We start from the raw sequence: 144179 nt of genomic DNA, 5'->3' as shown, positions 1-144179 counted from the left end.
CAAATCACCATCCAAAGACATTCCTGCGCTCCCTCCCCCTTTGTGGTGGGGCTATCATGTAGACACAATCCTAAGAAAGAAGAACTACTCTTATTAGATAAATGACAATTTGCCAGCAATTTATTAAACAAGAATTCTGCACTCTTGCCTTAAGGCAAGAACATAAATTCTAGCCATTGTTATCTTTTTGCTTCACCGTAAATTTCTTTATGTTTTCCTCTCTAATATTCCTGAGTTTGATTTATCCAATGCATTCAAAAACTCATATTAAAGACAAATGAGTTGATGCTGGGCATATCTCATAAAACACGGTTGGAGAATAATTTTTGATGGATCAGAAACCTTTCTGGTCAACCTTGCAGTTGGTTTCAAAGGTCATTTTTTTTCAACCCAAATTCAATGAGTCATAAAATGTGAGTTAAAGTCTATCCAGTTCCCAACATATCCTGATCCAGTAGCATGTGGAGCTGGGGACAGGGGTGTCAAAAAGAGCAAAGAAGCCTTCAGTTTCCTGTTGCCCAATTAACCAAAGAAGAATTTGGTCTTCTACAGAAAATTTCAGTGGCCGCTGAAATAAAAGATTATTCCCTCTGAAAAGTCTGGTTGGGAGAATAATCAATGTTTATTTGTACCTTAAGATAGATTTTGTAATATCCTTTTCATTAGTTTTTTTTAATCATAAGTGGATGAAAATATATTGTAGAAACTGTAACCAAAAAAAATCCCCAAACTCAGAATAAATCATTATTTTTTTAAGATACTTTTAAAATGACTTTTAATGATTTTTCTTATATAATAACTTTCAGGTCTGATACTCAGATGTTCTCTGGAATACTGCAAAATCTCTTAAGTATAACTTATTGTTTTCTAACATTTTGACATCAAAAACATTCAAATGAGAAAAAAGATATAAGTAGGCTCATAAAAATTTTCTTTAAAAAAGGTTCTTCTTGGTAAAACTTGACTGATGTTAGTATTTGACAATAAAAACAGTATTTCATCTACTCACTGAATAGTGTTTCCCTCCATAAAAATCTAAATGAAGCTATAACTATAAAAAAAATAGCAAGAAGGTCTTTATAATAGGAAAATGCAGAGACCTTTCTCTTCTGATAGGTCAAGCTAGTTAAGAGTAAAAACAAAGGAAGTTCCTTGTTCATGGTTCCACTAACAGTTTCACGTAGGCTGAAAAATGGACTCGAATCCTGTGACCGCGCCGCGCGCTTTTGTGTTTCCTGACCTCGCCGCCCCGGTCCCGCTGAAAACAAACACGGCTTGAGAAGATGCCTGGAAACAGTGATCTTATTGTGCCCTTCTTAGCGCAGTGACATGATTGAGAAGCACAACATGCTCCGCAGATGTGGAAACCATGTAATTCTGAGCTTCCTCCGGGAAAGAATGAGCTTCGATAGGCTGGAACTAAAGCTTCTCTAAAGGTGTAAAATAACCGTGAATTTCCTATTACTGTGGACAACTATTTCAGATATTCACAGCCAATTTAAGCATGGTGGCTAACAGCTTTTGGTAATATTCCTGCCTGGGAGTACATATACCTTCTAATAGGGGCGAGGGGTACATTCCTCACTCTTTCTCTTTTTTTTTAAGTTGTAACGATGTTATTTTTGTTTAACATCTTGTTCACCCAGTTTACTTGATTTGATGAGATTTGAAAATTTATATAGACCTTTCATAAAGGACATGTAGAAGTACTACATTCTTGTTTTATAAAATTTTGAATTTTGCCTCAAAAATTCATTTTATATTTTAGAAATTTAGCACAGATTTATATTATTTGCAAAGTTTGAGAAGCCTTCCAATTTTGCTTAATTCTAAGGACAATAATTTTAACTATATAGATAATTATGCACAGAGATGCAACCCACATAGAGTACTTGACCAATTTCATTTTAGTTATTATCATTAATAGAATTTTAGTTCAAAGAGAAAATTGAATAAAAGGAAACGAAAAATATTTTTATACACTACCCTATCGGAAAGTCTATTTTTTGATTGAATACATAACATTTTGAATATCTGCGTGAAAGCTCTCTGTCTTTTGACCTAGAGGGAAATTTAATAATAAGCTTAGTAAATTCTAGTATGAATGTAGATCTAAGAAACTGGCTTCAATCTGAGAAATGTCAATGCCATAGGTGACAGAAACCCAGCATGCAATGTTCTATGCATGTAGCTTAACAAATACCAAAAGAAGATGATGATGATGAACGAGTGGGTGAAATCTGGGTGCTAATAACTTTAGTGTGAATTTCTGGAAGTAGAAATCATGTGGTACTAATAATTGTTTTCCCCTCAAACACATTAATTTTTGAAAGCAGAAATGAATTGCCTTGGTTTCAGGGGACAATTTGTACCCACGGCTACTGTACATTGGAAAAGGACTTAGATGACTGAATCTACTGTGTACCCTGCAAATCATTTTATACTCAGCACTTCAATTAATCTCCCTTTACATCCAATTGAGGGAAATGTATGAGAATGGAGGCACTGTATGTGCCTTAGATCATCTTTTATTAGGAGCGGTTTTATTGGCTTGCTTTGGGAACTCAGATTCATGAAATTCAAAATGTTATTGCATTTCCTTGGATGATCACATTTCAACATCACAATCGATGACTATTATTATTTTATAAAATACACCTGATTATAAACTACATGATGTAACAAAAGGTAAAATGCAAACCTGTATTCACTATATATACATATCCAATCCATTTTCAAAAGTTGATTTGTTTTTGTTTTGTTTCTCAAGGGGAAAGATCTAGTGAATGAAAGGAAGACTGCCTTTAAAACATTTTAACAACAATGGTGGAAAGGATACAATATTGAGAAATGTTTTGATATTTTAATTTCAAAAGTCCTTAATATTGTTATTAATATTGAAAGGTATAGTCTACAGGAAAATATTAATGCACGTCAGTGTTATTAAAACTCATTGGTACTTCTCCAAAAATAACTTAGTATTTCTCTTATGGAAAATTTAGCTTTGAAGTATCTGAATTTTAACCCACCTCAAATTTAGCGTTGAAACTCACAAATGTAATTCAACTATACCTTTTATAGTTTCATATATTTCTAAATTGCATTAATGGTTAATATATTTTCCATTTTGCTACCTAAATGTTTTTGTGATTAAAACTATATAGAAAATTATAAAACTATTTAAAACTTAGTAAAATAGTGTTTATTTCTTAAAATACTATTTAATTTATTCCTCTTTAAAAAAGTATTAAATTCATAAATAATAAGCTATCCTGAACCTTTTAAAAATTTATTACTGAGTCTAAATATACAAAGCTTTTATGTTTATTTTTTTCTCTGATAAATGAATAAAATAAAGCTTTCATGAGGCACCAAATTCAAGCATTACAAAAGAGATCACAACGGAAAATATTACCTTCTCACCCCAATAATAATAGCTAATCCTTGACTTGACTGACGGCTATGACTTGACGCCAGTCTAGGTCTTCTGTACACATGTATACAGTACATTACTCCAGTCTCACCACAGTCCTGTGTGAGGATGACATAATGTTACAGACATAATGTTGTTTCTTCCTGGAATACAGTCTAGTTCAGATATGCAAAATCTTCATGATTTCCTAAACTCCCCAAACCACTGTTATAGGAAGTCATAAATGATAAAATTTCATGCAAAATAGTATTTTGCTGAGATATTTATCCTGAGTGGCTGGTTGGGCTCTCTCTCACTGTTTTAAGTAATTTGTACCTAGTTGCATAATATCAAGTCATGGATTATCAAAATTGCCAACTGCCACAGGTTTTGGAAACTTGGAGCAACTTGCTGGTAAAAAGAAAAAGAGACTATTCTATTTTCATTATAAAAAGGGTCTCTGAAGAGGGAATATTAATAAAAAAGAGAACAAAACAGTGGAAAAGGTGTTTTGTTCCTTCTCTTTAAAAATGCTCTTATTGTGATAAATTATAATTTGTGTTTCACTGTGTTTGGTAGATATTATCACAGGAGAGGAAAAAAGCTTAATAGCATAAAAAGAAAATTTCAAAATTTATATTTTTAGGAGATCATCCATTTAGATCAGAACACAGATTGGCGTGTAAACCAGTTCCCACCAAATGAGTCAATTGAGATGACAACATTTATTTGTTGAAATCAATGTTGTTTTGAAAATCAGTGCTGCCTTTACAATCCACTAAGAAAAAAAAAAGAATGGGCTAATTTATTAGTCCTGTTTTCATCCTCAAAACAAACCCTTCTAAAATAAAAAAAAAGCCACAGTATTGATTCTTTTTATAAATTAGTCTACTTTAGGAGTGTGGACAAATAGGAGAAGACAGCAATAATAAAGATCGGGCAGTGGAACCCAAAACTCTGTGCTGCGATCAGCCTTATCGTCAATAAACTTGTGTGAGTTATTCTCATTTTCCAGGAATTCCTGACAATCTTAATCTCATTTCTCCATCATCCAAAATGGCCACCTAGGCAAAAATAGCCAGTGAGTCTAGTGAAGAAATGGCAAATGTTGTAAGAAAGCTTGATTGATTCTTATTTTGATTATCATTGATAAATTCAAAATTTGAAAAGTCAATCACTCCAATAAAATGAAAATTAAATTCCACAAAGTTACATCTATACACAAACTGCTAAAACAGCTTGGCCAATGGAGATAATTAAAAAGCAAACAAAAATTAAAAGCAACATCCAGAAAAAACACGTTTGTTTGAAAGACTTATCTGGCAAGTGAACTGACCAATAATAGAGAATTGATCAATTTAGGATAAACCACAATGTGGTGGGAAAAACCTGGCTTTTGAGTTAGACAGAAGACGTGGTTCAAAACCTGAATTTTAAACTTGTCATCTTTTTTGTCCCTCTAAGTAAGATAACCTTTATCTCAGCTTTGGAATCCTCATACATAGGTAAATGATACACACTTCATAGGACTATTGTAATAATTAAATAATATAGGGATTATAAAGAGCTTGACATAATGGGGGACACTATCTAGAGAATTTTTTCAAATTTATACATATGTGTTATGGGTGGAAGTGTGTCCCTCCAATATTGGTATGTTGAAGTTCTAACTCCCAGCACCTTAGAATGTGACTGAATTTGGAGATAGGGCCTTTAAAGAGTGATTAAGTTAAAATGAGGCATTTAGGGTGGGCCCTAATCCAATCTGAGTTGTGTCATTATAGGAAGAGGAAATTTGGACACTCAGAAGAGACACCAGGGATGCCCGCACACAAAGTAAAAACCACATGAGGACACAGCAAGATGGCGGCCATCTGCAAGACAAGGAGAAAGGTCTCTGGAGAACGCAAACCTGCTGACACCGCAGTATGGGACTTCCAGCCTGCAGAATTGTGAAAAAATAAATTTCTGTTGTCTGGTATTTTCTTGAGGCAGCCTGACAAACTAATACAGCATGCACATGCAGAAATAGCAAATTATCCCAATGTAGGCATATGTCCATTGCTATATGTCATAGCTGTTATAACACGCTTCAGGAAATGTTCCAAAAACTTCACATATATTATTTCATTTAATCCTCAAAATAGTGTTAATGAATTAAGTGCTGTTTTAATGTTCACTTTACAAAGAGGAAATTGAGTCACAGAAGATTTCAATAACCTAACTAAGGTCACAAAGCTAGCCCAAAACCAGAGCCCATAACCACTATGCTCTAAAAGAAACTGCAAAATTAAAAATAAATAAATAAATAAACATTCAGTTTTATGGGCATATATACAAATTGTACATCATTATTCATTCAAGAGCATGAAGCCCCACAGTCTTTGTTAAGAAAGAAGGAAAAGTCGTATAGACTTCAAACCTAATTTGAGTACACATGAGCGCATGTTAGACCTATTTTTACAAGAACTTCTCACTGCTCATTTTCATGAGGAATGTAGATGACACATGCAGTTTTTAAAGCACTGAGTGGTTTTTAGTGTAGCCTGGACTATAATTTTAGAGTTCTTTCACCTCGTCAGTTCCAAGTATCCACTGGGTAATTCCATGAGCACAAACACAAAGTAGATACAATTCAGAAGGAAATAAAAGCTGACTACCTGGTCTGACCCGTGGTTACAATGCTCAGATTTTCAACTTGAAAAACTGTATTTCATTTTGCTAAAGTAATTTGGTGGAAGGATTTGAATAGGTCTAATATCTGAATTATATGTTATCTTAAAAGAAACTTGGTTTGATAATTTGAATTATTGTTAATCAAGTATTGATATGGAAGGGCCCTAGATATAAGATAGAAAATTGGTACAAATTTTGAGCATCAATTACTTATAAATTTATCTAATAAGATAAAAATAGCGTATTTAGTTACGAAAATACCTATTACCAGGTGCCAGTCACTTTCCTAGATTTCGAATATAGCAATGAACAAGACAAAAATCCTTTTCTGTATTTTTCATAAATATGAGAAAAATTCTTACTAAAATTTATTTAATATCATTACTTTTTATTGAAATGCCTTTTTGTTTTTGATGGAGCAAAGGAAAATTTACTTGATGACCCTATAAACATAATCATAAATTCTAATTATTTAATTCTGTTAAAGCAGTATTTTCCTTAACTTACATATCCAATCTTATTCTCTGTGTGTCTTAAAATCTTGAAAGATTGTACTTAAATATTTTCTCTAGCTATAAGAGTAGTACATAACAATTGTGGAAAATTTAAATAAAACAAATAGTAGCACTTGCCATCCCTCCACCACTACAGGTCACTGCTATTCAGATATTGATGTGTTGCATTGTAGTTTGGTATTGGTGTATATATATGCATGTATTTGTGCCCTGAAAATTTGGTTCATTATTCATTTACTCTTTAATTTAACATATATGTATTGAACAACTACTCTGTGCTGGAGCAACAGAATACAGGAGCCACAACTCTGTATTCTGAGGTGAAGTCTGTTGATAAAGAGAAGACCAGGAATCAGATCTGGGCGTGTTAAGTTGGAGACGTGTATTAAACACTCAAATGGAAAAGTTGACCAGGGAATTGGATATAGAGCTGTGCAGTTCAGGAGAGAAGTCTGGTCCAGATATATAACACTTGGGACCGGAAGGTGTTTAAAACTATGAGGCCAGAAAAAGCAGCAAAGATGTTAGTATGGGTAGAGAAGAGAAGAGAAGAGAAGAGCCAGGGACTAAGCACTTCAATATTAAGAGGGCGAGGAGAAAGGGAAGAACCAGGAAATGTGACAGAGAAGGAGCAACCAGTCAGTGAAAGAGGAGGAAAAGCAGAGGAATGAGGTGTCCAGAGGCCAATAAAGGCAGTGTAATCTAGCAGGAGGAGAGTTCAGCTCTGTAAATAGGGCTTAGAGATAGATCAAGTGTGAGGCGAGTAGGAACTGATGGTTGGATTTAAAATGAGGAGGACATTGGTGATCTTGATGAGAGCAGTGTGCATCAGTATTAGGGTAGAAAACTTGGCTGCAGTGGCATGAAGGGAGAACGAGAGAAGAATCAGAGTGAGTGTGTAGAGGCCACTCCTTCTGGAATTTTGCTGAGAGGAGAAGAAACGAAATTCAGTGGTACTTCAGGAGGAAGTGGGAAATGGGGCCAAAATTCGGTTTTGCTTTTTCTTTTAAAATGAAAAAAATAACATCTGGTTTGAATGCTCATTGAAATTATCCAAAGGGGAGTGAAAATTTGATGATGTAAGAAAGAGGGGAGAACTGTGATGCCCATGAGAAAGAAAGGGAATGGGACATCTTTAGTGAGGTATAGGAGAAGTTGAACTCTAGCAATAGGCAGAGGGGCAGAAGGTGTGAGGGCATGTGAGGACAGTCAGTCAGGATGCCTGACAGTCTGAAATGATCCCTTTTGACGACTGAGTGAATGGACTACAGTTAGGATGGGATAGGCCTGGAAGGATCAAGACTAATGTTCATGAATTTAAGTTGAGAACAATGAGGGTGGTTGTTTTTTCCACCCGTGTTCAGCTGATTGGGTGCAGGAAAGGAGTAGGAGAAATTCTAGATTTAAGTGGTATTGGTTAGGTCATGGAGTGGCCAAGAAAGCAAAATAAAGATTTTTATCAGATTTTCTCATTTAACAGTAAGTCATAAGCCTCTTTCCTGTGATATCAAATATTCTTTAAACATTGTTTTAATGCTTGTAAATACAGTCATGCGTCACTTAACAACGAGAAATGGGTCGTTAGGTGATTTTCTCATTGTGTGAACATCACAGAGTGTACTTACACGAACCTAGATAGTATAGCCCACTACAAACCTAGGCTGTGTGGTACTCGTCTTATGGGACCACCATGACAAGTGGGATCCATCTAAATGTCGTTATGCAGCACATGCCTGTAAATACATGCAATAATATGTTGAAGTATTTCCCATTGTTAGAATTTTTTATGTTCTTATTATGTATAATACTTCAATAATCATTGAATTTGGGAATCAAATTGAGAACCAATTGAAGGAAAGGTATCCAAAAGAACAAAAGAAGTTGCACAGGGATTCCAAAGGAATGAATTGCTTTAGTGAAGATCTGTTGCTGTAAAACACTTCAGTCCCCAAAATTCAGTGGCTTAAACAGCAGCTGTTTATTTGCCCCCACCTCTGCCGTTTAGGTAGGACTGGGTGGGAATAGCTTGTTTCTACCCCAACATGCATCAGCTAAAGCAACTTGACTAGAAAAATTACTTCCAAAGTAGTGTCACTCACGTGCCTTTTGGCTTGGAACAAAGCTGGAGATACTTGAAAGATTATATCTTAGAAATTGGTATTTCATGATGGATATGAATTTAGATTAGATTGGAAGAATTTTTAATATATTTCATTATTTTCCCCCAAATCTCTTAAAAACTTATTAATTCTTTTTTTGGATAATTAGTTTTTGCCTCAATTTTGCTGGAATCACTTTCCTATCTCTTTTAGGTATACTTTGTGGTTCTTTGTATGACCTATTACTGTGAATATTTATTTTCATTCTCTATTTATAATTATTAAAATATTCAAACTATGCTTGTGCTTCTGAATAGAATTTTGGACACATCGTATATGTTTTACAGTGACGTTGGCTGCTAAGTAATTAGTCGTCGTGATTTACTTCTATTTTATACAGTGCTTTATAACAGAGATTTGTTTTGCTTTGTTTATTTTCAACTTGTTGAGGTGTTTTTTTTTAATTTCTAATTTTGCTGATTTAATTAAAGAATGGGGACTCTACAATTTCTTCTTTGAGAAATACTTTGAGGTTTTCTTTGTGACATGTTCTAATTCACTTTTTTAGAAGAGTTTTTCATGAATTCGATATAAAGTTGTATTCTCACATTTTGGTTGCTAGGTTCAGTTTTCCCTTTAATTTAACCTAGTGATTAGTTACTCAACTATTTTATTTTATTCTAAATATATTACACTGATTATTTGATTGGCTGAAATTTTTCTGGTACAGAATTATTGCACCAGATTCATGGTTGAGAACTGATGGACAGCATCAACTCTTTTGTAGAAATGCCATATTTTCATTCAAATTAATGATCTGTTACTATACAACTAGTATTTGTCAAAATATAATCTGAATAATCCATTCATTGTAAAGCCATACAAACAACTTAAAAGATCATTCTATGATTTCATTATTAATGTGTAGAATAGAAAAAGATATTAGCCTCTTACATCTAGAATCACTCTGTGAGCTAATCCTAAATTAAATATTGTTTCTGAATGTTAAAAATCCTATATGAATTTGATTTATCTCTCCCTAATACTTAAAAACACTTAGGAAATATGTTTAGAATGTGTTAAGACCTAAAAAGGCAGCTACCATTTGATTCACAGATGCCTCTTCCTACACGTGCAGCGTCTAATGTGTATGGGTATAAGTCTCTTGTGATAAAATACATCTTAAATCTTCATGTTTTTATGACTTCATCAACTGTGTTAATCATTTTATCCACCTGGATATAAAGCATAGACAGAACTGTACTAATCTTCTCAATAGTAGCATTGCAATCCAAGGGGATTTACTGAAATCACATATTCTTTTTTTTCTTTTTAACTCTTGTTTTGCAGAATATGCCTTAGGATTTATTTTTACATTGTTATTGTAATTATTTTCATAGAAAAATATTATTTAGCTCAGTTAGTATTTTAGCATAGTAACTATTAATTAAGTAATAATGCTTCCTAAGTTTCTTATTGATAAGTTAAAAAATTTAAATGACATATCTGTCTACAATATTACAAAAGTCACAACTATTTGACTTTCATCATTTGCATACTAAGAAAATGTCTTACAATATTTCCATGGAACAGAAGAATATTTTCTTTGTGAACTTCATTAACATGGATAGCTTTCTGTCTTCTTGGTTTGGAATTACACTTGTCACAACATGAGCAGATTCAATGTGAATTAAACGCTTCCTAGGTAATATAAATAAATGTATTCTTGCAGGCAGGGCTGACTAATAGCTAATTATTCTTATAAATGAGCCTCTGTGGTAGAATTTGTGAGGTTTGTAGGTGTATTTTAATGCGATTTCAACAAATGTACCTTTGTAAACAGAGAATAAGCCTAGATGGTGGAAATGCTTTGCTGGGGTTCCAGAACTATTTGAAAAGTGAAAGATACTCTTGGTTTTTTAAATAAAACATGTTTATATTTTAAATTTACTACTACACAATTATTTATAACTTTATTTTTTTCTTTTATTCTAGCTCTAAATATCATTTTTTATCTTGAACATTGAGCAGGGCAGTTTTCCCCTCAAATGTAACTAAGCACTATGTCAGAGAGTGAATTATATTTATTGCATCTATAGGAAAATAAAGCACTACATGTAATTTCCCCAGGTAACGTCATATGGCAAACACAAATTTTATTACAGCCTCTATTCTAGAATTTAGAAATGTACTTTGTTAATAGTGTTGCTGTTGTTTTTGTCTGTTTTTAAGGAGCTAACATCTATATGGAAATTTTTAATGTTACCCTTATACTCCTTTCAAAAAAAATCTATGCATCTTGAAGAAGATTATGTGCTCTCGCGCGCGCGAACACACACACATAATGTCTCAGTCATTGAAATCTCAGTCATTGAAAACCTAATCTAAATGCATGTCAGCGTGTAGTGTTATGAGCCAGATCTGGGATAGCAGATCTCTCGAGCAGAATCCTGTGTTCTCCATTTACTCCCTGTTTGTCCTTTTGCAAGCTACTCAATCTTTCCAAGTTTTGAAATTCTTATCCGTAAAACGGAATTTTTACCCAGGACCATTGTGACGATTTAGGGAGATGACATATCTAAAGGGTGATGTATTACTAGCACATCGTAGGCACTTGCTATATGTTGTTACTTTTATTGTGTTACTTTTTTATATCAATATAATTTCAAATGAAAGAAAAGTATATGCATATAAGTATGTGTCTTTGTAAAAAAAATACCATAGTTAAAGACAGTATATGATGGACACCATAAGGAGATCTAAGCAGGCTCTAGGTATTCCAAAAAGAGGAGATCCTTTTTAATTGACATTTTCAGAAAAGACTCCATGAATGAATAACATCTTCCTAGTCTCTGACATAGATTTACAAGTTTATTTTTTCATTAAAATAAACTATATGGATAATTGATCGGATGACACAGATGCACTTTCAAAAATACTAGAATTAGTACATATTTTTGAAATAAAAATGGATTTAATTCAATATATGTAAGGCTTATAATTTCATTCTCTATTATACTTGAGTCCTTCAGGTGTGTTTGAGAAGCAAAGTACAATTGTTTTTAAAAGTCACAGGTTAAAAAGTACAAGAAATACTTTTTAGAAAATATTTCAATTGGTTACTGCACAGATAATAACCTTCAGCATGTGGTTGTGAATTAAATGCAAAATAACATCAGGGGCCCTGCTTCAAGATAACATCAGGGGCCCTGCTTCAAGAAGTAATTAGGCCTCTGCAGAGTCATTCAGTAAAACTACATTATTGTGTTCAACTGAGAGAAGCCGCGTAGAATTGTGTTTGTAAAATATAATTGCAGGGAGAGCTGGCCTGAAAAAGGAAGAGTCTTAATCATATATGTTGCTGAGGTGGTTGGTTGTTTACTCCCCATTATGAGAGTAGTTGATAAGAAGAACAGTCATTGTTGCATGGGAAAGAGAAATTAATCCAGGAAAATAATGATGTAGCTTCTCATGCAGTTTAACTGAATTTTGTAGTGCAATGTATTGTTAGCCTTGTAAGCACACGCTGGAGGATTTGTGCTCCTTGTCCCTGCTCCTGAAGCTTCAAATTTTCTAAGGGGCCTTTCTCAGTTGGCTTCTTCTTTTATTTTCTTAACTTCCCTCTTGTAATGTAAACATGGGAAAGAGAAAGTGGTAGAAGAACAAAGGATCAGCATACAAAATAGCTCCACTCCCTCTGCATAAAGCTTTAATAGGGAAATGGTACCACACTGAGATTCTATGAATAGATTGATAATAGCGTATTCATTTAAACCAAATGGGGAGCCACTGTATGTTTTGCCATTTTAAAGTCAATTTCACTTTTACTTAAAGGCCTTCTAGATTTTTTTCCACCCTTTGTCAAGTAGAACAATTAATTTTATCAACATAACCTTTCAATGCCATTGTAAACTCACATGTGCTAAAAAAGATATCTTGACATCCTCATGATCATGAATTATACAGATAATCACGTGAAATATAGGGGCTAGTATGTCATATACAATTTACTGTCTGTCATGTAAATTATACACAAATCAAGGGAAGAGGAAGAAAATTTTTAGTTGATTGTTAACTATGAGAGAACTATAAGTTTTAATGTGATATTTAAAAGGAGGTTAATTTTTAAATGGTTTTTGGTTATACAAATGAATATCAAGTAAATATTTGTAGTAATCATCCCTAAAAAGAAAAGAATAAATTCATATTTTAATCATGTCTTGAAAACTAAAAATTTCTATCTTTATACAATGTCAGAACACCTTTCTCTTTATAATATGTCATCATTTGGATGACATTTTTATCTGTAAAAACAAAGTTTGTAATTCTTAGGTAAAATATCTGAAGACAAAGTTTTACTTCTTCAGCAAATATTTATTGAGGCTATTATGTGCCAGTCACTGTTCTATGCAGGAAATAAAGTACGCTCAGGGAGTGATATGTGAAAGTGAAGGTGGACATTCCGTATTTAATGTCACGTCAGCAGTGATAATGATACCAGCTCAAGACAAGGTTGACACAAAGGAAGCCATATCGTAGAAAAGAAGTACTATTGTAACTTTGAATGACCTCTGACAAACTGACCCAGCTGGATATGCACCCTCCAGGAGATCTAACTGCTCTGTAGATTTTATGACCCCTGCTTGTGCATGTACCTCCCAGCTGTGATAAGATGATAACTTTGTTCTGTTGAGTTCCTTAGGAATGTGATGACCCCCGAACAGAGAGTCTATGCTGATAGCCATCATCAATGACAACTGAAAGATCTGGTGTGGCAACTCCCAGTCTGTAACAGCTGAGGGTCAACATTCCTAACCCCCTCTCCCATAACCCAACGGCCTATATAACTGCTGTAAGATTTTGTGCCCCCTTAAGGTGGTTCTTTGAGATGTTAGTCAGCCATCTTCCCCCTTGCTAGCAAGCTGTAATAAACTGCCCTTTCTTTTCCACCATCTTGCCTCTTGACGGTTGGCTTTTGTCTCACAGCGAGCAGATCATGCCCTTTGTGTGATAACAGAAATCTGACAACTCTGGTGGGACATTAAGTCTTGCTTGTGGCCAGCCGACCTCGGACAGGGACCCGTCGGGTTAGTCCCTAGTGGCTGTCAAGTCTCTCTTTGTCTTGGGGAACTGCCCTACCTGCTCTCCTGTGCTGATACTGGCTGCCTCCTAATGCTCCCTATGGTGGAAAGAGAAACGGCTACCTCTGATGGGTCTACAGGCTCACATCTGGAGTAGGGTAAGTCGCCTCAGTGGTGTGCCACTGAGAACTTGCCTTCACCTCTATCTGTGGTCCCTTCTTTGAGAAGGTAAATAGGGTGCCCTGCCAGAGTGGGAAGAGGAATAGGACTTCACCTGGAATCTAGGAACCAGTGTCTAGTCTGTCTGTGTCTGTGTCTGTGTCTGTAAAGAGCTCCAGATTCAGACTTCTTTTGGATTTGGGTGAGTGACCTCGTTAAAACGCACCTGTGCCTAAAATTGTCTAATATCTTGTCAGCATTGTGGGTTGGAGGCCCCACTGGTGAGATTTGGTTACTGGGTTAAAGTCCCAAGGCTAAGATTGTGGGAGAGAATATAAAGGTTACAGACACTAGGGCACTCAAAAGGATCAGGTTAGCGTCCTGAACTCTGGGGTAGGGTCCTAGAGTACCCTGGGTTTGAGTGCCAGAGATTGGATTTCTGTATCTGTTCATGTTTGTCTGTGTTTGACTGTGTTATTTGTTAAGATTGGCTGCTTGGGGACTGAGTTTCTCAGTGACTATAACAAACTGCCTTTTAGACTAATCTTATGAGAGTCTTCTGACTCTGAAGAAAAGAGGCACTGTTCCCTCTGGTCCTTCAGGATGTTCCCGGGCGACTGGGGACTTTACAGAGGTGTCGGGGCGTCTGCCCATGATGTGCAACAGCCTCATAAGGACCCCTCCTGAAGAATATATTTTACTGGGCCCTCATTGTTCATGGTGAGGCAGTCAGCAGCGGCAGCTCGTCTGGGGCTTAAATCACCTGAACTTTGTGGGCGCTGGGACACATAAGGGAAAGAGCTGACCCCTTGATTATTCTTGGGGGAGCTGCTCCCACTAGCTGGCTGTCAGACCTTGTTTGTTGCGGCCACCTTGATAAAAGCCCCCCCTAAAATGGAAATAACTCTAAACAGCTGGCAAGATAACCCAGGATAATTTAAAATTACAGTGGCCATTTTGGGCTCTTTTTGAGCCTCCAAACCAAGGAACAAGGAAAAATCTTTAATCTTTAAAAGAGTCAAGGGCTCCACCTTTTGACCAAAAGTTTCCGGAAGGTGTAAATGTTTACAGAAAACAGCAGAGTCTTACCAAGCCTGTTTTGTGTCCTGAGGACTTGGCTTGATAATTGTCAGGTTGTGGGGGGATCCCAAAATACGGTCGGAGGAAAATAGGGTTCACCTCATTTTGCGGTCAGAGATAGTCAGACAAAAATGCGGGTTGTGCTCCTGTTTGTGGCTAAGAGTCCTACCAAACTGCCGTCAGCCTCAGGGGAATTACATCGGCTATTTGAAGAAAGCCTTGGCTGGGCCTTCATTGTAAGGGTCTTGATTTAAGGGATGCATTAAATTTTCATGATCTGATTCTAGCTGCAGCATAAATATACTTTTGACCAGTCGTGTCTAAATTCTGAAACAATGGGAAATGCTAATTTGATCCCTACCTGAAACCCCTTAGGCTGCGTTCTCCTGAATTGGGCGACTTTCAGCTACAAGTAAGCAGTAGGAGCTACTAAGTACTTATTGGTTTATTGATCCTTCTCCTCCCAGAGACAGTCGCTCTTTGTCCTTGTTTCTGTTTTTTGTGTCATTTGTCATAAAGGAAACCCCGTAGAGTAAGACACAGACACCTCCACAAGCCTGTTGTCTGGGCAGGCCCGCAGTAGACTTTGCCGTAGGGCCTGCCTATGGACTATGCGCATAACGTGGAGGCTATTGCTAACAAGGCATCTTGGAAACCAAAAGAGCTGCAATATTGGTGAGCACGGGTCGAGCAGTTCCTCAAGCCCGTGGCACTTCCCAGCTAGGTATTAGTCTGGCTCCAAGAGACCCAAAGCATAGCTAAAGCTGTTAATGTGCATATAAGATGAGGTGTTTTTTTTTCTTTTTTTGTCTTGAGAGCTGGGCTTTGTGACCTCTTTGGTAATGAGGGGTCCCAGTCCATCGGGGACCTTTGTCTTCTCAATCTTTCTTGTTTGTTAATGCACTACCACCTATGCAGCAGAACCCTTTGCTTTCTTGGGCTATTTCTTTAGGAATGAACTTTCTGGATCTTGTATGGGTTACTCCTTTTGCACTCTCTTTTGGGGAAGCCTCTAGCATCCACAGTTAAGCCATAAATGCTTGTAAATATTGGGACATTAAAAACTGACAAGGCAAATATCCCCCAGAAACTCCATCTTGGAGAAAACTTGAGTGGTTTCTCTGCACCTTTGTGATATAGTTAGACAGGTAGATCAATCTATAATGTCATTTCAGTTACAACCCAATTTCTGAAAAATTAAGAGCAATTGTCCTTTAAAAAAATCCTTGTAAGACTGGAAAAGCAGCTCTAGAGGCAGTTCAAATTTCACCTAGTTCCTTTATCTCAGAAAGGATTATCGCCCTGTCTCTCTGGGAAGTGTTATTTAGCTCATCATCAATTCCTACGACTGAAGGAAAAAAAGAGTGAAAAGGCCAAAAAACATCCATAGGAGCGTGCCTGGCCAAAAATCTAGCATCTCGAGTGTCTTCTTCACAAATATTAGTGAAAAGGCTTAAAACAAAAATTTGGATTCATAACTAGGGAGACTTGTACCTGATTCATGGCAGTAATAGCTGTGCAGTCTCTATGTATGTGTGTCTATATGTATGTTACATATGTGTGATATTTTACCTCCGGATGGTATGGTCAAAATTAAGAGCTCTAGTCAATTAACTTAAAGTAAGCACTTACAAAAATTATTTCTAAATGCAGTTAATCCAGATGTCTTTCAAGTTAACATGATATAAATTAATCTTTGGTAAATGAAAGCTGGTGTAAGTTTGTTGGTTTGATTGACAATTGTTGGAAACAAATGGTTTAGATAGATGAAAGTGAGTAAGAGTTTTTAGGTACAATAATTTTCAAATAACATGAAGTACTGAAACATTATTGCTAAACATATCTAAGTTTATCTACTTTACGCTTATTACAGAAAAACTGAAAGGTGTTTTGGGTCTATTAGTAAACATGTCTTGTGTACTATAAAGTAACTTGTTTCCAGAAATTATGAAAAGTGTTTACCAATAATTTGCCAAGAAATAAATTTGCCAAGCCACAGAATGCTAATATAAAAGAAAGTTTATAACTCTTTACTTAATTTTTACTTAGAAGTCAAAGTCTATAAGGGTTAAAAATTCTAATTAATATATGTGATTAAAGCTACTAAAAATTAATCAGGAAAACAGCTCTGTACACAAGGAAAGTAAGATGTATATAGTAAAGAAGGTACAAAGAATGGAAATATTTTGTTTGGTTGGTTACGAAAGATAAATTTGTCCCAAAATACTAGAAGAGAAGAAAGGAAGGCATGGGACAAATTCTGAATGTAAAAAGAAAGTTATAAAAGTTTTGTGGAAGAGGAACTCTGGAAAAAGAGTTTTATACATGGTCAAGTTGGCTAAGATTAAAGTAAATTTAATTAAGTAAATAAGGTTTAATATTTAAAGTAAGCTGGTATAAAATTAAAATTCGGTCTTCTTTCTCTTAAATGGATAAGTTTCTTGGACTTGATAAAGCAATTTTATAATTTTTTCTTTACCTTTGAGTAAGTCTACCTAAAAGACAAAAAAACTGTGTTGAAATAATTTACTATGTTCAAAAGGACTGAGGTCTCTCTATTAAGGTTTTTTGACTGTTTTAACTCTCTGTTTGCCCTTGACTGTTTAAATGGATAACAGAGCATTGTTTTACAGTGAGCATTATTTCCTATTTGATCAAGTGTTGTAAAATCTTTTGATATTTTTGACAAGCTCCCCAAAATTCATATCTTAAATAAAGTCTTTCTTTTAACTTTTTTCTTTGAGAATTTCCAAAGAGCCCCTGGAACTTCTCAAAGAAATTTACTCTCTTCCTGTAAGGAGGAAGATACTAAACTTATTAGGCTTATTCGTATGTTAAATTACATGGGAAGCATTGTCAAATAAGTAAGGATAAACCTTAGGTGATATTGTGTGGGTGAATGATATTGATATAGGTGCTTTAAAATTGTATAACATTACGGAAATTCTGATCTGTCCTGGTTATCAGTCTAGTTCTGGTTATTATTTTAAAGTATTGTATGTCACAAAATTAACCAAATTTCTTTGTCAATTGCCATTTTGGGGTCTTGTTGTTTACAGACAGTTATTGTTCGATGCTTTTGCAAAATATGTTTCATCTTCAGAGACATCCATGGAAAGGACTCTGGCGCTTGCTCTAGAATACAGGTTTCTGATAAACTTTTGGATTATAAAACTGAACTGGGTAAGAAATAACAGAACTCTAACAGAGAAACTGCTGACTTCATGAAATTGCCAGCAGAAGATTAAGATCAAGAATCAACTACACTGGACTGAATGAACTGATGGGGATGATTATAATTTTTATGACTTTTGTTTGAAATATTGCTGATTTTTTTAATGTTTTGTTTTTTTCAGATTTAAGGAAAACTTTTTCTCTTTTGTCCTGAGCTAGCTATGACTTGTGGCAATTTGGCAAATTATACCTTTGTAAGCAGAATTGAAACATTTATCTTTTTCAACCTACCTGATTCCTCCAGGATTTGGAAACTCTTAGTGAGAATTATTTTCACGGCAATATAGTTATTTGCATAAGTTCAATAAGAATCTGTTCTCCTTATAACAGGACACAATTGGAAACATTGGTTATATTACGAAAGCTTTGACTGGAATTTATTATATTTAAGAAAAATATACAGACTCAGATATGACAAGACAGCTTTTGAGAGACAAAGATTGGACTTTATGGAATAAAGCCATGTGGAAATATTGGGCTGGTACCTTATATACAGCATTCCAAGCAACACTTACCAGGATGAGTAAGGAATGTCACTTACCTGGCTGATGCAAGGAACCTCGAAATATTTTGGGGCACCTCGAGAAGAGAGGAATTCACTCAAATCTGTAGGTATTGCAGGCAAAGGCTGATGACAAAGTCTTTGGCTTGGCTTTCCTGGCCTTGAGAGGCCTTTAAAGTTCAATCCGAAATTCCTTATAAAGAGTTCCAGCAAAGCAGATTTAAAAGAGCCTATATGATCAATTGCTATTCTTGCCGTACTTACGTAAATAATTGGGCCAAGTTTATTGTAACTAAACTTATTTTGCAAACTAATTAGTTTTAATTTGGCTATCTTTTATAAAATGAGGGTGATTTTAGAGGGAAACATATGTTTCAATAGAAACTATAGTACACATTCATGGATACTAGGTGTTAGCTCTGATAATTTTCTTTGAAGTTTCTGTTTTATATATGTTAACTGGACTGGATCCTGAATTATTCTAGTCTCCTGAAATATCTGACTACAAATCTCCAAACTAATGTTTTCAATTTTTTTCCATCATTTTCATTTGGAATCAGTGAGAACTGAACCTGCCTTTTTTTTCCTGAAGCCTTGCAAACTGAAACTGGTGGACCTGATATAAACTTAAGAGAGATTCATGTCTGTTGCTGTGTGAGCCACTCAGAAAGGTACCTGAATACCTGATGACATCATCAGAGACGTTTAAAACTGCAAAAGATGCTTTGACTCTGACATCTAGAAATCTTTTTGACTGGCTGCCCCCTGGACTCAGAAACTGGTTTATAATTGGCTTCCACCATTAACTTTGTTTTTCTTTTTGTCTTGTTAATTACCTAGTTCTAGCTTCCACAATGTAGGCCTAACTTTGGGAGCCCACCTGCATCACCGTCTTACTAAGAAACTGGTTCAATAAGATGAGACAGCAAGGCATCCCTCAAGATTGAAGGATCCAACAGCAAAAGGGGAGAATTGATACCAGCTCAAGACAAGGTTGACATGAGGGAAGGCGTTGCAGAAAAGAAGCACTATCGTAACTTTGAATGACCTCTGACAAACTAACCCAGCTGGTTATGCACCCTTCAGGAGATCTAACTGCTCTGTAGATTTTACGACCCCTGCTTGTGCACGCACTTCCCAGCTGCGATAAGATGATGACTTTGTTCTTTTGAGTTCCTTAGGAATGTGATGACTCCCCAACAGAGAGTCTATGCTGATAGCCATCATCAGTGAAAACTGAAAGATCTGGCGTGGCGCTCCCAGTCTGTAACAGCTGAGAGTCAACATTCCTAACCCCTCCCCTATAACCCACCGGCCTGTGGAACTGCTGTAAGATTTTGTGCCCCTTACGATGGTTCTTTGAGACATGAGTTGGCCATCTTCCCCCTCACTAGCAAGCTGTAATAAACTGCCCTTTCTTTTCCACCATCTTGCCTCTTGACAGTTGGCTTTTGTCTTGCAGCGAGCAGATGGTGCCCTCTGTGCAGTGCCAATAAGTGTAATGAAGAGAAATTAAGCAACGTGAGGAGACGAGTGAAGGACGTGTAAGCAGGGTGGCCAGGGAAGGCCTCTCTGAGGAGGTGGCGTTTAAGCAGGGTCCCATCTTTTATTCTGTATGTTTCGTGCTTTTTTTTTTTTTTGAGAGTTCTTTAACATTTTTATTATTCTAAAATTGAGGGGGAATCAGAGCTGCTGGAAAATTTTAGGAAATAAATGGAGGAATTCTCTTCTATTTATCACGGGAAACCATATCAGATCCCTTAGCTATATATAGCTGAGAATGACAGAAACACTTCTATTGGCTTCATTTGTATAGAAAATATGACTTAAATAAAGCAGTGGGAGATATTTAGAACCCATCTTTAATTCATTACATCTCATGATCTTCTGGGTCCAGGATTCAGGCAGAGCTCAGCTGGGCTATTCTGTTCCATGTGGTTTTGACTATGGCCGCCTTGAAATTCAGCGGCAGGATGGGCTGGTCTGGAAGGCCCAGGGCGGCTTCACCCACACATCTGGAGCCTTAGCGAGGATGACTGAAAGGCTGAGCTGGGTCAGGCGCTGCCAGGGAGGGTGCCCATAGGTGCCAGGCAGCACGGTGGTCTCAGGGGAGTCAGAATTCGTATGCGGCGGTTCAGAGCTGCCCAAGAGAGGGTATGGAGAAAGAGAAGTAGATGTTCCTAGCCTCTTAGGGTCCAGACCCAGCACCTGCCCACAGCATCATTGTGGTTGTGTGTATTGATCAGAGCAGTGACAGTGCTTACCCAGATTCAAGGGGGTGACATGGGCTCCACTTCTTCATGGGAGTGAAGCCACAGAGTTTGCAGCTATCTTTAATGTGCCACACTATCCGTTAAAAAAATGACAAAATATACTCAAATTCAATGCCTATCATCAAATTCACCTAAAATATTTGGATAGCTCTAGAGGATTTGTTGCATTAGTGCGTGTGTGTGTGTGTGTGTGTGTGTGTGTGTAGTTTTTGAATCAAACCTAAAATGATATAGGTGTCATGAAAATATGTCATTTTCCTGATTGTGTACTCTAGAACTCATAAATTAAAACCCAGTCTGAGAAACATTATTTAATTATATATTGAGGGTGGTGACATGAATCTGTGAAATGCAGCAAAAGTTAATGCACTATTGGTATTTCTTTTAGAAATGGTTTAGATGGTTTATTTTCATCTCAATATTGACTTTTAATTCTTACATAAAAGATACAATAACCATTCATTGTGACATAATGATCCACTTTACTTTTAAATTCCCATTGAAAAAAACTGTAAAATGGAGATATCTATACAATATCGAAATTATGATGTCCCTATGTGACTTAAAGGCTGCATTGTATCTGCTTGAGAATAAATTTGCAAACCATTCTTTTGGCAGCTCTGAGCTGTTAGTTCGATCAGTATGGTCTCTGCTTCTGAGGTCTCCTTTGACAGAAACTCCAAGTTCCAAGCAAACTACTCATGCAACCAGTTTCACCTACAGTAGCAGTGAAACCATCCTAGTGTTCTCCCTAATTGTGGTACATTTTTATTCACTTTCATTCACTAGGTCTACTTTAATAGGATAGACAAGGTCATTTAGAATATCTGCTATAGCCATGGAAATCCTTAATTTGGGGAACTATTAAGGACTTATAATAATTGGGATCTAGTGGTAGCTATGAGTTTAATTTATTAAATTAATTTTATTTTCTATGTAAAAGTGCTTTGCTTATATGTAAATTGCCAAACTTTTACTATGATATTGTTATGACATTATTAATTAACATTTGTTAAGTGGAGCACAGGACTGGATGGTAAGCCACGGTTCAACAAGAGATCACAAGAAAAAATGAAATAGAGAAGTTTATGACTCGCAGGTCTTGGAGGAAGCACACGGCACACCTCAAGGGGTCATACAGAGAGGTGAAGGCAGGCAGAGAGAGAGGCAAGACCTGGGGCACACGCCTTTATTACAGTTTCTGGGTGAAGTGATTTGGGGTTTTCAGGCTAAGGCTGGATTGCTCAATTCAGACCAAAAGAGCAGGGTTTTGGTAAGCCACAAGGGGGTCTTATCTAAGGGGAGCATAAAGAAAAGGCACAGAGAGGCAGGGGAGACTTGATCACAATGGCTGTTGGGGAAGTCACTTAGATTTGCTTGTGACTCTACGGGCTATCTGCCAGGGCATGCACTTGTGTGAGGGGCCAGTGCCAGTTTAAGGTCCCCGCAGTCTGTTTAGCTAAACAAAACAGATGTGGAGGCAGCAATACCATGGAGTGGCTTAGCTAAACTCTTGACAGATATCTTCAACAAGAACATGTAAAATTCTAGAACAGTATTGGCTCCACTACAGCAGTTCTGTGATTTATCCAAATTCTGGTTTGTGTGGACAGCAAGATTTATACTTTTCCTGAATTCACTTGAGATTTAACAGGGATTTTTATTTCTGTATCTTCAGGCAACTCTGAAGATAGCTATGTGTACTACTAACATGGATATAATACACTTACTTCAGATTCCTTTTATTTTATCCATTGGAAGACCCTCTGACACTAGGCATGACTAGAGCTTATATTAATTAAATAGGATCTTTCAGACCTAACTTCTAATAAGACTTGGAAGATATATGTCTACATGAGTTGGAAAACAAAAATTCCCCTTGAATTTTTGCTCATTTAAAGTATAAAAGTTACTCCGCAACTGGCCCAAGACACTGCCAGTTGAAATAAATTTAAAAGGAAACTACTTTCCACTCTCCTTGTGCTGGTCTCACGGAATAGTCTCATTCACTCTTTAAAATATGTCTCTCAAGCCTGACCTTGGCCAGGAAGTTAAGAGAACATAACAACAACCTGTTCTCTTTGAATTGGGTGTGTCTGCTGGCCATCTTCCCTTTTGGCATCCACAGTCTCAAATTAGTCATACAATTAATTAAGAACCACTTATAAGTCATCCTCAATTATAGATGGGGATTCTAACCCAGAGAAGGTCACAAAGCCAGTAAATGGCAGAGTCGAGATTTTCAATCAGGCTCTTTAGCTTGTCTGGTCCTTATCTGCTGTATTGTTCTTTCTCTCTATATTAGATTTAGAAACTATTTGTAAAAATTCAGTAGCCTTAAGATGTGTCAAAACACAGCCAAACATTCAAAATTGCTTGGTGTGAGTCATTATGTAGTTTTCAAGTCTATGAACTTCATTTATGCTGAACTCAACACATTAGACCACTAGGAATATCTAATCATAACCTCTTTTGGTGATGGACACTCCTCTTCATCATTTCCCATGTGCAATATATGAGTATCATTTAGATAGAAATATGTAAATATATATGCATGTGTATACATATATATATATATGTACAGTCATGTCTTGCTTAACTATGGGGATATGCGTTCTGAAAAACGCATCATTAGGTGATTTCATCATTGTGTGAACATCGTAGAGTGTACTTACACAAAGCTAGATGGTATAGCCTACTACACATCTAGGCTATATGGCACTAATCTTATGGGACCACCTTGGTATGTGTGGTCTGTTGTTGACTGAAACTTCACTATGCAGCATATGACTGTATATATACAGAAATGTATATATACACACATATATATACACATTTCTGTATAAAATATATGTACATATATACATTTCTGCATGTGTATGTATATACTAGGATGTATATATGTAAATATGTATTATATATTATTATAGATATTAGGAGAAATATTGTTATTATTCGATTTTAAAATATAATTTTCCTTTTAAGTTTATATTGTTTTGAGGAGCTTCTAGAAGGAAAAAAGTGAGTCAAATTACATTTTGGAATTTCTTTTTTCTAAATTAATGTTCTACCTTCAGTGACCTCATGAAGATATTCCAGAAAGGGGGGAAAAACATCTTTTAAAGGTAGAAGCATTTTACGTATTTTGATGTTCAACAACATGGACTATTAAGTGACTGAAACACTGCTAAGAAAAGTAAAAATCTGATGTCAAAACAATACTGCAGGGGCCGTCCCAGTGGTGTAGTGGTTAAGTTCATGTGCTCCACTTTGGTGGCCTGGAGTTCGTGGGTTCGGATCCTGAGTGTGGACCTACACATCGCTCATCAAGCCATGCTGTAGTGGTGTCCCACATACAAAGTAGAGGAAGATTGGCACAGATGTTAGCTCAGCAACAATCTTCTTCAAGCAAAAGGAGGAAGATTGGCAATAGATGTTAGCTCAGGGCCAATCTGCCTCACCAAAAAAAAAAAAAAAAAAGAAAAAAGAACAATAACTGCTTTTCTTATATCTACAACTGGTTATAGTACTTAAGTGAATTTTGACCTCATGGATATATGAAACACATACTATTATATATACAGCAAATTTCACTTTAGGAAATTTCCAAGATGATTTAAAAAATTACTTAAAGGTGTGATAAAACTTTTACATTAATACTTATGGACCATGGAAATATTTCTTAAATGCAATAAGACGTAAATATTAAGATAAAATTTTTCAAAATGGCTTTTATCTTGGGGGCCGGCCTGGTGGCGCAAGAGGTTATGTGCGTGCACTCCGCTGCAGCGACCTGGGGTTCGCCGGTTCAGATCCCAGGCGCGCACCCCCACACCACTTGGCAAGCCATGCTGTGGCGGTGTCCCACATAAAGTAGAGGAAGATGGGCATGGATGTTAGCCCAGGGCCAGTCTTCCTCAGCAAAAAAAGAGGAGGATTGGTAGATATTAGCTCAGGGCCGATCTTCCTCACAAAAAAGAAAATAATAATAATAAAAGAGGTAAATGGTGATTTAAAAAAAAATGGCTTTTTCTTATAATTTGTTTAACGGAGCTTTCTTGTGGAATTAAAAACGTAACATATCAGCAAAACATGCTTGCTAACTTCTCGTGTGTGTGAAATGACTAGCACATTTTACTTAAATGCTATTACATGGTATGATTTTTCTGCTCTGACTGTGCAAGGTTTGGACTCTTTAAAGTACAAATTCAAGAAATTCCCATTTGAAAAGCATTATAGCTAGATCCTCAAATGGGTCCTCCTTATGGTCTCTTCAGAAGTGAACAGTTTTTTTCAGACATTGTTTAGTTCTAGCATTTGGTCAGTGAATCAATAAATATAAAAGTTATAACCTCTATGGAGATCTGAAAAGACTTGATGTTAGGTGTGGATGTAAAAGAGCAAGAACTTTTGAGATACTATCTCGGCAGTGCTTTGTGAGAACATTGTACATTCCCTGAGGCTGGACCATCTGTTTTTCATCCTGAGTCTAGCACAATTTCTGACACATAGTAGGCAGTTAAAAAATATTTGTTGAATGGAAAAATGACTGAATGTACTTAACTGTTCCTGCTTAGCATTTAGAGGTTATTTTTAAAACTGTTAGAGTGACGAATATACTCATTGAAAACAGCAGAAAATATTTTCCTTTCACAAATCTCCAAGGATTTTTTGATAGGTATGCTAGCTCCCCAGTGTGCCAAAAGCTGTAGTTACTGTTTTCTTTTAATGAAAGCACCGTGGAAGTCTTTGGTTAAATCTTAAAGAACTTAAGTTTGTACTTGCTGTTGTTCTCTTCGTGGAAATGTTAATTTACATGTTGAATTTTCCATTTTTTAAAATATCATTAATGATTTCTATGTATGATGCCTTATAGTTATAAGCAGTTTTTCTTAAAACAATTCTGCCTATTAATACCATTTAAGAATTATTTTATTACACATAACCCTCACGATAACCCTAAGAAGTAGGTCTTTTAACTATCATTTCTGTTACACTAGGCCTAGAGATGTTAAAGAATCTGCCCAGTTTACTTGACTAGTAACAGGGCCAGATGACAGACTAAATTGTCGCCACCGTACAATAGTCTTTAGTAAAGTTATTTTTTGTTGGCACTGTAGTATGTGTGTCACATTTATTCCTTTAATATACATATATTTTAATAATTGATTCCTAAGTTTATATATAATCGATTTAGAATCCATGCTTTAGCAAATTACTTCCTTTAAGTCTAAAATCAAAAGTACATGGCTGGAAATGTCAATTTTCAAAGTGTTTTATACAAACAATATAATTTATTTTTAATGTTTTTAAATATATTGTATTTTCTTTTACTTTTCAACATTTTTAAAAGGGCATCTGCCCAGAGAGATAAATGCGTAAAGAATAAAGACAAAATTTGTTTATTTTTAAGTACCAGATTTGTTTTCCAAATGGTAAACACTTTGATTTGTTTTGTTTTCTTGCTTCCCAAAATGCTTACATAGTCATGCCTGCATACAGGTCTAGTGGTTTATGATATTCCAGTGTTTTTTGGGCAAAGGCAAATTTCTTTTATTTTTTTTTTCATACTGTTCTTTTATTAATATAAGTCAATATACCACTAAAAATTCTATAAGAATGACTGAATTAAGGAACAAATCTGAAACCATTATTGTCCAGAAATGAGTAGAAAACACATGTATTTAAATTACCAAAAAAAGTGCTCATATTACTTCTTCAATTGGTACAATTCAGATCTGACTATTGATGGAACAGGCTCTCTGAGAGCCATAATTGTATTCCTATTATGCCATTTGGATGCTCTTAGCTGCTTGTGTATCAGGGAGCCACATCATGGCCATAGAACAGACTGTTTCTTGCTGAAAGCAGCAGCACTATAACACAGTTCTCTTTAAAAAGAGAGGCAAAGTACTGCTGTGTTCATATTTTTGCATTTTCATTATTTTTGTAAGTTGCTTCTGTTTTCAAAGTGGAACATTCATCAGAGCGATTATTATATCCAAAACAACAGAGATAACTATATAACTCAAAAGTTATTTTTCTTATTGTGGGAGTGTAACAACTGATTTAGGGGGTCAATATAAAACCTCAATTCTATTACAATCCTCCTAGTATCCATATTTTCCTTTAGATTGCCTAGATGGACAAATAAATTGACAACTTCAATTAATATGTAACTTATTCATAAGTCAATAAAAATCCATAAATTTAGATGAAAGACCTCCTCTTATTGTGTATGGAGATAATCAATCCCTAGCTCAGTCCATTTACGTATTTGTTGAGTAAATTAGAGGATAAATGAATGAACCAAGCCATCTTAGCTGTTTGTGAAAAAAGTCAAACCAATGAGACACTGAGGCCATAGCGGGAGACCATGGACGCCCAGTGGAAGATTACAGGTACTAAGAGAGAGAGACAGAATCCTTCCCTTATTCTAATCATCGGTGTTTGTTAATGGTACAATTTGAAGATTATTGATTAAGGAGTCAGAGACCTGGATGCTTGTTGGTTGTGCCGTTAATGCTGTATGACCTGTTGCTGTTTATTTAACCACATTGGGTCCCAATTTCTTCATGGAAACTATCACAGCTCTCCTTGACTCACAACTTTGTGATGGCTATCAAAAGTTAAAAGATACTGTACAAAAAAAAAAAACCTCAAAACAGAAAACATTGTAAATTGTAAAGAGCCTTATTAATAGGTTTTTCTTATCAACATAAAATTGAAAATTGTCTGGAGTTTGCCCTATTTAGACAGAATCCCAGCCCCTAGTAGCTTGTTTCTTTTTAAATCTTTGGAATTTTCCATGTCAACCCAAGAACAGCAAATGGAAAACTTCCTTGATGAGTTTATAGATCACCGAGGTGAACAGAGCAAGTGTGCACCTGTCATTAGATTAGACGGCTAAACTGAAGCCATTATTCCAGATCACCCTGTAGGCCCAGGTACCCAAACAGACATCAATAGTCTTGTGTCCATGTGTGCATGTGCATGCTCTCATGTGTGTCTCTGTGTGTATCTCTCTGCGTTGTTGCGTTTATAATAAACGTTTATTATCTCTTCCACAAAATATGCCCATCTTCACCTCCTGAATAATCCCCTGCACATGGAAACTATTCTAAGCCAATAGCCTGTATCTTAGAGGAGACCCCTCACCAAGAAAACAGATTTGTGTTTCCCACAGGACAGCAGAGCAGAAAGACATTTTACAGGAGAAATAACTAGCTTGTCCAAAAAGACTAGTCTTAAAAAGATACATGTTTTATGTTACCAGGTGGAAATGATGACTGATATCTCTTGTAAATGGGATCAAATGGCAATAAGAGGAAACATATCTGATAGCTGCAATATTGGGACCAATTAGACAAAATGGGACAGCAGCGCCTAAAGGACTGCACGCATCTGTCGCCACAATGTGACGAAGTCCAGGAATCCGAGGATTACACGGAAGGAGGAGGGGAATTTCACACACTTCATCTCCGGTTGATATTGCAGCTTCAGAGACACCAGAAACCTGTTTTCATGCTAGACTAACAACACTCTCCAAAAAAAATCTAAATCTCACTAAACTAATGTTGTGATATTCAAGAAAAAACGAAAGTGTGACATTCAAGAAAGAAATCACTTTGTTTTCCAGTAATTAACTAAAAGAATATATACTATTTATTTTGTTGTAAAAGTAGAGTCAGTCTTGAAACAAAAAATTAAATTTAGCAATACAGATGGCAAGAAACTAATTTATGATTACCACATAACAAGGTACTCTTTTTTCTATTAAGAAATTGAGGAATGACAATGTTTAAGTAGTGCTGGGTTTCAGCGGCTGTGATGTCTTATTATAATCAGCTATGTAATTATGTTGGAATGGTGTAAAATATTTCTGTGAATTTAACTGCTCAGTAGTCAAGATACCCTGAACTAGCACATTAGAGCTTTGAAAATGAAAGCAACTTAGTCTAAATATTTTTAGAAAAAGATAATTTTTGTGGTGAACTGATGTAAACTGATTTTAGTATTCATCTATCCTTCAGCTTCAAATATACCTCTCTACTTTCTTATTGGAAAGTTATGACTAAAAATAAATTAATGATCCTTTCTTTAATCAGCACACTTAAACCAAGGGATTTTTCATTATAGTGTCTAGTTTTAAAATAAACCACAATACAATGAACAAATATGATAACTGAGAACTAAATCTATATTCTAAAACCTCTGATGTATACTATTCTCTGATCCTAAGAAAAATGAAATAAAATTTGCATGTAAGAAATATGCCAAAATTATGTTGCAATATTTTCTTCTATAAACTTGGCAAATAGTGATTTTTACTAAGAAACCAATAAAAGCATTCGGTATGATTCCTATCACATCATTATTTTTTTCAGCATGCCTTCAACTTTCTCTAAGTTACGCATGCTATTTGGGAAAGAGAAACATAGTCAATTTAGTGGCACAAGCTGATGCTATTAAAGGAGAATTTGCTTTGCCTTTGGACCAGTTGATATCAGGCCGGGGGGCTTGGCTGTTTTTAGGTTAGCAAGTAGGGAGAAGTATTTTTGGGGATAACAAAGGTTAGCGTACATAGTTATTTTTCCATTGACCACTTTGTATTAATGACTTAGTTCACTTGGAAATTTAAAAATTCAGACGTCCTTGGAAGAAAAGAAAAGAAAAGTTACACAGTGCTAAAATATTTAAAAATATTGCTTTTTTCCTACAAGGCTCAAGCAACTTTATTTCTGTCCCACTGCTGTAGTTTATACAATGTTGATATACAGAAGGACTTCATTGGTAAAAGCAACAGAATCAGGGAAACTCAGATATAATGATGATGATAATGATGGTGATGATTTATCTGTCATATACACAGTACTTACTATGTACCAAGAATTGTTCTAAGACACATGTATAGATAGATGATAGATAAATAGATATGCATATATATGACACATGTATATATATAGAGAGATATATACATACACATATATACACACATAGATATAAGACACTTGTGTATACGTATAAGTACAGAGAGACAAAGACAGAGACAGAGACAAGACAGAGACAGAGAATGTTTTTACCACAATCCAGTATGAGGTAAATACTATTATTATCACTATTTCACAAATAAGAAACTGGGACCAAGAATCTAATAGACTTTTCCAATATCAAGCAGCAAACAAGTTGTGGGGGCAGGATTCAAAACCAAAAGCAGGAAGGGCTTGGAGTCTACGTGTTGAACCTCTGCACCAGACTGGCTTTCACTGTTCATTAAAGCCCCAAACTTTTATAAAGAAGAAAGATGTCAAGTTGTACCCCTAAATATGCCTTCAAGGAAGTAACTTATGGTCAAGTTGTTATTTATTGTCCCTCATTCCACAGTGGTTCAAACACTTGACAGACTTCAAAGTCTGTTGAGGTTGAGTTTAATTCCCAACCAACACATCACTTACTGCATGGGTTACCTGGGGTTAGTCACTTACCATTTCTGAGCCTCAGTTTCCTCATTCTAAGCAATAAGGAATAACAATTTTCTTTTGCTATTGTATACCAAATTAAGCAAAGATCAATCCTATGTGATCAATGTGAAGCTCTTGGCATAGAGTTTGGAAAATAGAAAAGGCCTAATAAATGAAATTGTTATTATTAATATTGTGCTTGCCATCATCAGTATCATCCTTTGGCGTGATGTTCACTTTTTTCAGACAAATTAATAATTTCCAAGAAGCATTCCCTAAATGTATATTGAATAATGAATAAACGTTCATGCTATCCTACAACATTTTAAACAATATCAACTCTACTGTACTGAGACTCTTATTGTTTTAGAGAATATTAGCCCTATACATTAAATCGAGAAAATCTGCTTTTGACCTGGCTTCTGAACAAGTCAAATGATCCACTTTCAGAGATAGCCTAGGAACCACTAATAATCTAATAGTAAACCACTAATAATCAATAAGTAAGTGATTCCTTGGGATTAATACATTATTATGCATGAATACATCTACTTCCAATGTATACCCAACCCTCTCTATTCCTTCACTGAGCCCAAAGCTGTATTCATGTTGGTATCTATTTGACTTCAATTTAATCCCTGATAAACTTTTGTGGTTTAGCCCATATCATTTGGATTCCTCTTTTTCTGTAATAAGAGCCCTGGTAACTTCTGTAATTAACTGTCCTTAAATATGTTTAAGGAAAACTGACAACTGGCACAAGAAACACCTTGTCACTGAGCCATCTTTGAGGAATGAAGGCCAGTTTTCAGAGATTCCTAGCTCTTCATATAGACAGTCTCCACAGTCTTGAACATCTCTAAAAAATATAATGCTTTATATATAAAAAAATAATTCACCATGTCTGGTGATCCCATTTTACACAGATTTATTATTGAGATCGTATTGTAAATGTAGTAACAAAAGGTTCATGTTTTCTTTCATAAGAGAAAAAGAGTTTCTCCACAGACTCCTTACAATCTCTTTCTTTCCTTTTCCTTTTTTTTTTAATTAATGATAACAAGGATCAGATCTTTACATGCAGATCTAACAGCCCTAAAATTTTATTTAGTTCAACAAACATTTATGTTGTATCTACTACTAATAGTATTGGCTATAACTCATTATCTATTTCACATTCATTATACATTTTAATTTTGGAAAGAATCCTATAAGGTAGATATTATCTCCATTAAAAAGAGAGGGAAACTAAGACCAAAGAGATACACAGTACAAAAGACAGTGCATGCTCTCAATAAACTTTGCAGCTTACTGCAGCAAGAGACGATAATGAACACAAAGATCCTAACACAAGGTATGACCTAAGAATAAGTTATCCAAGCCCTCTGTATAAGCAAAATGCTTTGAATGCACAGAGTGAGAAGCACATGGTACTAATTGGAGAGAGCTGGGAGGAACTGGCCTTTGATGCAATTGAAAGAATGAGTGGACATCTGAAAACAAGGGAAAGGATATTGAGGCAAAAGGAACAATTTGAGCAAAGGCACAAAAGTGTGAAAGTGTAAGGTATAGTTGGAGATGAGCGGGTCCTCGTGTGTGGCTGTAGAACAGAATATTTGAGGAGGAAAGCAGGTGAGGCATCATGGCTCAGAGCTGTTCCTCTCAAACTTCAGTGCACATCAGAATCACTCAGTTGTGATTCATGGGTGGACCCAAGACTTTTCATTTCTAACAAGTGACCAGGTGATGCTAATGCTTCTGATTCAGGGAGCACTTTTTGAGAACTACTGGTTTAGGGGCATATGAGTTGTATATTTTACTTCTGAATTAAAATTAATTGCAGAATGTAAAAAATTTTATTGTTTATAATTAGTAAAACGAGATCCAGTTTTGGCCTACAATGTTAAAATCCTATGAGTGAAAGGGTAATTGAATATAAGCCTGAAGGGCCTACTGAGAAAAGATTTATTACTATGGAATCTGCAGTTCATATGACTGTATAATGGAGTGCTTGCTTACAGCCTTAAGGATGAAAGCACTGTTGATATTGGCCTAAGACCAAGGCGCTCCTAAGAGCAATAATTAAAGCAACGATCAGTGCCCTGGTTGTGGTAATACATCAACAATACACCCCAAATGGAGACTAGAGCAGCAAAGCAACACCATGTGACATATGCTAAAGGAGATGCCATGTAAGAAGAGACCAAAGAAAGGTCTTTGAAGTGTCTCTATTTGAAGAACTACTGCAAATGGTCATGAATTGGTACACAGCCCAAGGATGTCCAGCTGAAGTGGACAGGGGCAGTTAAAGTCCACCTCCAATCCTTGCACCATGATACCTGACATTGAGGCACGGATGCAGGTTAATTGGCACCAAATAACCGTTTGTCCAGATGGTGCATCACTTTCTAACTCATCTCCCCATTTCAGGAGTCTGTTTTTGCGCTCAAAACCAGGAAGCCAAAGAATCAGGGCCAATTTGTTAGTTTCTGAAGTATGGAGAGAAAGCAACCACAGTCTTAAGGCTGGTACTGTAGTAGTTGGTTACATGACCTTAAGTAGGTGGTCTAACTCTTCTGGGCTACAGTTCCCTAAAACACAAATTGAAGTAGTTGGAATAAGTAATCTCAAATGCCCTTTCATCTCTGAAATTTCACAATTCTACATTTAAAATAAAGGAAGAGAGTACGTGAATAGAAAAAATTCATGAGCATTGACACTAGGCAGATCTGGGTTGAAATCCACATTCAGAATACTCGCTTATTGAATGGCTTTGGATGAATCATTTAATCTGAGTTTCAGCTGACTCATCTGCAAAATAGGGGCAATAATTCTGACTTCATAAGAACAAGTAAAATCAAAGAACAATAAGATTCAACATAAATATTTTCTTAAAGTCATAGAAGGAAAAATTTTCCCATTATTTTTCTGCCATTGATAAGATAAAGAACAACATAGAATGAAAATTCACACCACCCCCATATCATGTCTCTCCTCTTCTAACCCTACAAGATTTGAATCTGTAGTTAAATTTCTTTAAAAAGATAGGAAAGAAGGAAGGAAGGGATGGGAAAACACGGAGGAAAGAAAGAAAGAAAGGCTGTAGAAAAGAAAAGAGATGTCTTTTAATTCTAGAAGAAAACTCTCTTTGATCCAAAATGACTAAATCAAATCATGGCAGAACAAGGATATATAGAACACATGGAAATTTACACAGTATAAGAATTAAATTATCAACAACTTATATATGAAAAGGATGACCACAAAAGAAACAAACATAAACAGCACAAGAAATATTTAATGGTTATCCGTATAAAGAAACAATCAATCAGTAAGATGTTAAATTCTCAGGAGGGTCCTTAAAGGATGAGATGTGCTATACTCTTTTCAAGGAATATTGGAAACAGTGTGGGCATAGAGGCTCAAACCAAATCCTATTTGAATCTTGATTCCAACACTTGTATGCCAGTAATGTGACCTTGGGCCAATCATTTACACTGTCTCAGTGTTAATTCTCTTATCTATCAAATGTAGATAATACTACCTACTTCTCTGATGAGTTTGTTGCTTCCTAACTCAGTGACCACACAACAAAATCAATTTAAATACTCCCAGCCCAGATTCTGAGCTATCTCTAAGAATTGTCTCTTGTTAGGATTAAATAACATATTTAAAGTACTTGCACATAGTAGTCGTTCAATAAATATTAGCCTTATTAATATTAAAGGATTAGCATAAAAGTGCTCGGGTAACATGCAGTTAAAGATACATATAGATACCATCATTTCAATTATTTTAACGTCCTGGGAGTTTTAGTTCTATCAAATTAATCTAAAATATTTATGTTTTCTTCAAAAACTGATAAAGGTTAAATGAAGATGAAGAATTAATTTTCTACAAATCGGTTACTTTTTATGGGACAAAGGAGAAACATGGCCACCTCAAGATTCACATTTTCCGTACAAGTCAAGTGATATCACTACCATTTCTGAATGTCAGTCAATTTATCCAAGCAACCAAACACAGTACACAAGCGGTACCTGCCTAAAACACAAATGGAAGTCAGCCGTCTATGTGTGAGCCCTGAACATCGTTTTTCAGAAATCTCAAGATGATAATGCCCCAACAAATATCACTTATCTTCTCAGTACCTGAAATTCCAAATTATAGTGTTTCTTTATGTTTAAAGTTATGATCCTTCCTATCATGTTCAGATACTCATGAAAAACACATTTTCTTATGTCATAATTGGCCCTCCATGCTTATTCTCATTTACAGTCATGATTCTGATCAAGCGCCTCCCCTGACATAGCAGCCTCATAACCCAGGTGTCCTTTCCACTCCTTGGTGGCTGTGTATTTATAGTCCAAATGTAAGCCCATTTGAAATGATTGAAGAGCAGGAATACTGCTCAGGCCACAAACTAAATGTGCTTTTATTATCATATTTTATAAGTAAACATGTAGGCACATTGTACAGATTCTGAAAAACACAAAAAGTCAAAGAGGAAAATCAGTATCGCTTCCCCCTCAGAGATATCCTATGTGAATAGCAACATAGAACTCATACTCCGCTATTTTCATACGTCATAAGTATCTTCCCTGGTGATTAAATATTTTTGTAAGTAACTGTTCTAATGCGTGTGTAATATGCATTCACATATTTGTTCTATAATTCATCTCAACAACCTCACTGTCGATGCCAATTTTTCAGTATCATAAATGGCATGACAACAAACATATTTATAAACAAAAATGTGAGAATTATGTATTACTTCAAAACAGCTTCCTAGGAGGGGAATTCCTGATCCAAAGTTAATAAAACATGTACTTTTGGTAAGTCCTTTATTTTGCTTTCCAGGAAGATCGTACTTGTTAATATCAAATAAGATAGCTGTTTGAAATATTTCCAGTAATACTTACTTTAGTTTAATGGAAATATAACTAATTCATGTTCATTGTAGAAAATTTAGAGACTACAAGAGAAAATTAAAATTTCTACTGAAAAATTTTACCATTTACAATGAATAGTTGTTCCTTTTCTTCACCAGAACTTTTTTGTGTACATTACACACAAAGCACAATTCAGAATATACAGTTTTGAACTCTACTTTCTTTTTCTCTTCATATTGTATCATGAATATTTCCTAATGTTCGAGTCTCTTTTTTTCTTCCCTATCTCAGTAGTCACCACTGCCTACTCTGTTGCCCTCATCAGAAACGCAGAGGAATCACTCCAGACATGACTTTCTCTCTTTTGTCCAACACCAAGTTCACCAAGCCCTCAAATGTCCGCCTATAGAGTAACTCTCATGAGCTTCAGCTCCCCTCCAACCAATTTTCCAGTGTTTTTCTCACTTTTGTTACCGTAAGTACCTCCTACTAGGTCTTTCAATGTCCAATCCAGCCATCTTATATTCCATCCTCCATGATGTTGGAGAATCTTCTTTCTAATGTTGAAATAAAACCCTATCATTCCAATGATTACAATGATTCATTTAAGGTAAAATCCTGGTGTTTCAGTGTGACATCCTTCCCTTCATTCATCTCTTGACATTGTCCCAGGAGTAACTTGTCCTCAGGCAACGCCGCGCCATTTGTTCTTCCCTGACTGTGTGTTGCTTTCACGAGTCTGTAAATTCCATATTGACACTTTCTGTAGGACTAAGAGCAGGGGCTCTGGAGGCTACTGCCTGTACTGAAGTCCTGTTGACCTTGCGCAATTCCCTTACATTTTATGTGCTTCAATTTCCTCACCTGTAAAATTAGGATGGTAACAGTGCTTACTCCTGGGATAGTTATGAGGGTTGAATGAGTCAATATTTGTAAGGTGCTGGGAACAGTAACAGGCACAAGTGTCTGTTAAACAAAGGCTTTCCATTTTGCCTGTTATATTGCTTAACTTGTACAATATGTCCAGCTTGGAGATCTCTCCAAAAGTGTTTCTTCTGAAACTAGACTGAGATGCCCACATCTACTCTTTTACCTTTGTCCTATCGCCTTTTACAGTGTTGAAACTCTCTACATTTGTGACTCCCAAAACAGACAGTCAGTTATCTGAGAGGAGAGGTGGTCTTTCCTCTCTCCATCACCAGCATCCCATCACAAAACCTAAGCAATGCTGTACCGGTTGTGGTCCGTCAGTATCTGTTTTGCAAATGAACAATATTTTATAACTGGCAGTTTTGGTTAAGGTCTTGTTCACCATTTGTTCTTTTTGTGTGCACTATGTTTTCAAGACCCCAGTTAAATAAAATATTTTAAGGGCCAAGCCTCACATTACAGTAAATTACAAACATGTAATCTAATTCTAAAAAGAGACTGAGTCAGGGACCGACCCCATGGCATAGTGGTTATATTCAGCACATTCTGCTTCAGCGGCCTGGGTTCACGGGTTCAGACCCTGGCTGCAGACATACACTGCTCATCAGCCACAATGTGATGGCAACCCACATATAAAGTAGAGAAAGATTGGCACAGATGTTATCTCAGGGCTAATCTTCCTCAGCAAAAAATAAAAAAATAAAAAGAGACTGAAAATCTACTTTTATCTGGTATTTTAATATGTTGTTTTCATGGAGAAAACAAGTAGCACAGGCCACATAATACAGTGAAAATTAACAACCAACTGGCCTTATTACTGAGATCGTATGTTGTAGCAATCAGAACTAAGCACGATGAGAATACATGAAAGAAAAATAACATCGACCTTACTTTAAAACATGCTTGAGCCTCTCTTGGGTTTCAAAGCACACATCCGCAAGATGATTTAGGACTATCTAAAGACCTGTAACAGGCTATAACTCAGAAAATAAGCTAGTTAAAACATACAATTAAAGAGGCCATAAATAGAATCAGTAGGACAGAAATTTTTACCTCAACATTTAAGTATTGGAGAGAGAGACAGTTTTAATTCAGATGATAAAGACAGAGACAATTGTACAAAGATTTGAAGAGACAGGCTAAAACAGCTCAGAGAGATGAAGAGCTCACACAAAGTTCTGAAAGTGGAAATAAAACAGATGGATGGAAAAGAAGCTTTTCGGAGGATGGAAAGCAATTGGCAAATTCTCTCTGCCTGACAGTCTATCAAAAGGTGAAATAGGTGAGTACACTACAAAGCCTGGAGGTCTTTACCACACGAGTCAAGGGAAAGATGAGTGAGGCAAAAGCACTTTGTAAATGGAGATGTTATAAAAATATAGATATTCCTATAATATCACTAACAATATCATGCAGTTTTTAACAGCAATAGTAACAGTAAATAATAATATAATAATAGTTTTAGAACTGATGATGATGAAGATTCCCATTACGGTAATAGACAAGGGGAAGCAAGATATAAGGACAAATATATATATTATAGACAATGTTATTTATATACTTGAAAAACTGAACACGTGGTTATCTAACATGAACCATACCAAAGAACTATTCCTTTCCTGAAAAAAAGAGCTTCAAAGGCAAATAAGTAATTTCCAAAGTCCTTTTGGTCTCCAAGTCGCTCTTACACAAGAGGAATTTGATGAGTTAAGTGTAAATGCATAAGAAACATGTGGATTACATTTTCTTTAAAAATACACAAGAGTTTAAAAATTAAGGAGAAAAAGTGTTTGGCACAATGCATTTTTTGTGAAACCAAACCAAAAACATTCGAGACAGTTTCAGATTGTATTATGACCTTCAACTTTGTTGTATTTAAGTCTATTAAATTAATCTAAAAATAAACACTATTTTTAAGTAGGAGAACTGAAGCAATAAACCTGTACCAACATATGGATTTGTCTTTTTTTTTTTTTAATTTCTTGTTTATTGCAGTAACATTGGTTTATAACATTGTATAAATTTCAGGTGTACATCATTATACTTCTATTTCTGCATAGATTACATCATGTTCACCACCCAAATACTAATTATAACCCATCACCACACACATGCGCCAAATTATCCCTTTCACCCTCCTCCCTCCCCTCTTCCCCTCTGGTAACCACCAATCCAATCTCTGTCTCTATGTGTTTGTTTATTGTTGTTATTGTCTACTACTTTTTTTTTTATTGCAGTAACATTGGTTTACAACATTGTATAAATTTCAGGTGTACATCATTATACTTCTATTTCTGCATAGATTACATCATGTTCACCACCCAAATACTAATTACAACCCATCACCACACACATGTGCCGAATTATCCCTTTCCCCCTCCTCCCACCCCCTTCCCCTCTGGTAACCACCAATCCAATCTCTGTCTCTATGTGTTTGTTTATTGCTGTTATTATCTACTACTTAATGAAGGAAATCATACAGTATTTGACCTTCTCCCTCTGACTTATTTCACTATATATACCACAGCTTCTTTATCCATTCGTCCCTTGATGGGCACTTAGGTTGCTTCCAAGTCTTGGCTATTGTGAATAACACTGCAATGAACACAGGGGTGCATGTATCTTTATGCACTGGTGTTTTCAAGTTCTTTGGATAAATACCCAGCAGTGGAATAGCTGGATCTTATGGTAGTTCTATCCTTGATTTTTTGAGGAATCTCCATACTGTTTTCCATAGTGGCTGCACCAGTTTGCACTCCCACCAGCAGTGTATGAGAGTTCCCTTCTCTCCACATCCTCTCCAACACACGTTGTTTCCTGTCTTGTTAATTATAGCCATTCTGACGGGTGTGAGGTGATATCTCATTGTAGTTTTAATTTGCATTTCCCTGATAGTTAATGATTTTGAACATCTTTTCATGTGTCTGTTGGCCATCTGTATATCTTCTTTGGAGAAATGTCTGTTCCAGTCTTTTGCCCATTTTTTAATTGGGTTGTTAGTTTTTTTGTTGTTGAGATGCATGAGTTCTTTATATACTTTGGAGATTAAGCCCTTATCAGATGTATGGTTTGCAAATATCTTCTCCCAATTGTTAGGTTGTCTTTTCGTTCTGTTGATGGTTTCCTTTGTTGTGCAGAAGTTTTTTAGTTTGATGTAGTCCCATTTGTTTATTTTTTCTATTGTTTCTCTTGCCCGGTCAGACATGGTGCTTGAAAATATGTTGCTAAGACCAATGTCGAAGAGAGTACTAGTATTTTCTTCTAGAATTTTCATAGTTTCAGGTCTTATATTCAAGTCTTTAATCCATTTGGAGTTAATTTTTGTGTATGGTGTAAGGTAAGGGTCTACTTTCAGTTTTTGGCATGTGGCTGTCAAGTTTTCCCAACGCCATTTGTTGAAGAGACTTTCTTTTCTCCATTGTATGTTCTTGGCTCCTTTGTCAAAGATTAGCTGTCCATAGATGTGTGGGTTTATTTCTGGGCTTTTGATTCTATTCCATTGATCTGTGTGTCTGTTTTTGTGCTAGTACCATGCTGTTTTGGTTACTATAGCTTTGTAGTATATTTTGAAATCAGGGAGTGTGATACCTCCAGCTTTGTTCTTTTTTCTCAGGATTCCTTTACCTATTCAGTGTCTTTTGTTGTTCCACATAAATTTTAGGATTCTTTGTTCTATTTCTGTGAAAAATGTTGTTGGAACTTTGATAGGGATTGCATTGAATCTATAGATGGCTTTGGGAAGCACGGACATCTTAACTATGTTAATTCTTCCAATCCAAGAGCACGGAATGTCTTTCCATTTCTTTGTGTCTTCTTCAATTTCTTTCAGCAATGTTTTATAGTTTTCCATGTACAGCTCTTTCACCTCTTTGGTTAAGTTTATTCCTGGGTATTTTATTCTTTTTGTTGCAATTGTAAATGGGATAGTATTCTTAATTTCTCTTTCTGCTACTTCGCTGTTAGTGTATAGAAATGCAACTGATTTTTGTATGTTGATTTTGTATCCTACAACTTTACCATATTCGTTTATTACTTCTAAAAGTTTTCTGGTGGATTCTTTAGGGTTTTCTGTATATAAAATCATGTCATCTGCACATAGTGACAGTTTCACTTCTTCCTTTCCAATTTGGATCCCTTTTGTTTCTTTTTCTTGCCTGACTGCTCTGGCTAGGACTTCCAGTACTATGTTAAACAGGAGTGGTGACAGTGGGCATCCTTGTCTGGTTCCTGTTCTTAGAGGGATAGTTTTCAGTTTTTCACCATTGAGGATGATATTAGCTGTGGGTTTGTCATATATGGTCTTTATTATGTTGAGGTACTTTCCTTCTATACCTATTTTATTCAGAGTTTTTGTCATAAATGGATGCTGTATCTTGTCAAATGTTTTCTCTACATCTATTGAGATGATCATGTGATTTTTATTCTTCATTTCATTACTGTGGTGTATCACATTGATTGATTTGTGAGTGTTAAACCATCCCTGCATACCTGGAATAAATCCCACTTGATCATGGTGTATAATCTTTTTAACATATTGTTGTATGCGATTTGCCAGCATTTTGTTGAGGATTTTTGCATCGATGTTCATCAGTGATATTGGCCTGTAATTTTCTTTTTTTGTGTGTTGTCCTTGTCTGGTTTTGGTATCAGGGTAATGTCAGCTTCGTAGAATGAGTTAGGGAGCTTTCCCCCCTCCTCAATTTTTTGGAAGAGTTTGAGAAGGATAAGTATTAAGTCTTTGAATGTTTGGTAGAATTCACCAGGGAAGCCGTCTGGTCCTGGACTTTTATTTTTGGGGAGGTTTGTGATTATTGTTTCAATCTCCTTATTGGTGATTGGTCTATTCAAATTCTCTTCTTCTTCTTGATCCAGTTTTGGAAGGTTGTATGATTATAAGAATTTGTCCATTTCTTCCAGATTGTAGAATTTGTTGGCATATAGCTTTTCATAGTATTCTCTTATAATCTTTTGTATTTCTGAGGTGTCTGTTGTAACCTCTCCTCTTTCATTTCTGATTTTACTTATTTGTGCCTTCTCTCTTTTTTTCTTGGTGAGTTTAGCTAAACATTTGTCAATTTTGTTTATCTTTTCAAAGAACCAGCTCTTGGTTTTATTAATTTTTTCTATTGTTTTTTTGGTCTCTATTTCATTTATTTCTGCTCTGATTTTTATTATTTCCCTTCTTCTACTGATTTGGGGCTTTGTTTGTTCTTCTTTTTCCAGTTCCTTTAGGTTCATTGTTAGATTGTTTATTTGAGATTTTTCTTGTTTGTTGAGATAGGCCTGTACTGCTATAAACTTCCCTTTTAGAACCGCTTTTGCTGTATCCCATAAATTCTGGTATGTCGTATTTTCATTTTCATTTGTCTCCAGTAATTTTTTGATTTCTTCATTGACCCAGTCGTTGTTCAGTAGCATTTTGTTTAATCTCCACATATTTGTGGCTTTTCTGATTTTCTTCCTATAGTTGATTTCTAGTTTCATACCGTTGTGGTCAGAAAAGATGCTTGGTATTATTTCAATCTTCTTAAATTTATGCAGACTTGTTTTGTGGCCTAATATGTGATCAATCCTGGAGAATGTTCCATGTGCATTTGAAAAGAACGTGTATTCTTTGGTTTTTGGATGGAATGCTCTGTATTTATCTACTAGGTCCATCTGTTCTAGTGTATCATTTAAGGCCAATGTTTCCTCATTGATCTTCTGTTTGAATGATCTATCCATTGGTGTAAGTGGAGTGTTAAAGTGACCTACTATTAGTGTGTTACTGTCTATTTCTGTTTTTATGTCTGTTAATAATTGCTTTATATATTTAGGTGCACCTACATTGGGTGCGTAGATATTTACAAGTGTTATATCCTCTTGTTGGATTTTTCCCTTTAGCATTATGTAATGCCCTTCTTTGTCTCTTTTTACAGTTTTTGTTTTAAAGTCTATTTTGTCTGATATGAGTACTGCTACCCCAGCTTTCTTTTCATTGCCATTTGCGTGGGGTATCTTTTTCCATCCCTTCACTTTCAGTTTGTGAGTGTCTTTAGGTCTGAAGTGTGTCTCTTGTATGCAGCATATATATGAGTCTTGTTTTTTTATCCAATCAGCCACCCTATGCCTTTTAATTGGAGCAGTTAGTCCATTGACATTTAAAGTATCTATTGATAAGTATGTACTTACTGCTATTTTTTAACTTTTTTTCTCAGTGTTTTAATAGTCCTTCTCTGTTCCTTTCTTCTTCTATACAGAATTGATGGTCTCTTTAGTTTGACCTCTGTCTGAAAGCTCTACTCTTTAACTCCCTTCCTCCCTCCTTTTATGTTTTTCATATCATATCTAACCTCTTTTTTGTGCATTTGTATTCATTACCCTCTTATCATGGAAATAGATAATTTTTCCTATTTGTGGTCTTCTCTTTTCCCCTTAAACCAGTCCCTTTAACATTTCTTGTAGCACTGGTTTCTTAGTGACAAACTCCTTTAATTTTTGCTTGTCTGGGAAATTTTTGATCTCTCCTTCCATTTTGAATGATAACGTTGCTGGGTAGAGTATTCTTGGCTGTAAGTTTTTTCCTTTTAGCACTTTAAATATATTATGCTATTCTCTTCTAGCCTGTAAGGTTTCTGCTGAGAAGTCAGCTGATAGCCTTATGGGGTTTCCTTTGTATGTAACTTGACTTTCTCTTGCGGCTTTTAGGATTCTCTCTTTATCTTTAATTCTGGACATTTTGATTATGATGTGTCTTGGTGTGGGCCTCTTTGGGTTTATCTTGTTTGGGGCTCTCTGTTCTTCCTGTACTTGGATGTCTGTTTCCTCCCTTATGTTAGGGAAGTTTTCATCTATTATTTCTTGAAATAGATTCTCTGCCGCTTTGTCTCACTCTTCTCCTTCCGGGACACCTATAACACGGATGTTAGTGCACTTGATGTTGTCCCAGAGGTCCCCTAGACTGTCCTCACTCTTTTTAATTCTTTTCTCTTTTACCTGTTCAGCCTGGGTAATTTCTTCTAGTCTTTCATCCAGCTCACAGATCTGTTCTTCTGTATCCTCTACTCTGCTTTTGAGTCCCTCTAGTGAAGTTTTCATTTCCAGTATTGTATTCTTCATTTCTGATTGGTTCTGTTTTATATCTTCCATTTCTTTGTTGACATTCTCACTGAGTTCATCTATTCTTCTCCCCAGATCAGTGAGCATCCTTAACACTCTTTGTTTGAACCCTCTGTTGGGTAGGTTGCTCATTTCTGTTTCACCTAGTTCCTTTTCTGAGGTTTTGTCCTGTTCCCTTACTTGGAATGTATTCTTTTGCCTCCTCATTTTTCCTCTTTCCCTATGCTTGTGTCTACATATTATGTAGGTCAGCTACGTCTCCTGCTCTTGGATAGGTGACCTTATATAAGTGATGGCTTAGGAGGCCTGCAGTGTGCTTCCCTCAGTTCTCAATGTTCCAGGGGTGACCCCTATGTGGGCTACGTGTGTCCTTCTGTTGTGGCCTGTTTTGTCTCCCTGTAGGTGCCCAGGGAGGCCGAGTTATGCTCCTGGCCAGCTGTTGTAATGCTCAGCTGCTTGTAGTTGTTATGGGCCCTTCAGACTCTTTATCAGGTGTGGGGAGCCCCAGCACAGTTGGCTGCAAGTTCTAATACCACATTTGTGTTGCAGTATTTCTTTTAAGTGAGTAGGCCCCCAGCGTGGCAGGCTGTTAGGCTCAGGGCCTAAGTCTCCAGCCTTTAGGTCTCTTGTCAGCTCTCTGAGGATTGCAGCTGGGTGGGGCTGGCCTCAGGCCCGGGAGCACCCAATTGTTTCAGGCTTTGGAAGGTGGGGCAAACCCCCTATGTGGGTCTTTGAGAAGCACAAGCCCTTCTGCAGCTGACAAGCCCTGCTGCCCACAGGTCCACACACACAGTCAACACAGTCCTGCCCCATGTGCATGCCCCAACCTCCAGAAGCGGACCCAGTCTCTCCATGGCAGGAGCCCCACACACTCCACCACCGCCCCACACTTTCCACCAGCTCCTTGTGCTCGCCCTGCCCCACTGAAGTCGTCTCAGTTGCCAGGCTGCAGAGAATCCAGTCACCAATGTATGCAGGCCCGCATGTTGCCTGAGGGCTTGTTGTCGGGTGGGGCCAGTCTCTAGGGTGGGCTGCCTGCCCTGGCTGAGCTGGATTAAATCGGTGCTCTAACGGGTGGGGCAGACCGTGGGTTAGCAGGCCCCAGGGAGAACTCTGTGTCAGCATGCCCACACCAGGCCACAACAATGGCCGCGGCCAATGTCCCAGTCCCTGGAGAGGTCTCACCTCTCACCGAGATGCACACAGGGCCTATTAGGTGAGTCTCTTTTCACCACAGCACTGTGCACCTTTCTTTCTGGTGATTTTAGGTTGCTTTTTGAAATGGGTGAGTTTGCGTGTGGGCCCTTTAAGAGCCGGTTTTAATGTCTTTGTGAACCAGCTTTTCTGGGGATACTCCCCAATGTTTTAGTAGCAGGCAAAGTCAGATGTTATGCCTCTCTTCTCGATTGTGCTGGGTCCACAAAATGCCCACAGCTGGGGCGCTCCCCCGCTCAGGGCCCCGCGCCTCCAGGGAGGCTGCGTACCTGTGGGCTGCTCCCGGCGGCCGTGAAGCTGGCGGCTTGTGAAGGCGGCGTTTTTCCTCTCCAGAAGGGAGTCTCTGCCTCTTCCACCTCAGTTAGGATTGTCTCTTGTTGCAGGAGTTCCTCTTATCCAGTTTTCAGTGCAGGAGTATCTCTTATCCAGTTTTCAGTTCTGTCTCAGGGGTAATTTTTCCACGAGTAGTTGTAAATTGGCTGTGTCCGGGGGAGTAGGTGAGTTCAGAGTCTGCCTATGCTGCCATCTTGACTTCCTCCCAACGTATGGATTTGAATGAATAATTTCTTAAGGGTTTTACTGAGTTTCTTCTTTTTTAATAATCTCCTATCGAGAGATGTTCAAATAAATGCGCACCATATGTGTCATACTCTATGTCTATTCCACTGTTTCTTTATAACGTTTCTGGTTCACATAGTAAGGAGAAAACATCCGAATATGTGTAAGAAAAATGGCAGTCCTCCCCTAGTGGTGGGACTAACTTACAACGTGTACTCTTCAGTTGTTCAAATGTGTTCTCAACTTGCATCATTTTTGAAAACTTTTGACCCATACTTTACTATAATCTCTGCCTATATGTTTGTTGTAAAGACACTTTCTGAGATATTTTGTTTCTGTAAATAGGCAAAAATTGTTATGAAACTTAAATAGCTGAGACATTTTGAGCTTTCCTAGTGGGTAAGTCGAGGTGGTGGGACAGGCGCTGTGACGGGTAGTGTCCGTCTTGACAGCCTGCACCAAGTGGACAGAGCTACGAGGTCAGAATAGGAAAATGGGTGTCTTGATTGTCGTCGTGTGCTGCGAGGCTCACCTGGTGCCTCGCTTCAAGCCTACCGTTCCAGTGATTTTGGCTCGTTGCTTTGTTCTTCTTGAACCAGAGTTGTTGTAATGAGCATTTTGCTATTCCTCAAATCCTCCCAGTCATCTTGCATTGCCCTCATCTCCTTCATCCCTTTTATAACAAGCATAAAGTCCTGTCAGTTGTTCCTTTGTGTCTTTCCTCAGAATCATCCTCTTTTCTCTTCTCATTGCCAGCTTCCAAAAGCAGGCCCTTCCCTATCTCTCTACCCCTAAACTGCAGTTTTAAAAAGAGAGAAATCATCAGTCTCTCTTCTACTTCAAGAATGCCCCATAGCCTGTTGATAGCAGCCTAACATTTCTAGAATAAAAAATCTAAAGTAAAGTTTCTACCACTTTTCTACTTAATAATCTTTAACAACACCATATTATTCAAAAGCTAAAATTCTAAACCAGAATACAACAAAGCAGTATTTATTCAATAAGCATTTGTTGAAAGAATGTATTCTCTCATTCATAGTCCTCTAAAACCTATCTCTAAACCACCTCCACTACTTTTTGGAGCAAACTCTCTGTGGTAGGCAGAATGGCTCTCCAAAGATGTCCATCCCCTAATTGTTGGACCTATGAATATGGTATGTTACATGGCAAAAGAGAGTTTTTAGATGTAATTAAGATTACAGACTTTAAAATAGGGAGTAATTTAGATTATCCAGGTGTGCGCAATCTAATCACACCAGCCCTTAAAAGCAGAAAACCTTTTCTGGCTGGAGGCAGAAAAAATGTGGCAGAAGGCAAAGCAAGGGATATGTGGCAGAAGGCAAAGTCAGAGACATACCAAGCATGAGCAGATTTGACATGTCATTGCCGGCTTGAGATGCAGGGACCCACAAATAAGGATCTAAGACATCACTAGGAGCTAAGAGCAACTTCCAGCAGGTAGCCAGTAAGGAAATGAGGTCCTTAGTCCTACAACCATAAGGAACTGAATTCTTCCAAAAACTTGAATGAATTTGGAAGTAGATTCTTCCCAGGGTCTCCTGATAAGAGCCTAGTTGGCCAACATCTTTATTTCAGCCTTATGACAAGGCTGAAACCCAGAGCAGAGAAACTAACCAAATCAACACAACTGTAGGATAATAAATTTGTGTTGTTTTAAGCTAGGTTTTCAGTAATTTGTAACAGCAGCAATAGAAGACTAATATACTCTCAAACATGTTGTCCTTGAGTTATGCCTATGTGTGTCATTGCCTCTTTACCTCTGACTGGCTGCTACTCACCCATGACAATAACACATCTTCTATATCACTTCCTGACTCAACTCTAATCCACAGAAATTTATTTTTAAAAATTGTAATGGATCCCTCACAGCAACATATTATAATTAATTAAGGTTTGAAAAAGAAAATACTTAGGAGAATCTCCTTGGTTTAACTGAAAAGAGCAATATACCTTTTGGATCACTTGCTATTATGTGTAAAACTTTCTTGTTTGATTTATGACCATAGGCATTTAAGGAAAAGAAAGCATTTTAAGCCAGTGCTTAGCAAACCTAAATATGCATGTATGGCACCTGAGGATCCTGTTAAAGTGCAGCTTCTGATACAGTAGGTCTGGTGGGACTGGAGATTCTTCTCTTCTAGTGAGCTTTAATTACATTCTGTTATTTACGTTTTGTGTGACTTTGGGTAAATTATTTCAGAATCTAACCCTAAATTTTCGCATCTATAAAATGGATAAATGAGATCCTGGACATAAGGGAAATGCTTCTTTTTGTGCCCCGTGGCACATCCCCTTGGTCCACTCTAATCCAAGCTGCATTTGTCATAGACACAGTACATCACAGTCATCATATCCCACGTGAAACACCAGCCATATTTCTCTGCTTTTCTGTTACAGCAACTCAGACAGAACCAGCAAAGCAGCCCAGAAATGCAGTTAATGCCCTTGGATGAATCCATGAATCGGTGGAGCTCAGGAGTTGGGGATGAAAGTCCCAGGCTCTGGTTTTTCACTCAGAAGTGCATTCAGCACTTCTTTAGACAGACTGAGGTCCACAGTGGGATTGAGTGTCAGTTGCTTTCGGTGGGAACAAGCTTTTTTTCCCTTGGTGTCACTTTCCCCATCTCTTAATTTCTGTTTCCTGAAATCACCTTCTGATAAACTACCTTTTCATAAGTCCTCATCTCAAGCTCTACTTTTGGTAACACAATCATTAATAGCCTCACCTGTTTCAGAATGGGATGAGAGGCAGGAGAGAGGGAAGACAATGGCTTACGGAGTAGCTCTAATGCTTGATCTGGGTGGAGACAATGGTAATCTTAAAGATTATGGAATTAGCTGACTTCTTTATTTGCACTGCAAACCTTGAATAAAGAGAATGACAGCCTGAAGTCAGCCACTTGTCAACTCAGGGAATGCTGGGAAAGCCAGAAGGGCTTCACGGAAATTTTTAAAGATCTTTATTTCCTACAGCTTGGGGGTAGACTTTGCTGAAATTCAAGCCCAGGATTTATTAGTAAAGGTAGCACAATGGCAAAGGAGACTGAATGTGCACTTTTAGTGGGTCTTCCCTGCTAAAATTATGGCAAAGGTACAGAATAAGTAAGACCTTGTGATCTAGGATGGCAATACTTGGTGCACCAAGGAGAACTGTGTTAGTGAGGGAAACACTAGCATCTTTGAAGAGCTCAATGTGGCTTTCCTCTGTAAGACAGAATTACCAGAAGGAGATGATGCCATGAGAGAGAGGCCCCTAGTGTCAATGAGGATGACATAGTTCCAGAATAGCAAAGATCAGATGGTGGCACCTAGCCATCAGAGTAATATTAAGGAAGAAGAATATTCAAAATCTTTTGAGAGATGTTGAAAACTGAGTCTTACTTGATACTGAAATTAAAGTGGCCCTAATCCCTGGTCTATTATTGCAAGGCAGTAAATGGATTTCTGGCCTAAAGCTATCTTGTGATAAATCCAACCGTTCCATGGACTCACCCTGTGAACATTTCCCAAGACCCTTAGTTTTTAATCAGATCATAAATATTTATAAGCTGGTACAACCCTCACATTAGATTTCCAATCTGCAGAATAAGAGATATTAGGGTGAAATACTGAGAGCAAACTTGAGGTTACCCACCCCCCATATCCAGTCACTGTAGTGAATTAGAAGTAATGCAACATCCAAGGTGGGAGTGTGTGATCACAGGATCGTAGACAACCTGATAGAATGTAAGAATGGCCTTTTGAAGGCTCAGCCAAGGTGCCAGCATGGGGACACCTGTGTATTTAGGACACTGCCTTCCAAGATGCAGTTTTCATATCTAATCAATAGCTGTTACATGATGCCTTGTACCCAGTACTAGAACACACAGGTGTGGGAATCAAATGCAGAAAGAAGGATTGACCACTCTCACTATCCCTCCCAATCCCCACTGGCGAGCTTGTGCTGCTCACTTCTGCACCTTTGGACTCTGCAGGATTCAAGGTCTTGAACTCGAGTAGGAAAATGCTTCTTCTAGGAGAATACTAAGGGTTCCTCTGAACCTAAAGCTTCAACTTTCGCCTAGTCATGTTGGGCTCTGTGTGTCTGTAAACAGGCAATAAAGGAATTAGTAAATTGACAGATTATTGACCATGATTATCATGAGTTTCTACAGTCACTGTCACATAATAGAGGCATGGAGGGATGTGTTGGGCACTGAAGGGGCGCACTGTGGCATCTCCTGGTGTTTCTATGCTCAGTAATAACAGGAAAAGGCATTGGCAGCATCAATTGCCTGATAAGGGCTGAGGCAACTAAAGACTCAGACTCCTAAAGGATGAAGGTCTGTGCTTTTCTTTCCAGCAAGCAGCTTATATGCCAACCGGAGAGCTGGCCAAGTGTGAGGGACTCTAGAATGGGAGGTAGAGCAGGGAGATGGATATCAGTACAGCCCTGGGACCCAGTACTGTAGCAACAAATGTAGCTTGCTGTAGTAAACCTGTTTTAAATCCTTCTTTTCAAGAGGCTGTGGTCAACCAGAACTTTGAAGAGTTATGAAAAAGTTGAACTTAGTGTGAGGCAGTGACATTTTTGAGTACGAAAAGGGATGCTGCAGCAGATGATTTGGGGGTTCTGTGTTAAGGTCCCCGAAGCGCACCTATAATTTCAGCTGCATTTATGGGGAGCTCCCGTGCACTCTGGCAGCGTCCCGTCTCAAGTTCCTGCTTCTCTGCTTTTCTGCTCGCAGCTCTGTGAAGTTACAGGAGGCTCACTCAGTCTGCACACAGGGCAGCGTGCAAGTTTGAGATAATTAATGCCCCCGGGGCCCAACTCTCAACAGCAGTGGACAGGAGTTATGATGAAGGCCCATCTTCCTATCCTTCAGAAAAACAATGCTGAGGGCTCCCAGCAGGCCCGAGCCCCACTTGCCCACAGTGGTAATCCACTCTTACTGGCATTTCTTCCTTCTGTGTCTCATTCAGCTCACTTACAGTCTGTCTGCTTGCATCACTTCTACAATAGTTGTAATAACAAACATGGAATGTCCCTAGGTCCTTTCTTCCCAGGGATACAGGAAGCTGGTTAAAACCCTAAGAGAAATGCCTGCCCTTTGCTGTACACCACAACCTTCCCAAGAGCACCTACCTGAATGCAATGTGGGTTTTTTTTGTTTTTGTTTTTGTTTTGTGAGGAAGATCAGCCCTGAGCTAACGTCTGTTGCCAATCCTCCTCTTTTGCTGAGGAAGATTGGCCCTGGGCTAGCATCTGTGCCCATCTTCCTCTATTTTATATGTGGGACACCGCCACAGCATGACTTGATAAGCACTATGTCGGTGCGCTTCTGGGACCCAAACCTGTGAACTCCAGGCGGATGAAGTGGAGCACATGAACCCAACCACTATGCCACCAGACCAGCCCGCAATGTGTTTTTAAATGTATAAATCTATCTGTCAGACCTGGAGCAAAACTTTTGCTTGAGATGAAGGCAGTTAGAGCTTAAACTTTGGGGACTATAAAATTCCAGACTCCGAGTGAGTCCTAATTGATTCCATTTAAAACAGAACCACTTATCTCAAGAAAATGAACTTGAATAAAATTATAAGTAGGTGAGAGTATGCACAGGCATGCTATGGTTAATTGATATGAAACATAGTTATTTTATCAACCTAGATATGCCCATTGAATAAATAAGAATAGTTAGAACCTTTTATAAAACTTCTGAATAAACAATGTTTTGAGTATTATTTCTGCACATATTAGATTCACAGATTCTGAGAAAAATTCTAGGATCACAGAATGTTAGACAGGAAGGACCTTAGGAGTGCCTAATTCCATCCTCTGTCTTTCTGTCATCCTTCTTGCCCAGGAAAAGCAATACTGTTCAGATTAAACACAGTATCTGGAGCCAAATGCCCTTGGTTCCAGTTCTGGCTGTGACCACGTTACTGACTTCTCCATCTCGGTTTCTCACCTGTGCAGTGGGTGATCACAGGAGCAGCCAACTGCGGGGTTATTGGGGACTGAGTGACTTATTACATAGGAGATCTTAGGACAATTTGTCACACACTAAGAACACAATAAGTTTTATTATTTTTTGTTTTTCTTCCTTCAGCAACTGTTTATTGAGCACCTACTGTATGCAATCATTGACCAGGTGGTGGAAATATAAAGATGATGGTCAGGGTCTCTGCCTTCAAGATGCTAAAAAACTGGAGGAGATGGACACAAGATTGCACAGGACACCACAATTGTGTGAATGAACAGATTTCCCTGGAGCAGTCTTTACAGACGAGATGATGTTTTTGACTAGCTCTTGAAGGTTAAGTAAGAGCTCTCTGGGAAGTTGCCACTGCTGCTGCTGCTGATAATGATGATAAGAAATAGTAGTTAATAATGCAATGTTTAGTTAGTGGCTGACATTTACTGAGCCCTTGCGATAGGCCAGACAATTTGTAATAATATGTATTATTTTGTTTAATCCTCAGAAAGAACCCATGAGTTTAATTTCATTTTTATCTCTAGTCTTGACCTTAGGAAACTGAGGCCTGGAGAGATTATGACATTTTCTCAAACTCACTAAGAAAGTAAATAAATGGCATAGCTGCAAAGTAAGCGTTGGCAGAATGCATTGTAAGCCATGAGACAAACAGTGGAGAGCACACTTAATCGTGAAAAAATAAGGCATGACACTGCATGACAAAAAACCTAGAGAGGCTTGAGCACTAAGTGTTCAAGGTGCTAAAGATGGTGGCAGAATCTAGAATATTTTGCTAAAAGCTTGAACATAATACACAAGGACCCAGTAGGAAAGGAGAAGCCCGTGGAAGTTTATGAGGGGAGAAACAAAAGTGATTGCTACCATTTACCAAGAAATTTACATCCGTTCATCATCTCTCTTAATTCTCCCTACAACCTGTGGTATACGTAGTAGTATCCTTGTTTGTACAGAAAAGGAAGCTTACGTTCAGAGGTCAATCATTTTCCTCCTCTGGAGTCAGTGCACTTGAGACACATCTGAAATGGAGAGGAGGGTGAGATGCAGGAAACGATGAAGCCGAGTGGCTGTGGTTTCTGGAGTAGTGCACTGAGCAAGAAGTAATTCCATTAAATGAGACTGATAGCCCAGTTTGAGGGATGGAGGAGGACATGAGGAATTCAGGCTTTGCATAAAGACTTTGCACTAGTTATTGGCTTCCTAGTAGTAGAAATTTTTAGATGGGCAGTTGTATATGCACCTGAATTCAGAAGAGAAGATCGATAAGAACGGCAATGCAGGTGATCATTTGAAAAGTATTAATAAACTTTCCTCTTCTACTCTTCAGCTGTATAACCATCGTGCTGATTGACCTGAGCTCAAGGGATGTAGGGGTCACTGAGGGATGAGAAGATTAAAGTATGTTTCAGAAGAAATGTAAAGAGAAAAAAGATAATAATAGTTACCATATCAATAATATTTTACAAGACAGTGATATTTAATTCCAACATGGTAGAGAAAAATAAAGATGAGTTTGATTTCTTTAGTTTTCATTTCCTACATTATGGGCTAAACCAGGTGTTTTCCAATAGTTAGAGAAAGCAACCACGTTAGGGGAAATAACACTTCACCCTGACCTTAAAGGTTGATCAGAGAATGGAAGGGGGAGAGAGGGAGGCTGACTTGGGTCTCAGTATTCCCTTTCTGGGTTTGATCTGGAGGTGAGGAAAGTCTATTAGAGAATTTGAAGGGAGTACCAAATTAGGGATTGTGATTCCCTCCTTCAATTGAAATTATTTTGATGGAACCACCACGCTCTGCAAACTGTGCTAACATGAGGTAACTCAGTTTAGTGAAGAAGGTGGAGCCACATGGCGAGAGAAACGTGGTTGATGCTCTCTTGGTGCTGCCGTAGCTCTAAAGTGGGGAGGCCACGTTGGAAGTCACCAGATCTGTGAGCAGCCTTACTGTAATGAAATGAGGTAAATTTGTGTCAAGGCCAGGAAGATGCATGGACAAGAATTGTATGTCTTAGCTAGCTGAAACTAGGGGTAAGCCGAATTAACCAGGTGAGAGAAGGCTATGCTACTGGAAGGACTGTCAGAGCCAAAAGTTCAAAATCTCCAACTTTAGTTTTGGAGGCAAGTAGGAGGCCCAACGACAAAGTGGACCAGACTAACAGACAAGATGCCACCTAGTGCATATGCAAGAAACAGAGGGAGGACAGAGGAGGCCAAACCAAACAAGACGAAACTAAGAGCCGCCACGAAGATGCGTGAACGACAAGCCCCTTCCTCTACCTAGAAAACCCAACCTCTTAGCAAGCGAGGCAGCAGGAGGAAGTGAATAGCCTGAATCCAGTTTCCATTTGTTGTCCTTGTTCTTTGTTCCTATTTTTGTCTTCTGCTCTTTTTCTGGTTTTTGTGGTTTTAAATGAGCATATTATATGATTCCATTTTTTCTCCTTTCTTAGTATATCAGTTATACTTCTATTTTTTTACTTTTTTAAGTGGTTGCCTTAGAGTTTGCAACATACATTTCCAGATAATCCAAGTCCACTTTCAATTGACACTATACCACTTCATAGGTAGTGTGAGAACCTAAAAATAACAAAGTAATCCTAATTCCTCCCTCCCATACCTTGTATCATTATTGTGGTTCATTTCACTCACATATAAGCATGCATAGCAAATTTATATATGATTTATACATAAGCACACGTATTTGAAACTTTGTTGCTATTACTTTTAAAAAATTATCTGTTAGATCAATGAAGAAGATGAACAGAAGTTTTTATTTTACTTTCACTTATTCCTTCCTCAATGCTCTTCCTTTCTTTATGTAGATTTGACTTTCTGACCTATATTATTTTCCTTTTCCCAAAAGGTTTTTTTTTTTTTTTAACATTTATTGTGAAGCTGGTCTACTGGCATAAATCTCCTCAATTTTTGTTTGTCTGAGAAAGTTTTCATTTTTCCTTCACTTTTGAAGGGTAATTTTACAGGGTACAAAATTTTAGGTTGGTGTGTTTTTTCTTTCATGCTTTAAATATTTTATTCCACTCTCTTCTTGGTTGCATGGTTTCTGAGGAGAAGTTGCATGTAACTCTCATCTTTGTTCCTCTGGTAAGGTGTTTTATTCCCCCCCTCTGGCTTTTTTTTTTTTTTTTACTTATTTTTCACATGATTTTATGTTTTAATATGCTTTCACTTTGTCTCTAAGACCATCCAGCTTCCTCATTTTATCATTGGCCCTAGGGTGTTCATTTTCTTCTTGAACAAGTTCTCAGAACTCATTGACTTCCTATTTTAACTTGATCTGCTTGGTTTCTACACTGCTACTTACCTGTTATCCAGAAATTTCTATTCTTTAGTTCTCTGAATCTGGTACAGGTGTTCTTGGATTCTCTATTTTCCTTTTTCTCAGATTCATGCTTCATTTTGATAGCATACACTTTTATGTATTTCTCTAAGGGAGGATTTACAGGTAGTAAACTATCTGAGTTTTTACATTGCCAAAAGCGTTTATTTCTCACCTTAATTAATATTTTGCACAAGGATAGATATCAATTTTTAAAACCATTTATCCTAGACTTCTGATGGCATCATCTTCTAGTATCCAATGATGCTCATGGTACATACGACACCCACCTTAACGCTGATCCTTTGTAGGGTAGATGTTTAGTTTAGCTCCAACTTTTGTTTTGAATCCTCCTGCCAGCAACTTTTAAGATCTTCTCTTGTTCTAAATTTTGTGATATATCTAGTTGTATTTTTTTTCCATTGAATGCTGTTTTGTACTTAAGGGATTTCTTCAATCTTAAAAGCACTGTTTTGTTTTGTTTTTTGCCTTTAGGAAATTCCACTCAATTTTACCCTTGATTATTTCATTCTCTCTGTATTAATTTCTCACTGCTGCTGTAACAAATTACCACAAACTTAGTGGCTTTAAAACAACACAAAGTTGGGGCCGGCCCGGTGGCATAGCTGTTAAGTTCACATGTTCTGCTTCAGTGGCCCAGGGTTCACCGGTTAGGATCCTGGGCGTGGACCTATGCACCACTTACCAAGCCATGCTGAGGTGGCGTCCCATACAGAGCAACTAGAAGGATGCACAACTATGACATACAACTATCTACTGGAGCTTTCAGGGGAAAAAATGAGGAAGACTGGCAACAGATGTTAGCTCAGGGCCAATCTTCCTCAAAAAAAAAATTTTTTTTAAAAAGATGTTTAAAAAAAAGAAACAACACAAAGTTATTATCTTACAGTTCTGGAGTTCAGAAGTCATAAAACCAAGGTGTCAACAGAGCTGCCTTTGTTCTGGATGCTCTGAAGGAGACTCTCTTGCCTCGTCTTCTCCAGTTTCTAGAGGCTGCCTGCCTTCCTAGGCTCATGGTTCCTCCCTCGAATGATTCAGACTTCTGCTTCTGTCATCACACCCTCTGACTCTGACAGTCCTATCTTCCTTTTATCAAGACCCTTGTGATGACATTGGGCCCACCTGGATAATCCAGGGTCATCTACCCATCTTAAGAGCCTTAATTTAATCACACCTGCAAATTCTCTTTAGCCACTTAAGGTAACCTATCCACAGGTTCATAGACATCATTGGGAGCCACTATTCTCTCTACCACACCCTCCGTTTCCTTCATTCTTTCTGGAATTCTTCAGCCTTTCTGGAATTTCTATTTCATAGATGTTGACCTTCCCAGAACAAATATCTATATCTCTAATATTGTTTTCTTACATTTTCTTTTTTTCTTTTTGTGTATATTCTGATAATTTTCTAGACTTTTTCTTTAAGTCTATTTTTAACATTTTTATGTTAGTGATTGGGGTGTTTTTTTTTCATACATAGCAGCTCATTTTTATTTTATGAAGTTTTCTTCTGTATTAGCTCCAAACTTGAGTGTGCTTTATCTGATTTATCTTTTTTAATAATTCCATCTGAATTTTGTGATTGACAAATTAAATATTTGTTCTGATGATAGTCTCATTTTGCTCACCACTTTTTTTGTCATTCGTACTTCTGTGTTGTCATTTTATTGAATTTTCAGGAAGGAAGTAAAATAAATATATGTGCTCTGTGTTACAACTTGAACTGGAAAGAAGTTCTATAAGCCTGAATTTTAGATTAACTTTGCTTTACAAATAGTAAAAGATCTTCTGTGATGGATGGAGGGAATGATAAGAAAACCTGAAGAAAAGCATCTCTAGAGAAAAGAAATGGGGGTGATTGGAAATGCAGATGAGTAACACTGATGGGTGACAAAAGGTGAAAAAAAAAAAAAAAAGGCTGTGAGAGAGGCATCCTAGCGGTGAGTGGACAGAAATCTGGAATATTTGAAAGAAAATAATTACACTTGAGACGAAAGTTAAACTGACCTCCTTATACAAGGATGGTGAGTGGACAAATAAACACAAGGCAAGCAACGAGAGACCCTCTCAATCTAAATGCCAAATGAGGAAATAAATTTAGAGCATGAGCTTCTGTGGAAGCTGCAATGGTCAATATTTCGGCTTTTAATATTTTTAAGTGTTGAAAAATATTTAAGGTTATAAATTTTAATCCAAATAAATTGGTTTGAGTTATGTAATAGTGCGTGTTCTGTGTTAAACATTCAACAAAACACCAAAATGTGATGCACGAACATAGTGGGTATTTTTGCCATCTACTAAGCATAAGTAGTGTGGTGTTTTACAAACATTGTGGTTGTGAAATTTGTTAGACTGGGGATGTGACTCAACCTTCACTCAGTGCTCTATTCCACTCTGTAAGAGTCAACTAAGTGTCAGTAACTGCAGACAGACCCCAGGGCATATTTATTGATGACATGTAGCAACTCCAGCTTGAAGAGGGAACCTCTATAGAACAGGACCGGACATCAGCATCAAAACCACAACTGTGCTAAAGCCAGGGATGTGGCGGAAACTATGGCTTCCTGGATGGTTCTTGGACAAGCATGGCTGCCAGCACCCAGCCCACTGATGGCCAACAACCTAACGTATTACCAGACAGGGACTCTAGGCATGTATCAAAATGTATTCATGCACAGGTGCCCTCATTTAGGACCGGAAAGAAACCATTGGGTAACAATGTACTAGTTGCCTGCCTTCATCAACTGCTCTCCAAGTCCAATCATTCTATTCAGATTACCAACTATAAACTTAGAGTCAGGCCCATCCTTGCCCAATCCTTGCCACATAACTACTTGAAATATCCAATGACATGTGGGATGCTTTCGTGTGGTGGTTATGAGCCTGCCCCTTGGATCCAGACTGTCTGCATTTGAATCCCATTTCCTCCACCCACTGGCCATGTGTGAGCTTGAACATGCTGTTAACCTCTCTAGGCCTGTTTTCCTTCTGAACAACCAGGGTAATAGCAGCACATACCTCTCAAGGTTATTGTGAGAGTTAAGAGGGTCAATATATGCAAAGCCCTCAAAAGAGTGTCAAGATTAGTGGGCACCAAAAGAATGTAAGTATTGTTTCCTGCAGCTTCTTGTCTCCCTTTCTTCCAGGAATAAATGAAGGGCTAATGAATCAGTGTAGCAATAGATTCATAAAAATAGCTTTCACATGAATAATTACTCAGCTTTTTGTTTTAGTAGTCATGAAGGTGACTGATGTTTGAAGTACTTCTGTGCTGTGTTTGGACAGCCAACAATATTACCAAGTCATTCCCAACACAAATGACCGCATGGAGAAAGTCAGACCACGCTTAGCCCCTTCTGCTCTAGCTTCTTTAGTACAGAAGTAGATCTGGACCCCCTGCCCCAAGGGCATATTTGAGGCCAACCACAGGTTTTCTACTTGCAAGTTCTTTCTTTTGTGTTTGGGTTCTCGTCTTCTTTCTGCCTACATTTCCAGTAATGATTCTTGTTTTAATTTTCAAAGTTGTGAGGGTTAAACCACTATCTCATTCTTGCTCTGAGAACTGCATTGCATTCCACCCTCTTGTTGGAAAGGGGCTCTGCCCTTAAATGAAAGGCAAACTTGAATACTACTGAGTCATGATAAATGGTGAAACTTAAGCCCACAGGACTTTTATCTTTGAACATATTTTTACCCTGACGTCTTGAAAATATTATATGATGCAATTATCTCCACAAGTATTTCTTAAAACTGGTTTTCCATTCCAAATGGGACCTCAAATTATTACCATCATCTTAATTCCATGAACTCTTACTCTGTGTAAGGTGCTTTAAAGATATTGTTAACACTGAGATGCATATCACAGGATCTCGGCCATTGAGAGGTTAAGGATCTATTTGGGGAAATTGTACAAGCACAGAAAGATCATGGTCTCAGGCAAGATTTACCGTGTGGCTTATCATTGCAGCAGGTAACAAATGCTAATGCAGAGTAGAAAATGGGTTTGAAGGGTCTGAAAAGATGAATAAGATTGAGAAAAGGGAAGTGAGTCTATCAGAGCATCCTTGACAGGAGATATGTAGTGAGCACACATTGTGGAGTCTGGAAGCCATGTGACATGTCTGAGAAACAACAGAGGACAGTTTGGCCACTGCGAGGAATTTTAATATGGAATCATTTTTCTATCTAGTAAAAACTATAAAATACTCATAAGAGAAGAGGAAAAGAACCCCCAAACATCAACAAAAAAACAGCATGCATGATCGCTGTTAGGCAAATATTCTTCTTGTTGTAAATAAGTATCTCTTTTATATGTCTTTTTGTTTTTTCCCTTCCTTTTTAATGGGGACCTAATGTTCTAAGAATCCATTTGACTTGGCAAGCTATATGAGACACCAAGAGCATCTTCAGTTTGCTTACAGGAAACAAAGAAATAGAAAATAAAAAGCAAACAAAAAACTAAAATGATTGTCACCTGAAGAATCCAGAAACTGAGAAGAGCCTGGGTGGTATATCCAATATGAAATGGGAGCCAGTGTCTCCAGAAGGCCCCAGCTTCTACTGTACAGCTAGCTGTGTTGTATTTCATGAAATGGCCAAGCCCTGTGGTATATTGGACGCCTTGTTCTTTTTCTCCTTCTCTTCAAAGTTTAAAATAAACAGGAGAGATTGGGTGATGATCATAATAGGAAGAATATGGGCATGGGAGGTGTGAGAAATCAGTGCTTGGGGCCTGAATTGGTTCTCTCTTGAATGACTGGAAGTCACAATGAGGCCTGATGACCAGAAAGGATCTGCAGCCTGGGCCCATGGGAACAGTCTTCTGCAACGCTGAGTTCAATCATCACTTCCTCACGTTTGCCAAAACAACCAGCCAGAAGGACGTTCTTTTCCCCCGGGCCCCGCTTCGTTCTCCCAGGAATAGTATTGCTTGTTGCTAATGAACCGTTAGGACCGCCTCAAACACACCCCGACAGCTGCAGAAGATTTTGGTAACAGCCTTGATTCCAGTTTCCCTTCCATCTGTCTGCAGATGGCTCAAATTTGACCCCTCAGAAAAAAAGTATCCTACCAAGAAGCAATTACTGCGCTGGTACGTTTCCTATTAAAAAAAAGACAGGATTGTTATCCACAGGAGAGTCTTGTAATTATGGATTATGTCAGGAGTTTGACACTCTTTCTGGACATAGAGATTTTGACACTATTTTGGGCTGGATTGCTAATATTTCATTTACATTTATTCAAACTGTCAATCATAATGACATAGGAAATAGAAATGTCAGCCATAAATGCTGAAGGAAATCAGTCCTTTCAAAACTATTAGCACTGCTTTTATTTTTATTTTTCAAAATATCTTTCAACTATAACAGGATGATACAACACCAGAATGTTTCTGTTTATTATGTGCCATCTGGTTTTCCTTTATTAATTATATAATTCTTCTTTCTACAAAATTTTTCTTTTGAGAATTATAAAACAATTTAAAGATATTATTTCAATATTCATTATCCTTCAAGGAAGTTATCTCAGTATGAATAACATGACCAAGATAATTTAGGAGAAATGAAAATGTGAATAGAGTCCTAGAATTCAAAGAATCACAGAATCTTGAAATCTTTACTGCCTTGAAGTTCTCTGGTCCAAGTCTCTCCTTAGGTGAGGAACTCAGGAGCAGGGAGGGCCGGGTTCCACTCCTTTAGTTTGCCACTGAGCAGGAGATCCACTTCCCCTGATGTCCAACTCACTACTCTTTCCACCAAACTTTTCCTAAAATGTACTTTTGACACCTAGATCACACATAAGTCATTCTTCCTAAATGTCAATTTTCTGTAATGATTTCATTCCTCTCTAAATAAAAATCTCTGAAATAGAAGGAATATCATTTTTAACCTATCAAAGCAATATCTTAGAGCACTTGCTTTGTGCACAGTGTTGTAGAGCCTACAAATAAAAGACACAGTTGCTTATCAGTCGGAAACTAGACTTTTGGTAGTGAACACGATGCAGTCTGTGCAGAAGTCGAAATACAATGATGTACACCTGAAATCTATATGATCTTATAAACCAATGTGACTTCAAATAAATAAATAATTTTTTTTTTTTTAAAGAAGCGTATCCTTCTCTGGGGAAATTATCTTAGGGAACCAAGGCCTATGCACATGAACACACAATTAAGACGGTAAGGCTGTGTGTGATGGCGAGTAAACCGCACAGGAGACACAGGAGAGAGCAGGGCTTCTCCTTGGCTCTCAGCAGGTGCCCCGTATACTCGTTGAACCGCGTGGAGCTCAGTCACCTGGAGAGCAGCTTCTCTCTGGGAAGAGGAGGACATTAGATCAACAATGTCACCTACTAATTGTCAGTAAGAATTCTACAGATGTGGACTTAGTTGTGGACATTTTAAAAACATATTTAAATGTAAAATGAGTCTGGAAAGACATTTGGATATTATGCATTTATTCTAAAAACTTTGTTAAAAGTACAGATTACATTAATAAGTGAGAAAAAATTCTTCCTTTAAATAATTTTCTAAGTATTTTACCAGTAGCTTTCTGATCTGTGATGGTGAATTTGACATGACAAAGTGGCTAGGCAATGGTACCTAGACATTTGGTCGAACACTAGTCTAGATGTTGCTGTGAAGATGTTTTTCAGATGAGATTAACATTGAGATCAGTGGACAGTGAGTAAAGCAGATCACCCTCATACTGTGGATGGGCCTTACTCAATCAGTTGAAATAAACGTTTCTTGCATTAAGCACCTGAGGTTTAGTGATTGTAATCTCAGCCTAACTCTCCTACCCTGTCTAAAAGATATCTTAAGAGAAAAAAGACAGACATCCCCCAAGGAAGAGGGAAGTGTGTCTGCAGTCTGCCTTTGGATTCAATCTGCAACATCAGCTCTTCCCCATGTCTCCGGCCTGCCAGCCTACTCTGCTGATTTTGGACTTGTCATAAGTAAGCAAGCAAATATATCATATGTATATATATACAGACACACACTCACACTAACACACACACACACATTTACAGACACATCCTATTGCTTCTGTATCTCTGGTGAACCCTGACCAATATGCCATCTACAAATCTAATAAAGTACCATAAAAATGGGCTGCTTAAAGAAAGATGCATCTCAGTGCTTCCACAGAAAGTGGGAGAATGACGTGGAGATCGACAGAGAACTCTCACTTTGAGCATCTGACTATGGCCTTGGACTGTGGTGGTAGGACTACCCTCTTACAGGCGGAGAACTGCTAAGCACTATCCTAAGAAGCGGAGTCGCCTGAGCTCTAGACTCCGAGGCGAGTTGCACCCTGTCTCAACGTTTACTGGCTGCATGCTTCGAGCAAGGCGTTTAAGTTCTCTGAGTCACAGGCTCACCATTTTTAAATTGTGATTGACTTTAAAATCACATAGAATAATAATAATATGTAACTATGTTTCTGTCCATAGAAAAAATACTCTACAGTACTTTAATTATTTTTACTGGACATCTTCTTCCAAATTTGAATGGATACTTGATTTTTTGAATCCTTTGGAGGAGTTGTTGGATCATTTCTATTGAATGACTGATATTATTGAAGAAATACTTCCGTGGTTAGCTCACAGGCTTCCTGGGGACAAATGAGAATTAATTCTTTCTCTGTGTTCAGCTTTTGCTCAGCGATTTACGTGTAGAAAGGTACTCAATAAATATTTATTACTGTTGGTGGCTGCAGCAGAGAAAATGTTCACCAAACATTTCTTGCCTACATTTCCCCACATCCTTGCAGCCGGGTAAGAACAAGTAAATAGTTTCAGCCAATTAAATATGAGCAGAAAGAACACACTGAACTTCCAAAATGAATCCATTAAAAAAAAAAGTAGAAACTGAAAAAACTAAGTGTTCCAGATGTTGCAACTTGAAGATAAAAAGCCTTCCTTCTTCTGGTTCTAGGGTGGATAAGTAGAGTCCAGGCGTCTGTCAGTCTCTATACAGAGTGTGACATAAATGCTTCTTGTATGAAGCCTCTGAGATTACAAATCTCAGCCTACTTTCCTGTGCTGTCTAAAATGGGGATGCACCATACTAACTCTTCAATGAGAATCCGATACACTTCCCAGTGACTAGAGAGTCCAAACAACCATTGTAGTAATGAAATATGTTGGATTATCTACCAAATTTTTGCTGAGAAGACAAAGTAATGAGATGATTCAGACCAAAAAGAGTGTTTTATTTTCTTTTTAACATTGTTTGTTTATACATTTCTTTTTAAAGCTTGACAGTAGGGGAATTTGTATATTTTTACTTCAGATAAAATTCACTTTGAAACTCTTTACAGAAAGTTTAATTAATTTCAAGGAGACTAACGTATTAAATGGGATTTGATATTTTTAGTTACAGGGCACATTTTAATATTTAAAATAAACCGTTTTATCTGTCCAAATTCTTAAATTTAGGTTGAGAAAATTGAAAAACCACTCTCACTGTCACTCAAACAGAATTGCAGAGCTGGATTCTGTCATAATCTGAGGACCAGGAACCTTCAATTATCAGAATGTTTAGATATTGAAATGGTTTTATAATGAGTTTGAAAAAATAGTTTCAAACATCTCTGATGATACTTACTTAACTCTAATACTAGTGCTATGTAAAACTATGACAGAACATATTAGAATGCTAGACCATTGTCAACAAGCTTTGTAATGTTTAATACCTTGAACTATGTAAGCCACATATTTTCTCATCAAAAATATAAATCACTTTAAATGCAGAAGACTGAATTTCTTTAAAAGTTTAGAGGAGAGTACATTAGACCTAAGGAAAAAGAAAAGTCAAAATATACATTAATTCCTTATATTTTCTAGAATTGTAATGCTGGTATATGTTTCTAATACCAGTCATTCTAGATTTCAGTTAAAAAATGTATTCAAAGTAATTTAACTTTGGTTTGCAATAATCCAGCTGGTAGTAGCTAATTATTTTCAAGAAAAATTACCTATATTAATAATAACACTGAGAAGGAGGATCTAAACCATTATTTATAATCAAGAAATGTTAAATTAAAAAGGTGAAGTGTTTCTTTTATGAAATTTTCCATACAAATGTAATCTCAACTCTCTCTACAAAAGTAACGGAGCTTGCAAAGCTAAACAACAAAGACAAATGTGAAAAAATCCTTTGAGACAAGCAATACCAAAATTATTTTCAAATAAGATCTGTAAAGAAATTCCATGAATAAAATATCTGTGACCATAAGTTAGGTCCCAGAAATTAGGAAAGAACTAGCAAAAAGTCACATTTTAAAGACGAAAATCAAAAGTCAGGATGATTTGTGTAGGTAACGTATGTGGTTAGCTCTAGATAAGGTGCCCTCATCAATTGGGTGACAATTTGAAGATGTCACCTACAGAAATTATAACAACAGTTTACATGTGCAAAGCATTTTAGAATCTCCAAAATGGGGGATATGAATTGCTTATTAGGAGAAATGTATTAAGCATGCACAACTAGTACATCCTGAAGGCATAGTGTTCAACGCATAAAGATTTAAAGTATTAATTAAACATGATCCGCTCCTTAAAAAGATCTAACAGTAAGATGTTAAGATAAAACATATATGAAAATAAGAATGTCTACTTTAAATTGTGTGCTCATAGACGAAAGAAGTATGATCATAGGACCTCTATTCAAGATGGCTGTTGCTTTAAAAGAAATGTAAAATAATTTGAGAGAATAAAATGAGAATTTCATTTATGCTCAAGTCCTGCCCATGAAATAACAGTTGATAGGGGAATCCAGTCCAGAGAGAAAAGAAAGGCTTTGCCTAAATGAGGAGAACAAATCCTAGTTAAAAACAATAATAAAGTCATAATTGGCGAAAATTATGTGTGCTAAATAAGAATCATGACATGGAGTCAGAACAAAAGTCTAAACTATCTGGTGTCTAGAAAATCAGGAGCAGAACTGAGTTTTTCTGTGTGGGGCCAGTGCATTCAGCATGGTCTTAATAAAAGTACAAAGACCTTGAGACCTCTTGCAGAGTGTAAAGTAAAAGCAGCTTCCTCAGGCACTAGGCTAAAATGACTACATGGACCCTCACAACAAGTCTGAGAGACAAAAAGAGGAGAAAATTGGATGTACTTTCCTATTTTATAGATCCTGAGCTCCTGTGAGATGCACCCATATCAGAATCATGTCTCTCCTGAGAACTGACCTCAAGGGCCAGCAAATAGCCAGGGTGGCTGTAACCCACACACTCTGCACACACTGCGTGTTAATGGTACCGTGGCTTAGATGCTTCAGGGCCATGCTATTTCACCCTCATAGCTATGTTGCTCTTGCCATCAGCCTGTACCTCAGATGTCAGGTTCACTGCCTACTGGGGTGATCAAACCTACATTTCTGAAGGGTCTGAGTCCCTGGGCTCTTCTGTTATAGGTTTTGTATTATCTTCCATTGACCTTTGTTATGAAATACGGAAGTAATAAGATGCACCCTCAGAATCCCCTAGATTCCATACATATTTCTTCTTGCCACAAATTGTTAGCAATCTGTTTTCCCCTTGGTTTTGTAGCCTCCTTCCATCCCTGATAGTTCAGTGGTACGAGGAGCTCAAATAGCCAGGTGTTAGTCTCCACTCCCAATTTAATGAAAACAATTGTTGCATCTCCTGGTAAAACCAGCTCTTCATTAGATACTATGATCACAAGCAAAGTAGCACTCAAGCTTGCAGAAAGGTGAAGATAAACTTGCAAAGAGGATTGTTTGTTGCCAGGGAGTCACAAACACACACCACAAGGAACACGAGCTTATGGTGTATATACAGGGTTTATTGAAGTGGAGAATAACCCGCAATAGAGAAGTAGTACAGCACACACAGTCTCCTGAATTCTCTTTATTCCACAACTCAGGCAGAGTAGAGGTGATGGGAATGCACCCTGGTCACTGTTCCACCAAAGTGGGCTTCTGCTGGCCCAGAAGGCTGGAAGAGAGACTGAGAGCACTCCAAGATAGCAGAGGAGCCCCAAGCCCACACTGCATTACAGGTTTATGAGTGAGCCTAAGAAGAGGGAGGAAAAACCTGACTTCACTAAGAAACAAGAAATATATCAAGATATCTCTGGGCCTAGGTACAATGTTAGAAAGGCTGCCTAAAAATCACCCAGAAATGCATAATGAGTGCCCTGGGAAAGTCTTGCATGCCAGGAATACATCCACAAGGGAAGGCCTTCTGGTCTCTGAAGACTCTTAGTATTACTGAGCCAGCTCTCTGCTAAGACACCAAAAGGGGAGAGAACATGAGCCTCTGGGGCCATCTAGACTTGTCTCTTATCAGGTTTATAGATGTACTAGTGGGAAGGGTCACTCCCACTTCCCTGACTTAGTTCCCAGACTGCTGACTCCCAGTATTCTGACTATGGAAAAGATACCACCACATATTAGTCACTGTTTCAAAGCAAGTTCAGCAAAATTTGCAAGACAGTAAAATCAGCCTTGGAGAGTGTTGTTTTCCAGGCGGCCCCAAAACTGGCTCTTCAGCCATTCCACTATTCCACCAGATCAGCTGCGGCATGAGTTAAGTAAATTCAATGGATGTGGATTGCCCTCTTCTCTGTCTGTGAAATGGATTTCTCTGTTAGAAGCAATGAGGTGTGGGATACCGTGAGCATGAGTAAGGGTCTCTGTAACTCCATGGATGGTGATGCTGGAGGACAAAGCAAGGTGCACAGCTAAAGCAAATCCACTTCTCAAACGTGTGTCTATTTCAACGAAAATAAATTTTGCCCCCCAAGAGTTGTTGCTCCTTCTTAGAGGTCCATCGTGCAAGTTGCAGTAACTGTTTACCTTAGAGAGAATATTCCTGCATGCCCTTAGAAAAGTCACTGGTGGGGCAGCCTGGTGGTGTAGTGGTTAAGTTCACGTTCTCCACTTTGGCGGTCCCGGGTTCGTAGGCTCGGATCCTGAGCATGGACCTACACACCGCTCAAGCCATGCTGTGGCGGCATCCCACATACAAAAAAGAGTAAGATTGGCACAGATATCAGCTCAGGGCCAAACTTCCTCACCAAAAAAAAAAAAAAGAAATGTCACTGACAAGGCAGAAGCTGGAATTTTCATTTGTTTTACCTTTTAGTCCCTGCACACAAGTAACTTCCTATGCATTTAGGTTATTCTCGCTACTCCTTCCTCACTAGATGGAATCAGCATCAGTGTCAGGGACCAGTGGGATGTTCTGAGGAATATCTTGATCAAGGTCCTGAAGACCCTCTTAATACAGAAAACAGGAAAGTTGAAATAGCCCTAAAATATGGCAGTGTCTTTGCCTTATATCATATAGTTATAAAATAAGTATACCGATGGCCCTGACAAGTGAAAGTGAGCTGTTTCTGTTGATCTTTTCAAATTATTATGGAAAAGAAAAAGAATAAAAGCATTTTGCCAGCCAGCTCAATAAGTGCACACATGTTCCAAAGGCTGCTTTGATTTGTTGTACTCGGGATGCATATCTGGAACAGCGGTTACAATTGGAGTCATCACCTGGTTAAGTTTAGGACCGTCTACAGCTATTCTCCAAGGTCCCTTCTGCTTTTGGCAAGTGAGCTCAATGTGGGGTCTTAGAAGTTGCTATTCCCTCATCCTTTAATCCTTTAGAGGGAAAGCGGGTATATACATTTCCTCCAGAGCTGGGGTTTTGCTTCTGGTACACTGTGTAAGTAAAATCTTTACTTAGATGGACACTTCCCAGAGCTAGCAGATGGCCCTTCTTATCATAATGACTACTGCAGGAATCTGGCATTTTCTTAATCTACTTTACCTAACTATGTAATTAGGAACTAGGAAAATAACCAAAATATGGACCTATGGATTCTCTAGGCCCACTTTGAGATACACTTGGGCCAAAACTCTCTTTACCAGCCAACTTCTACGAGCTTCAGTGGACCATAGTGGCATTTCAGGTCCAAGGAGATTAGTGTCAGCTCAGAGCCAGTGTCTACAATTTTTCCCTCCCCAGAGTAGAATCAGAGGCTAAATGGCTATGTACCCTAACAGGGGATGCTTAGAGGAAAATTTGCAGTCTGTACGTATGACAGTGTTGCAGGGCCTTCCTCCAGGGGGCCTGACCTCCCCTTCAATCAAGGGGTTCAGATTCATAGACTAGCTTGGGTGGAGGAGTTGGAAGAAGAGGCCATGACTTCTTATGGCAGTCACTCAAACAAGATGCTGCTCCACAGATTTCCCGTAATATGGATCAAGTAATATTTTATGATTATTTACTTTGTTCCTAGGATCCTGTAATCAATTAGACATGCCCAGATCCCTAGAGGTTAAAACATTCTGAATGATAGTCCATCCCTACAGCCAGTGATGGTAATTGAGCTGTCCTTTTCTCTGATGGCAAAGTACTGCCACCAGGCCTCTGCCACTCTGGCTCCCAAAAGTCCCATTAAAATCATACAGACGACTTCAAGGGTGGCAACTCCCACCATCATCCATGATCTGTGGATGACAGCCAGCACCAAGTTTTCAAGGATTCTACTATTTCCCTCTACTGCATTTCTCAATGCTCCGGGGATGGGAGTGTTTTCTGTAACTTTCAGGCAACTTTGTCAGAGAGAGAGAAAGTAAGTTGCACATAATAATTTTATTCTAACATTACCAAATTTGTAAGTTTGTTGGATTCTTTCCTCTAAATAATTACAGGGGAGTGCTGGCATCTTGACCTCATTACACAGCCCTCTGTGGAATCCATGCTTTAGTCAGTCAACTGAGCGCACTTAAAGCCATTTCCAGCCGATCAAGTTAGTACATTAAATCCTTTATCCAACAGATATAGCCAACCTAACTTTCTATGCCACCTCCTTAGTCTAACATGTCTAGGATCCATTCAAGCGCATGTTTCTCAGGTTCCAAATGGTAAACATGAGCAAGTTCTTTCAATCCCTGTGATGTGTGGGCTATCTTCTCCCAAGATAACTAGTGATGCTCTTCTGGGTCTTATTGGAATATGACTCTAGTTTTGTGTCTAGAGGCAATGAGGTATGATGTGGGTAGATCATGCAAGAAGGCTAGTTTCCTCAGAAAGAGGAAGGGAGTTGTTTCAACTGGCAAATGAATTTGGGAATTCAATTATGGGATTCATTTAATTATGGAAATCTAGAGTTTCCAGCTTCATCTGAGAACACCCAAATGTTTCTTCCCATGTCTAAAGAAATCATTCCTTCCTCACTGAATCCCCTAACATCAATAGAACACACTTGGCAAAGCTGTCTGACCAATCTGCTTCGTGATTCTCCGAACTGTACCTTAAGACTCCAGTCTTGATCATCAGCCACTTTTACCCTGTGTCCATAAGGAATACAAACATTTCATTGAAAGCTGTGTTGAAGTTCTCTGGTTCTCCACATGTGATTTGAGCTAACAGTTCAAGACCTTGAGTTGATTTTTTTTGGAAGCCCTTCAGTGCTGTTTCAAATACTGTTCTAAGCTCTACAATACTTGTAACCATCGTTGCTGCCATAGTGGCCAAGTTCAGCAGATTACTTAATTTCTTACAGCCGTGCTATGTCAGGTGGCTGTGATGCCGCCATATACCATGGATTACTAAGATTTGCTGCCTGCAAGGGGGTGATGCCTACACTCATGTGCTAACACGTGAACAACTTTATGCCACAATCCTTTCTTGGGGATTTGTTTCCTGGGACCATTCCTTACAGACAAAAGTGTATCTGCCACATTCCAACCAGGTCAACAGAAACCACTCTGAGTACTTAAAATAGCAAATTCGGTGTAGGAAATTGGTTACACAGTGATGAAGAGCTCGGGAAATGCTAAAGCAAACCAGAGATTAACAACATCAGGAAGCCACTCCCACTCATAGAGGCAACAAGGAAGAGCAACGTTACGGGAGCCTAAGGCCAAGGTACCCGGCTGGAGCTGGCAGCGTGGCAGAAGCTGCAGCCCCAGAGAAGCCATAGTCCCTGCTGGAGACACAGCTGCTGCCAGAGACGGTGTCAAACGTAGAGTGAGAGGAGAAAAAATATCCTAGCTTCTCCCTACCTTCTGGTCTCATGCTCCAATCTCCTGCCAGTGCCAGGGGTCAATCTCCTTGTGATACTGAGTGGAACATTGGAAGGTCTAGGAAGAGATCTGAGAGCAAATAATCCTCAGACCTGCAAAGAAACAAATGTGGTTGCTCTTTCCAGAACAGAGCAGTTTACTCAGGAGGAGAAACTATTCCTCCCTTCACCTCGAAGGGGACCACTCTGGACACACAGAGCAACCACCACTGCGCAGTGAAGAGGGCGTCAGGCTCTGTGTGCACAATCTGTCTATAATAAGGCTATCAGGAGAGTGAAAACTGACAAAGTATGCATTAGGGTACTTACTAGGAGGAAGAAATTGAGGAGAAACAGACACTTATGAGAAATGAAGAAAATAAACTTAATTTGGCAAAATTATTGATAGAAGGCAACGTAATAGAGATCCAAGCACACGGTTCAACCAGACCAAGGCGGTTGAGGATGTTTTTAGGGCACAAGGACTGTATGCATTGAACTTGCTTTATCCAGCGTGAGAGATGGCATCACAAGGAGATGGTAAATGCTTTCAGATCATCGTGATGAAGTTGTGAATGACTGTAGGGAATAACATGACATTTGGAAACAAAGAAATTAAGTAGTCAACCAATGTTTTTGATATTGAAATTTATTCAAATATTAGTTTTCCAGTGGAAATCATAGAAGCCAACATGGTTTGTTAAAATTAAGCTAGACGCATCACAAGAATTTTGTTTTTAAAAGCAGGCCGAGCTGAGCGAGTGGGGGGCAAGGCTGGATAACCTATGTCTTTAATGACGTATGTCTGTAACTTTGTTAACTGTGTTGGACATAATTAGTAATAGGAATGCTGTGTTGTTGTTTTTTTTTTAATTCTACATCTCTATTTTCCACCACTGAGTAATTCAAACCAGCACATAGAACACGTGGGATGAGCAAAGTCTAAATTATACACAGGTTTGAATATTGGCTCCTTGAGGGATAAACTGTGTTAAAAATACAAATTCCAGGATGTCTAATTCCTTAGGGAATTGTGTCTCTCTTGCTGTTTTTTTTTTTTTTTTTAAGTTCAGATTACATAAATGCCAATGGCATTTGTTGCAAAGAGATTCTTTGGAATTTTGCTTTGTTCCACTCTGTACAACATTGACATTATTGAATTTTTTTATAGCTCAGACTTCCATTGACATATGAAGAAGTTGTCAAATAATATTTTCCAATTAGGTTTTTCTTTCCAAAGTATTCTAGCTCCAGGAAAATATAATTCTGATGTCTAAATAAGTCGTTGTATTATACTTAAAGAAAAATACATGTAGAATCACAGAACTTTTAGAACTTAGAGATTGTCTAGTTCTATTCTCCCTATTTTATAGATGAGGAAACACACCAAGAAAATTTAGTGATTTTTCCAGAAACACATAGGTTGTTAGTGACAGAACCAGGTCAGGTATCCATTTTTTTTTTTTTTTAAATAATGTAAGAAAGCCTTCTTTGAGTAATGCTGCATTATACAGTAAGACTTCAATTTTTGGGCATGTGATATAGTTCTGGTTCGTGGTCACGGATAGTTGCAAACATCATACAGTCTCCTTTATTCTTAAGATAAACAAGACTGCATATCCGGGGGGTAACTCATTCCTTGCTGTTCTCAGCTCCAGGTTATTTGCACATAAATTCTTCAGTTCAGAGTCATCTTACAAACCATTTTCTCCTTGTTTGTCTATGTTGAATCCCTTCCAGAATTGTTCAGCTTTCCCTTCTGTCTCCCTAGCTCAACCTGAAGCCTTTTTTAATCTTGGCTATTCAGTATGGAACTCTTATCATCTTTGAATTTGTAGTTTAATGTACTGCAACAGATAGGAACCAAAAAATTAAAAATATAAAGCCACACACCAATGCTCCTGTAAGTAGGACTTGTTTTTCACCACTGGGGACATGCGTAGGTGGCATGTGCGCAGGCAGATTTGCCCTGAGCTAATAAGGTTAGAGTTTCAGGGCCCCTTATTTACACAGCCCCTTCCAAAGCTCTGGGCTGGATCCCAGCATTCGTCTTGACATAAGTTTTTCAAATTTTTCAAAAATAAGCTATTTGAACCACAATCATTTAAGAACACTCTCTCTTTCATTCAGACGCCCCCTCCATCACACTTTCACTTTGCAAGGTCATGGGGACCAAGCTAAGAGAAAATTGAGTTAGTAGATATAGACAGTTTGAATTTGGATTTAGTGGGGTATATTTAACATTCTGAAACACTTCCAGGTATAGGTAAGTAATCATATCCTAAGCTTGAATGGCTTCTAGGAATATTTCAATCCCTCACTCTGCTGTTTCCAGAGGGGCTAAGAGTGTATTTCTCAATGAACAGGTCCTATGAATGTTCTATCACCAAATATAAGAAGGAAGTGGAAAAGAAACACCTGTGAAGTGTGAGGCTGAAAACTAGTTGTTGGAAGAGTAGTATGTTTTATGTAATACATGTGTCATCAGCAGGTAGCTAATACAAATTTACATGATTTTTCCGAATTTTGTGTTTATGGTATTCATCAGCTTTTCAAAATTTGTTGGTTGTGATTTCTCATTCTAAATAAATATTCACTTTCATCTATAATTTAGTACTTATTTTGTATTCTTTTTCTAAAAAAGCTTCCCTCTCCCCACTTTCATGTTTCGGGCCCCACAAATCCTAGCTCAGCCCCTGGATGATTAACTTTACCGAGTTAATCTTTTCAGGTTTCAGGACAGCCTGATCCTGGCTCACTCTAGAGGCCAGGGCTCTGCAGGGCTGGAGCAGGAAAGACCGATGATGAGCAACCAAAGTCAAATAGGTAAAAACCTCTTCTGGGAAGTGCAATAAAAGGATCAACGTCAGAGAAGTTGAATTCTGTGGACAAATCTACAGGGATTATCATGGGGTCAGAAAACAGATGAATTCAGAAGCCTTGCAGGTCTAGACATACAGCAGAGAGCAAGGAACAGTGGTTGTGTCTAACAGTATTTCCATGAAAAAGCTGACATTTCTAAGACTTGCTTTTATGAATCTACACTGCCTGATAGGAGAGTGGTTTGGCCTATTTCAACAGTCAGTACAGACACTATAACCACTGTCAGTTGTCAAGGACAAAGATTTAGCATCCATACGACTTCAGGACCACGGCCCCTAGAAACTGAAATCATGACTTTGTTTTACTTGTGTTAGTATTGTTGGGACATATAGTTGACCCTGTAGAAAAACAAAATGGAGAAGGAAAAAAATATGTCGTACACACACACCACACACACTCACATTAAGTTCTGGGGTTCCTCGAACAGGGAGATTTCTCCTGCTCTATTTTCATGGGATTTGGAGGAAGAAGAAAATAAGGATTATCTCCCTCTTCCACAAGTTTATGATAATCTGATTTCTGATGCAGAAATTTAACTAGACTTTCCAGTTACTCATATGCTATCTCAGTCATGAAAGAAGCTGACCAATAATTTAGGTCAGGGAGCACAGCTCATTGGTGGTATAAGCAGTTAGAAGCCAGGCATCCAATTACCCAGAGCAGGATCTTCACACTCTTGCTTGCTTACATTTTGTATGAGAATGTGAGCATACAGTAGGCACTCAATATTAACTGTTTAGTAGATGGAGAGGTAGCCTGGCACAGTGGAAACCATGTGAGGTTTGAAGTTACACAGACGGAGCCTTCAATTCTGATTCTGCTCTGGGCAAGTTATTTAAAATCTTGACAACTCACCTCATCTGTAAAGTGGGACAGAGGGAGAAGGTCAAATACCATATGATCTCACTCACTAAGTAGTAGATAATAACAACAACAAACAAACACATAGAGACAGAGATTGGATTGGTGGTTACCAGAGGAGAAGGGGGGAGGAAGAAGGGCGAAAGAGATAATTAGGCATATGGGTGTGGTGATGGATTGTAATTAGTATTTGAGTGGTGAACATGAGAACATGATGTAATCCATGCAGAAATAGAAGTATAATGATGTACACCTGAAATTTATACAATGTTATAAACCAATGTTACCGCAATAAACATAAAAAAAAGGAAAACCCACCTTGGAGAGTTGTGCTGAGGATTCAATGAGGCAACTTTGTTAAGTGCCTGGTTATGGATGCCTGATATATTGGGACCATTAGTAATTAATACATGAAATCCCAAACTTCCTAGGGAGTCTAGCATTTAACAGGCATTTATACAGTATCTCATTTAATCCACATATCTTCCACTAATGAGCAAGAGTACTTTTTCCCATGCCAAACAACTGACAAGTGGAGGTAAGAAGATTCAAACCAAATCTTGCAAATTCTTAGCTTTCTGATAGAGAAGCTGCAAGTTAACATATTACGTGTTTTTAAATGATTCATTCTATCTACTTTAGCCCTGCCCCAACACACACTTGGTGTGAGAAATGAGGATACTTCACAAACATTACATTGATTCCAAAAAATAAATTCTGATTAAAATGTAATTTTGATTTTTCTAGCAGACAAAACAAGAGCTCATCCCTAAAGAGATTAGAGAGTTAACATTTTCAGATGAAAAATAAGATAAGATGTCAACACAAAGAATTTATAATTCTTCCAACCCATTATTCACTATCTTAATGAGATTTGAGGTTGACCTGAGTAGAAAAATAACCATGATCCTTTAGACCAGAAGCATATGTTGAATAAATTGATTCTGTATCCCCAAGTTACAAATAATGTTCTGCAATTGCAAAATCTATCATAACTCTATTTGGCTCATGAAAGTCACATTGTTCCTGCTAACTCTTCCAAAGTATTCTCTCCTTTCTGGCCATTTTTAGTTCCTCCTATTATCTCTCTTATTCCAGTTGGCTAAGAGATTATTAAATTATTTTCACAGCAAATACGTTCAGAGGTGACAATAGCAAAAGCTTGGGGGGGTGGTGAGCAGTGTGGTGTTTTAAGATTCTTTTTTTTGGTTAAATCTGGGTTTGAATCCTGGCTCTGTCACTTGTAGCTGAGTGCCCTTGGTCAAGGGCTTAGCTGATGATTTCCTCAATTCCCTAAATTACTAAAAAATAAGATTAATAAAAAGAAAAACCATAGTATTTGCTTAGTGGTAAACAATTTATATACTTTATTTAATCCCCATAACAACTCTATGAAGTAGTTACTTTTAATATCTTCGTTTTACAGATAAACACACTGAGATTTAAGGAAACGGTCTAAGGATGTACAGTTTCTAAGTAGCATCACGAAAATTCAAATCCTAATATTTTTTTATACTGCTAACGGCCTCTCAAATAATGCTATCTACATATTGTTATTTGTGAGAATTCCTTGAGATAAATTCATGTAATGCTCATGGTATGTAGAGGACTTTTTTTTTTTTTTGGTAATTCTTTTCTTTTTTTTTTTCCCCCAAAGCCCCAGTAGATAGTTGTACGTCATAGTTGCACATCCTTCTAGTTGCTGTATGTGGGACGCGGCCTCAGCATGGCCGGAGAAGCAGTGCGTCAGGTGCGTGCCCGGGATCCGAACCCCGGGCTGCCAGCAGCAGAGCGCGCGCACTTAACCACTAAGCCACGGGGCCGACCCTGTAGAGGACTTTTAATAAATGTCAGTTCCTGTCTCTTTGTATCTATATACTACATTTAGTTTTCTCAAAGTAGTTTATATTTCTTATTTCATTTGCTCTTCATCTGACAGATAAGGAAACTGAGGAAATACAGGACTAAATGATATCAATAAATTACTGGTGGAACCGGTCCTGGACCTGGGCTTTCTCTCCTCACATTTGCCACCTTCTTCTCTCTAAACTTTCAACTTGTCAAAATCTTCTAAGAAGAGACATTCATTTTTGACTTCTCTTGGGTCTTCCCTTCCTTTTTTGGCTCCAGGCAGAAAGGCATATGCTTATTTTCACAAACGGATGAGTGCCTTGGTGTTACGGAACCTGATCACACACTTAAGGTGATTACTCTGTAATCTTTGGGGTCATCATGGCAGGAAGGCCACACACAACAGGACTTTCCCTCCCTTTGCAATGACAAGCCTTAATGGAATCTGGCCTGCAGAGTGTCTGGGCTGTGTATGAGGCTGGTGTCAGAGCAAGTGCAAGCAAGTTCCCGAAGCTCAGCCTTTACAACATCCTGTAACTCAGACATTCCTTCAAGGCACCACCCACCTTTTCCAGTGGGAATCTACTGAAATATTCTCTTGGAAACAGTGTGGAAGTAGGGGGGAAGGGTGTTAAGTATGTGCTTTTGGAGGAGAGTGTGGATGGGTGAGTGGGTGGAGACAAGGGGAGGGGGGATGACAAGCAAAGATGGAAAAAATAACCACCACTGCCACCAAAATATTCTGCTCAAGGTTGAGGGAGTACACCCTACAGCTGTCAGGACTGTTCAGCATATTTTGCATATTTACATATACCAACTATTTCCCAACAGCCTTGTGTTTGTTTTAAAATCCCACACGAGATGTCTGGTAAAGCTGTCACTGTGGAAAGCTTATTTTCTTGGTGAAGTTTGCAAAATTGTTTTCAAAATTCTGTATATACATCATAAGCTGAGCAGAAGAGCCACTGCCATTACCCACATTATAGAGAAATCTAGACTAGGCCATCTACCCATCAGACAACATTCAGAGCAAAACATCCACGTTTTAAGGCAGAGAAAGCACCTGGTTGGTTAAAGCCAATTTTTTAAATTATTATTTTTGGTTTAATACAAAATTAAAGAGAGAACATCACCCAGTGATCCTTGGTTCCTGGATCCACCAAGGTGTGATTTTCTTAATGGCTGTTGACTCACATCTTCGATTTAGAAGTTTTTTTTTTTTTTTTTTAAGAAAAATGATAACACTGGATGGATTTCCCATACAGCCATTTTCTTTTGGAAACAAAACCCCACAAAACCACACGTAGCCCATTTGAAAAAAATTAGGGAACTTCCTGAAGAAGGAATGGGGTAGTTTAAAGCTATATTTTCCTTTTAGCAAGATCCACAAGAAAAGGATAGAGTGTCGTGCTTAAAGGGGAACAGATTTTGTATTTTTTGGCAAGGTCTTAAATCCTCTGTTGCTATATTTGGCTCCCTGTAAAGTCTCTTGTACAAGTGCAAAGCAAAGCTCCATGCTGGTGTTCTTCATTCAGCCACAGCCAAACTTGGTATGGAAAGTAAAACAGTCGTGCTTGAGTGTTGTTCCTAAGCAAGTCTAGCTCGTTTATTGATCAACAGCATTCCAGAGTATAGGTAAAGTATAAAAGTGGGTACTTTACCCATTAAATGTATCAAAACATGTTTGCTTTCCATAACAGTTTTTCCACTGCTTAACTGAGAGCAGATGTAATGATTCAATCTGGACAGAAATGTAAAAGCTTTACTACGTCAATGTGGCAATGTGGTCATATATAGATATTTAGTTAAATGTGTATAAGTAGGTCAAATGAGATGCTTATAGAGACTTAAGACATCACAGGATGGGCATGTGTTCCCAAAAAGGGAAGCAAAACAACTAAATGGTAGTTGATTGTCCCCAGAGAAAGCACACTGCAGCTAGGAAGAATCTGCTCCAGATGTCCTGCTCCCCACCCTGAGCGCCAGTCTGACATGAATACCACATAACCCTTTGGATTCCAAAGCACGGTAATAACCACGTGCAATATTTGAAATAGCAGTAGGAATTTCCTTCATATGCAATTATTTAAGCGAAGGAAGATGAATCCTACACAAATGACCACTGCAAAAGTGGAAGAAGTCTTGCTAGTTCCAGTGATATAGTAAATCCTCCCAGATAATAAGGCTGATAAAAAAATAATTGAAATCCAACAGTAACTGTGGTGGAGAGAATAATGGCCTCCCAAAGATGTCCACGTGTTCATCCCCAGAACCTGTGAATATGTTACCTAACATGGAAAAAAGGACTTTGCAGATGTAATTAAGTTAAGGACCTTGAGATGGGGAGATTAGCCTGGACTATTCAGGTGGAGCCAATGTAATTACAAAGGTCCTTAAACCTGTGAGAGGGAGGCAGAGGGGAGGGTCAGAGTGATGCCATGGGAGAGGGACTTGACCAGTGCTTGCTGGCTTTGAAGATGGAAGAAGGGGGCCTTTAGTCAAGGACTCTAGAAACTGGAAACAGCAAGAAAACAGATTCTCCCTTAAAGCATCTGGAAGGATTGCTGCTGACACTGATTTTAGCCCACCAAGACCAGAGCCGAATGTCTGACCTACAGAGCCATAAGATAAAAAATTTGTGTTGTTTTAAGCCATTAAGTTTGTAATAACTTTTTACGGCAGCCATAGAAAACTCACAATACTAGTCTAATCTAGTCTAAATATTGCAGATAGTTAAGAAGCCTGTGCCAAATCATTTCACCTGTTATGGTGGAGGGTCTACTGATTTAAATAGTGATTCCAAGCTTTGCACTTTGACATTAAAGATTGAGTTAAGAAGAAAATAGAGGTCCATGTAGAGAAACTCTAGCTTCCCTTAAAAATATAATTTCTTTTTCCAGGTGCACTTCTTCAATGTCAATGGATTGTTAGGAAAGTTTTGTTTGTCCATCTCAACAAAGGTAAAAACAAAATGACAAAATACACCTCTCCCAGAGAGTCAATTGATAACTTTAGAAGCATTGTATTAAAACATTCACAAGCCTCTTGTTGTTAGGTAATTAATACAGCCCATTTCACTTGCTCTTCTATTATAAACACTTGTTTTATAACCCATTCCTCACTGTAACATATAAATTCCTTGGCTCTTGAAATTAACCTCAAAGAAAAAATCTATGACATTTTAATTTCCAAAGATATTTTATAAGTTGCTTACTTGAATAAGAAGAAAACAGAGACCTTTAGTTAATTGTCAAGAAATGCAGACAAAACCAAATGCTACATTAAAATATAAACATTAAGTTCACATTAAATTATTTATTGAATAAATTGAAGATGACATCTGTTTTTATTACAAAGTCCTCATCATCTTATATCATTGACATTGTTAGGAGACCTGCATTTGAGGAACGAAGAGAAATATGAAAATGTCTCCTTCCTGAACCCCAAGAAAACAAGAAAAAAATATGATTTTATAATTAGCTTGTCAAGCCAAAAGTTTTATGAATTATATATTTTTTGTAAATTAAGAATGACAACATAGTTAATATTAGTTAATTTCTCTTTCTGGAAATGTAAAATTAAGATAACATAAAATTGCTCATGGAACTAACAAATTTGGAATTTCATTGTATTTCAATGTTGTAAGATAATATTTCTATTATTAGTTTTCAGTTTACCTAATCAAATGACAAATATAAAGTTCACCATACTTTTTTTTAATAAAAGTATTTCACCTTAGCTAGATTTATATGATGAAAACAAGTTGAACCCATGTTTCCCCTTTCAATATATGCACTTTAAAATGATACAAATAATTCACAAGAAAACCCTTCCCTATATTGTATATCTGGAAAAATGTATGGAATAGGATTTTTAAATCAGATATAATATCCAAGATTGTAAATATCCTAAGAAATTAAATCAAGTGTGTAAATAATCATTAATTTTTGCCCTAGCCACAGCATAGAAAAAAATGTACATCTCTATTAGTATAAAGAGATATCATTAGAAAAGTTCACATCTTATGCATATACCAAAAAAACAAATTAAAGAATCTTCTGTTCTAAAAGAGTTATTCTTAGGTCAAAATTTAGTAGTCCACAAATTGTTAAAAAGGAAGCTAATTGATGGTGACCTGCCTTTTCCTAGGATGGGTCATTGTTTACTTACACAATGGAATTGGTAAATTACACTAATTCGTATTTCTTGGAACTTTAAAAGGAGATTCAGATACATTTATTGGATCAAATTAATTTGCAATTTCAAGAGAACACTAGTTTGATCGATTATTTAAAACTACAAAAGTATTTTTCAAACAAACATAAAAGAACAATGGACAATAAAAAAATAAGAAAAGATATTTTAATAATAATGACTATTTCTATACTTTGGAAAAGTGTATAGGGTAAAATTCTCAGAGAGCACTAGAAGAAAACAACCTACTGAAAAAATTCTAAAAGTCTGTTCTATGACCAGTCTCCACAATTAAGTTACCAGGGTGATTAACATTTGAAGCTACTGAGACCAGGTTCCTTACAGGCTGTACCCATGCGCCAATCTCCAGAGTCATCCACTTTTGTGTAGTTTACATATTTGTCTTCTTCATTACTGAACTGAAACTTTAACCTGATTTTTCTAAAACGACTTTAATAATAGTTTTAATGCTTTAATAATAGATTTAAAGGGCTCTTGGGCCATGTTTTTAGAGAATCAATATTAATTTCTCTCTCAAACACGCCTTAAGTTTTCTGAAAGATGTGTCTTCCATCCTACAGGGAAGAAAAAAAACAAGTCCTTAGGGTCCTGTCCATTACAACTGGCAGGCTGACTTCAGTCTGGGTCTCACAGTTTCACTTTTCTGCTGTCCTCCTCTCTGCCATAAAGGTGATCCATCACAGGCGTTCTCACTGCCGTCAATACCCCTTTGTAAGCGCGATGGTTCTAGTGAACTCTTTCCATCTTCAATAACTGACACAGTGTCAACATCTGCTTCCAATAAAGTTGTTTCTTTTTTTCTCAAGTAGAGTAAATCTGCTGACTGAGATTGTAAAGGGTTGTTTTTTCCTCCTCTTTCATGTGGAGGATTTTTTTCCACCATATTTGCAATTTTTCCTCCAAGTAAAAAAAATCCGATAACTTCAAAAGAGATGTTTTTATTCCAGGTGCTAAGGAAGCCCAAAATATAACTGGAAAAAAAACCCTTTAGTGATTTAATAAATCTGTTGCCTTAATTTTGGAGACAATAATACATAGGGTCCTGTTGAATAAAATTTTGGAATAAGTAAGAAAACTCAGAGTTAGACCTCCACACCACTAAGAGGTTAATTTATTTTCCTTCATAAATGTCACACTAATATCTCAGAGATAATCAAGAAATTTACATTTTATCTTCAACACCTAGTAGAAGACAAAGATTCTCTTGCAACATTTTCTTATGGAAAAGCACAGTCATATAGCTATTTGATTGCTGCAGAAATGGGTAGAAAAAGTAAAGAGAAGGGACATTCAGGAGCTCAACTTTATGATCTACTTACTCAACTGATAGACATTTGTGGTAGCCGTCATTTATTGAATATAAGCCAGATGATTGATCATATATTTATGTATGATTTCCAACCTTCACAGGCTGCCAGTTAGGTATCATTATCCCACTTTACTCTTGAGATAAATGAATGAAGCCCCAAATCATACACATCTAATCATGGCTAAGCCAGAATTCAGAGAATGACTTCATGTCCAACTCAATGCTCTTTGCCATTCATTCATTCTGCTTCTCTATTCATCTCCCAGTCGGAATTCTAACATAAATACTTGCCTTTTCCACCACTTAATGCCACTGCCTCATGGACTTAATTCAGCAAATACTATGTAACAAAAGGACACTCAGTAAGAGATAGAATGCAGTTTTTTGAAACATAGTTTTTGATTACCACTTTAAATGACAAGTGTAACATTAAACCAGACCGTAAATGCAAAAGCTAGATAGATTGTGACGCATATCGTAAATGCAAAAGCTAGATAGATTGTGACGCATATCCCGCAGGTGCTGGAACAGGAACGGGAAATTCTATTTGCATCATGAGTAACAAGATCCTCAAGCTCATCTTTTATTCGAGTGCCTAGAATTTGTTTTTTTTTTAATTTGTTATAAAGTTAAAGAAATTAATTCCTCAATTATTTGCAATCTATTAAGTTCTCATTTGCAAAATTTAAAGCTATCCGGGCCAATTTTACTTAAAATAATAATGTAAATAATTTTGAAGGGAAGAGAAAGGAAAATAATTAGAGGAGAAAGTTAGGAGGGGACGGTTAACCTTCTTAGCAAGAAACATTGGTTTTTAAAAAGTTTAGAGACTTTTTTCAAAAAACAATGAGGGACTAAATAATCTGTTAGGATCTAACCTGTCACTATTATGTTGTTCCGTAGATCATTATAATTTAGTGGTTGAAGCATAGACTAGATGTCCAATAAATGAGATGATTTTCTAGGGTCTAGTTCAGAGATCTTTCAAAAGTTCGAAGAAAGTCTGATTTGTAAAATAGCCAAAGGTGAAATGGTTCCAAGTGAAATTGGGGAGAGAGGCAATAGCCCTCAATACAGCAGTCTGGAAGCCTCTCAATTCAACAGCATCGTTTGCATGTGAGAAAATCGGGCTCAGAGAATGACAGCATGTTAAGCTTAAAATAAATTCAGAAGACAGTGCTAAATTACAACTCATTCTCTTTTACAACTTCTAGTGGTAACGGTAATATGGTCATAGCAAGGGGGATGCCAGACAATTCTGTAGATGCACTCATTCTCTTTTCACTTAGATTTTGATCCACTGCTTGTATGCGCAAGGATCCAATCCTTGCAATAGGCCAACAATACCCGGGCCTGTTCTCAATGAGCGAACCTCACTTATAAATCTTGCCTGTGTTCGGGAGAATTCAGGTCCCCAAATTTTCTTGGGCCCCCAGAGCCAAGGAATGTTTTAGCAGATAGTTAACACAGAGTGGAGTGTACATTCAGGGAGAAGCTATCTAACTGTCTGCTCTCTCCTTCCAGGGAGATGCTATCTGTCTGCTCTCTCTAGAATAAGGAAAGGAGCAGAGAGTTACTACCTTTCTTCTCCTCTTAATTGGGAAAATCAAAGTGAATGATCTCAATGAGTTGGAGTACAACAATGTTTCAGAGAAACTGCAAAGGAAGTTAATAGGTTCCAAGTGAAGAGGAGGAAAATAAATAACCCCCCAGTGAGTCATCCCACGGGAACTGCCAACTGCTCGTCTTTGAAAATTCAGGAGGACAAATTCAGGAGGACACGAGATGAAACCAATTTCATAGACTCATTCAACTCTGTGCTCCATAGATTTGGGCAAATTACAATTATATCAAATCAAATTGTAGGTGAAATTGTAGATAATTTAACCAAGCCACTCCCTAGAAATCTAAGTTCATGTCTTTAGTAAGTAGAAGATACCTTAAATGTGGGCCTCACGTTAGGTAAAAATGTACATGTTGTGTTAAGGAGAGTCTGGTTAAGCAGCAGCAACGTACAGAATGATGAGAATGCAAGAGAGTGTATAGATTTATAACTCACGAGATGCACTGGGAAAGGAAACTAATACGTAAAATAGAACTAAGGGAAATATTTGAAAATTATCTGTGAGAACTCTGCCTAGCTAAGTGGAGGTTGCATTGTTCTTGTATCTAAAACGTTCGCACACATGATATACGTAATTTAAGATGGAAAGTAGTATTTCACTAAACATTGTGTTTCACAAGGGTGAGGACAGGGATGGAGGAAATCTGAGAAACTTTTTTACCAAATTAAAACTTCTATATAACACTAACTTTCTAGCATGACCTGTCTCTGGAAGCAGCTGAAAGAAAGAATGGACTTTGCATTGAAAGTCCTTAAAATATCAATAACTGCTACTTTCATAATCTTAATCTTTTCCTAATTGAGTCTTAATGATAATTCCAACTTCACCTTATTTAGATCTTGAGGGCCATGTCAAGTTGAATCCTGGGTTTTCAATAATAAATTTCAAATAATAAATTGTCAATTTATTAACCTAATTTCAGTAATTGTGACATAAATCCCAGTTTAAATTTCATTTTGCCCTAGTCTTTTTAAAAAGAATTAAATCGTCTAAAACCAGATTTAAACCAAAAAAAAAAAAAGATTTGCAAAAACCTATGTTTAAAATATTACATATACAATATATTAATTTTCAATTTACAATGATGAGTAACATTACCAGAAATAGCCATTGAATTAAAGGCTTTGTGATTTGTCTAGTACTTTCCCAAATATTATCCTTCAAACTGTCTCCAGGAAAAAATAATCCACTTAAAACACGACTTTAAAAATTGCCATGAATGAATAACTAACAACAAGGAAAATAAGTCACTGATGCTCACAGGTAGCACGGTTAAATGCATTTTTTTTCCAGTAGTTCCATATAAACTCTGGTTCCATTTATCAAAGTTGGACGGACTAGAAAGAAAACTGTGTACTCCAGGCAAACTTTCCATCTGAGGGAAAGTTTCTGCAAACTTTCTTCTTAGTCAACCTCCGAATCCTCTGTGGGAGATAACAAAGTAATGAAATATCCTTTCTTTAGTGTGGTCATTAAAAAACTTCCTTTTAAGCTATATACGTAATTCTAAGCTAAGTGAGCTGGCATGAAATTAAATCTTCACTGAGATTTAATGTAAAACAATACTATACTGGCTTGGCTGTGGTGCTACTTTTGTCAAAAGGAGAAACTATCAAACACTTGAGGTAACCTGGAAAGCACAGAGCATCTCACAGACATCTTAAAGATAAGCATTTTAAACATTTTTGCCAGTGCTTCTCTGAGAGCAAGTTCTTTAAACAGAACTTAACTTTTACAATATTAAAAAAAAATACATCCCTCAAAAATAGCCCATCAATGCTAAATCAAACTTTCTGTATTTCTACAAAAATAGATGCACATAGAGCTACAAAATTGTATTCCTGAAAGAATGAGCATTTTCATTTGTGGTTCATCTTTTCCTGACAAGGTGGTTGGTTCAAAAAGAAAAAAAAAATCAAAATGAAATAAAAATTAAACTGTGTATTGATAAAAGCAAGACAAAAAAAGAGAGTCGCACAGTTGGCAAAGGCTCAGATGAGGGGAAAAAACAAACAAAAATGCTTTTCTTCAATGCCTAGTACCCACTCTGCTTTCTCAAGAAAAGGCTCAAACCAAAGTCAGCTGGCTGGCACTTCCTCTTCTCCTTTCATGTCTATTGTGTCCCACTGCAGAATGGAAAATCCTCGCAGCCTCTTTTCCCAGTGGACCGGTGGATTCATGCTCCAACCAGACCTGCTAATACTGTGAGTTTCAGTACCATGGTGATTCCTTGCTCTTGTCTTGATGCTGTAGACCTAGAAAAAGTGACAATGAGAAAAACAAAAAGCATTAATACATGTGGTATTCAAAAATGGGCATAATCTATAATGCATTGCATATAGAAACCAAAAAGACAATCTAGGCAACTGTGAGGTATGACCAAATGATGACCTGATCTCTAAGGAAATTCTGTGCTTGAGTTCACAATTTTCAAAAAGCCAACCAGGGGCAAGCCTGGTGGTGTAATGGTTAAGTTTGCACACTCCACTATGGCGGCCTGGGGTTTGCATCCTGGGCGTGGACCTACACACCACTTATCAGGCCATGCTGTGGCGGGGTCCCACATACAAAACAGAGGAAGATTGGCACAGATGTTAGCTCAGGGCTAATCTTCCTCAAGCAAAAGAGGAAGATTGGCAACAGATGTGAGCTCAGGGCCAATCTTCCTCACCAAAAAAAAAAAAAAAAAGAGCCAACCAACACAGTAGGTGACAAAAACTCTAGACTAGAGCAGTGCTATCTGTACAGTACAAATTCTTACTGTGGTTTTTATTTTCTTGGAGTATGAGTGAATCAATAAAATCTAATAATATAAATGAACCTTTTTATCTTCTAATTTCAAAAGAAGCTGACATTGCAAAAGAAGCTGATATTGGGGGAAAAAGATGTAACCAATCTTTGGGTATTTAGGCAATGCTTCAGTTAATACTTTTCAGCAACCATCAAAATGATACTTTTGGACTAAGGTAGTAAATAAATTCTAATGTTGTTTTGAAATGTATTCCATAGTGGGGTTGCTAATAAATTATGGTGAGCAATTAGACATGGTTAAAAACTGAATCCGGTATTGTCAGTAAAATAGATATAGTTGGTTCATAGCTAATAGCACAAACCTATATTCGATTCATAAATTTACTTATTTTTAGTGCATCTTCCTCCAGAAAAGATTTAAGATGGCTTATAAAAATCCACACTTCACAGCAAGAAAATAAAATTTATAGGTAAGTTTAAGAAAATAGCGACAAAAGGAAAATATGTGAACATGTACGAATTCCAATTCAAAGCTAAAATGATGAGGAAGAAGTTTATCAAAGAGGAAACACAGAAAATGTGACTCTGATCTGGTTAAGTCAATTGACTAATTTCTGATATGGGCAATTTGCATAGCACCTTCAGCTTACACCCTCTTGAAGTCGCTTTCTTCAGTTTATTTTTGTCCTGAGGCATAACCCTTTGGAAGAGTAAAGACTCAGAATAATAGCTGCTCTTAAATTGTTTAAAACCAAGTATCAAAACATGAGGGCAAGGCAATTAAACAATGAATAGAAATGCAGTGTGGTGGCTGTGTGGGTGCCAGGACTGCAGGCTGTCTTCTGGATCCTTGATCTAGAACTGTTGTTAAGTCTGGGCCGGATGTCCGAAATTGAATAGTTCAATGAGCCAGTGTGGTTTTAAATTGTAATTGTTACTAAAACAGCTGCAGTGATTTGTTTCTTGTCCCTCAACCTGTCAAAGAATTTTATAAAACAATGAGTGTCATTACAAAACAGCCACAATTAGTCAGTCGTTGATGGGAGACTTTAAGATAATCTACAAACAGATTACATAAAAGTAGAGAGAACAATAGAAGGAGACAAAGCAGCACCTCATAGAACCACAGGTCGCCATCCACGTTCCCTAGCATTTATGTGTGCTGGGAAGAAGCAACACTTCCCGAATGCTAGAAGATTAGTTCCATCTTCATTTGTTTTTCCCACGTACTAGTATTATGTTCAGATACAGAGTCAATAGTTTTCCTTTCCCATTTCAAAAGAAGAGGAGGAGGATAAAAAGGAGGAAGAGGGGAAGGAAGGGGAAATAAAAGGATCTGGGGTATACCAATTCACTCTAAGTTTGCTTTACTCATTTTCAAATGATTTTGTGGTTAGAATAATTTGCAACCTGACATAGTCTCTGTTGGGTGACTCATAATCTAAACCACCTTAACTGACAATATGCTGACTGCATAAATAATTTTTTCATTATTAAAACATCTCATCTTCTACATGACTCAGTATTTCCACACTTGAAGACTTCATCAATCTATAGAATGTCAGCACTGCAAGTCATAAATAGTGTTGGAATGATCAAGTGGTTTGAGTATCTTTTTTTCCTCTTAAATAAAGGCAATCCCTAGTTTGGTTTGCAAAGACATATGACACCTTCAAAATCACGTTAGCCTTTTTCCGTGGACAAGTATTGCATAACTTAACATGGCCCTAAGTTTTCCAACCAGAATAACAGAAGGCGTTCTCTCCTTATAACTTCATCTCTTTAATTTTTTTGATTCCAAGTCTTTGCATTACTCCAATGCAAACCTTAAAAAAAAATCAATTCGTCTATGGCCTGAAATGTATTAAATATCTAATTTAGTCCTAGTGGTTTAGCTTCTTCTTGGTGATGGGACATAAATCAAACCTTTAATTAGCAGGTATTCACACCTGTAAATTTCAAAAAGAAAGGCATAAATAAAGCACAAGAAAATGAACAACCACAAAAAAACCCTACTACTACTAAGTTGCAACAGAGAAGCATGGCTATGATTTTTCTTGTTAGACAATTAGAGTTAGAGTAGATCAGGATCTACAGTACATTTAGTTTTCCCAGCAAGGGTTAAAGGGGACAAGGTCGTTAACCTATGATCCTTATGTGGTCTACATATATCGTTAACCCATGATCCCTATTGTGATCTACATATATTTGGGATTTCCCCAAATTTTCTTACCAGAACACAAAATCCACTCTGCTATAATTTTCTCCTACTCAGGCATTTTTGCCTTCTTACTTCCCTAACTCAAACCTATGCTATATTAGTTCAAAACATATCCTGAAATCTCCCCACTGGCTGTTTGAAATTACCCATGTTTATCTTCTCAATATTAGTAAGTTAGTTTTAGTTCTATTGTTTAGTCTATGAGATTTTCAGAAGAAAGGAAAATAAACATCATAAAAATGATGTCAGTGAACATTTTCTTAGGTCTGAATATGCCAGGCACTGTGCTAGATGCTTTACATGAAATATCTCATTAAATGCTCCCAACCATGCTATAATAATATCCATTTTACAAATAAGAAAATTGAGCTAAGAGAAGCTATGCAACTGTTAAGTGGTAGAGCTAGGACTGAAAACAAGGTGGTCTCATATCAGAGTCAGTGGTCTTCACCACAGCATGTATGACTCCCCCTATACGCATTGTATTGGCTGTAGGCCGTGGCGCTAGCCTATACTCCTGCAACTCCGCCAGTCAAAATCCTTTATTTAAATCAATTCAAGGAAAATTTAACACATTTTTTATATTCCTTTCTGCACTGTTTAAAAACACGCTGATTTAACAGAACCGATATTAACATTAACAAAATAGCTCACTCAGTGATTTTTTTAAACTATACATCTGCAATGTTTTCCCTAAGACACAGTAAATGACTACACAGTAGTTTGTTATACTTTAGATAAAGACTACCCAATTGTGTAACAGGATATGTCATATTAACTGATGTATTTTTTGCTATGTATCTTTAAAATAACCATCCTCCCCTCCCCGCCCAGACTTCCCCAGTGTAAACACTGAAGACATAGGATGGCCATTTGGCTCATGAGGCGGTTGTCAGAAATGGGACCAGAGAACAAAGACATCACATTGTTGGCTTCAGAGTTTGAGAGTCTGGGATTCAGTTAGGAGAAAAGCTTAAAAGGAAATGAAGCCCACAGACCCAGTTTCTTGCTTCAATTCCAACACCACTGTTCACCAAAAGAAAAGGAAAAAAAAATCCAGACCAAGGAAGAGAGCAAAGGAAGTATAAACACAGAAAAGACATGTAGTATAATCAGGAGCGGGAGAGAAGTCTTGGTCAAAGATCATAATATGATTTCTCTTTAAAATCTGAAGAATATGACTATATAACAAGACATTGTAGCTCATTTTCTCATTTTTGAGTTGAGATTTTGGGGAGGCAACAGCTTCACAGATTCACTTCTTGCAAAAGTCTCTGGGAATAAGGAAATAGAGACGGCAACAGGGCGTGTCTAAGCATGGAAAGCCTGGAGACTTCCCCTCCTTACTTTCCCTCAGCTCCTAGGTGTCTTGGAAAAACATCCTCAAGTTCCCAAGGGCCCTGCAGGAAGGGTACAGGAGTTAGAGAGAATTCTGGGGGGCCTACTACTATGTCCCCCAGCTGCGAAGTGAGTGCCCCATGGCAGAAGAATTGGCATGGGCCAGCCCAGCTGAGCATCTTGGAGGGATCACCAACACTAGGAAGCTGAACTCGAGTTAAAAGGGGGGGGGGCGTGTACAGAGAATGTGCTGAGAAAGAGAGTGGGGAAGGGGATATGTCTGGAAACAAAGGCCAGTGTAGGAATGAAATGACAAGACCAATAAGCAGACAGCAACCTCTTACTTGACAGTTTTCGTGATGTGACTAACTCTAGGAATACAGAGGCAGTCCCTCATAGAGGGAGAGGGAAGAATCTGAGAAGAGGTTTCAACTCTAAATGGCACCTTGTTTTAAGCTGAGAGTAATGGAGAGATCATTAGGTTGGACTAAGAATACTCAGAATTGATGAGGTTAAGTTTTCTGCTTTTGGGTAGAAATAAATAATAAATTAGGTTACTGAAAAAGTTACACTCAGGCACCCTTGAGCTTCAGGGGCTTCTGATGGTCAAAGTCATATCCACCAGAAAAGCTCGTCCTCCTTCCGAGGAAGCATCATCACTTGACAACCCCACTGACTATGCTCTTAAGGAAGCTGAATACACTTCCAATTAATGTTATTGCTGGAGATAAAAGAGGTAATGTAGTAACCTCACACTGAGGAACATGCTGTTGATAAAAAGAGAAGAAGAAAAAGAAGAACATAAAACATGGAAGTGTCGCTAGGATATTTTATGACCTAAAAATAAAGTACTTATGTAAATAAATAGAAACTTTTCATTTCATAGATGTTAAGAGTCTAGAAAGCCTTTTGGATGAGAATACTTGCTAGTAGACTGAAAGAAGCTGGCAGCTTATTCCTAAAAATGAATCCCCTGCTTCAGTCCTGCTTTAATAAAGACAAGGCATATTTATCACAAATATAAAGACATACAACGCTGTGTTGGATGCTATTTCCAAACATCCAACCTTCACCAAAAACCTGGCATCTAACGCTGACACTTGACAAATGACCACAAAGTGATGCAAGAGACAGTCATGTTATCTTCTCCTACTTTATACAATTATCACTGGTAATGATCATCCGACTGCATTTGTTTGTCTGAGCCCTGGGGCAATCAGTTTAAATACTAGTTAAGAATTTCTAAATAAGATCTATGTGGGGGTAGCACCTTAACACTAACATAGGGGAAAAAAATGAGAGTGAGAGCTATCTAATTTGGGAACTATGATTTCATTTCAGGGGAATATCAAGACAGATCATGTTTAGCTATCAGAGAGACCGCCCTTCATTCTTTTTTAAAACATCTTTTTTTTTTAAATTTCAAAATGTCATAGATTTCTTGTTTAAAAATCAAGTTAAGGAGTATTTAGAAAGTAAAAAGTTCTACATAATACCCCGTAATGACACAACTTGCCGTGGACACTTCGAGGGTATACACGTATGCACATCACTATTTATACTGTGCTGAATGTGCTTATTTCACCAGCAATATTATCTTGGGAAGCCATTCCGTGTCAGTACATGTAGATCAACCCTTTTGGAGGGCTGCACAATATTCATTGTACCCTATATCATAAATTAACTAATTCTCTATAGATGTACAGCAATTGGATACATACACACACGTGTATAAATATACTTGTTACTTATGTGAATATTTTGGGAGATAAGATAAATTCCTAAAAGTATGTTTGTATAATTGCTGAATGCAAGCATATATCTACATTTACGTTTACATATTTCATTATGGATGCTAAACATTTCAGGAAATTTGTACCAATGTTCATAATTTTTTTTACTATTCATTATCATTATTATAGATTAAAAGTATCTAATTGTTCCACTTGCATCTCTTTCAGTATTAGTGAGGCTGAACATTATGTGATTATGGCATTTCTTTCTCTGTGTTTTATCTTTGGCCAATTTTCTATGCTTTTAAGAAAGCAATTTCCTCATTGATTTCTAAGTGCTTTTTCTATATTAAGTATATCAGCCTTTTCTCCCCATGTATTACAAATATTTTTGCCAGTTTGATGAGCACTAAGTACCTCCATATTTAGTACTTAAATGTTGGATAATACTTCTTTTTAAAGTCATCACAAATAAGTTGTATTCTTGAACCAGACCAAAAATTAAATTTATTATGACACTTGAATTACAATTACCCTCTTATCATTACAACTCTTGCACACTAAAACAATGATAAAAGATACCTGTGACAGCATAATAATTTATTAGCAGAGGGAGGTTTCACTATGTATAGAGATGTTTTCTTGAGGCACATTTAGAATTGACTTAAAATCTCCATGTAGTAGGACTGTCAGAAACAATGAGATGAAAACTGTCTGAACTTGTCAAAGTATCTTTAAGTTCAGATTCAAAAGAGGAGAAGAAATATAAAACTCAGCAAACCTGATGTTACCAGTAGACCGTAATTTACTACATTATTGTAAGACGCAGAGCACCTGCACACCTCAGGCAAACACTGCAGGTGATGAGCAGTTCACGCCCAGGTGTTTCCCGCTGCTCCTGGCCCAGACAGCAAGCCTCCTTAGTCTGTCTGCCCTCTCAGAACTTTCCTCTCTCCGAAACTACGAACTGTCTTGTGCACAGTCTCCAGCCTTTGTCTTGAGTGACACCCACTTCCTCAGTCTAGTGTGCGTCAAAATGCCCAGCTGAAAGGGAGGTTGGCAAGTACTGTAAGCATCAGGATGTGGAGTTACAAATCTGAACCAGTCATTGTAGAAATGATCTTGTGGACAAATACAAAACATAAATCACAGAGGTAGGTAGTTTTTGATCACAGCAGCAATTTACCATGCTCAAAATTTGAATGTCAATATGATAAACCTCTTGGATGAAAGAAACTGGGACCAAGAGATGCAAAATGGAATTTAGACACTGTCTACCGATTGAGTGGCCTCTATTTCAAAAGCAGATATAAAAAAACTTTGAAGACAGAGGCAAAGAATAAAGGATAAAGGGGTGGGGAAGAGTGAAATGGAATACCCTCTGTAATTTCTTCTACAGACTCTCCCCCAGAACTGGAGAGGAGCAAGACCAAAAAAATGCTTGGATCACTTATTGTAACTGAAACCACAAGTTAGTTATAATAGTCTCAAGAGATTCTAACTATCCAGACATCTGTTGGATAACAAATGCAGCCAAACATGCATCTTTAAAGAGGTTTCTAGGTTATGCAGTGACAGCTTTACGATCCAGAAAATAGATAATCCAACTGGAGAAGAGCTAATCTGGATCCAGAGCTTACGTGTAGAAACATAATTAGGGACCTAACATTGACACGGAGAATGCTGTACCTGGAAGGATGAGTTATTTAAAGACTCCAAAATTTTAAAAATTATCTCAGAACTGCAGAAATACAAATGTATTTTTATGCCCATTTGGTTTAAGTAATCAATCTCTCCATTAAATCAAAACATTTTGGAAAATATTCAGTAGGAATGAGACATGTTACACATATATCAATTCTACATTGACATCAGTAATTTTTCATCTCACTTATATGTGACATGAACACAAGCTTGCTCTCTGACATTTTCCAGAAAAATGTGTCCAATCCAAGCAAACATAAATAGGCCTTCAATGATTCTGAAGATGCTAAGCATCACCTGATACTGCTCAAACAAAGCAGCCATAAAAATAAACAATGTAACACACGCTTGTGGTTGACAAAAGTTATGAAGTTAAAGCTCCAGTACATCAGGCTGGATCCAAACAAAAAGTGGCATACTTTGCCTCTCATTGGTCTCTTGCAAGACTTTTTTTTGGTCATCTTTTGGCCAAGGAATTTAGAACATGTTGGCCACAGACAACTGTTTGTGAAACCTTATATTGTTGATAAATAGAACAATAAGAGAAGAGTTAGGCAGCCTGAAAGAGAATAAAGAGAATCTGTAAATTCCCCAGGCCATATAGAATTTTTGTATAGAATCTTTGTAGCCTATTTAAAAGCTAATGTAAAATTGTCTGGGGACAAGTTCTGCAACAGATTTCTTCGTTTGAGCCGTTTCTTTTAGATGCACCCACATTTGAGACGAGAAATAGCAAAGCATTCCTGAAAAGATGATTTACTGATACAAAAGACACCAACCCCTGAAACAGGCCTTTTAATGCTTTGAGTAGTTCTCCATTCAGAGTCACGTGAGAATTACCCAGGAGTGTTTTGAACCTCTAGAGCTCACCTCTCAGGCAAGCACATTAAGTTTCTCCGGGGAAGACATGGTGTAGTTTGGAAAGTCCCCAATCCCAACCACAGCTAGTTGATGACAACTCCTTTAAGAAAACAATCAAAAAATGACAGCAATGCCTAATTTTGCTTGCCTTTTTTATGAAAACATTTCAGAAAGCAAGAGATGCTACCCAATTTATATAGCAATAAACAGAAACTTGTTTACAAAATTAATACTGGAATGGAAAATGAATCAGTTTTTAGTTCACAAAATTTTTAAAGATTAGCATGTATTAATGGTGTTTTGCTGAGTCTAATTATATGCATAGTCTCCAAGTTTCTCGTGCTGCACATAAAAAAATTTCCTTTTGATCTATATGAGTGACAAGAACAAATATCTCAACGATATATAAGCACAAATAGGATCTATTTTTTTTGTACCCTTTCATTCCACATGGCAGAGTGTTCTAGATAGAGAAAACTATGTTTACAAATGTCAAAGATAGGGGCCAGCCCAGTGGTGTAGTGGTTAAGTTAGCGTGCTCCACTTCAGTGCCCTGGGGTTTGCAGGTTCGGGATCCTGGGTGCAGACCTACACACTGCTTGTCAAGCCATGCTGTGGCAGAGTCCCACATACAAAAAGGAAGAAGATGGGCTAACAGATGTTACCTCAGAGCTACTCCTCCTCTGGCAAAAATAGGAGGATTGGCAACAGATGTTAGCTCAGGGCCAATCTTCCTCACATAAAAAAAAAAAAGGCAAAGATATACATCCTGATAACCCTTCAAATTCTCATCTTCTTGATTCTTTATCTTGCCTCTCCTATTGTCTGCCCAACCAATACAAAAGCACTCAGTTTTCATTGTATGGCCAGTATCAGCAAACACCACTACTGGGAAATTTAGCTCCAACAAATATCACAGTTATTCTTCAAAAATAGAAACAAATGAAATTAGATAAAGTCAGGAGGGGAAGAGGCATTCAAAGCTTGCATCTCAATTATTCACGATGCCTCACATCTCCAGTGTGAATTCCTTTTTCTGCTTGAAATGCACCATATTTATTAAGAATAAGGAGAGCATTAGTTTGTTGGAGTCTCTCAGTTGTGTCAGAGTAGGAAGCAGCATCTCCATTTTGCATCTAAGAAAGAGAAGGAGTGGAGAGGTTATGAGACTTCCTGGACGTAATACAGCTGAGTGGTAATCTGGGTCCTGGAATCTATTTTTCAGTCCTCTGCTTTTCCCATACACATCTCTGGACACACATTTCTACATCTCTGCAAAGATTAAAGTTCCTTATATTGACCATCATTTTTATGACCCTTAAGTGATTTGTAGGGGGAGAGTAAATTATTAATAAAATCAGTCTCTACCCTCTCTTCTTGTCTGTCTCTTTTTCTTATACACACCCGTGTATACACATATATTTTTTTCTTCTAAACTCCTCCTCCCTCTCTCCTCCTTAAATTCATATTAGTGACCACAATACCTTCAGCCCCAAAAGGAAACACAAGGTGACAAACTACTCTTCTCCGCTTTCACTGAATTATATGTGCATACACACACCACACAGACACATGCGTACAGGAATTCTTCCCGTCCTTTTTTCACAAGAAGGGCATATATATGCTCTTCCTCATCTTTTTCTTTCAGTCAGCAATACCACATAGAACATAATTCACTCAGAGATCCCCCTCTTGATGGCAACACTCGGTTCCAGTGTTTTGCTACTATGAACATTGTCACAATAAACATTTTGCACATATATCCTCATATGCTGCTGCTTGTATTTATGTGGCATAGACTCACAAGATGAAGAATGCTGCACCAGAGGTTATGAGTATTTTCAACTGTAATACATTTTCCAGTTTACTTTTTAAAGAGCCTACAACTCTTTAATTTTCTACCAGCAATGTATGAGAAAAAAAATAAAAGCATTTTCCCTTAACCAAGATGTCTTTTACAAGGATTCACACACACACACACACACACACACACACACACAATTATTTGTATTATTTTGCAAATGCATCCTAAAACATTAAGAATGCTCTCAGAAGGCTCCTGCACTTGTTTTATAAGACAGGAAGGAGATCTGTGAGACAAAATCACCATGCTTTGGGTGCTGTGACATTATGGCATCATTCTAAGGATGAAGGCCCAGAAGGGAGCATGGCCAAGACCTCCACGGCGGGGGAATTTCATTAAGGTCCTGCAGAATCCAGCCATGAGTGCTGGACGCTGACGGCAGTGCTCTGGAATGCATTTCTCCCTGGATGCACCATCCAGTTTCTGTTCATGCAGACCTCACTCCCTGGCTGGGATCTCAAAGATGGTTTCCATTACCCTCCTGCTCACAAAATTGTCGTTCTGGACATGTGCCCTATACAAGTAACACCATTCACGAGTATGTAAATATTTTAACATACCTTTGGTGGTTGTTTCTCTCAGTGGAAAACAGGCTTATGACATAGTCCAAAGAAAAAGAAAAAGTTTTGCAGAAAGTGTGAAGCAATCGGTCTTTAATTACTAGAGGCTTTATTGTTATTGAATCATAATAAACTGTAAAGAGAAAGTATTAGTTCATAAACTTTCTGCCTAGTATTTTTTTTCAATCTGCAACTATCACTTTGTAACATTTTAACTATCCGAACTGAGATAATGCCCTCGAGGTAAGTATCCAGAAATCTATAAATCTTTACTGAACAGCACAACTGCCGTTGAAAAATCACATAGTCCTAGGGCTGGCTTCTATACAAAAATGACATTTAATGTGTCTACTTGTTGAAATCAAATGATTAGAAGTGAGCTTCTCTGCCTATTCTGTTACAATACCATTAAAGAAAATTTTCTAATTTCCTCATCATTTATAAAAATTACTAATAATGTCAGGAAAGACTTCGATGAATCACTTCAGAATTCAGATGACTAATGGATATGCCCCATGAAAAGTGGTGAAGTAGACAGGAGGAAACTGCTTTTAGTTGAGCCCCTCTAATATATGTTACTTTTTTTTTTATTTTTGCTGAGGAAGATTCACCCTGAGCTAACATCTGTTGCCAATCTTCCTCTTTTTTTGCTTGAGGAAGATTATCCCTGAGCTAACATCTGTGCTATCTTCTTCTGTTTTGTATGTGGGTTGCCACCACAGCATGGCTGATGAGTGGTGTAGGTCCGCACCCAGGATCTGAACCTGCACACCTGGGACCTGAACCCACGAACCCAGGCCGCTGAAGCGAAGCGTACAGAACTAAACTACTAAGCCACAGGGCCAGGCTTCAATATATGTTACTTTGATGCTCTCTCTTCCCTAGGGTGAAAAATACCTTAGTGCTTTAATATTTTATATAAGTCATCCTATCCTGTTAATTATTACTGCAGCTCTCCAATGATTTCTCTCAGAATTTACCACATCTCTCTTTCATTGAAAAGCCTGGAACTGGAGCATAATTTTACCAAGTAAATATTCAAATGTCTTGGTTTGGTAACTCTTGGTTTCCTTTAGGCGTTTTGTGTAAATGTATATGTTTAGAGAGAGAAATGGATAGAGGTTATTGGATGAAAAGCTCCATGGTTTTAATACCCTTAATACTCCAAATGAAATTCCAAAATTAAGAACATTTTAACAAGGAATGTTAAAATAGTTTAACAAGGTTATTCTGAGAACTTTCCTGCCCAATTTTTGCCCAGGCTTGTCAGCACCAGACCACCTGCAAGAAAGCATGGCTCTTGAGATATGATCCAGAGAGAGGGCAAACTTACACATTAGACGGAAAAACAAGTGGTAACTTGATGTCCATCTCTCTTTTAGGGAGAGAAACTACCTCCTCGTTTGCTGCTCTTGTACCTTAGCTAGTTTTCACTCTGCTGTTTCACTTCCTGTATTTGATAAAACACAGGTATCTATGTTTCTATAATGGATTTCAATGTAAAGCATCCCTATAGGATTGAGCAAGACTGAGCACCACAATCTTAACCAATGAAGTAGTATAATCAGCGCATCTCAAAGAGAACACTATAGAACAATTTTGAGCAATAATAATTACAACTTAAACTGCATTAAAATACAATTTTTGTCATTTATGAATGATGTCCCTTTCACAAAATATTCAGATTAAACCAGATTTTTTTAAAAAATATAGTTTACAGGCCTTATACCATAAAACATTAAGAAAACCATTTAAAGTGCTTCTACTTTTATGACAGTATTGGAAACAGTGTCTATGAAGAGAAAAGAATAGATAAGACAGATATTTGTATACTCCTAATTTCTCCGCTAGTGTCCAGTTGCTCCCTATCCATTATCAAAATTTAAGTCCTCAAAATAACGTTTTTCTAGGTTTCTTAACAGAGTTATTCTATTGGCAGGTTAATCAAGCCCACTGGTGTGCAAGTCTCTTCAGAAATAATTCAGTTTATGCCTTGACATCTGAGAGAATACTAGAAACATAGCTTCCTTTACTTATTGAAAACTTCACAACCTGCATTTAGCAAGTAATTTTTACATCTAGTAGCTATTGTAGTTTTGTTTTCAAGCCAGAAACAGTATCCTATTTTGTGATACATAATCTTGATTTCACTCGATATCTGAAGATATGTTTGTTAGTAAGAGATGAACCAGATAATGCTTGATATCTGGCTATACTCATAGTTTGGGGCAGAAACATGCAATGATTTACTCATCGAATCTACTACTTATGCAAATGTATGACTAATGCTTATATGATGAATTTTTTGAGAAGCAGGAAGTACATCAATATATGGTAATTCCTTTTTAGCTCCAGATTTCCTGAACTTGTGATATAGTACAGAATATTGTTTTGTTTTTTCATTTTAGACTCCCTAAATGTATCTTAGCAAAAAGAACATGTATATCTCAACTCTAAGCTGTTTATGCAAATTTTATATTGAGTTATTTTGACATGTCTCAAAGTAAAAAAAATAAATTTATAACAAAATTGTAGTGAAAATAACATGAGGGATCCTAAGAAAAATAAATCTGTGAATCTAGAGATGAAAACAATCTCAAGGCATGAGCAGCTTGTGTTTATAGAGAAGTCACACCACAAAGCGTGACTCCTTTCCTTTTGGTAAATTTAAATACAGTGGATGAAGTGGAAGTTATAAATAAAGTCAACTTTGTATTTCAGTAAAAAGGCCTCATTAACAAATTTTTACTTTTAATTCAAACTGAATGGGATATGAAACATTGTACATCTTACATTAGGTAAATTATTGGTAATAACAAGGAATGAGAATGACAGGATTTCAGTGAAATGTATCTTTTGGTTATGGCCACTGAAAGATGAACAGTAGCTCAGAATTTACTTAATGTCATCCCGAAAAGATCCGAGCATGATAAGAAGAGACATATCCTTGCATTCATATACACACATCTAATAATATCTTGTATCATAATCACAAATATTTCCACATTTACGTCTCTTCTTCCTGATACAAAGGGGCTCAGTACAGGACTCTGAGCTTACTGACGTTAATCCTCCATATCTGGGGACCCCCCCTTCTTCAGCTTACCCTTCTGGGTATTATCTTTGGGCCCACCCACCCTTCCTAACCTATACCTCTTCACAACAGCTTAAAGGTGAAAGTTACGGATACAAGTTGAAAACTATGGCTTTTATTATAGTGGAAAAAACTAAGGGAAATAGCATTTCCCAAAGAGCATTCCATGAGAAGTTAATAAGGATGCTAAAAACAAAATGTGCCCATAAGAAAATCAGAGTGCAAAAATTTTCTACTGAACAAAATTTAACATGTTTCTTTACTGAAGAATGTATAATAGTCTTTTATATGCTAAAGGGGATTGTGATCTCAAAAGAGAAATGTAGCAGGCAATGTTTACAAATTCATTTCACTATTGACTTTTCTTTTTTTCAAGTAAGCCCCTATTATCACATTCTGGAACCACTGTTCCCATGGAACCCACAGAACCCAGTTTTGAGACTGCTAGAGGACAGGGAGAAGCTGAATGTGGGATAGGTGATAACAGCCTTTTGGTAAAGATGGGTGTTTTCACAAGCAGAGCAGATAGAGATACACTACGATCATACCCACACCCTGATCAGTCCAAGGTATCTGTAGGTGATATCAGTCAACAGAGGGAGCGATAAGTGAGGGCGAACCAGGCATGACAGGAAAGTAGGGTCAGGACAAGGGTGAAGCAAGCAAGGTACCCTGGGTACAAAATTTAAGAAGGTTTGTACTTGCACGATGCTGAGAGTGAGTATCTCTCTAAATTTTGAGCTGAGGCACCTCACTCTCCTCACCCCAGCTTGGGCCTTTGAGAAAAAATGGACCATCTCACTTATTCTTATGGAAGAATTTTGCCTACCAAACCTCAGAACTCTATTCTATTACTATATTACTATACTCTGTAATAAGTTTTTTAAAATTAATTACAGATACAGTAAATGCTCTTTGAAAAAAAATTCAGGACATAAAGAAGTATATAAAATAGAAAGTGAGGTTCTCTCAACCCCACAATTCTACTCTTAGGTATTTACCTAAGAAGACTGAAAACATGTATTCACACAAAAGCTTGTACATGAGTGTTCTTCCAGCATGATTCTTATTAGCCAAAAAGGAGAAACCAACCAACTAATGAACGAAGAAACAAAATGTGGTGGGTCCATATAATGGAATAGTATCCACCCCTAAAAAGGAATGAAGTTCTGATACATGCTATATGGATGAATCTTGAAAGGACAGGCTAAGTCAAAGAAGGCAGACACAAAAGGCCACATATTGCACAACTCCATTTATATGAAATGGAGTTTCCAAAGTAGGAAAATCCATAGAGGTAGAAAGTAGATTAGTGGCTGCAAGGGCATATGGGGAGAGGGGAATTGGGAGTGACTCCTCAGAGATATGGGATTTCTTGTTGAGATGATGGAAATGTTCTGGAATTAGATAATGGGGATGGTTGCACAACATTGTGAACATAATTAAAAAACCACTGAATTGTACACTTTAAAATCGTGTAGTGTATGATATATGAAATATAGCTCAACAATAATATTTTAAAAGATAAAAAAGTGAGGGTGTGTCCACCTTCCCTTACATAGCTAGAATTTATAGAGTATCTATCATGTGCAGGACACATTTGTAAATGTTTCACTTCATTAACTCATTTAATCCTCAAAATAACCCAATGAGGCATCTTTTTAAAGATAAAAAAGTTGAGGCACCCAGAGGGTTAAGTAATTGCCCAAAGTTCTGCAGCTCATAAATGACAGAGCTGGGCTTATAAAACCAGGCCGTCTGGCTCCAACGCTCAGGTACCCACTAATTACCAGCAGTAATGATCATTAAGAGTTGGGGGTATATACTTCCAGAGAATTTTCACTGAGGGAGTACAGGTGCACACATGCATGTGTGTGTACGTAGTTAGATAAAAATCACACACATGGGACCATACGAGGGGTCAGAAAATCGCATTGCATAGGCCCAATCAGGCCCACTGTCTGTCTATATATAGCCCATGAGCTAAGAATGGAAGAATGGGTTTTATATATTTAAATGGTTGAGAAAGAAGAGAATAAAACAAAAAGTAGTATTTCATGACACATGAAAAGCACATAAAATTTAAATTTCAGCATCCATCAAAAAAGTTTTATTAGGACACAGCCTTTCTCATTTAAGTTTTGTCTGCGGCTGCTTCTACAGGACAAGAGCAGAACTGAGTAGCAGCAACAGAGACAGTATGACCCCCAAAGCAGTAAGGATTTCTATCAGGCCCTTTGCAGAAAAATTTTGCTGACTTCTGGTTTATACCAGACACGGTACTCTAAAACTTTCTTTGGTCATTAAGCAGTATATCATGTCCAACCTTCCAGATTTCCTTAATTTCTTTAAATGGCTGCAAAATAAAAATGAACCTAAAATTATTCAAACTTTCCCCTACTAATGAAAATGTCATATCCTTTACCAAATTGCTCTGAAAATGGCTGCATTAATTTATTTATCTCCTAATGGAATGTGAAAATGACCTGCATTTTGGTGGCCTATGTACCTGGACTTTGAGAGGTTTCATGCCTGTCTCGCCAGAATGCAGGCTCTTCCTTTGGCTGCTCTGTGGCCACCCAACATTGATGCTGAGTCCTAAGCCGAGCCACTGTTCTGGGCTGCGCGGTCAGGTCAATGCTGCATTGACTGTCTAAAGGGGTCCATCCCTCATTCTTCTCAACTATGCTATCTTCCTAGCTTGGGCCTATTATACAGAAGCTTCTGTTCTTTTATAAGTAGTTAGAAAGAAGAGTAGCTCCTACAGTTTGTCATCCCCCTGTAGTGGATCCTGTGGTGGGCTCTCAATCCCTCCCGATTCCACACGGAGACATTCATTCCCCTCCTGTTGGCAGCTCATGACTTTCAGTTGTTTCTGTCTTTGGGAATTGCCTTTAGTAGAACAGAGCTTCCTTGCCTAATGTCATGTCCCCTTTCCAGAGGCAAATCCATCCAACAGCCAGTCAGTGCAGGAATAGAAAAGTTCATCCACCTTGACTTAAGGCAGGACAGTTACAAAGGGCCATCCAAGCACCTGAGCTCCCTGAAGAATCGACTAAGGCTCAGTTGAACTTAATCACAGTAAGGCTTCTCCTGCCCAGCTCTTCTCTCATCCCACGAAGAAGCTGCCCTGAGAACACTACCTCATAAATGCTCTACAATCAAACCTGCATCTTAGAGTCTGTTTCTCGGGGAAACTGACCTAAAACACTCCTCTGTAACTCTTCCCAAAGGAAGAGAGATGTGATATTTGATATACGATGCCTGAGTTTCGGGGAGAAAAATGAGCATATGTGGCTCAGCCCGTTCCACTCCTTGTTTTGGGCCAGGCTTATGCAGGGCAGTGCATGCTCCTGCCGCTCCCGCCCTTTGGAGGGCAGGCACACCACGGTCATGCCCCAGAGGATGCTTTTCAGAGGCAAATCTGAGCAACCATCAATCTCTTTTCATAGTAATGGGGCTCTAAATTGTGTGACAAGGAAGGTGTCTATGGGAATCTTCTCTGAAGTCTAGATTTTCCCCAGGATTGGATCTCCCCGAATCTAAATTTGGCCAAAGATACTATGAAGTCCAATTGTGGCAGTAAGGCGAATCTAGGATCTCCAATTTGACCTGATCAATGGTTATGCTAATAATTTGATCTTCATCTGCTTGATTTCTTTGTCTTTGTTTCTCAATTGGGTCAAAACTATAGGATAGGGATGAATCATGATCCTTATCCTAAACCCACACTCACAAACAGCGGCACCACGTACATCCAGCAGGTTAATCTTCATCCTCGTTACTAATCATCAATAGTCTAAATTTATCAGTCTTAATAAATAGTCTAATTTAGCCATATATACAGGGAGACGCTACCCCAGCAACTCCTTAGACTGGGCAGGTCTCAGTTCAGATCCAGCTGGAGCACCTGAGATGTAGGCAAGCAGTTTTCAAATAGAAAAACCGAGCCTGTTTCCTTATTTGTAAATGAACCTAAGAAGACCTACTTTAGATTTAATTTAGGGATGAACAGCAATAATATATATCTAAAGTACCTCTGGCAGTACCTTACAGAGTGGGTCCTCAATAAATGCTAATTCCTAGCTCAGTAAGTATCAAGAACCGGGGGTCCTTGGTTCCTTTCTCGATTTTTCAGAGAGAACAAAAATTTTCTCTCCTACACTTCCAAAAGATAGGAGGATGACTTTTCATCCCAAAGAGACTATTAAAACCGAAATTCTGAACAATGAGTCAGTAAATCAGGCCCACACCAAAGTTGTTAAGTAGAAAAGTAGATAACAAGTGACAGAAAATTAGAAGCAGTGAGCAACAAGCAATCACGTCCATTTTCCTCTTTATGTTATAAAATGCACAGAGGGGGTGCCATAGACTGAACGTTTGTGTCCCCCAAAAATTCGTATGTTAAACCCTAACCCCAGTGTGAATGGTCTTAGGAGAGGGGCTTTAGTAGGTGATTAGGTCGTGAAAGTAGAACCCTCATGAATGGAATTAGCGTCCTTATAAAAGAGACCCCAGAGAGCTCCCTTGTTCCTTCTGCGATGTGAGGACACAATAAGAAGACAGTGTGTACGAATCAGGAAGCAGGCCCTGGCCACACATTAAATGTGCCAGCACCCTCATCTTGGACCTCTCAGCCTCCCAAACCGTGAGAACTAAATGTTGGTGTTTAAGCCATCCAGTGTATGGTGTTCTGTTAGAGCAGCCCCAAGTGACTAAGAAAGGAGTAAACATTCCCTTTGCCTGCTAAGGGCACTGTTAACTCTGGTTACACAGGTACCATACCAGTGAGACAAAGAAGAGCCTCCAAAAACTGGCTGCCCATGACAGCAGCTACCGAACTGGGACTCTACTCAGATCTGGGCCCAGGCATCAAACAACTCAAGAGCTTCCTTCACTCTGCTAGTATGTGGCAAAGGAGGAAGGAGAGCCTGTGGTGGTTAGCCCCATCACATTCTCTTCTCTGAAAGAGGGAGAACCAAGTCCCCTGAGAGTTTGTTTAGAAAAGCAGCTTGAACCCAGAGACTCCATAGGAAGCTGGGTGAGGCCAGGCAATGACCAACATTGGAAAGCTCAATGGAGAACCAGTAACCAAGATAAGAATGTTCCACTCAGCTCAGGGTGAATGGCACTTGACGCTGGGCATTTATTACTCTGGGAGAACTGGTTCATTTATTACTCTGGGAGTTCTCTGCTGTGAACCAGCATTCAGATTAAAGATCCTGCACGCTATAGAAAAACCAAAGACAGAGTGAGTTTCTTTAAACTTCTGGAAAGAAAGTTCTAATATGTCACAAAGTGGTCCAGCAAAAGAATCTGGGATTGGAGGTGGAGGTGGGTGACTGGAGCATAGCCTCTGGGGATGTAATCACTGACTTGATTTGTCTTTTTAGCTTCTGATGCTTGTGATTTCATGAACTCAAAACCAATAATACTATTAATATAACTAGTCTGGTCCAAAAAACAAGCTTCAACATTTAACACCATGACCTCAGAACTAGTGAACTCCAGAGAGGAGCTGAATGCTCTGTGCATAAATATTTCCCTTATCAATTTCTTCTAAATCTGTTGAAAATAAACTTTATTGTAGTCTTTTAAGTCTTGTGTTATTTAAAACAGAGAGAGAGAGGGAGAGAAATAGAGGAAAAGAGGAAGAAGGAAGAGGAAGGAAGGGGAAAAAAAGAGAAGGCAAAGAGAGGAAAGGAAGTGAAAGGAAATACATTCCTTTAAAATACTTTCCTTAATTCTTTTCAAAAGAGTAGACCATGGACTATATCCCAGAAAGTAGTTTGTTTTGTAAATCATAAATAAGACCTAAAAACAGGAGAGAAAGACAAACTACTGACACTATTTCTGAACCCTATTAGGCATTACACACGGTACGGAGCACAGAGACAGGGAGATTTAAAGAACATGCTCAATTCTTTGTAAACATAAGGTACCAAAGATTCCAGTTTAAAGGAACAGATTACCAGCTAAAGAAATGGGAGAAAAGTTCCCAGACCTTTCTCAGGCTGTACTCCATGAGCTAGTCATACCAGTTTCTGCAAGAATGCAGGAATTATTGCAAAATGGCTAGGTTCTATAAACATATTGGCAAAGCTTAACTTTACATGTAAGAGAAAAATATTTCAAAGTATTTACAACATCCCTCACTTTTTTTTTGAGCAAGATTGGCCCTGAGCTAACATCTGTTGCCAATCTTCCTCCTTTTTTCCTTTTTTCTTCCCAAAGCCCCAGTAGATAGTCATATGTCATAGTTGTACATCCTTCTGGCTGCTCTATGTGGGACGCAGCCTTAGCATGGCTTGATGAGCAGTGTGTAGGTCCGGTACCAGGATCCAAAACCCCGAACCCAGGCGAGAGCACGAACTTAACCACTAGGCCACCAGGCGGCCGGCCCGCAACATCCTCCATTTTTTAACATCTATTTAACCTCTCTTTATGGGAATCCCTCGGCTCACCTGTATCAAACCCCACACTTGGCACGATGTCCACGGCTCCGTGAAAGGCTCCGGCCCACGCTGAGGTAGCAGTGGCGACTGCGGTGGGGTCTGTCTTTGTGCCGTCACACTGGGGCGCGGGGATCCGGGCTGCGCGCGCTGGGGGCATCAGCAGGGGCCCGTAGGCCGGGTCCAGGGCAGGGCCAGCAGAAGGGCGGTGGTGGTGGTGGTGGTGGTGGTGGCGGTGGTGCAGGTGGGCGTGGGGGTGGTGGTGCCGCATGTACACGTCGTGCACGTGGCTGTAGGCCGGGCTCACCTGAGATGCCAAAGGGTAGCGCCAGGACTCAGACACGGGAGGGGGCGGGGGAGGCGCCGGGCCAGTCTGATGCAGGCCGTGTCCTGGCCAGGGGCTGGGCTCGGCTGCGGTGAAGGCGCCAGGGGGTGCCGTGACCTGGAAGTCAGGATGAACTGCCCCCAAACAGGGTGCAGTGGGGGGCTGGTAAGAGCTGGTCCAAAAAGAAGTCGGGAAACTACTCCGCTGGCTTGCGAGAGCTGAGCTGTCTGAGAAGACAGAAAAATAAATTATTTACGTAAGATTCAGCTTTAAGATAGACTTGCCTCTACTTGTCCCGTATTTGACAAGCGGGCTAATCAGTATGCGCTCTGTTTCTCCCCACACAGAGGTGAACTGATACCAGGTAAGCCTCGGAGCTCCCGTGCCAAGTCAACGCGCAGGGCTCAAGGTCTGAATGAGCCCCCTCCCCCCAGGTTTTCTGAGCTTATGCAGTCAGTCTACGCAGAGGTTTCCAAGTCTGGGATTGAAAAGCTTCATTTCCTCCTGGGCGTCTTGCTGCCATCAGGTCTGAACAGAGGTCACAGGTGACATACGTCGCAGATAAAGAAAGCTTATGCCATAGATGTGATTCAGGTTGGTTGGAAACGATGTTTACCAACTTCTTTCAAATGCAAATACAATTTCCATTCAAACTACACATTTTAATGCTAAAAGTAACAAATGGAAGTAGGATCGCACTAAATCGTGCTCACTAACACTCATTTTTCATCAAGAAGAGTGCATTCCGAGCTTATTTTTTCTGTAGAGGTCGGGGAGTCTCTGGACGGAGAATAACAATAGGTAACATATAATGACAGGGACCAAATGCCCGACACCAGGCAGAGGCTTCCATGGAGGCTCGCCTGGGATCCTCGCTGCAGCCCCTGGAGGTGGTGGAGATTAGTATCCCCACTGCAGACAGGTGGACACTGCCGCAGGGAAGAAGCCCAGGACTCCACAGCCAGCACGTAGGAGACTTGGCCTTGAAGTTAGGAGGCTACCTGGACGGCTGGCACTCTTCATAGCTGTGCCACAAGAGGGCACAACTGTAACTATAACCGGAACATCCAGGGCTTGGTGCAGAGTCTGTGGAAATCACCAGTGGAGGGTACCAAGTAGGGGAAACGGATTCGAGGAGGTGTTTGGGGGACGGGGAGTAATATCAAAGAACAGCACAGAGAGAAAGAGGAACAAGAACCCTCCCCACTCTGCTTCACTTCGATTTCTCCACTCAACTGTCAAAATATTTACAGATGACCTACTACGCGCCAAACACAGGAGGCTGCGGATGACCAAACTGAAGTCACTTTCACCACAGTCTGGAGGGGGACAGGCCAGTAAATGCACATGTGCAATGTGACGTGGTAGGTGCTCTCATGGGAGAAGCACAGAGAGAGGGACGGGAGCGGCCTAAGAAAGTGATAGCTAAACTGAGAGGGTGAGTTGGGTGAGCCTTGTGAAGAGGTAGGGAAGAGTGTTTTAGGCAAAGCAAAAAATATGTGAAAAAAGGCCAATAGTTACACATACACACTCACATTTGAGGGACAAAAAAGAGTTCAGTGTGCAGAAGGTGGCCAAAAATTAGACTACGGTCCAAGAAGGACCCAGATGGGTACAGCCTTGCCAGCCACATACTGAATGTGGTTCCAGGGAGCTTTGAAGGGTTTTGATCTAGGGAGTGTTACAGTCAGATCTGTGTTTAGGAAGATTGATACCTCTATAGCCTGTTGCCTATGGTGTAGTGTCACTGAGCGAGCACTGGACTGGGAGTCTAGAGAGCTTGGCCAGAGAGCTAGCACCTAGCACTTACCATATCTCATTTTATGACCCCAAATGGATCTGTTGACCTCTCTGTGGCTCAGTTTCTTCCACTACAATACGAGGCATTTGAATTAAAATTCCAAATATCTTCTGGCTCCATACTTCTGTCATTCTGTGAAGTGGCCTATGAATTATTTCTATCTATCGATAAAGATAAGGCTGCTTAGCACATCAGTCAGGCATGTATAGTAAGACAGTATTTTCATAGTGAATTCCACACAAAAGAATCTGGCTAGATCTTCCCATAGAATGAAGGATATCCTAAGAAGTACTCTGAAACAAAGGTATTCGGAAATCTGACATATCCATGTTCTCACTTCATACATTGCCAGGACAGAGTTTTCTTACCTCAGGGAAAGCTTACGTAAGTTGAATCAACCTCCACATAACATCATTTGACTAACACCATTAGGACATCACTGAGGTGTTCAAACATTTCCTTTCTCTAGCTTCCCTAACAGCTGTGGCACCAGCCCTGCAAACTCTCCGGTTCTCTTGCAGTCAGCCCTCCACCAGAGCCATCACCATTCACCCCATTCGTTCTGTGGACAGACAGCTATTCGGTGTTTCACATTCAAGTCTCCCCCACAGAATCTCCATAGATCTCAAAACTCTTGGGGAAATCTGGGAAATGATGTTCTTCAAGAGGCAAAGAACGGAAGTGCACACTGCTCTTCAAGTCTTCAAACAGTCCTGGCAAATTTTTAATTGAATGACTGCTTTGCCACAATTACAATCTATCGGAAAACAGCACTTAAAGTCAAATTTACTGGCATTGAGGCAAATATGTTTTATGAAAGAACTGTCTTCCTTTGACATATGAAAAATGGCTGTTAATGACAAGAAAAAAATTGTGTAAGCTGTGAGAAGAAAATTCAGTTTGCCTTAAATGATGGCCATTTGTAGAATACTTCTGTCACACCCGCAGTGAAAGCTGTCAATGTTTAAAGTTTAAAACCCATACAAGGAGTTTCTAGAGGCTCCTTATATTATGTGGTGCAGCATTTCCATCACCAATCTGCCCCTTTGCTCTCACAGATCCAATCTTGGGGACCAAACCCTTCATTCTGCACATAACTTTCATCTCCTGGTGAGGCCAGGAGCCCATTCTGAAAACTGCAGAGGGCACCCCACAGGTGTGTGCCAGAGATACAGAGCTCCCCTGATGAAAACCCCCCTTTAAAATGTCAAAGTACAAAGGGGCCGGCCCGGTGGCGCAAGCGGTTAGGTTCGGATCCCGGGCGCGCACCAACGGATTGCTTGTCAAGCCATGATGCGGTGGCGTCCCATATAACGTGGAGGAAGATGGGCACGGATGTTAGCCCAGGGCCAGTCTTCCTCAGCAAAAAAAAAAAAAAAAAAAAAAAGAGGAGGATTGGCAGATCTTAGCTCAGGGCTGATCTTCCTCACACACACACACATACAAATGTCAAAGTACAGAGAGTATATGTCATTTCCCTGGATGCTTTCCTTCTATTTCTTTCCATTTATATGTACATGGACCCAATTTTATTTTATAGGTGCTTCAGCATTTTGGATATGCATGCACAAATGTGAACAAGGAATAAATTCCTTACCAAAAATGTTCTCCTATTTATGAAGTATTGTATTGTGATTAGTGAACATATTATCATTGAAAATGGAAATCTGTTTTTAAAACTGCACTCCATAAAGGCTGAACAAAGCTTTAAAATGCCCCAGGGAGAAATAAAATTACAAGTAACTTAGTATTTTCCCAGTCGGTATGTCTCCTGAGCTGAATATAAAGTTTGCAGAGATCTATGCGGCCCTTTTCCAAAACAATGTTGCATTTTACAAGCAAATGAAACAATATTGAATAGAAAATATGTTTATGAACAAGTCTACACTTCAAAACCACTATTTGGTATCTTGATTGTTAAAAGAAATCCTGACACAAAGAAACAGATGATATGCTCTGTTTCATGCCTGGGAATCAGTGTGCTTATTTCATATGTATGTAAATTTTTTCATTACATGAATCTCTGCTTACGAGTACGTAATCACAGCCACATTTGTTGGATGAAAAAGCATATGAAAAACGGTGGACGAGCTATTTCCATGCAATATTACTTTTCAGGTTAGTGGAGGCAATTCAGAACTGTATGATATTAGCATTCCATGGTGACTTTGGGCTCAGTGGGACTCAATATTTGAATGATGTTGACACTGACAGCCTAACACGTACGAAAAGTCAAAATATACTTTGGTTCTGTTTGCATTTGGGATTAAAAAATATTACACACATACACACACATCCTTATTTCCAAACAACAATAAAAAATGACAAATTTGATACATTGCCCAATAAAAAACACTCAAAGCACACCCAGTGATTTCACTGTGTGATTTGTACCACAGATATATCTTAGAGACACAGAAGACAGGGGACATCAAGTGGTTCTTTTGATCTCATAGTAGTATCATAGGATACATTTTACAATAACTTTAAATATCTCTGAAAAAAAGTCTAAGGGCAAACAATTTAAGCAAGAGAAAATTCAACGTTTAAATTAAGAAAGTAAACATTTTATTACTTTAAAAAAATAAAAACTATATTAAAAGGAAAATGGGACAATAAAATGTTATAGAAGCTCTATCTTAAGTCATCTTAACAATCTCCAGAAAACATATTAGAATAAATGTTAATTTAAAACATCAATGTTAAAATATAACGTTTATCTTTTTATTAACCTCAGTGAAAAAACCATTCTTAACCTAAAGGGTCCTCGCTGTAATTTAATCTTCTTGTTCTGCTTCCCATGAAAATAAACTGTTAGGCCAAAGGTGAAAGGGTATGTGTTACAAAGGTTTCCCTCATTCAAGAATGAGGCATTACCATTATGCCCAAAGACTGCCCTCTGGTTACTGTGTTCTAGAGTTGCTCAAAATGGGCCTCGTGACTCTAAAATGAGAGTTTCAAGGGGCGATATCAGATGCCTATACTACTCGGAGGCAGAACGATGACATAGGTCAGGCCTCACTTTCCTCCCCTGTGTTTGTTCTAGACTCCCAGCAGTGATGCTCTCCAGTGCGTCCCGGAGATGCAGCTCACCTCTCCTGCCCAGTCTCAGCCAGCTCAAGAGACTGGCCCTCATTTCCTTTCTCCTCTTGGCTGTTTTAGGTTAATACTCGTTTTGAGACGTCTTTCCTATGAGAATGAGTTGCTCCAAGCAGACACTATGTAGATCAATCAAGCAACAAATATTTACTTTGCAACTACAACAAGAAAAAGCATCAATAAGTTTACCATTCAGCATGGTTTTTAAGTGTGATATTTTTCTGTGGCGTAACTTAACTACTTCCCTTTCCTACATGTACACACACAGACACACACACACAGACACTTTCTGTAATAATACTTGAGCACTGAGATCAATTCATAGTCATATTTGAAGCCAGTGGGGCTTCAGATTGGATGGGGATGAGGAGGCAATCAGATTCATTAGGTTTCACTGACCGAGAAGCCCTATTTAATCCCTATTAGGATGTATAGTGGGATAAGTGGTAATTGATGTGAGGTTGTGCCAAATAAAGTACAAATATTTCCTGCAATTGTTTGTCTAACAGCTGCAAAACACCTAGAGGACTTTCCTAACTCCATCAAGATACATACTCAAAGTATGACCTTTATTCCATTAGCTGACACTCTATCCTTGTCTAAAGATTTACTGTGAAATATATTATGCAAACATAATTTACTTTTAAGTTCCTTTGTAGCACTGTAGTGCTTGTGTAGCACTGTAAAAACTTCATGCCATAAATTAGACCCTTTAATTTAATACAGCTGGTCAGCAGCTCCTGCATAAAGTATTACTGCTACGGTGATGACAATGTCAATAGCCTTGAATACCTACTATGTCCAAGACACTGTGTTTTTGCCAGGAATACAAACTTCTAGAAAACAACGTTTCTGGATAAAGACCCGAGGTTGGTTTTCTATATGCCAAATGAGTGGAAACCTAAGGCAGAGAGAAAAGGCGTCTGATCTTCAGTTAGCACCTTGCGTCAAGCCCTATGCCAAATTATTCATATATATTATCAAAATATCTTTACAATAACCCTAGGAAATGGGTATCAATAAACACATTTTCTAGTTGAAGTTGAACTCAGAGATATTTTAAGTAATTAATCCAAGATCACGTTGCAACCAGACAGTAATAAGGCCCAAACTTGAACCCAAAACGAACAGAATCCAAAGACTGCATTATCCAAACCTGGGTCGCTCTGGCAATTAATACAAAACTCCCAATAACTCTCTTTACTAGATGTGGGAATCTCAATTTATTATACCTTTCTTTAAGCTATTTTCTAAATCCTAAATTACATTTTGTGGATCTCCTATGAAGCATATCCAAGTTATGTATGTTTCTCTACAACTGACTCACAATTAGAAACAACTATAGCTAAGTTCTATTCACAAGGTGGGAGGGTCCAAGACGGCAGCGTAGGAAGACCAGAACTCACCTCCTCCCACGGACACATGGAATCTATACCTACACATAGAGCAATTCGTCCTAAAGAAGAACTGAGGGCTGAATGAACAGCTTCTGCATACAAACGACAGAGGGACCACACAGAGACCAGCAGGAGAGACAGGGACACGGTATCGAGAGGAACCCCATCCTCAACATGACGACCTATAGCAGGGAGGGGCCTGCACGCAGACTTGCACGCCTTGGAGCAAAGCAAACAAACGGCGGTTTAAAGGAAACTTAGACTATTATGTGGAGGAAATCCATTTACTAACCCTAGAGCATTTGCCAAATGAGTGGGAAACTACTGGAAGTGTCTTCAGGGTCGGAGACATCGGGGAGCACTATTTTTTGTGTTCCCCCTCCACCTTGATACAGCAGGTGAGAGCATGGTCCAGGGGTTCTGGATGGCCTGCCAAAGCCACCCCAGTTCACCCAGAGACCCCCTAACTGGAGCCCACACCAGTTCCAGCCATCCCCCTCAAGGTAGCCCCAGCACAGTGCACCCCAGGACCACTCCGGCCCACACTTGTTCCAGCTCCAGCCATCCCACTGGGGCAGCCCTGGCGCAGCATGCCCTGGGATCACCCCCGCCCCTCCCCTTCACCCCCCACACCCCCCGCCCCGTGCCCTCTCTAGCTCCAGCCAGCCTGCCAAACTTGAACATAAAACAAACAGAATCCAAAGACTGCATTATCCAAACCTGTGCTGCTTTGGCAATTAATACAAAATTCTCAATAACTCTCTTTACTAGAGTGGGAATCTCAATTTATTAAACCTTTCTTTAAGATATTATTTTCTAGATCTTCAATTACATTTTGTGGACTTCCTATGAATCATATCCAAGTGGTACATGCAATCTACACAGGGGATGCTCCTACATGAGGCCACTCCTTGAAGCCTGGGAGAGGTGGCTGTTTCACCTAATTAATAGAAACAAGCACAGAAAGCCAAACAAAACAAAGAGATGGAGGAATATGTTCCAAATGAAAGGACAAAATAAAACCCCAGGAAAAAACCCTAATGAAACAAAGGTAAATAATTTACCTGATAAAGAATTCAAAGTAGTGGTCATAAGGATATTCACTGAACTGGGGAGAAGAATGGATGAACACAATGAGAACTTCAATAGAGTTAGAAAATTTAAGAAAGAACCAATCAGAGCTGAAGAATATGATAACTGAAATGAAAAATATATTAGAGGGAATTAGAGCAGATTGGATGATACAGAAGAACAGATCAGTGATCTGAAAGACAAAATAGCAGAAATCACCCAATCAGAAGAGCAAAAAGAAAAAGAATTTTAAAAAAATGAGGGGTTGTGGGCCCTGTGGCATAGTGGTTAAGTTTAGCACACTCCACTTCGGGGGCCTGGGTTTGTAGGTTAGGATCTCCGGCACAGACTTACAACATCAAGTGTACTAATATTTGCATTATAGGTGTCCCAGAAGGAGAAAAGAAAGAGAAAGGGGTAGAAAATTTATTTGAAGAAATAATGAAAACTTCTCTAACATGGGGAAGGAAACAGACATCCAGGTCCAGAAAGCACAGAGAATCCCAAACAAGATGAACCCAAAGAGATCTACACCAAAACAATTATAATTAAAAAGTGTCAAAAGTTGAAGACTCTTAAAGGCAGCAAAAGAAAAATAACGTCACATACAAGGAAACCCCCATAAGACCATCAGCTGATTATTCAGCAGACACTTTGCAGGCCAGAAGGGGGTGGCACGATATATTTAAAGTGCTAAAAGGAAAAAACTTACAACCAAGAATACTCTACCCAGCAGGGTTATCACTCAGAATTGAAGGACAGAGAAACAGTTTCCCAGACAAGCAAAAATTAAGAGCTCATCACCACTAAACTGGCCTTACAAGAAATTTTAAAGAGTCTTCTTGAAGTGGAAAAGAAAAGGCCACAACTAGAAATAAGAAAATATATGAAAGAAAAGATATCACTGATAAAGGCAAATATATAGTAAAGGCAGTGGAGCAGCCACTTAAAAAGCTAGTCTGAAGGTTAAAAGACAAAGCAGTAGAATCGACTGTGACTGCAACAAGCAGTTAAGGGGTACACAAAGTAAAAAGAAGCAAAATACGATGTCAGAACACAAAATGTGGGAGGAGGAGTAAAAATGTCGTGATTTTAGAATGCTTTCAAACTTAAGCAACTATCAGCTTAAAAGAGATTGCTCTATAAATAGGTAGATATATATGAACCTCATGATAATTACAAACCAAAAACCTACAATAGAACCCAAACATAACATTAAAGAAAACCATCAAACCACAAGGCAAGAGACCAAAAGAAGAAAGGACCAGAGAAGAACTACAAAAGCAACCAGAAAACAAGTAACAAAATGGCAAAAAGTACATACCTATCAATAATTACTTTAAATATAACTAGATTAAATGCTCCAATCAAAAGACATAGAGTGGCTTAATGAACAACAACAACAAAAAAAAACGAGACCTATCTATAGGCTGCCTACAAGAGACTCACTTCAGATCTAAAGACACGCAGATTGAAAGTGAAGGGACGGAAAAAGATATTCCATGCAAATGGAAATGAAAAGAAAGCTGGGTTAGCAATACTCACATCAGACAAAATAGACTTTAAAACAAAGACTGTAATAAGAGACAAAGAAGGACACTACATAACGATAAAGGAGTCAATCCAAGAAGAAGATATAATATCCGCAAATATTTATGCACCCAACATAGGAGCATCTAAATACATAAAGCAAATATTAACAGACACATTGACAGGAATATAATAATAGTAGGGGATTTTAATACCCCACTACATCAATGGATAGATCATCCAGACAGAAAATCAATAAGGAAACCTTGGCCTTTGAAGACACATTAGGCCACATGAACTTAATAGATATATTCAGAACATTCCATCCAAAAACTGCAGAATATACATTCTTTCCAAATGCACATGGAATATTCTCCAGGATAGATCACGTGTTAGGCCACAAAGCAAATCTCAATAAATTTAAGAAGACTGAAATCATATCAAACATCTTTCCAACAACAACAAAAGGAAACTAGAAATCAATTACAAGAAGACTGGAAAAAACACAAACAAGTGGAGACTAAACAACAATCTACTAAACCACCAATGAGTCAATGAAAAAATCAAAGAGGAAATCAAAAAATACCTTGAAACAAAAGAAAATGGAAACACAACTTTCCAAAATCTATGGTACATAGCAAAAGCAGTTCTAAAAGGGAAGATCATAGCAATTCAGGACTATCTCAAAAAATAAGAAAAATCTCAAATAAACAATCTAACTTTACACCTAAAGGAACAAGATAAAAAGGACAAACCAAACCCAAAATTAGTAGAAGGAAGGAAATAAGAAAGATCAGAAGAGAAATAAATGAAACAGAGACTAAAGAATAGTAGGAAACATCAAGAAATAGCTGGTTCTTTGAAAAGTTAAACAAAATTGATAAACCTTTAGTCAGACTCATCAAGAAAAAAAGAGAGAGGGCTCAAATAAATAAAATCAGAAATGAAAGAGGCAAAACTACAACTGACACCACAGAAATACAAAAGATTATAAGAGATCATTTCAAGCAATGGTATGCCAACAAATTGGAAAACCTAGAAGAAATGAATAAATTCCTAGAAACACACAAATTTCTAAGACTGAATCATGAAGAAGTAGAAAATCTGAATAGACTTCAAGATTACAAGTAATGAAATTGAATCAATAATTTTAAAACTCCCAAAAAAACAAAATTCTGGGACCACATGGCTTCACAGGTGAATTCTACCACACATTTACAAAGAGTTAATACCTATCCTTCTCAAATTATTCCAAAAAATTGAAAAGAAAGGAATGCTTCCAAACTCATTTTATAAGGCCAGTATTACCCTGATACCAAAACCAGACAATGACACCACAAAAAAAAGAAAATTACAGGCCAGTATCCCTGATGAGCATAGATGCAAAAATGCTCAACAAAATATTAGCAAACTAAATTCAACATCACATCAAAAGGATCATACACCATGATCAAGTGGGATCATTCCAGGGATGCAAGGATGGTTCAACATCTGCAAATCAATCAACGTCATATACCACATTAACAAAACCAAGGATAGAAATCATATGATCCTCTCAATAGATGCAAAGAAAGCATTTGACAAAATTCAGCATCTATTTACAATAAAAACTCTCAACCAAATGGATATAGAGAAGGTACCTCAACATCATAAAGGCCATATATGACAAGCCTACAGCTAACATCATACTAAATGGTGAAAAGCTGAAAGCCTTTCTTCTAAGATCAGGAAGAAGATAAGGATGCCCACTATCCCAACTTTTATTCAACATAGTATTGGCAGTCCTAGCCAGAGTGATTAGGCAAGAAAAAGAAATAAAAAGCATTCAAATTGGAAAAGAAGAAGTAAACCTGTCACTATTTGCAGATGACATGATACCCTATACAGAAAGCCCTAAAGACTCCACCAAAAAACTATTAGAAGTAATAAATGAATTCAGTAAAGTTGCAAGATAAAAAATTAATATGCAAAAATCAGTTGTGTTTCTATATACTAATAATGAGCTATCAGAAAGAGAAATTAAGAAAACAATCCCATGTACAGTTGCATCAAAAAGAATAAAATACCTAGGAATAAATTTAAGGAAGTAAAAGATCTGCACTCTGAAAACTATAAGACATTGATGAAAGAAATTGAAGACAACCCAAATAAATGGAAAAATATACCATACTCATGAATTGGAAGAATTAATATTGTTAAAATGTCCATACTACCCAAAGCAATCTACAGATTCAATGCAATCCCCATCAAAATACCAATGGCATTTTTCATAGAACTAGAACAAGGAATTCTAAAATTATGGAACCACAAAAGACCCTGAATAGTCAAGGCAATCTTGAGAAAGAAGAACAAAGCTGGAGGTATCATGCTCCCTGATTTCAAACTATACTACAAAGCTATGGTAATCAAAACAGTGTGGTACTGGCAAGAAAACAGACACATAGATCAATGGAAGAGAATAGAGAGCCCAGAAATAAACTCATGCATATATGGTCAATTGATCTATGAAAAAGGAGGCAAGAATATACAATGGAGAAAAGACAGTCTCTTCGATAAACGGTGTTGGGAAAACCGGATAGCTGCATGCAAAGGAATGAAACTGGACCACGGTCTTACACCATGTACAAAAATAAACTCAAAATGGATTAAAGACTTGAATGTAAGACCTGAAACCATAAAACTCCTAGAAGAAAACATAGACAGTCAGCTCTTTGACGTGGGTCTTGATGATATATTTTTGGACCAGTCTCCTCAGGCAATGGCAACAAAAACAAAAATAAACAAATGGGCTTACCTCAAACTAAAAAGCGAGAAAAACCATCAACAAAACAAAAAGGCAACCTACTGAATGGGAGAAGACATTTTCAAATCATTCATCCAATAAGGGGTTAATATCCAAAATATATAAAGAACTTATACAACTTAATATCAAAAAACCAAGAAACTCAATTAAAAAATGGGCAGAGGACTTGAATACACATTTTTCCAAAGAAGATGTACAAATGGCCAACAGGCACATGAAAAGATGCTCAACGTCACTAATCATCAGGGAAATCAAATCAAACCACAATGAGATATCACCTCACATCTGTCAGAATGGCTATTATCAAAAAGACAAAAAATAACAAGTGTTGGAGAGGATGTGGAGAAAAGTGAACCCTCACACACTGTTGGTGAAAATGTACATTGGTGCAGCCACTATGGAAAACACTATGGAGGTTCCTCCATATAAATAAAATAGAAATACCATATGATCCAGCAACTCCACTTCTGGGCATTTACCCAAAGGAAACTAAAACACTAATTTGAAGAGATATATGCACCCTATGTTCATTGCAGCATTATTGGTAATAGCCAAGACATGGAAGCAACCTAAGTGTCCATTGATAGATGAACAGATAAAGAAAGTGACGTATATATACACAACGGAATATTATGCAGCCATAAAGAAGAATGAAATCTTGCTATTTGTGACAACATGGATGGCTCTAGAGGGTATTATGCTGAGTGAAATAAGTCAGATAGAGAAAGACAAATACGATATGATTTTACTTATATGTGGAATCTAAAAAACAAAGCAAATGAACAAACAAAATGAAACAAAAACAGCCATAGATACAAGAAACAAACTGGTGGTCACCAAAGCAGGGAGGGGTGGGCGGGGGGAGCAAAATAGGTGAAGGGAATTAAGATGTACAAACTTCCAGTTATAAAATAAATAAGTGATGGGGATGTAATGTACAGCATAGGGAATATAGTCAATAATATTGTAATAACTTTGTACAGTGACAGATGCTAATTAGACTTATCATGGTGATCATTTCATAATGTATATAAATCTCAAATCACTTTGATATACACCTGAAACTGGTAGGATATTATATGTTCATTATACTTCAATAAAAAAAAGAAAAAAAATACAAAGTTCTATTCAGAAATGGAAAGTAAATAATACATTTGAAACCACAAAACTTTACAGAGAAAAGATTTCAACAATCACTTAATTCAACTCTTATTTATAAATAAGAAAACTGTAACCAAAGATTTCATACAACTTACTGCTAATAAATTCTCCATCAAGGACTTGTTTTCTCCTAATCCAGGGTACATGGTATGAACTTGGTTCATCTAATTCAGTCACTTAATCATTCAATTCATATTCATTCCAGATTTTCCATACAGAAATGCGTTATCCTGAGCATTAGGGAAAATGATGTGAGATAACCAGATACGATATACGTACTCTCAGTGGGAGAGGGAGAGTTGGCAATTGAAGAGCACGCTGTGTGTGCCTGGGCTACTCTGATAAACTAAACCGACATGAAAAGCTCTAAAAATTCTTGTCCACAAATCACTCTTCATTTCACTCCACACGTGCCAGCATTTTTGCTTCTCATTGAATGCTTTAAGCTCGATCCTTCCTCAGGGCCTTTGCATTGGCTGTTCCCTCTGCCTCGAATAATTTCCCCCTAAATATTCATGTGATGAGGAGACTCTCACTTCCTTCAGTGTGTGCTCAAACATAATGGTCTCGGAAACAGCGTCTGTTATTACACGAAGTAAAGCAACACTTTGCATTTCATTATATATTTATTACACGTCTCTTCCACTAAAAAGCCCCATGAGTGTAGAAGCTGAGTCTCTCCTATTCACTGATATAGTTGCACTGCCTAGAACATGGTAGGACCTTAATAAATACTTGCTGCATAAGTCAATAAATGAAACCGGAGATAGATTTGAGGGCCAAAGTTAAGATAATGCCAAGAAAACTGTTTACTAGTTACTAAAACATTACCGTTATCCACCCTTTCTATCCAGGGTGGATTTGACATCTGTCCAAAGGCCTTCTCTCTTCAGTCATGCAGATTACGGGAAAAATACTAACGTGAGGGTTTTTGCATATTCACAACACTTTACTTAAAACAATTCTGGTTGTGACACTATGACAATCACTCTCCCATCAAGCTATAATTTGGGGCTGTCGTTCCCCCATTCCAGGTGGAATGATCACCAGTCTGCAGGTGCCAGTGTGCTAAAGGAGTAGGCACCGCCTTAACTACCCTCCTAGGATGGCCTGTCCTCACAGGATTTATGACCAATACCTCAAACTGTTCATTGCAGCCAGCTAATTCACTGAAGTTTTCCTATTTCACCGTCCACAAGTTGTTACAAGTATTCACCATGTGTTATCAAATAGGATATTGGTTGATTCCACAGCATCTTAGGCTTCCAAGGACTCAGTTCTCAGTTCTTGTGGGAAGTCTGTAATATTTACTAATCAAAGAAGCAGTCATGCTTAGAATTCACCTCTATCAACGTCTCCGTCACTTGAGTTTGTATTTCACCTCCCCCTTTACAGTCACTGCTTATGTTGGTGGAGTTGATATTTACTAAAAGGAAGAAAGAAAGAAGGTAGGAAGGCAGGCAGACAGGCAGGCAAGAAAGAAAAGCATCGTATCTACAGAACAGGCCCAGCAATTTCATACGGCCGGGACCTCTCCTACAAGGAGCAGAACCATTTCTCTGACGTTGAGAGGGGACTGGCCACTCATCCCTTCTCACCTGCCCCCAGCAGAGGTGGCCTCCCACAGGTGACCGGCCTTCCCTCGTCATAGGATCACCTGGGGCACTTGCTGAGGTCTGATCCCCAGAAGCTCCCTCTGAAGACTCTGACTCAATAGGTCTGAGTTTGGGGCCTGCAATCTGGTTTTTAACAGCACTAGACCAATGGTTACAAACTCGAGCCTACATCTGAATCCTTGAGAGGGCTGGTTAAAACACAGACTACGCTACCCTAGAGTCTCTGATTCAGTAGGTCTGGGGTGTGGACCAAGAAATTGCATTTCTAACAAGCTCCCATGTAATGCAGATGTTCCTGGTCCTGGAAACCACGCTTCGAAAATCCTTTTACTAGATGCTTCTTATAACCAGGTGAATTCAGCAGAAAGGTCCATAACACATTTCTCTAAAACTATCATTGGGATGATGTATCATTCTTTCTCTAACCTTGTAATTATCCCAATTAAGCTGGCACCCAACGATTTTCCTTGAGTCAGATTCAAACACACCTCTATGACGTCTATACAGAGGGAAATAAGGAAGAAGAGGCCCATTCTACTGCTTTACTTTCCTGAGGTAAAACAATAGCTAAACCACGTCGACTCAGTCAGTAATATCTGGAGTGCACACTACAAAGAGTGAACACCACAACAGAGCAGGACAGAGAAAGCTCTCAAGGGAACACAGAAGGCTTTCAACGTCTGTATTCCTGGGTCAGGCTCCCATTGCTGCTATGTCAGCACGTAGCACCTAGTGGCATGAACAAGAGCTAATTTCTACAAGCTGAGCCAGGCACGCCTATTATTTAGACATCCAAATTGGGCCATCGGGGCTTAAGGAATGGTGCTTCTCAGCTCGATCCTGCCGCTATAAACTTGAGCCGGCCGCATCACGACTTTCCATGAGGAATTTAAGGGGTGTGACTGCATCCTTTCCAACCCTGCATTCCACATGTGACAAAACCGATCCAGCTGTTTGTCTGAAAGAAATTCCTTGCTGTCCTTAAAAATTAAAAAGCAAGTGGATATCCGTCCTCCAGGGGCAGGTCTCCAGCTGGAACCTGGTACAGGCGGTTGCGAAACAGAGACAGTGCCCTGGAGAGCATCTGCTTTTGAATTCTTACCTCGCCAGAGGGGGGTTAGCCCCATCTTGCTTTTTGAAATGGCAGATTCTGGATGGAGGGTGCTGGCTTGGCCCAAAGCTCTTGAGAAGTGTTCATCCACTACTGACCCAATGTCTCCCTGGAAATAAGTGAAAAGGACACAGCGAGAGTTAAGGTACTCCATCTCGGCAGGCTGGTCTTTCTCCTCCTCCTCCTCCTCCTCCTCCTCATCCTCCTCCTCCTCTTGTTTGCTGGGAAGGGTGACTTCCAGAGAGTCCTGCATCTTGCTGTATACCGCTAACTTCTTCTGGGATGGAATAAACAAAACACAGTATCAAAGATAGTATGTAAAAAAGCATTAACTAGTTAACTTTTCACTTAAAAAAAAAGAATCTAAATATTAGCATATGTTCGCAAACTGACTCTTCTTCATCTGCTTTACTCCATCTTTCCCCTCCCCAAACCAGCCTTCTCCTTCCCACCCTGAAAAAAAAGTCTGTTATTTCAAATTTGCTAAAAATTTTAAAAGTCCATTATCAAATGGTATATTTTCAGAGTGTGAAAAACAAGTTTGTTTTTTTCTTAATCTAGATATACCAAAAGGAGAATGACTTAAAAAAAAAAAGTGACAGATTCCTTCCAGTTTTTCTTCCCACTTTCTATTTTAAAGATTTAACGTACAGCAACATTATAGTTTGGGACAGGGAGGAATGCAGGATGGAGGCCTAACGTCTGCGGGACGGCTGGAGAAGAAAAGAGCTTTTCACAAATGGAATAAACTAAAATAAAAACAGGAATGTAGCATCTTATAAAAGGATTTGGCAGATGTGCTGAACTCATTTCTCAAAAATCAAACTAAAATGACAAAATAAGGCTGTGTGAAGATCCATTCTGCGTGGAACATATTTTGCAGATGTTCCACTTCCCACCATTATCATAAAGGGAAAAAGGCATTGTTGAGGCTCACAGAAAACAATACAAGATACCAGCAATGGCTAGTATGGCTTTCAAATAAAAACGAGAAGGGCTGGATAATTTAAAAGCTTTTTAAAACAATCATACCTATAATAATAGTTAATAGATATTATGCCAGACACTCTTATAAAACTTTATATTTATTAATTACCCCCATTTAATCTTTAGAATTCTACAACATGGTTATTGTTACCATCCATATTTTAAAGATGAAGAAACTAAGGCACAGAGAAGTGAAGTAACTTGTCAAAGGTCACAGAGCATGTAAGTGGTGGAGCCAGAAGGCAAAATAAAAACATGCAGGTGTACATATGCGTGTGCGCGGACGTGTCAGAGGAGAGCAGGGGTGGGGCTCTAGGGGGACAAAATCACCAAAATTTTATGTTTTGTATTGTTTTTCTGGGTGGTAAGTTTGTAGCTAATTGTTACTTTCTTATTCCTGCTTTTCGACATTTCCAAACACTTTTCATTGAGCACATATTACTGTTATAATCAACAACCTCAATGTGAATTATACATAAGACAATGCTAGAGATAATAAAATCCATTATTCTAATGCCGAAATGACCTTTCTATCATCTGTATACCTGTAAAACCTGATCCTTTGTCATACCATTTTTCTTCAGGAAAAAATGCATGCTGGAAAATGAATGTGAGTTGAAAAAAATAAATCATTCTAGAATACTCAGTAAGCGCATAGTTTTGCAAATGTTATCAAAACACATAACCCAGACTCTTAGGTTTCTAACGTAATTACTAGCTTCAAAATCTATAGCCTCGAATTATAAATGCATCATTCAATAAATTGAACCCTCTCCCCCTCGCAATGAATACGTTGTTCTCATGTGACGTGGGTCCTCAAACGTTCAGGCATATTATGAGCTGCTGGTTATTATTTAGGGGCTGTGATTTATAAATATATGTATTGTTTTTTATTTAAAATTTGTTTCAATATGGTTATCGCTTGGTGATGAATAGATAATTCATTCCTTGTGAGTGAATATGCCGTGCTGATGAATAGGTGATTGTAATGACTGAGTGGTTATATTTCTTACAATCTGTTTTACACAGATTGGAACATGTTTATATTTTAACTGCAATAGTAAAAACACCACAGTAACATAGGTTATGTATAAAATGAGACGATTGATCTAAATGACCTCTAAAGTTATTCCTAGCTTTAAATTCCATTATAAAATTAAACAAATATTGCGATTTATTAGTCAAATCACAGTACTGTTTGTGCACATGTGTATTTACCTGAAGTTATACTGTTTTAAGCATATATACACAATCTGTCCTGAATATTCTGGCATAATAGAAAGAAGCACTGTTTTTTATGGGAAGGAAATTAAAACTGATCTATAGAGTGGCTTTACTGTCCACAAGTGTTCATTATTATTTATGAAACTGATTTCCTTTTCCTGTTAATGTCCAGCTCAGCATCAGTGTGAGAGTAGGGTTTTGCATCTAATTGGTTCATTTGTTTAATTTTAACATTTATTCTTTAAATGAAAAAGCCCTGGCTGTGTTAATTATACAAAGAAAGGCAATGTTGTATTTTACCACAATTAGCAATTAATTCTTAGATGAAATAAAATTAATTAAAGGTTCATATAGAAGTAAAAGATCTGTAAACTACAAATCCTGATATAAATATAGCGTAGCATTATGACCAATAATAGCAATAACAAAATATCTTAATTTTTAAATTGATGGCAGTTGAATTTGATAGATTTTCTAAATGCTACATAATTTCGTGTTATTCTTTTTCAACCAATTGCGGAATGGTTGGATACAAATAAATTAATCTAAAAATTACACACTTTTCAATATGAAATGGGGAGAAAATGAGGAAAATCTGACATTACATCAAAATACCTTTTATTAGTCAATTTTATAAAAACCATTCTTCTGTTGGTGGAGGCATTGATTCTCTATATTCTTTATAGTATTTCATATATATGTAATATATGTCTGTACGTATGCATTTATATAAATATATACTGATATATTATTCCTCTTGATATGCAAATCTGTGGTTCTATAAAAATATCTATATTGACTCTTCTAGTTAAGTAAAATTTTTTGGAATGATTATAAAATATACTTCCTTTTTTTAAATCTCCTCCAACTCTTTAAGGAAGGTCTTCTGCTAATTAAATAAATTTGCTTGGAGACTATCAAACAAATAAAATGAAAAGGGAGCCTATGATACACCTACCAACAGAAAGGGCATAAGGCATATCTACCCTTCCCTCTTGTACTTTTTTCAGATAAAGTTGGGTCAATTTTCACAAATTGTAGTGAACCAATTTAAATATTTAAATTTACACACACATACACACTCAAACATGCATTTATAGCCTCACCATCAACACCACTGGTTAAAAGAAGAATTCTAAAGTATCCAAATGGCCTGATAGCCCCCTAAAATGCTAACACTGAACTTGCATACATTTTTAAAACACTCAGTGTGAGCATGAAGAAAACAGGAACACAGAATTTAAAAGGCAATTGATTCATATACAGACATTCACACCATCCTACTATTCTTCTCCATAGACTCTGAAGCCTCAACTACTTTCTGTTCTCTGTGCTTTGGTGAGTGTGAATCAATTCTTTGCCTTTTATTTAACTAAGTAGATTACTCACTCATACGTGCTTCTGCCATATTCTGTATTCACTTGGTGTTTGCTCCTTGGAATGAAACTTCCCTGGTATTATCTCCTTCCTTAAGAATAATATAGAAAATTCAAAACATTGAGAATAAATCTCAAATCATCAGAACCTAGATTTCCTGAATCAAGGCAATGTAGTTCATATTTTCCTCAAAATGCAAAATCACTTCCTAAAAATATCCAAATCTCTGAGAAATTTTCATGCGTTTCTTAAGAGACCCTGAAGAATTGTTGACAAAAACAAAGAAGTCATCAAAAGGAAGTTCAAAGACTGTAAGTTGGTTTATTTAATGCACATTAACTAGTGACAATTTCTCCCCAGGTGAAATGACCCTCGAGTTAGGTGAACCAATGATGGAGTCAGTAGCCACAGTTACAACCAGCTCACAAAAGGGTCAGATCTGCAGTGTGAATGAGTTGGCCTAGGCCTGCAAACCAGGCCGGACCCCCTCCCAGCTTGCCATCAGGCACGACAGAAACAAACTCGCCCAGGAATGTGCAGGGGAAAGGATTTGTCTGACAAGAGAAAGGCTTCCATGTCAGGAGGCAGATACCACTACTCCCCAGGGCGTAAGCCTACCAAATGCCAAACGATTACTGTGCGCATGTGGAAACTTTTTTCTAAGGAAACAAAAGTATTTTCATGAATCGTTGGATATTTGGAAAGAGCTTTTTTTAAAAATTTCTACTGGCCATCTTCTCTAAGTGCAACGATTCCTTTATGTTCAAAAACGTGGTGTAGGCTGTAAGAAAAGGACTACTAGCTGGGAGTAAATGTTTCAAAATTGTAACGTCCATAAAAGCAGCACATTCCTCTTTGATCACATTTTTCTGAACTTACTTGTATAGAAGATTTTTAAAAATATCTCAGAGAGACCTGAACTTTTGATCCTTGGCCTATTTGGAAGAGGAGGAATCAGGTTAAGAGAGGGTAGGTCAGGATAACGAAGATATGCTACAGACCTTTTATACACGTTATTTCACTTAACTCACACACACACACAAATATTTTGTCTGAATAATTATTCCTAATTTACATATGCAAAAACTAGTAAAATGGCAGAGATGGGATTAGAACCTATTTCTGTCTACAAAGCACGTGCCAAGAAAATAGACTAAAGAAAATGAGTCTCTATATGATATTTATTTTAATTGAATAAACAAATAGAAGCCCACAGTCAGCATGGCATCACATGCTAACTAAGGAGAGTCTCAAGTTATTGACAACATTAAAAAAATTAGAGATGTAAACATGTATCAGAAGTATAGCCATTAAGTAATGGAGCATTCTTCAAAGGAGACGTATATCTAGATGAAACTGAATTTCTATATCTAAAAATGTATTGTCCCCTTGGCAAGTCAGATATGTAATATAATGGCCTACCATTTTTCTGGAAATTCTATCTTGGAAATGTCAGCAGAGCCAATTTGTGAGACACAGCCACACCTCGTGATTTTATGTTTTTTGCTTTTTTTTGTTTTTATTTTTCTTAACAATAGGGAAGAGCAAACCAAAAATACTATTCCTTAACATGATCAGCTATTTTTGAGCATACTTGCCTCTCAATGATTCTGGTCATTATCAAATATCAAACTCTTTCCCTCCAAGGATGAAAATTTTCCAGTTCTGAGGATGTTCAAAAAAATGTGCCACAGGCTTCAAGAGAATTTCAAAATTTGCATTCCCAAAATGTTTTAAAAGCAATGATCACATCATAAGGGTATGTGTTCTCTCTCAAACCAATGACTTTGAATACAACAGTTTCCAAAGTATAAATTTCTGGTATGTTTGTATAATCCTATTACTAGACTTAAGGTATGATTTCACTTTTTTAAATTTATCTGTTATTCATCAAATTGTCAATTAATCCCTACTCTCTGTCAGTAGTTGTGCAAAGACTTGGAGCCACAAACATGAAAGTGGTAGCTCGTCCCTACATTGAACCTGCTCGTAGTTATTTGGGAGAGCCTTGTAAGGGCCTCATGGTCTACCCATGTGGCTAATGGTGTTATTTCTCCAAGTAGCTAATATTTAAACATTAGGAAAGGAAGAAGGTAACATTAGGTAAATTACTAATTGTTCTCCTGTTTCTAAGGAATCCCAGATGGGAAGGGAACACAGTAGAAAGAGAAATGGAATGAGAGAGAGGATTTGACCAAAACCAGTCCATGAGTTTGGGTAAGTCACCGAACCCTTTGGCACTCAGCTTCCTGTTCTGAAAATGAGGAATTCTGACTGGATTATCTCAGAGGTCTCGTCCAACTCTTCATCCTAATAAGCAACATGCTGGCGCTCTATACAAACTCACACTTAATTTGTTTCTTCCGTTGGCTGCCTCTTCTGATTTTGCAGGACACTAGCCAAGCAAACCCTCCCGACCATTGAAGACTACCTCATTTCCAGACACAAGTCATCTAGCCCAATTCCTACCGATTAGTTTTGGTACTTCCCTTATTCATCTTCATAGTAACAAGAAAGGATGCATCCTTCGAGTCCCCCCACTAAAACACAAGGACAAAAGTCTTGGCATACTAAAACAATATAGCTTTAAGAGGAAAAGGACACCTGTTTACTTTAGGTCATTCTTTCTTTTCTTTCTTTTTTTTTCCTCTCTAAAGTACGAGACAAGTGAAAAATAGTTCTGTTACCCCAGTTCAGACCACACTTGTAAATTACTGGCGTAAATCTAGTATCCACTGAAATACTTGTAAATACGGCCCTTATGACTTGTTTCTAGCAGCACGCGTTTGGGTCTGATGGTACAAGGCACTCTTGGGGTCTTCCTAAATGAATAGTTAAAGCAGAAAACCAGCTGCTTAAAGAGGTGCTTTTTGAAAGATTCAGGGCAGACTTTTGCCCAAAATTTTCTTCTTCACTGTCTTTGCCAGAACCTGAATTCAAGTATTAGAGAGCCTTCGTATCTTGAATGAAAAGTTTTTCTAGAGATAATATCTTAAATTATTATGTATTACTGGATGTATTAGTTTTGGGATTTTTTTAAAGCTAGTTGGGAAAAGGGCCCATGGGAACGGGATTCAATTTAAGTGCCCAGGTTTTAGAATGACAGTCACTTAACTCACAAGTTTGTTTTAGGATCTGCCCTAGGCATCACAAGCATAATATTTTTTAGTCTCATTGAAAATTCCCTTTGCACAGAAAGATACAAGACAGAAACATACGGACTGCTCAGCACGGTCAGCACAGCATCTCTTGCGGAGTAGCCCAAAGAGTCACTGTGCAGGATGGGTCTACCCTCTGAACATCCTCATTTCCCTTAAGTCATGCCCCTGCCACCCCCAACTTTCGGAGATTCGAGACTTTACTAAGTGTTAGGTAAAGTTGGACTTCTCTGCATTTAACCAAAACATCCTTCACTTGAATTTCCAAACAGTGTCACCTTGTCCTGGCATTGGGACTCCTGGTGAACATATCCTCACTACGCATGATTTTATGGATTTCGAGCCCGCCTTTACTATTGTTATTGTAATCTCCATTCTGGTTGATTGCCAGAGACAACAGTTCAGTTTAGTTATTTTAAAGTTTAATTTCTCCTCTAGCTTTGAATTTTCTGGCTGGAAAGTTATTGGAAGCATAAAACTATGGGGCACTTTAAGCTTCTAAGTCTCTGCAGTCAAGTTAATTTGTGTCGTGTGGAATTATAGAGGCTGTTCTTTCTCAAAGAAGTCCTGTACGAATTTTTATAAATCCACTTAAGTCCTTGCTTACAGTTGCAAGAAAATTAGATCCTCCACCTTAAATAAGTTGACTGTATATTGAAACTATTTAAGATATAATTGTATTCTTTCTTCTTAATGAATCTAAACTTAGGTTGGAATGACAATGATATATGAGGTACTTAAAACTAACTGTTAATACCACTTCCTGCATATTATTATAAAATAAATAAATGTTCATTTGTTAAGTGGATATTCTGCCTCATCAACAAAGGATGCAACATGGACAGCAAAGTCATTAGCATAATACGAATGCTTGCAAAAGGACTTTGGAATGCCTAAACTAAAAACGTACACTACCAAGGACTTGGAAAGAATTTCAAGCTCCAAGGCCAAAGAATCTACTGCATATTAATCTTCTTTATCAAAAAGTTGATTTGGAGCACTGAAGACAAAAATAAGCCTATTGTGCAATAGCAAAAAAAACAAAAAGGTTTAGAGGCTACATGGCATGGTGGAAAGATGCTACTTTGGGGAGCAGGGGATCTGAAATTTTTAGCCAGGCATTTCAGCCCTATGAACATCCATTTTCCCATCCGTAAAAGAGGAGTTAAAGTGTGTTTTTCCCTGACAAACAGAATCTCAGAGAGGTTTTCTGACCTAACCAAGGTGGCAGAATCCAGAGAAAGAGTTTGAAAAACTCATCAACTTAAAACTACAGTTCTGCCTCCCAAGAGCACTTGAGTCTTCTAAGTGGCAGCGTGCATGCGGACTCACCCAGCTGTCACCCTCGGAGAGGACGGACATGCCTCACTTATATGAAACCCAAAGCGGGATTGGTAAAAACCCCTATGCACAATTGGAAAACTGGCGCTTATTCATTTCTGCTTTCATCGCCTCCTCTATAAACTACACAATTCTGAAAGCTTTGCTTTAAGTATCTTCCTAGTGTTAACATTATGAATATATTTGGGGGGGGATTTAAACAACAACAGACTGTCTGCATTTAAGACGAGAAATCCACTGGGTATGAAGGGAATCTATGATTTCACATTATTTCCCTCAATTTTTCCTGACACATATTTGAAAATTTTTCTCTTGATTCCAACTGTCCCTGTTAGAATACAAGTACATTCCTTTCTGCACACGTTCTGCAGTGTCATCATGCCTTTGGAGCATGTGCTGAGAGACTGAGTCAAGAGTTCTCCCGAGGAGATGTTAGAGACTCATGTATTAAGGCCACAGAGAGACAGTGGGCCCGGGGAACAGGCAGCTCCGCATCCCTCAGCAAACCCGGGCTCTATAACGCATGCTGTAAGATTGATGCAGTCACGCAATTTCTAGGAATTAAGTTAGGGACTATAAAATTTATTCCTCAGACATGTTTACATAGTACTTTCAATCATTTAGCCTACTGTATGCCTAAGTAACACACTGCAGTGCAGCCTGATGTATACACAGTTCACTGTGTTTTTAAAACACTAACCTATTACCTGCCTGTGATGTGTAATACATTCAATAAAAAACTAAACTTAAAATTTGAAGTGTACATTTGTGTTTTCAGAGGAAAAACTGAGAGTACACATGCCTGGAGTATGAAGTTCTATTATCTCAAAAAGAAGTTTCAGCTATATGATCATACATTAAGAGGAAAAATATACCTATGTTTAAAATCCATCATAATAAAGCACTTTGATATATTAATTTACAAGGACTTCAGAGATATACAGATTTGAGGAAAAAAATCAGTTCCAAGACACACTACTACACTTGAATACAGAAGTGCTACAAAACTTGAATGCTCTCATTTCTAACATTTTATAAATGATCTTTAAACTTTCTTTATAACTCTCACTTTTTCTGCTCCTTGTCCTTTTTTCTCCTCAACAAGTCAATTTTACAAATGCAGTACGAGTTGTAGCCCTTATTTTTGTCTCCCAGGCAAGATGCTATGAGGGGTCACTTCCCATGTACGGAGAAAACAATCTTCATGGATAATAATGATAAAACCTTATGGAATGCAAAAACAACCAAAATATGTATTCTCGGATGACTGCATTAGGGCCAAGTCAATATTAGTCCCACTTCACCCACGCACTGCATAGTCTAAAAATGCTGTCAGCCTGATAAGAATTTCCTGATTTACTCTTTTTTCCAATAGAAAATATAGGTCATCAAAATAAACTTCTGACAGTGAAAGAACAGTAGTCACACTATCAAGTCTCTTTTTATTTCACTGGCCAGTTAGAGTCAAATAGTTTCTTTACTTGACAACAAAAGTAATCTCAAACAAGCCATTTTAGTAAAAGCAACATGAAAATGTCCAAGCTCACCTCTCAACAAAGTTCTTAAGGTCAGCTCAGCCTAACATCTCCTTGAATGATACCTACAGAAACCCAAAGTATAGCAGAAGTTGATCATCACTTACTAATACGTGCAACTCATCAATGTGGACAATTCAGGGGAAAAAAAGCTCATTCTTCAGTTTGCTGATGGTCTTTAGTGAAAGAATGGGATTTGGGGACTGAGTTCCAGGCTTATGGCAAAAGTTAGATAAAGTACTGGAGTTATTTCTTATTGAAAACTAAATTTTATGATTAGTAACTTATAATTTTTCTGATACTGAATTTTATTTTCCAGCTCAAAAGAGTATTACAATTCTAACCCCCACCACAGATTCATATATTGATGCAATTATTTTCACAACTCTAGAAACTAAAACCTTATTCACAACTTCTACTAGTTCAAGTTATTTTTTTAGAGGAAAAATACCTATCTGTATCTTTAGTAAAGTCTGAGTCTGTTGCTTGTCCACATTCCAATTGATAATTGAAGGCTTCTACAGTCTCTGAGATGGAGGAAAGGAGATGAGGAAAAAGGGTGGTTCATCTGGGATGGAATGGTTATAAAACACATAAAACTGATATCCAGCGTCTCTTTTCCTCACGTGCCTGACTTGTACCTAAATGGTTTTCTCCAATACCTATATCTTTTATATTTAAAGCCAAAGAAAAACAAACAGCATAACCCAAATATTTTAATCTGTCACCCTTGACCACAAATTACAAAATGCTTTCCCATTCTCCTCCCTAAAAGTCAGCTTGCTTTGAAATGCTGAAGATGCTGAATATTTAGAAAAAAAAAATGATAGCAAGAAAGTGGGGCCCTTCCTCTTTTGCCCTAGTTGGTCCTGGTTAAGCTCATACCATTTAGCAGATAAATCTAGAGCATGTATCCTTCCAGAATCAGCTGAATTTCACAGTCTCTAAATTCTAAACAGAAATTATCATTTCTTTCCAAAGAGTAGCACTATAAATCTAGCAAAGAAACAGAGGTAAAGGAAATATAGAAATTAAAAGCCCAGGTTAATTAAAGAGCCAAATCCTTAAAACCACAATAAAACATATGGTTTCTAAGAAACTAAAAATATCAATCAATAAATTCTGTGGATGGTAATTTCCAAACCATATCTAGTGCCCTGATAAGCGTCTCCAACTCAGAGTGCATAAACTGTATTTTCTAAGTCTCTTCACATCAACCCAACCTAATTCCCAGAATCTGAGGACCCTATTTTGGTACAACCCAGTGCCACATACTCACATACGTGTTTTATGAGCGCTAACTACGCCTTGACACACACTCTGTTGGTGACCAGAGAGGAATGTCCAGCGGTACCTAGTGCCAAATTCCCCAGAACCCCACTCTCCCTTCTAAAGGAAGCGTCATCTCCCTGGTTCCTGAACCCTTTTTATCAGCAGCATTCTCGGTCCCTCTTGGCATGGTGGACCCAGCATCCAGTGATCCAAGGTTACCTCTTGGCGGGGGGCAAACTTCCAACAGATGGAACTATTACATCTATGTGCTTTGATGGAATTAAAAATGAACGAGGAACTTTGGGATCAATCCCTGTCCTCTAAGTCAGTGTGGTGAGAGGACAGACTGTACGGAGAAGTTCTAGTAACATTTGGTAGACGTTATGCTAGACCCATGCTCCACGATAAAGGTCTCAGAAAGGTCATTCCAGAGCTCACTGTCCAGGTAGCCTCCTCTATGTCAGCGACACATTTCATCCTCTTAAGCAAGAAACCCTGAAACACTCTACCTTTCCAAAGAAAACAAAATATTTTGTTTAACGCAAGTTGATTCAAATACTCCTAAGACAGATGCCCTTGGTGAGTTTCAGAGACCTGAGCCCTAAGCGCTAGGGTGGCTATGAGGAGCAGCCTCTGAGCTCAGGTGACAACAGCTCCATGAAGCCCCCGGCCAGGTAACGCCTCACATCGAATCCCCACCGTCCACCCGGCTGCTCATCCCTTCCCGAAGCCTCTGCTCGTCTCTTCCGATGCCTTTCGGCTCCAGGGCGCTCCCGCAGTCCCAGAGCACCCTCGGCGCCACCCGTCCCGGCGGGACGTCGCCAGAGCCCCACATTGACACCCCCGGTACCCCTCGCCCCGCCCCCGCAGGCTGCCCGGCCGGTGACTCACCTGCTGGCCAGGTTGGGGCGCCGGGTGGTAGCAGGCTGTGGGGCAGGTTGCAGCTGCCACAGGGTTGGGCAGATACTGGGGCGCTCCATACGGCTGGGGGTGATACATCACCTCCGCACAACTCATGGCAGCCGGGGCAGCGGCGGCCCCCGAGCTGCCGCCGCCGCTCTGCGCGCTCGCGCCGCGGGCGCCGCCGCCACCGCCGCAGCTGCCGCCTCTGTCGCTGCTCCCGCGGCTACTGCGGCGAAGGCGGGTCCTCGGCGGCCGCGGGCTCCGCGCGGGGCGCGGGCTCGGGAGGGGGTGGCAATCAGCGGGGGCCCGTGCGCGGGCACCTTCATCTTCAGCCCCTCCGCTGTCCCCGGGCCCGCGCTTACACAGCGGCTCGGGGACGCAGCGGCCCGCCGCGCGGCGGGGGCATGACAGCGCCGGGCTCCCGAGAGGGCAGCGGCGCCCGGGGCAGCGCCAGCCGCAGCCGCAGCCCCGGCCCGGGTCGGGCAGCGCTGGGAGCCGGGGCCCTGGTTCGCATAGACAGACTGCACGCCCGGGGCTCGTCCTGTCCCCGGCGCTCCCGGCTGCGCGAGGAGCGGGAGGCGGGGGCCGGGGGGGGGGGCGGTGGACGGGGAGGAGCGGCGCGCTTCGCCTCCCCGGGCTCTGAGCGCGGCTCGGCAAAGTTCCTCCAACTCGGTCAGCGCGGGCGGGTCGCCCAGCAGGGGGACCCCGGGGAGGGCCGGCTGCGGATTGGAGCAAAGTTGGAAGCCCTCTCCGCCTCCCAGCACGGGATGGTGGTGGGAGGGGAATGGTATGCGAGAGGCTCCACTCCCTCCAAGCTCGCGCGTCCCCACCCTGTCTCTGTCACCTGGCCGCCCGGGCCAGGGCTCCCCAACCCCAAGGAGCTTTACAGGGAACACCAACGCAGAGGCCAAGGGTACGGAGAGGTAAAACAGAGCGGGCGCAAAATAAACTGGGATTAGCCCCTGCGTTAAATATAGCGTACATTAAATATAAGTGAAAGTTAACTTTATTGCAAGTGCTCACGTGCCAAGAATGCAGCACAGTTTTCTGCAAGCAATCTCCGCTTTAAGTTTACGCCTTCATGGTATGACATTCTTGTGGGACGTCAACATTTTCTGGCTTTTCCAGCCAGGTTTCCATAGAGCAATAGACAATAACAATCGATTAAACCCGTTCAGCTACCATTTAAAGGTTTATCTATTTGCAAGTGGCTTATAACCCTCTCCAAAGTGAAACAGAAAATCTGCTCGTAGGAATATAATTGTATTTCGATATAATGAGGTAAAGTAGAAAAGAATTATACTTATTTTAACGAGTAAACGAGTAAACTCTCTGACCTTTAACAACTATATCTCTCCTGTTACATATAGGTCTCCTCTTCTATGACACAAAACAATCTCTTTTATTTTCACAGACTATCCTTTGTCTGAGGAAAAGTCAATCTGGGTGTTGTTATGGACTGAATTCTGTCCCCACCAAATTTATATATTGAAGCCCTAACCCCCAATGTGACAAAGTATTTGGAGACAGGGCCCATAAGGAGGTAATTAAGGTTAAATGAGGTCATAGGGTGGGGCCCTAATCTAGGACTGCTGTCCTTATAGGAAGGGAAAGAGACACCGGAGATCTCTCCTGTGCTGGTGCAGAGAAAGGGCCTTGTGGGGACCCAGTGAGAAGACGCAGTCTCCATGCCAGGAAGAGAGGTCTCACCAGAAACTAACCCTGATGGCACCTTCATCTTGGACTTTTAACCTCTAAAACTGTGAGAAAATAAATTTCTGTTGTTTAAGCCACCCAGTCTGTGGTATTTTGTTATGGTAGCCCTAGCAGACTAATACAGATGTACAGTACTAATATATTATTAATCTTTATAGTATGTGTATATGCATAACTCCACAGACACATACATACATAAATACACATATACACACTCATACTCTCAAACATACCAACTATTATAATTGGATAGGAACTTTTAGCTACTCATAACAGCTCTAATTCACTCATTCATTCTTTCATCCATTGAATATTAAAAATATACTTATTAAGGGCTTACACAGTTTGGGCTTTAAGTGTGCTCTTTGTAGTAGAGGAGTATTCCTATCAATAAGATAAATAATTTATTTAAAACGTTTGTTACCACCTTTTCCCAAATTGACTTCCGCAGGTCACACCTCTTTCCTGCGTCCAGATTCATCTATTCAGGTCCTATCTAGATGGCTCCATGTGGATGTTCCATAGGAATCTCAGTCATAATAATGCTAACATTTCCCCACAGCCCCAACCTGATCCTCCTCTTTTAACCTCCATCTCACATAGTGAAACTCCCACCCACCATTCACCAAGCTACACATCTGGGAATCATCCTACACCGCTTCTCCTCATAGCGCCCACACCTGGTCTTGGAGTTCACTTGATCCCAACTTGTACTTTTCTGCTGACTCTCTCCCCTCATCTCTTTGTGTCTGCTGCTATAATCCTTAGTTCACTCAGCATCTCTCGTCTAGGCTCCGGCAAGGGGTTCCTACCTGATTTCCAGGCCCCAAGTTGAACCCCCTTCTGATCCTTTCTTCACAACTTATCCTCCTACCTGTTTTGTCCCAGCCAGTGCAAATCCAACAGAATAATGACGTTTGTCTCTCTTTTAAAAAATTTCACAGTAGCTCCCCACAGTCTGCAGTCTCAACTCTTTAACCTTCAAATTCTGGCCTCTGCCTATGTCACTATCTGTCCATACAGCCACTTAAATCAAGACCTCCCTTTCTAGGAAGGAGCTATAGTATCTCCCGTCACCACACTTTTTTACCAATGACCAGGACATCTGCACCAACATCCTCCACCTTCTTCACTTGCTAACTTCTTTTTGGTCTTCAGGGAATCATCTTCCACAACATCCGCTGAAGGCCAACTCTGATGGCCCTCATCTGGGCAACTCCAGCACCCCATGAACACTGCTCTCACCACAGGGACTACTTGATTTGAAATTGCTTGTTTGCTTGTTTCCCCAACATGACCACGGCTGCTTGAGAGCAAGGACTGTGACTTTTATCTCTGAATTTCAATCCTATATTGCTTGGCTTAATAAACATTCATTGAATAAATAAAGTATAAAAAGGGGAGGAAAAAACTCTTAAAGAAGCTTACAAACTCACAGAGGATCCAAGCACATATGGAATCAATGAAGGTCAGAATGTAGAACGTGGTTTCAGACTCTGGCTCAGGCTTTCTACTGTATATTAGAATGAAGTCCTTGTGATATGAGAAAATTTAGGGCCTAGAGTGTAAAGTGACTGAACTAGTCACAAAGCTAATTTGTAAAAGCAGCCCTTCCTCATCACCAGGCTTCCTGTTATAAGTGCTTAACACCTCCCACTTTATCTTTGAATAACTTAATATGTCTGTAGTTGATTATTTTTTGGTACAATTATGTGTTCAATATCTGTCTCCTCCTCTAGACTGTGGCAGAGACCATTTATATCTTGTATTGCTAACATTTAGAAGATATTCAGTATATATTTATTGACTTAGAAAATAAAGCCAGAACTAGACCTAACATGTCCATCCCCAATTTCTGCAATTTCCTTTGTGCCTCACAAGGCCTCTAGGATGTTTCAAATATTTATTGTATGACAAAGATGTAGTTCTTGGATGCTAATAAGTCATGGACTCAAAAGTCTGGCGGTATTGGCAAAATCTTGCTATAATGCAGTATCTTTGTTTTGACACCTCCCTTCATGTCTATATTGTACTGGTGGAAGAAAACTAGAGAATAAAGATAAATTCTGCCCAGAATTAGAATGAAGAAGAAGGATAGACAGAAGAGAGGGAGAAAATAACCTGTCAAAGGCTGGCATCTTAGTTTGCTCATTAATAAAAAGTAGGATAATTCCCGTTAAGGAGAGCTAATAAGAGATCTAGTAGGAGAGCAGATGTACCCGACTTCCTCCAGGTAAATATTTAGTGTTTTAGAATGGAAAATAATCAAAAAGATCACCCAGTCTAAAACATCTTCTTTCACAGAAAAGCGAACATGTGGTCAAATTAAAGTCTCCTAGGGAACTGGAGGCAGAACTAAATCCAAAGCCCCACGTCTCTTGACTCTTAATTCAGTTCTCTCTCTGTCACTCATGATAAGGATATACAAACACATATGTATATTTACACGCATGCATACATTATATGTGTGTATGTATGCACATATGTACCTATTCATACCTATTCATTTACGCATGTACAAACATACGTGCATGCACGTAAGAAGAGGTTTTAGATGCGATCATCCTTTGGTCAACTTGGAGTTGCAGAAAAGGAATAGAGGGGAATGTAGGTCAATTGCATTTAACAACAGCGAGTCACTCAGATCAGAGAATGTGGTCTGACCACTGGTGTACTCATTGACGTGTCTACTGTGAAGAGGTGTCACAACTACTTGGAATAAAATAGTAATGAGATGGAACTTGATTATTTGCACGTCTGAGCTAAAGCTACTCAAAGGTTACCCATTTATCTTTTCTCCTCCTTCTCTCACACTGCTCCACCTCTCTTCTGGTCCAGTCCTGATGTGGAACTTGATCCTACCCATCCGGTGTTTATCCTTCCACTCTTTTCTATTCCAGCCACTACAAATGACCTTAAATGTTCCCATTCTGAGTCAGGGGCTTACAGTCACTACATTTTTGGCCCCACTCACCAAATTTCCCAGAATGTTCCTAAATTTTCCAGCTGGAATTTAGTGAGGTGAACTCCCAAAACCAGTTTTATTTGAAGGGGTAACTTGAAGTGGATTTTTCCAATATCTCTTGAGATAAGATAGGGCGAAAAGGGGGGTAGCTTTTGTTTTTGAGTGATGATAGCCAGGCTCATCTTTAACTTGGGGTCCCAGTGTAAGAGAACATATGGGACCTGCAGTACATGCATTGGGTGTCTCAACCTGTGTATCGAAACCCTCTTCCCAAGCCACCCAACAGCTGACTCTTGGCCAGCCCTCTGGCCTAGGCTGTGCCCACTGATAATGCAACCTGCTCTAGGAATCATGGCTCTCAGGAAGTGTACCTAGGTCATCTGCGCAGGAAATTCCCAGGTCTTGAGAAGAGAAACATGGTTGTTCTAGGCAGACTAATACCTAGGAATGTGTTTATCTTACATAGCAAAAGGAGATTAGGATTGCAAGTGGAATTAAGGCTACTAATAAGTGGATTTCAAGACTGGAAAATTATCCTGGATTATCTGGGTGTGCCCAGTGTAATCATAAGGGTCCTTTTAAGAGAGAGGCAGGAGGCAGAAGAGTCAGTGTCATATTGATGTGAAGTGAGCAAGACTCTACAGGCCATCGCTGACTTTGAAGATGGAAAGGAACCATTAGCCAAGAAGTGCAGGCAGCCTCTAGAAGCTAGAAAAGGCAAGAAGTAGACTCTCCTAGAGCCTCCAGAGGGAACACAGCCCTGCCAACACCACTGTGGCCTTCAGACCTCTAAAACTATGAGGTAGTAAATATGCAATGTTTTAAGTTACTGAGTTGGTGATAATTTGTTACAGCAGCAATAGGATACTAATACAGTAGTTTAATGGAAGAGGGGGTGCTAGAAGGGAGGGCTTCAGGTGAGCGTGTCCCTGACAGATTCCTACGAGGAGAGGCACAATAGGAAGAGATCCAGTGAGGAGTTCTCTAAAGCTCAGAGGCCAGGGACGGACTCTGGTTGTCTGGATCTAAGGGTGGTGCCAATAATATCAGTGGAATAGATATGAAAACAGAAGGTCAAAACTCACATGTAAAGCAATAAAAAGACTATTCAGTTGACCTTTAGGATCACTTGCCTTAGATGGGTCCTCCTCGATGCCCAGCGACTTTACTGTTTCTCTAGCACGCCTATGATGTCCTCTTGCAACTGTTGCCTCCTGTCTTCTCCACCATTCTCAAATCCCTCAAATTCACTTTCTCCACTTTCTCCCTTTCCACATACTTTTTGGCCCACTTACAATCAGATTTCTGCCCCATCAAAATTTATTAAGGTCACCAGTAATGGACATGTTAACAAGTTCAAAGTTCGTTTTTTAAATTTCGTCCTAATTGATGCTTCATAAATTTTGACCATGTGGATTAATCTCTCCTTTAATTCTCTCTTCTCATGACATCCTCCTGTCTGAATCTGTCTCCTTTCATTTTGGCTATTCTTTCTGTTTCCTTTGCCAAATTCTCCTCTACTTAAACTCTGAATAACGAGTTTCTTAATTGCTTAGCCCTGGGCCTTATTTTCATCGTACTCTATCCTCTCATCCTAAGAGATCTCATCCATCTTCAAATCACCTCTATATGCAAATAACTTACAAAAATTAGCCTCCTTAGAGCCCAAGACTTGTAGAGCGGCGATATATTTTATATAGTGTTCTAAAGTCGATAAACAAAGCAAATGAAACCGTGTGCAGCCCAAATTATTATTGAAAAATTTTTTAATCCCCGCAATGAACTAGATATGCATATGCTGTGTCTCAGCAAGTTCAACACAGCCAGTTTGACTTCCCATATTGAAAAGACTGCCTTTTCTTGGGTTGACCACCAGAAGAAATATTTGTTAGGTTTAGGAGCCATGTATTTGAAAATATGTTAATCTGTAAGTGCTAAAATCATACTCAAATTGGCAAGACCCCACATAATGTGACAGAGGCATGTGGGAATTTAGACCAACTCAAAAAATAATAGAGTCACATTTTCCCATCTTACTCTTACTTTGGGCTAGCTCAATGTCCACTGAGTTGAATAGTGAATACAGTGCTTCTTTATTGTAAATTCTCTCTCTCTCTGTTTTTCCTGTCTCTCTGCCTCTGCCAGCTTACCTCCACAACCTCCTACACATTTCCTCCTGTCCACTCTGCAACTTTGTTCTAGAGTCCTTTGCTTCAATACAATGAGCACTCTCCCTCAGTCTTTGCATGCACGATTTGCTTGGAAAATTCTTTCCCCCACTTGGTCTACCTACCATCTAGGTCTTAGCTTAAACAAGCTTCCTGAAAGACATTTCTCAATTTGAAGAACACTCTATCTCACCCCACTATTCTCTACAAGGACAGTCTGCTGACTCTCCCTTACTGGTGTTTACCATATTTTGAAATATAGGCTTTTTCTCACCTTTTTTTTCCTGTCCCCCATTATGATCCATGAAGGCATAAAACATGTATGTTTTATTCACTACTATATCACAGCACCTAATAGGCATTCATTAAATATTTATTCAATGAGGTAATGATTTTATGCTTCATTAAGGGATAATTTCCTTTGAGGTTCAAAATAGTCACAATTGTAGGGATAGGCTTTGTTTAAAAGTAGATTTTTACCACCAAAAATGTAGGTTCTAGACTTATTAGATGACTTAAAGTATGTACTTTTATGAGAGGATGAAGAATAATGAAGGGGGTTTCTATAGATCAGGTGTTTATGATTTTTGTGCTTTCATGGGGAAGACGATGATAAAGGGAACTCACATTTTATGAGAATTTGCAATAGACCAGGCATTTATGCTAAGAATGCTTTTCTTTCACTCATTTAATTCTCACAATAATCCTATGAAAGAATTATCACCATTTAGATATGAAAAAGCTGAAGGTTAGAGAAATTAAATATTTTAAACATCACCTGGCTGGTGAGCGGCTGAGCCAGGATTTGACCCCAGGTCTGATTCTAAAACACTTTTGTTTTTTAAAAATTATTATTATCCCATATTATCTAATAATAAGTGGGCACTAAGTCTGATGAAATAGTTTCTGTATATACATAACTTTACATCTTTGAGTGAAGGAAGTGAGAAGATAGATTCACTGAAGCCTTGACAAGCCTGAGAGAAAACTTCCTAGATCAATTATCTATCTGTTGGGTCAGTTTAACTCAAATCCCTGCTGGGCCTGGGTTTCTAGCATTGAGAACTGGTTTAGAGAGAAGTGGATAGGGGGCTCCTAAAAATTCCCAAGTTCAATGGAAAAGTTACTTGTAAGGGATTATAGGAGGATGTTCAAAATTTCTCTTCGGGTAGAATTGACAACTTTTATCTCAAAAGTACTTTTATGTTTAATTTTTTCTCTTCTTTCTGGTTCCTTTCATAATCTATTAAAAATTGAATAGCATTTGGTATTACCAGAAACATAATCTTAATTTCAGGAAACAGGGACTTTGAATGGAGTAAAGAAGAGTGGCCAGGTGGACAGGACAGCAAGCCGCGTAGGAGAGGGTGATTCACGAAGTCACCAGGTGGCAGACCTGTTTACCAGGAGGGCAGAGGCTGGCATGCTGTGGGGTGACAGTAAAATCAGTCACCATCGGGCCCTCAGATACTCACATAAAGAATGAACAGAGCACAAACCTTGGCTGCAGACAAAATTCTCAACTTCAGTTTTCTCATATCTAAGTGGAGATAGTCACCTTCTTGGGCTTCGGTGAGAATTAATAAATAATGTATATAAAGCTCATAGAGGGACAGCCCTGGTGGCCTAGTGGTTGAGTTCTGCACACTTGGCTTTGGCAGCCCAAGTTCAGTTCCCGGGGAAGGAACCTACACCATTCATCTGTTAGTGGCCATGCTGTGGCAGTGGCCCACCTAAAAAGAAAGAAAGAGGAGGACTGGCAACAGATGTTAGCTCAGGGCAAATCTTCCTCACGGTAAAAAAAAAAAAACAAAAGCTCGTAGGGAAATCTGACCCATGTTGACTCCAAAATGTTAATGTATTTCCCTGTCATAAAGCTACCTCGGCAAATTGTGGAATAGACAAAAATCTGGAACAAGACCTATCATAGAGCAACTAAAAACTTTTTTAAAAACATAATTTGGGGGTCTTTTAAGAGTTCTGATCTAAAAACACACAAGCCAACCATCCAGTCCTGTGAATTCAGGGACAATCTAGGAAGTAGGACATGGGGGAATTATGCATGACACATGCATGTTATGTTTTGCATTATTCTGTTCTCTTCAGCCTGGTAGGATTTAATGGGAAAGCCTGTCACAGCAGTGTGTTCTCTGTGGACTGTTTTAAAAACATTGGTGCTAGAATTTCTTAGGTAGTGCTTCTTACAGAGATGTTCTTTGTACTCTGATTCAAGATGGTATTTTTTTTTTCCTGCTGATTTTCAACATTTAGTAAGTGGCCCCTTCCTGACTTATTTACTCCTCTTATAATAATTTTAGGTTAGAGCACACGGTGCTAGTTACTAGTGGAAGACCTCGTTTAAAGACGCTGAGGATGAAGTCTCATCTATTTACAATTAATAATGAGGCTATTTTTAGTCCTCATGGTTTGATTTTTTTAATAAACAGTGCGATTTTAAATGTCTGTGATTGGCCCAGCGGAGACACACGGCAGTGGCGGCACTGCCTCACAGTTTTCTCACTCGTGGGAGGTCTGCCACGACCCTCTCTGCGTACCTCTATTCACTACTGGAACATATTCCTGAAACAGTCAATATGCTCTCTCTGCAGAGATTTTTTGTCTTTTTTTTTTTTTTTCCTTTAGTAATTTTGGCTGGAATTGTAGGATTTCATAGTACCCCTCATCTAATATATTTGACAGAGATTTAATAACAGAGAAATCCAAGTTGGGAAAGATGACATGAAGAGATGTGAAGATACCTCTTAGCCTGTATTAAAAGATTAGCAGAGTATGTACTTAACCATGAAATAGGGTCATTTGTCCTCATGGAAGATAATGGCAGACCATTAGTTCAATGTGTACCTGGAGTTTGTTGTCTGTTTTTCTGCTAGTTTTTCTGGTAGTAATGGCAGATCTGGGCTAATCTAACTGCATTGTCTCTGTCAGCCTCTGACAAGTGGGATACATTCACCGTGAAGGCTGGCCTGGGTATGGGTACAATTCTGTCTATGGAATGGAACAAAGCTAAGTAGGCCAGGGGGGATTAAAGCCTTGATCTTGGCATCATTAGCACTGTGTTCTAACCCACCAGGCTAACTAGCCACAGACAAAGACCAATTGGACTAATAAATCACAGCGTCCAGAACAATCTGGTTTGAATTTATTTCTCATTTTTAATACATTAGTTTCATAATTTGATTTAAATATTTTAGGATATTTGAAGCCAAAGGCCCATGTTGCTGTCATTCTGAAGAGAGAAAGCAGAGAGGAAGAGCTGTCCCACACGACTTCCCACCATCACGCGGCACAAAGCGGCACCACAGCTATGCGATCATCTTGTACAAGAGGTGTCAATCTAGAGCACTGAGAGTAAATCACAATTTTTATAAGTAATTTATGTTTAATAAGCACAAAAGAGGCTTTGCATTTAAGGAAAACTTTTTGGACCACTTTAAAGGCCAAAAACTTTTATGAAACAAAAAATTACTCCTCTGTTTTGTCGTTTGTTTTTGCCAAATTTTCATGTGTTGTATTTGATCCAAAAACAAGGTATGCATGTATCTTCAAATCCTAAAAGTAATTTAGTTGATCCCAGCTTTCTACTTCATTCTCATTGTATAAATAGGTCACTAGAGAGGATTTCTTATTTTCATTCCTGTGGCTTTAGATGCCTGAATATATTCAGAATCCCACCTACTTCCAAGGCCCATTATAAGTAGCACCTCTTCTAGGAAGCATATCTAAACATTTGAAAATTGACTTCCTTTATACCGTTAGGATTTGTATTACCTGCTCCTTATATTTAGTGCATGTGATTATTGATGCACATGCATATTGATTGCATGTGATTATTATTATTGCTCTTTATTTTGCTTGATCATTTCAATTATCATAATTGCCTCCCTTATGAAAAGATAAAAAGATAAATTCCATGAGAGAAAAGTCAGAGTTGGAAATTTCTGTGGCGACTCACACAGCACCAAAGGTAGCCACCATGTAAACCTGCTGAAGTTAATTTGAATTGAACAACTCTCTCTGTGATCAGTGAATGCTGTGGGATTGTTAATCTATAAACGTTCCTGCTTTGGTCTCTTTCAACATCAAATAGGAAGAACAAAAAGGAAGGACTTTTTATGTGAACTTTATACAGAAAATACACCTTTCATTATTTTTCAGCCTTATTTTCAGTTTCTGATGAGTAAATTATATGTCTTCAAATACGTGTCTCATGTCATATTATCTATAGAATAATGTCAAAATATTGGATGTGCTGAGTAATCTTTTTTTTTATTTTCTCAGGATTTTACTGTGAGCAGTCTCTTTAGGATAGTACAACTGTAGTACAACTGAAAAATACAAATCCGTTGAGATTTCAGGAGATACAGATCATCTCCAATAACTACAAACTATAGCAGCACATCCTGCAAGTGTTAGTCTCTAGAGAGGCTGCAAAATGAAGTCCATCCTGCTGGTATAGTTAGGGGAAGACTTCCTGAAAGTATCTAGCCATAACAGACACTTGATGAGGATAAGGGAATAAAGTAACAGTAATAAAAGTAATAATGATAAGAAGAAGAAGAACAATCATAGTTAACCTTTATATAGAGCCTGCCATGTGTTTGGCAGGTCTTAAGCACTTTCCATATACTAACTCATTTAATCCTCACAACAGCCTGGTGAGGTTCCTGTAATAATTATTTCCATTATACAGAATG

The 144179-nt window shown here is 38.3% G+C and overlaps 1 protein-coding gene across 3 annotated transcripts; it reads right to left on the bottom strand.

Moving 5' to 3' along the window:
• Positions 1–82939: 82939 nt before the first annotated feature.
• On the bottom strand, positions 82940–132739 carry VGLL3 (vestigial like family member 3). 3 transcript variants are annotated; one of them, XM_058570685.1, is made up of 4 exons: positions 132604–132739; positions 120810–121095; positions 104917–105456; positions 82940–84581 (listed from the first exon to the last, which is right to left on the bottom strand). In XM_058570685.1, exons 1-4 carry the CDS (start codon positions 132727–132729, stop codon positions 84538–84540), a joined length of 996 nt encoding a protein of 331 aa, XP_058426668.1. In that variant the 5' UTR covers positions 132730–132739; the 3' UTR covers positions 82940–84537. The 3 variants fall into 3 exon arrangements, with proteins under 3 accessions (XP_058426668.1, XP_058426669.1, XP_058426670.1); XM_058570686.1 differs by having other exon boundaries at positions 120810–121092; XM_058570687.1 differs by having other exon boundaries at positions 120810–120927.
• Positions 132740–144179: the final 11440 nt, after the last annotated feature.

Source organism: Diceros bicornis, chromosome 27 (genome assembly GCF_020826845.1).
Source record: "Diceros bicornis minor isolate mBicDic1 chromosome 27, mDicBic1.mat.cur, whole genome shotgun sequence".
Taxonomy (NCBI): Eukaryota; Metazoa; Chordata; class Mammalia; order Perissodactyla; family Rhinocerotidae; genus Diceros; species Diceros bicornis.
The sequence above is the reverse complement of the archived record's forward strand: the minus strand, read 5'-3'. Positions and strand labels throughout refer to the sequence as shown.

Coding starts and splice junctions, on each gene's coding strand:
- VGLL3 (XM_058570685.1), bottom strand. CDS start 132,729: ATGAGTTGTGCGGAGGTGATGTATCACCCCCAGCCGTATGGAGCGCCC. Junction 105,457..120,809: donor GCTAACCCCCCTCTGGCGAG/GTAAGAATTCAA, acceptor CTGTCTTCTCAG/ACAGCTCAGCTCTCGCAAGC. Junction 84,582..104,916: donor AAGTGTGGGGTTTGATACAG/GTGAGCCGAGGG, acceptor CACTTTTTCTAG/GTCTACAGCATCAAGACAAG.